Source organism: Sciurus vulgaris (genome assembly GCF_902686455.1).
Source record: "Sciurus vulgaris genome assembly, chromosome: 9".
In the NCBI taxonomy this organism is placed as follows: domain Eukaryota; kingdom Metazoa; phylum Chordata; class Mammalia; order Rodentia; family Sciuridae; genus Sciurus; species Sciurus vulgaris.
The window spans coordinates 52,472,843-52,617,021 of record NC_136469.1 but is presented as its reverse complement, the minus strand read 5'-3'; the positions used below and the strand labels follow the sequence as shown (position 1 = coordinate 52,617,021).

Below are 144,179 nucleotides of genomic sequence, written 5' to 3'. Positions count from 1 at the left end.
AAAATTTTTTAATATGTTATGTGACCCAGGAGCCTTTAAAATGAAGAAAACAAGAAAAAGGGAAAACCATATTTTTAAGACTGTGGTGCAGAAATATGATTGGAAGACAAAAGAATATGACCTAATGGTAACAAACTGAGGAAAACATAGCAAATTCAAAGTCTTTGCATGAACACCTCTTTCTTCCTGAGTATAGGAAGCACAACTCTGGAATAAAGATTTTATGACCTATGTTAGAGGAAAATCAAAGAATCATTGATGACCTCTTAGGTGAGAAAGGTGAGGGGAAGGTCAGAGTGACCTTCTTGCCTTGCTGTTCCCTCAAATACCAAGATGCCATGATTTGCAATCTTGTGCCCTAAATTCCATCACTAGTGAATATTTTGAAGCAATTGACCTTAAAATGAGAAATTATGATTACATTATTGGTGAAATATTATATATTTTATCCCTTATTTCCCTTCCCTACTATTTTGTTTGTTTCTCATTCAGAATTGAAGAATTGTGCACTTCCATTTAACTTTCTAATTGTGTTGCAGGTTAGAAGTAAGGATTTTACAAAGTATACATTTAGAGATCTATCTTGTGCAATCTTTATGTCAATGTTGTCAGTAAAAATATAATGTCATTTACATATGCAATTTAAAATATTCTAATAGCTGCAGTAATAAGTTTTAAAAGATGGAATTAGTTTTAATTAATTAAAACTAATTAACAATTATTATTTTAATCAATAATAAATTAATTTTACTCAATCTATCAAAAACATCATTTTAATGTATAATCAGTAAAACGGACTCCTAAGATATTTTGCGTTGTTTTTCACATTAGGTCTTCAAAATCTAGTCTGCCTTTTATAGTCACAAACCATTTCAATTTGGACTAGCCACATTTCAAGTGTTCAGTAGCTGGATGTGACTCATGGCTGCCATATTGGAAAGTACATGTCTAGATATTTTTAGCTAGAGTTCTAGCTTGCTATTTATATAACAGGCAAAATATGTGTTTAATGGCTTAGTTAAACAAGAGAAAATCCAAGGAACAAAGATGTAGAAAAAGGAACTTGATGACTTTCTGGATATTCATTAGCTTAATTCTCCACATTGCCCAATAACTCTCCTTTTAAGACTGATAGTATGGCCTCCAGCAGCTCTCAAGGTTCATATTCCAGAGAAGGCTGCTTCTAAGACTCACACATGCAGGAACGAAACTTCTTTCTCAGGTTTATGACAGTTGTCCCAAGTAAGAGCTCTGTGACTTATCTATTGTTTTACATACCCAGCAGATTCTGCGAATATGACACTACTGTTGTATTTGAATACTTCCCTTCCCAGCTGGGTGATTCTGGTGGAGATGGGGAATCTGTGGCAACACTTCCTTACCACAAAGATAGATGTGCAATCCAGTAGTGTACTCTATTCCTATAGGAACAGTGAGTAGTCCTAGTAAATGTAAAGCTCAATTGACATAAATAAGAACTATTGAGGAGAAGTGGGTAGGGATACTGGATAAGAGAATTTTATGCAATAGCCACCTAGAGTTTTGAGCTAAATTAATATTATAAATTTGGAGATGATAAGGGAGTCATCTTTGCTGTCATTAAGACAAAGGCTACCTGATCATAATATCAACATAGAAGAAAATGTGTAAAGGATATGAAAAGAAGTGCTGTCCTGATAATGTCATGGATAGCTCTGGGTTCAGACATGTCAGAGTCCTTTTACACGAGTTGACAGATGCTTTGGGCATCTAGGAAGGTGTTGGGGTATTGGCATGAGAATATAATTGGTTCAGCATGGATTCAAATTTCAGAGTGTGATGTGGTATGTGTAAATTAAAATTTTAGAAATCATTCAGACCAATTCTGGCCATAATGCAATGACTTGCACTATATTAAATTAAGTAAGCCTCCTGCAAAAAAAAAAAAAAAAAAAAAAAAAAAACAGAAAAACACTATAAACATTGGACAAGAAACATGAAGGCATTTGAGAGCAATCAACTTGGAAGAATTCGAGAGATGATATTATTTAGGAAAAGAGAAGTAAACAGGCAAGTTCCACATTAACCTTCCTTATTCTTTGAAGGCAATTTCCACATTGTGGGGTAGGGTATAGCACCTAAAAAGATAGAAACGATCTCAGTAGCTGTAGAGACAGAGGTTGAAGTTCAGTGTGACTGGTGTCACTGGGATTTGAGCAACAACATTCAGGAGAAGTGGAAACAGCAAAAAAAGAGATCTTCATTAAGGTTTTCTGAATCTTTGGCATTACTTATGCTTTACAAGTGCGGAGCAAAACTTTTTTAAAAAGACGAAAATAAAAATTGGGAGAATAAAGAACTAATAAGAGCATCTACCTGTGTAATGATAGCAGAAAGATTTTCGCTCAAGTTCTATCTTTGTTTATAAGTGTTATGAACCTTCATTCAAACTACCTGTATTTCAACTGAAACATTGTTAAGTGTTACAACTTAGAAGTAAAGGCTAAAGTCTAGCAGTTGGAATCATGCCCTGTAAATAAGGGCTATGTTTTAGGATTAGGGGCATAATTATTACAGGATAATAAAATCTGAGAAAAAGAGAACAGTCTAAATAGTCTCAAAAGAGAAAAAGCAGATTGTGCAAAGAAGATCAAAAGTTAAGTGACCTTGTCAAAAGTGACTTGGGATGTGATAAAACAAGAAATTCAGTAAAATGTTCAAAAGATTAAAGAAAAAGGATATCTCATCTAGAATTTTGTAATTAGGAATTATCCTTCACATATGAGATATATAGAAGAACAGTCTCAAGAATGTTGCATGAAGATCCACTTTGAAAACCTTTGTGGGAGTACTCTCCATTAAGAAGAGAAATAAACCCAGGAGATCACTATGATAAAAACGAGAATGAGCAGTATGCAATCACTACATACACATGCACTGAACAGAATCTATAAGTACAAGAAAGACAAACCATATAACACAGAAAAAAATATTTTAGAAAGATAATGTGTCCATGGCTGACACAAGGGAGAACTGGTAGAAGAAAACAGAAATGAAATTTTTGGATGAAAGATACATTTCATGAGAAGGTTCAACAATCGGTTAAAAAAGAATTGATCTTATCAAATTAGGAAAAACCAACAGAAAAATTAAACATGCATGACTTTCAAACCAATAAAAAAAGATACAATTTGTTCAATTGAACAGGAAACAAGAAACCAAAGAAAGCATGACACTAAAGACGATTTATAGTATAACAAATATCATAAGAAACTAAAATGCCCTCCAATCAAAATAAAATCCAGATATTCTCTAATATATGGAAAATGAGGTGATATATTTTCAACAGGACATCTTTAAATCAAAGAAAAATGTGAACTGAAGTAAAGAAAAATATATGTATTCATATATATGCTGAATACAAAGAAAATGTGGTGGCAGTCAGATTAGACAAATAGAATTTGAAAGGAAAACTATTAAAGCAGTTGTTCATAATGATAAAATGGTAATGCTAGAGATACTAATTACAAACACACAAAGCGATTATGATGCCAAGTGCTGCTCTAAGCATTTTGCATATTATGATACATTTAATCTTCATTACAAACCAAAGGCAGATGTACTCTTATCACTTATATTTAGTATATGAAAAAAGTGAATTACAGAGTAGTTCAGTAACTTTCCTACAGCTAGAAAGAGTTAAAGCCAATTCAAACTCTGGCACCGTGGCCCCAGGTTCCATATTGTTAGCTACTGACTATACTAATCATGAGGATGTATGCAAGCAGAGACTCTGAAGATTTATAAATAATAGAATATAAATGAATACATACACAGAAAAGCTTATTTTCAACACATAAACATTATACATTTTTAGCTTTTATCCAATATTACAAATATTTCTTACATTCATCTTCATACCCAGCTCATGCTTTTATCCTGACTTGTCTATCTAGTTTATCAGTTGACATCTCGACCTTTTTTTGTTGAAACATCATACTCCTCTATCCATAGTCCAGATGTGCCCTGAATCCCTTTCTTTTTTCACTCCCTGCATTGGATCTATCAGAAAATAGTTTGCCTCATCTTAAATACATATTCACAATCCAACCCTACTTCACCACCTCTACCACAGCAACCATGATATAATTCATCATCACTGATCATCTTCATCATTGCTATGGTCTCCTGACTCTTCTTGCTTCCATTCCTGATCTGAAAACTTTATCTTCACTCAATAACCAGTGTTTCAAATGGATGCAATGATCACATAAATCCTGTGTTCAAAAACTTCCAGTGACCCCTATCTCTGTCAAAGTAAAAGCCATTGTCCCTGCAAAGGTCTGGAAGGTGTTCCATAATGTGGCCTCCATAGTAGTATATTCCTTGAAAGTTTGAGCACTTTCCTACCAGAAGATACTGCATGGTTGGCCAACAAACTTTCATATGGAAATAATTTGTATGGAGAATAAAGTTCACAAAGAGCAAAGAGAATAGAATTAATAACAGATATCACAACATAGAAAACTACAATAATACTTCTGACTTCCATGCTGGATGTAGAAAAATAGGGAAAAAATCACTCCCATCCTGATAAAGAAATATTCAGAATATCTACAAAGTCATTTTTATTCTTCAACTTCTTAGTGAACTGAGGTTCCAGAGTGACCTATTCCATAATCTAAAGAAAGACAGGTGTTCCCATTTCATGTCTGGGCTCGAGAAAAAGACAGCATTGTTATACACCTGGGGAGAAGGTATTTAGCAAAAGTTGTTAACAAATTGCTAAAGCCTCAGTATGGGCAAATATGAAGGTATAAAATCCTCGAAGGTGAGTATGAAGCTTCAGATACAACAGAACTTTGAAAGAATTTGTAGGCTCTTATCCATAGATTTCAAATGGGCACTCAAAAAAAAAAAAATTGCAGGTAGAAAAACAAGAAACTTCCTTTCAACAGTGCAGGCTTGAAGAAGGGTCATAGCTGCTGCTTGTGGCACTAAGTCCATGTGCACCCTTCCCACCTACAGAGCAAAAGACAATATGCCCTAATTTGAACTATATATTTCTTATAAACCTATTTAAAAAGAGAGAAATTTTAGAAATCTAAAGGCTTTGTAATTATTTAAATATCTCCTTTAAAACTCTTTGAATTGCCATTGTAACTGTATGAGGAGGCAAGACCCTTTATAGGTGATGGGGTCAGGAAGGCTCTCCCCTAGTGAATGGGTGAATACTGCCATGACAGGAGTAAGTTACTTATTTTAGGAGTGGGTTCTCTGGCTCGCACACGCTTGCTTGTCCTCAGCCACTTTACCACGCAGTGTGAGACCACACCAGATGCCAGCACCATGTTCTTAGACTTCCCAGCCTCCAGAATCATGACCCAAATAAACTTCTATTTATAAATCCCCCAGTCTGTGGTATTCTGTTTATAGCAACAGAAAATAGGCTGAAACAGGCATATTCTGAAATACACATGGAAAGGAAAAGGAACTAAAATACCAGAAGACATTCTAAGAAAGAAAAACAAGGAGGAGACACAATTTCCAGGTTGAAGGCTTACTATAAAGCTACAATAATCAAGGTACTGGCAAAAGAAGAGTCGTACAGAACAACGGAACAGAATAGAGTGCAGAAATAGACCCTCATACCTGGTCATTTGTTTTCAATAAAATACAAAGGAAATTCAATGGTGCTAGCCTAGTCTTTTTAACAAATGACACTGGGACAAGTGGACAGCTGTATGCAAAAACTGAGCCTTGACCCCTAACTCAGAACATAGACAAACAATAAATCAAAATGGATTTTGGCCCCCATTGTAAAAACTAAACCTATAAAATGTTCAGAAGAAAACATGATAAAAATATTTGTGACTTTGAGTTAGGCAAATATTTCTAAGATAACTCTCCAAAAGCATGATCTTCAAAAAGCAAAATTAATATAATGAACATAATATTTTTAAAAATTTAAAAATTAAAAAAAAATTTAAATCTCTACTCTCCTAAAGAAAGTGTGAAGCCACAGAGTAAAAGAAAATATTTGCAAAATATATAACTGAATAAAGGGGCCTATATAAAGACTTTACAAAGAATTCTTAAAACTTGGTAGTAAGTAAACAAACAACCTAAGAAAAAATAGGTGCAAACAATTTTAAAAGACATTTTATAAAAAGAAGATAGAAGGATGTCAAGGAAACAGAAAAAGATGCTTCATATCATAAGTCAGTATGAAAAAAGCAAATTAAAATACAATTAGGTGCCAGTATACACTTATTGAAATGATTGGATAAAAAGAAAAGAAAGGTCACTATCTGTTGCTGAAGAGAGGGGAGAGCACTAGAAATCTCATATATTGCTGAGGGAAGGCACAACTGTATCATAGTTTTGGCAAACAGTTTGGCAGTTTCTTAAAAACCTAAAAATATAACTCAGCCTGTCTCAGTTCTTAGTATTTACACAGTTAAATAAAAATTTACAATCTTTGGAGCCTATATGTCAGTTTCTATAATAGTTTTATTCACAGACACTTAAAAAAACAAAAACAAAAGTTTTTAACTGACGAACACCCAAACACACTGGTATGTCCAAAGGTTGGCTTATTACTCAGCAATAAAAAAGAACACTATTCTGAATGAGGACTGTCTCAAATAAAGCATGATATGCAAAAGAAGCTGTTCCCCCAACTCTGCATGCTACATGACTCCACCCACAGGATGTCACAGAAAAGGTAAACTATAGGGACAAAAACAGTTCATTGAGTTCCAGAGTCTGGGTTAAAGCAATGTGGTCGATAGAAAGCAATATGAGGGAATTTGGGGTGAAGGGAATTTGATCTATATGTCCATAGGGTAGAAGGTACATTGACAGTATTTTTGTCAAAAATCATAGAACTCTGCCTTCAAGGGGTGAATTTCACTATAAATTTTACCCTACTACACCTGACAAAATATACAATGTACTAAAGATTTAATAATAACAATATTATGAAATCAGCATAAAATAGAACACTAGACCAAAGAACACCATTGAGAGTATAGAAAGAGAACTTGATTGATGAATTATCACTCTAAAAACAATTGGGCAAAGATGATGCTGAGAAAACTGTTCACCTGTCGGGGGGAAATACAGCTCAATCTCTACTTCACACCACATATACAAGGTGGGCCTCATACCTACAAGGTAAATGTGAAAACCATAGACTAATAGAAAATATAAAAACACTTTGTGATCCAAGGTTAAGAAATTCCTGAATAAGATCTCAAAAGAGAAGTCTTAAGGTGAAAACTTTATCACATCAAAGTCAATTATTTTGGCGGGGTGCAGTGGTACATATTTATAATTCCAGTGGCTTGGGAGGCTGAGTCAGGAGGATCGAGAGCTCAAAGCCAGCCTCAGCAAAAGCAAGGCACTAAGCAACTCAGTGAGACCCTGTCTCTAAATAAAATACAAATTAGGACTGGGATGCAAACAAGTTTATCTAAAGAAATGACACCACTTACTAGCAATGAGCAAATGCAAATCAATAAACACATTCGAATGGTACATATTAAAATAAGAATTTGTGAGAATGTGAGAAGCTGTGAGAAGCCAAGAATTCTTTCTGTCCCACACCTGTAATCTTAGTGACTCAGGGAGGAGGCCTGGAGAGGAGGATCACAAGTTCAAGTCCAGTCTCAACAATTTAGTGAGATGCTAAGCATCCCTGAAAAAAAAAAAAAAGAAAAAAGAAAAAAAGAACCAACGAAAAGGAAAAAAATAAAAAATAAAAAATAAAAAACCTCTGTAAAACTAGAGACACAAAAGCTACTTAATCTGGTTCCTTCACCTACAAAAGAGGAAATAAGAGTTATTGAGAAGACAAATAAGTTAATCAAGTATACATAAAGACTTTAGAATCTGACAAATTTTAAGTACTCTGGTAGTGACTACTATTTTTATTATTGCATAAATATTATAACACTATGATTTCTAATAGCGTTAAGTGGAAAAATCAGACTTAAAAGTTTAAAAAGAGAAAAATAAAAAGACATAATTCCTAATACTCCAAAGTCAGCTAATTTTGTAATTTGAAGCTAGAGTATTTCAGAAGTTTTCTTCCTTTATTACTCTTCTATCGACATCTCAATAAACCTTGAAGATTCGAAATGCTTTATCATCATTTAGTCACAAACCCTGTAGTTGTTTACAATAAATTCTGGCTCTATTGTGCTTTGCACGTTTCCCCACACTTGGTTTCCCACAGAATCTTCCACCCAGAATTGTGACCGCGTTCAGAGCCGAGTTGTAAGTGCGCACCATCGCCCTCTGCTGGATGAACGTTCAGTCTCCTACTAAGGGCGGGGTGTGTTTTTCCTGAGCTCTGAAGTTAAAAGATGTTATGATTAGTTCATCAAATAATATCGATAATATTTAATCTCACCCTCTAAATAGAACTTGGATTCTGGGTTACATAGTTCTTTTTTCTTCGTTTTAGAAAAGAAAATGCTAATGAATTTCAATGGAATATAGTCACGCAGTGAATTTGTCTACTTCAGATGCCCAAGCATTTATGTGGTGAATTTCACTTTGTTTCGAGACTGCTTGGGACTCTGACGTTTTTCCCTTTATACAGAAAGGTTTGAGAGGACCTTTTTAAAAAAATAACATCCACATTAATTACAACTTTGGAATCTGAATTTACTCTTTCCATCTCATATGCATTAATATGTTTAAAGATTATGTTCCTTATCTTTCTTCTTCTTAAAGAAGATTTTTCTGGCACCGAGATTTGTTCAAAGATGGCATTTGGTTTCCTGAGAAAAGCTTATTTTCAGGGAATGACAGTGTTCATCACTCTCCACAACTACTTCAATCAAAATTTTCTTCGGATTAGTGTCAGTTACTTAACTTAAGGTAGCCAAATGCTATTGTTCTGGCTATCAAATACTATTTAATAAGTGGTTTGAAACGTAAGGAACTATGACGCTTTTTTGTACTGAAAATTTAACCCAAGAGCACTTTCTTACTGGATTACATCCAGTAATCTTTTTTTTTTTTTTTTTTTTTTTTAATTTTGAGACAGTGTCTCACTAAGTTTCTTAGGTCCTCACTAAGTTGCTGAGACTGGCCTTGAACTTGCCTCAAGCCTCAACGTCCCAAACTGCTGGGATTACAAATGTGTGCCGCTGTATCCAGCAGGAATTATGACTCTTATTTATTTATTTAGGTCCTGGTATTGAACACATACTAGGCAGGTGCTCTACCACTGAGTTACATCTTCCACCCAAATTAAGACTTCTCAAAAGATAAAGTTATAAATGTCATGAAGTTTAAATGTCCTTGTTTTTGACATTGAATGTTCTATTGTTATTATTATTATTCAGTACTGAAGATTGAACCCAGAGGTGTTTTAGCACTGAGCTAAGTCCCAGCTCTTTTTATAGTTTATTTTGAGACAAGGTCTTGCTAAATTTTCAACGTTGGCCTAGAACTTTCAGTTCTTCTGCTTCAACCTCTTGAGTTGCTGGGATTACAGGTGTACACCTGGGAGGCTAGTTAGATTTTTGACAATGAATATCCTTAATTTTTTCCCTATTGACTTCAAGGAAATTGAAAGCCTGAAAATAACTGTTAGAATATGTCCCCCTAAAACTTGTTAACTTGAGATAAGTACATATTTTTTTTTTTTTTTTGCACAGGTTGCCCATTAGCTTGTTTCTGTTCCCCCCCCCCCCCCCACTTTTTTTGGTATATAAAAGACAAAATTTATTTATGAATTTATTTATTTTGGTATTTTTTTAGTTACGTATGACAATAGGATTCATTTTGACATAATTATAAAAGTATGGAATATAATTTGTTCTAATTCAGTCCCCAGTACTTCCCTTCGCCTCCCCTCCTTCCTTTCCCTGTTTCCTTCCCTCTACCCGACTGATCTTTCTGCTATTTATATATAGGTTTTGGTTTTTTCTTTACTTAGTGTCTTGTGGATGTACATGATGGTGAGATTCACTGTGGTATATTCATGTATACACACAAGAGATCCCGGTAAGATTCATTCCACTGCCTTTCCCTATCCCATCTCTCCTCTCTTCCCTTCATTCCCCTTTGTCCTTTAATCAGAGTTTTAAGAAAGGCATGTTTTGAGCTTCTGGAGAGTTTGCATTGTAGAAACGTTCTACTCCTCTCCCTTCCCACACTCAATCATTATGTCACTGTCAATGAGGGCTCTCAACACAGTTGCTTTAGTTCTATGAAGAATTAATTATAAAGAAATAGTTCCAAACCTTTTCCATCTGTCAGGAGAAGGTCAATGACCTGCAGTCAGAAAGATCCATCCTGGATAGATATATATTCCTAGTATCCAGAAGCAAATCTCCTTAACAAGAAAAAGGCAGAAAGGGCTGAAAGGGCTCTCATGGGGAGCAAACTGAGAGTGTCAGAGGCAGCTCATTTGAGAGGATGCAGTTTGAGCAAATAGGAAGCCTCTACCCCAGTGCGCTGCCAGGGGAACAGACAGTGGTGGGAATGGACAGTTATGAGATGAAACATTAAACTTCCCATAATTGTTGGGACAAAGTGACAGGTCAACTTTGAATCTACTTGATAGAGATCTTCTAGGGTAGTCCATATGAAATCCTATCTAGCAAAAGGACAATGGTTTTAGAAAATCCATATTTAACTTCATTATGAGAATAATACATTTTCGTATTCAGATCTCTGACTATACCTCAGCATAGTGGAAGCTTCATTGACTGACAGCCAGGACAAAATGACTATACTAAAATAGCCAGAGATTTATTTGCATAACTTTAAAGTCAGTGTTATGGTTTGGATATGAAGTATCCCCCAAAAGCTCACATGTGAGACAGTGCAAGAAGGTTCAGAGGAGAAATGATTGGGTTGTAAGGGTCTTAACCCAATCACTGATTTAATCCCCTGATAGGGATTAACTGAGTGGTAACTGAAGTGGTTGGATGTGGCGGGAGGAGGTGGGAATTAGAGCGTGGTTTGGGGTATATACTTGTATCTGGCGAGTGGAGACCTCTCTCTCTGCTTCCTGATCACCATGATGTGAACTGGTTCCCTCAGCTACACTCTCCTGCCATGATGTTCTGCCTCACCTGAGCCCCAAGGAATGGAGTTGGCCTTCTATGGACTAAGACCTCTAAAACCATGAGCCCTCAAATAAACTTTTCTCCTCCACAGTTTTTGTGGCCAGGTCCTTTAGTCACAGTAGTGAAAAAGCTAATTAAAACAGAGTGGTAGAAATCATATTTGACACAATATTTTTGCTGCTGTTTGGGTGAACCCCTTTGGTTATCTTGCTTGATATTGCTTATGTATTGAAAGAACTTTGGGGACAGCATCCATATGCAAATGCTTCAGGGTGGCATGTTAATTCAACTGTTTTATGATTTAAAAGACATTATTTTTGTAAAAGCCATCACGTTTACAGAAAGAGTCAAAGAGTTCTGATGTCGAAGATTTTTTTCTAGTATGCTCTAGCAATAAGCTTCCTAAAGCTAGAGGAGGGATCTTGAGGGAGAAGGAGCAGATTTCTTAGAAGTCAGGTGAAGGACTCAACTAAGAAGGAGAATTCAATGTTCCAGTTTTCTTGTCATTAGCAACAGAGATACCTGACGTTGAATTTACTGACTCTTTGGATACCTTTTAATTGATGGATAATTTGTATTCCCAAGTCCGTAAGAGAAATACAAAATCTCTAACTTACTGAGCATTTGTGTGTGTATTTATAAAACTATAATGGAAACACAAACTAAGCATTTTGTATTTTATTTCTTAGCAGCAGCTATTTCTAAAACATGATATGACTGGATCTTATATTTTTCTATATGTCATGAATTTATTTAATATTCCATTTACACTTAGGCCTCCTGGCACTTCTACCCACTTCTCTGCACTACAGTTGCTCAGGGTAAAGAGCTCTGAGTCAGGGTCACCCTTCTGTACAAGCACCTGAGTGTCAAACCTTTCTATTATTTTTCCAGATTCACGTTGATTGGAAAGTAAAGTCTCACAAGTCTCTATCATCAGTAGAAACCTCTAGAATCCAGTGCCTGATTGATACTGGTCAAACTTGTTGAACTGGGAAGTGTTTTTCCCAGAATCTCCTCCCTGTGTAGGTGCAGATTAGAACTGTCCAGAGGAGAAATGTCAGTAAGATCTAGAAAGCAGAAATTGAGCAGATCTCTTTGCAATCAGGTATAGATAAGGTCAGATTTAAAGATGTTTGGTGGGTCCAATTTCTCATCTCTGTCCTCCTCTCTCTGTTCAGATCTTCCCCACTCTGGGTCCTGTTGAGCAGCAGAGGGTTCTGCCCTTCAATAGATGATTGATTGTGAACCAGGAAAAGAAATGTGCAGAGATCTTGTGATAAGCTTGCACTGCATGGGCTCTCTTTAACAGCTAGCCTTTCACTCCACCTTACAGACCTCGTTTCCCAGTTCTTCTCACAACTGACTAAAACACAATCACTATTGTAAATGTTCTACTCATTTCATCTCCGCTGCCCCAGATGAACCTTAACCAATAAAATGGGAATTTGTCCATTTTGATATTTTGAAAAATTGACCCAACTATCTTTTCATGTATTTTTTTCCATTTCTTCAGTTTCAGATTAGTCTTTGTGATAACTTCTGCTCAATATCTCCCAATAGTTAATTAACTCCCTAAGACTAAAATAAACAAATGAAGCAAAACAAATACACTTTCTCTAAGTATATACCTATTCTGATGAAACATTTATTACACAAAGGTTAAAAGTCAGAGTTTTTAAAATCATGGATCCATGTGATGAGTTGACTGACTAGGATGAATCAATTTTCGATTGAGAAAATAGCAACCAATGAAAACACTGTCATCACTCTCATGGAGTTTAAGACCTGAGGATTGATTACTGATCAATATAGGAGCATGCACAGTGTGAGCACTGTTACGATAGGGGAGGTTCAGAGGAAGAATATCAACCCAGACTAGCAGAGAAGATGGTTCAAGGTATTTCCTAAAAGAAGTTGGACCTGCCCTGATATTTAAAAGATTAGCAGACATTAGCAAGATAAGGAAAAAAAAAATATATATATATATTTTCCATGGAAAAGAAACAAAATATGCAGTAGCCCACAATGAGACAGAAATGGTAAGTTCTTTGAGAAATTGAATATATTTAGTACTGAGAACATGATCTGAGGGGTGGCAAGTAACAAAACAGAGAGGTTAGCAGGGACTTTTCAAAATGCATAATTTTAAACATAAGAGAGAACATTAGTCAAAGAAATCATGCAATTTTCTTTTGTTGTAGAAATAGCACTGTGACAAGAAAACTGAATTAGAAGGATGGATAACTAGGGGTGAGAATAAGACAAAGCAATAAGTCAGGGGACTACAAAAATAATCCTATTGATAGTAGTCCAAACTAATAGGTATTCGAATCTACAGGACTTCATGACTCCTTCAACGTAGGGGATGGTAGAAATGAATGCCTTCCCAGTTGTTCTGCTTGAGAAAATATAGATTTGGTGATGCATTAAGAAGTAGAAGAGGATATCCAGCATTAGCCAGGAGGAAGAAGGGAGATGAGAACAGTTTATGTGCTAGACTGGCAGTGTCTATGGGATATCTAAGGGACATTATCTTCAAGACACATGATCTATGGAGATCTTCATAAGAGATAAAGACTGAACTTGTGGTGGATGCAACTTATTTTTGCTCACCTAACATCCATTCTTCCAGCTGCTGGTAACAGAATAGCTATTGGTCTCTGAGAAGCCACCAGTGCCCCACTTCCAAGTCATGTCACTCATATTGACTGGTTAGATTCACAGGCCTTGAATCTAACCAAGATTCAAGGGTGAACATGATCTACAACTGGCTAATCAGAATCAAAACAACTGGTTCTAGAATAGGCATAGAACTGAAGAGACCCAATGAAAGTAATCCTAGAACTTCTGATAAAATTAAGGGAAAAAATATTTTCATTTTCCATTTGTCTACTAATCTAGAAAGGTAAATGTTCCTGAAACTTCAGGTGACCATTTATTTGCCCCATATGCAGAAAGTCTATTCATAAGGACATCAGAACATGGAGATCAAATCCTGCTGTATGACAGAGAGGACAAGTTATTTCTCCTCCTGCTACCTTCTCTTTCTAGGATACTATTAACATCTTTCTGATGACTGGAAGCAGAAAGATTTGTATGAATTTCAATTCTTCTTTCCTTCATATTACCTTTCATACATCAGTAAATTCTCTTGGCTTAACTTTCAAAATATAGCAATTTATTTATTCAAAGAAAATATTATTGTTCATTGACTTCCCTGCATACTCTGCAATATGACTCTGCAGGTTTTCCTATAAATCGATAGAATTATTCCCTGCCCTTTGTTGAATTTTGGCTACCAGAATGTAGAAGTGGTGTCCCAGTTACATGACTGGATCACAAAGCCTTTGTGCACTCTTGCTCTGTCTCTTGAAACCCCATCACCACCATGTGAACAAGCTGGGGCTAACCTGATGGGGATAAGGAAACAGGGAGAGGAGATTCCAGTCATCCCAGCTGATGACCTTTCTAGTCAGGTTTACGGTCAGCCAATCTTCCAAAATGAGGGAGGGCTAAGATGAACAGAGTTACCTTGTAGCCAACCACAGTGCTACAATCCCCATAAAAGAATGGGCTCATCTGGGACCAGGAAAAGAAGACATCCAGATGACCTGAATATGCCTATAGTTCTTATGTCCCTGAGTTTTGAGATGATACATCTGTCAACTAGTCTTCCTGATTCCAACTTTTCCTCCCCTTATTCTAGCCACCGGAATAATCTCATCAAAATATGAGTTATATCATGATGCGCTTCTCAAAATACAGCAATGGTTTCAATTTCAATCAGATGGAGGACCAAGGTTCTCACAAAGATTCATAAAGTTTTCCTTTGACTGCACACTAGCTACCTGCACTATTTCCATTGAACACACCCACCCAGTCACTCCTGCAGTTACCCTACTCTAGGTATTTGCACTTACTGTTTCTTCTACCTAGAACACTCTTTCTACCATTGTCCACATGGCTCACTCCTTCAGCTCCTTATGATCTTGTTTCAAATGTTACCTTCTCAGTGATATATGTGCCTAACGATTCAAAATAGTAGCACCAGGCCTCCTTCCCTCCTTTCTATGCCTTATTGTTCTTCTTAGAACTTACCAGGATCTAACCTACAAAATACCTTATTTGTGTTCTCTTTAAAAATGTATTTATATGCTTATTTATTATAAACTACATGATGACAGAGATTATTAGTTCATTCTTCTATCCCCGGTCTTTAAGTTAATTCTTGGCTCATAGTAGGTCCTCAATTTAAAAAATGAAGTGAATGAATGCAGTGAGAACCTTTATATACTCATGCCTAGATTTTTCAGTTGTGTGAACCAGTGAGCACACATTTTAAAAAAATAATTCATTTGCTTTAATTTGGGCTTCTGCCACTAGTCTTTGGCAGATTCTTGATAAAGTGGAAAATTATCCTTGAGTGGATGGAATCAAAAGCCAAAGGAAGTGCCTGGGACAGTCCACTAATGGGAAGGAAAGAGGATCTAGGTCTTTGAAGCCCATCAGATTTTCCAGGTAGAGAAGTGTCAGTGTGAAAGCCTGGATAGGAGATTGTAGTAGGTAAAAAGTCAGGGGAAGAGAATATTCCAAGAAGAAGGTTGAAAAGCCATGTCGGATTTTACCAAAAGGTCAAATAAGACACGTTGGAGGAGAGGAGATGACTAAATTTCCATCTTGCACTTTCTTGCTCAGCATGTGATTTTTATTTTTTGTGAAAATTGTCCAGGGTCTCTTTCTTCTCTCTATTATAGAATTAATTTTGCGATTTGTTTTCTGATTACCTGTATTCATTTCACACTAGGATTGAACTACTTCAAGGAACTTTTGAGCTCTGCACAGTTTCATTTTAGGTCATCTATTTGGGTTGGAACACTAGTGGAATGGTACAATTATAGAGACCAGAATCACTTCACCATAACCTAGCCTTGCATTTTTTCCATATATTTTTTGGAGCTTGATTCATGAACAAGAATCATTCACCCTAGCTGCTTACAATGACTTCAGGGAAGAGTTTCTTCCTTTAGTAATTTTAGAAGCCATAGGGACCACATAAGGACTTTATAGATGAATACGATGAATTAAAAGAAAGAGGAAAGCCAATGGGGGTGCAGCATGGGGTGGGGACACTTTATAATGGAAAGTGTTAGCTTTTTAAAGATGAGCAGCTGGGATTTCCATATTGGGCAATCAGAATTAAACCCCTGTGTATTAATGCACTAATGCATTCTAAAGATTTTCTTAAAGTGTTTTAGATTCAGACTGTGCATGCTCTCTCACTCTGTCTGGGAGCCTTCAGGTGCATAATTTCTAATAAAGATGGCTGTGGCTCACTCTTCCCCATACTCAAGGGAATAGTTCTGCTGAATATAATTTCTCAGCTTATTCATCACTCTACTTTGTGGACTCTGATATGAAGGCTGCACATGAAGTCATTCTATCTTTCCAAGGGATAAATTTTATTTTTCTTTATGTTCCCCAAAGATAGCATTAGGCCTTGAGAAGGAATCCTTCAAAATCGAAGTCCTCTACAATCTAGGGTCAGAGTGAGAATGGAGTCTTGGCCACCACTTCTCCAGAGGTGACCACCAGAGTCCGTCCACTCATTCAGAGATGAAGCCTGTCAGTAGGAAGGAAAAAATGTGTCCCCATGGCCCATTTCCACTCTGAGTCTTTTTTGACAGAACAAAGACTGCCATTTGGACCAAAGTTGAAGTCCTTTAGTTGTGTGCTGGGAACTTGAGTTCTCTGGGAATAGTGCCAAGACCACCAGACATATTGAACTCACAACTTTTTACCATCACATCATCAGAATGAGTTCCAGTCCCTCTGGTCAGTATTGGATTCTGACCAATGTGAGTCAGGTGAAAGGTTACTAACTTAAAAATTACTTTGATTTTTTTCCCCCCTCTCCTCCCTCCAACCTTTCTCATTGTTCTGGTAATTAAATTGTGTTTATCACTCCTAATGCAAGTTTATATGTCACTGTACACTGGACTCCAGGCTACTGGTTGACAAATGTTTGCTTATCTCTAGATGACTATAATGGTTGACATGAACATTTTTTAACCTTATTTAAGAGGGTTTAGTTTGTAGGAAACTTTACAGATAAAAATAAAAAAGTAACTTTAAAGTCTGATACTCGTGAGTCTCATGTTGCATATATATATGGAAAATTTCTGACTCCTCTTTTTGGTCTTGCCTTCTTAAAAAATAAAAATGGACATGGCAGTTTCATTGCTTTGGTTAATTAATGTCATACCAACAGGGAATATTACATGGGACAGGAAAGTAGAATCAAATTCAATGACACATTAAATTCAATAGTGACACCCATATCTGCATGAGCAATGATATATTTCAAAATACTTTCTGCAGCAGATGTTATCGAATATTTCTTTAGCATTTCATGAACTACCACCCTCCCCAATATAGCACATTTTCCTCCATAAAATGAGCATGGGAAATGGTCATCCTTCATAGGCTTGGGTTTTGACAGAATTTGTTACTGTTATAGTCAACAAATATTTACTGAGGACCTATTGTGAGTTGAAAATACATATGGAGAACCAGTTGTTTTATCTCTTAATTGAATGTTTTTCCCTCAGCACTGCTTATCTCCACCCTGCTGGTGAAGGATTAATGGGCATAGCAGGGGTGTTAGTGAAGCTTTCAGATTCTGAGACTTGAATAAGTTTAAAATATTGAAGTTTAATAGTTTCAACCACAGTCATTGCCCAGACTTCCTAATGCAAAAAAAAACAAAAACAAAAACAAAAACAGAAACAAAAATCATATTAATTGCTCAAAGTAAAAGGTAAATGTATTTTCTCTTGATGTTCATAGAGGTACACATTTGGAGTTTTGTTGGTTTGTTTACTTGTTTTGATTTATTGTGTAGGTCAAAGGGTGTATTTGGTTTTTCCAGACAAAGCAGTGCTTCTCTTCCAGTCTTCCACACTCTATGAGTATCACCTCCGTATTATTGTTTTTATTGTTAATATTAGCCTTCTTCTTTAGCATTTGTAATATTTTTAATTTTTTTTTTTTTACTTTTTACAGACTGCATTTTGATTCATTGTACACAAATGGGGTACATCATTTTGTTTCTATGGTTTTACAGGATGTACATTCATACTATTCGTGTAATCATACATGTACATAGGGTAATGATGTCTGTCTCATTCCACCATTTTCCATACCCCCTCCCTCTCATTTCCCTCTACATAATCTAAAGTTCCTCCATTCTTCTCTCATCTCCCCCCCCCCCCCATTATATATCATCATCCACTAATTGGGGAAAACATTCGGCCTTTGGTTTTTGGAATTGTCTTTACACTGATAGAAATAGTTACTCAGCAAAGGTCACAGCTGCATAAGAACGAACACAAAGGTCTCTTAAAGGGTGTTCTCTTAGAACTGAGGAAGCTCTGACTTGTGCTCTCTTCAGTCAAGTCATTGGTCTTCAGAAAAGTGCTTTCTTCCCTAAAGAAAACAGGCCAAGCATTTTCTAGTTGGGACACGGTAAAGAGCAAGGGGTTTTGGTTTCTTATTCCCAGTTACACTGTCAGTCTGTAAAGTGACCTTCCCATAAGTCAGCTTCTCCATGGAGTTGAGGACCTGGTTAACCATATCCAGAGAAGAGATAGATGCATGTGCAATATTTGCTCCAAGCACCTTGCCTGAAAGGTGTTGCATGCACTGTGAGAGAGGAAGGTTAGTGCATGATGTCATTGCTTCCAACATATGTTCAAATGTCAAAGAAAACAGGGGGAGGGAGGATAACTAAAGCAATACTATTTTCTTTGAGGGTGTTGTCAGGGATTGAATAAAGGGAGCACAGATAAGTAGGTGGCAGGTTGTTTTCTTACCATAAAGCACAACTTTTGTGTCATGTCATTCTGACAAATGGAATTTAAAGACTATTTCCAGTAAGGTGTGATGTACACTAGAAATGTTTGATGAAAGAACCTGGGGAAGTGATTGGGAACCTGGAAATATGGACTTGATTTGAACCCTTGGATGAAAACCTCTTTTCTGGGTTGTTTCCACGACTTGTGATATTACAGTGATGACATTTGCATTCTCCAGTCCAGGATTAGCTGGAGGGGCAGGAAGGACTCAATCCAATTGTTTTAGTGAACACATAAACCATGACATGTCCCGAAAGATAATTCTAATTAAAGGCTAGCAAACCCTCGGTCCATTTGCCTCTCAACATGGGTAACAGAATTATACACAATTGTGACATTTGCCTGAATATGAAGAGGAAATTTTTCTTCATTGTCATCTGCATCCTGGTTTTGGGTTGAAAGGAGACATAATTTTCAGATGGTGATGTCAGATCCATTCCCACAACAGAGATTAGACAATACCACAAACACAGATTTATGGTTTCATGGGAGAAGTCTCCTGTTTTCAAATATTTATCTTTAACAATGGGCTACTGGCAGGGAGTGAAAGCTACCAATCACACATGAAGGTAGAGTATCTTGTTGTCAATGATGGACAAGACACAGACACAAATACTGGCTCCTTCCATTGCTCCCACTTTCATTCAAGACCTCCACTTCACTGACGTTGACGATCACTGCACCACACTCACATAAAATAAATGTTTCATTGTGTAGGAGATTATCAAAATGTTCGTCACAGCCAAGAAGAAAAAAAAAGCATGTTAAATTACTCTGTATTTCTACTGACATGATTTTTTCTTTCTTTTGTATTTTTATTTTTTGGTACTGGGGATTGAACCCAGGGGTGCTTAACTACTGAGCCAAATCCCCAGCCTGTTTTTTTTTTTAATATTTTATTTAGAAACAGGGTCTTGCTAAGTTACCCAGGGCCTTGCTAGGTTGCTGAAGCTGTCTTTGAACTTGTGATCCTACTGCCTCAGCCTCCAGAGCTGCTGGGATAACAGGAATGTGCCAGTGTACCTGGCTCTACCAAGGTAATTTCTATATCAAGTCCCAATAACCCCTTTATAAAATCCATATTTGATAGTTGAGGAAACTGAAGCAAAAGCATTGTAACTTTACCTTCCTTCTCTACAATGGCAGGATTTGAATAAAACACTAAAACTCCTGCTAGCTTTAGAATTACTGTCTTACATAAATTTTTAACTTACTATATTTTCCAATAGTATCATGACACCGCACTAAGTAATTTCACAATAAACTACTATAAGAAGCCATTGTCTTTATCCCAGCATTCTATAGTGGTCTAGTGCTTTTCTCTTTCTGTTGCTTTTTAAATACTAGATTCTATTTTACTCTCAAAAGGATTTAAAGGGGTCTGTAAATATGCACAAAAGAGAGTAAGATGAAATAAACATAGAATGAAACGAAAGGGGAAGGGATATAACAGATGGAATTAGAATGAAGGTAACGCGGCTGATTAAGACTCTCATAAAGTTGACTGTTTTCCAGAGACTAGTCTCATAATTGGATCTTATTTTTCCAAATGTTGGAAATTTTAAGAGCACTAATTATAAGATCCTCATTTCCCTAAAGCAGTAGTTCTCAAATGTGACCTGAGAATACATGAGGCACCCTTAGGTCCTTTGGGGATCTGCAAGGTGAAAATAATTTTTATAGTAATTCAAAGCCTTCACAACTTTTTCATTCTCATTCCCCCATAATGGTGCAGAACTTCCCAGAGGATGCATGACATGTAGTGGCATTGTCACTCTGAGGGTCAGTGGAATCTGTGCTGTTTATGCTTACTTGAAAAATTTTGTTTCAAAAAAAAAAAAATTCTGTTTACAATCCTAACACAAAGAGAAGCACTTTGGAGGTCCTCCATCATTTTTGAAGATTTAAGGGTACTGAGAACAGTTTTTCAAAAGTGTGAACAATTTCATTTTTGTTTCCACTTTGCTGAAACATTTCCTTCACATAGTTTGATATTAGTGATTATATCTGATTATGAGTAAAACAAACAACTTGAGTTACTTATGATGAATTATAATCATTGGGAAAGTAATAGATCCCACTGTTCTCTGGTTTTGAGGCTATTTGTCAAGTCCCTTTGAGGAAGTGATGAAAACTATGAACACTGTCACTTCAACATCACGGACGCCCAAAATCTTCATAATGGTTTTGAACACCATACAGTCTGTGGACACCAGAGAGTTCTAAGAACTCCGAGATAAGGACAAAGAAAGTAACAGACATCTTGTGACTGACTTGTTTGAGTTGTCATAAAACACAGTTTTAAAAGTGCAAAGCACCAGGAAAACTTAGGCAATATGATAGACTTAGTAAATGGCGGCTACTTTTCTCTGTTCTGGCATCCTTGCTTCTCTCCACAGCATCAGTTTAAGTGAAGAATATCTAGTTAAACTCTCACTCATTCTACAGCAGAAAGGAATGAGTAGTCTGGTCATGTTGGGGTAGGGAAGCTTTTGCAAGTTCAGCTTTGTTTTTTATTGGATTGTGAAAATAATTATTTTGCTTGGATAGCATAAATCTGTTTCCTTGGAAAACTCCAATGATCTCAAAATATTAATGCATAATTTTCACAGATTTAAAAAACTTGTCCCTATTCAGTGAGGTATGCTGGTGTAGGACTGTAAAGACTATTACCTGGACTGCCTAATTCTAATTACAGTTTATGAATTCACTAAGGTATGCTTACTGAGTGTCTATGAGAGTATAGACCTGGGCTTCATAACAACTGAGTATAGTTTGACATTTGGCTGAGACTCAACTGATTTATAAAATATAATTAATAAATGAAAATAAACATAAATACATAAGATGTTCCTTAATTATAATGGAGTTATATATTGGTAAACCCATCATAAGTTGGAAATATTATAAATTAAAAATGTATTTCATACTCCTAATCTACTGACCATCCTTGCTTCGCAACACAGTATACCACAGAGTGTTGGTTGTTTACCCTCATGATCATGTGACCCACCAGGAGCTACAGCTCACTGCCATTGCCCAGCATTGTAAGAGTGTCATACCAAATATCAGCAATGATCAAAATTCAAAACTCAAAGAATGATTTTTACTGAATGCATGTTATTTTTGCACCATGATAAAGTGGAAATATCTTATGTTAAACAATAGCAAGTCAAGAATCAACTGTGTATGGGAGATTGTGGAATGTGATCAAGCTCAAAGGCTAAAGAAGAGGTTTCCAAATTTAGAAACTTGGGTGGATTCTAGCATTTGCTGACAATAACTTGAGAATAATATTCAAATCTGGTGTATTGACCTGGCATAAAGACAGTATCTAATGCACAGTTATGGTGAGCATTAAGCTAAGTAATGTATATTAAATGCAGAGAAAAGCATGTGTCATATAACAAGTGCTCAATGTTATTACAGCAAAGGGCTGTGGAGTGTGGTGCAGTGAAAAATGCAATATGAATTTTGAAGGAGGGAAGGCTCACCAGGGGTCATAGGGTCTAGGGGAAAGTTTGAGGGGGAGGCGGTCTTCAGCTGTGGGGCTACTAAGTGGAGTGGGGAGTTATAAAGTTCTTGGTGTACCATAAATTTAAAATCTAATGGAGGAGAGGGGATCAGCCCCAATATGTATAAGCACAAGTGTCAGAAACATGGAAAGAATGCTCAGGCCTCTAGAGATATACATAGAAGTGCTAAAACACAGGCAAGTGAAAAGGATAAAGAGTGGGTGTGAGTTATTAAAATGATTGGAGTGGAGCTAAGTATATTGCACTACTTATGGGACCACATTGTTCCATTCATCCTTCCCAAATTAAATTTCACTTTTCTCGTAGGAATCTTTTGAGGATAATGGTTCCAAAGGGAGGATTTGTATTTTATTTTATTTATTTCTGAGGAAAACACACCTTGTGCACATAGAAAATACACGTGCACATGCACACATGCACACGTGCACGCACACACACACACACACACACACACACACATACACACACCAAAAATGAAGTATCAAACTCTATGTTTATGTGCGATTAAAGTCATTTATGGTTTTTGCTCTTTATTGAAAGAAATGGAAAAAAATAAAAATATTTTGGAAAGAATTTTGGAAAAGGCTGACAAGTACATGTTAATGGAAACATTCTACAGAAAAATTTCAATGATATTCTAAAGTAATGGCTTTACGATTCTTTGCTGATTTTTTTAATGGTCATGATGATGTATCCTGGCTTTGTTAGTGCACTTTCCCTGATTAAGAACCCCCATTACTCTAATTAAAATAACACCATCTGGTTTTCATACTGCGCAATAACTCTTATACCTCTTAATCCCAGGGCTGAAGCAGCATTCACAATCTGGACCATACTGAGGTCATACAGTGTTAGTTCACTAGCTGCTACAATTTATGGATTCACTGGTGGATGAGTCTGGGAAGTAGTGTTGCTGAAAATTTTTTTAAAATGGAGAGAGGCCAGAATCAAGAAAGACCAGGACAAGATACTGAGTCCTATACATAATACTTGATTCTTCTCTCAAAATGGAGACCTTCAGTCTTTAGACCCAGGATCTTTATACCGGGGATGGTCCTCAGGAAGCTGGTCATGACATTGGGTAGTGATGTGTTTGTGGAAACTATACCAGACTGGAAGACCAAAGAAGAGATGAGTTTGATGAAACAAGCCTGGTGAACTGAAGGAACAGAGAAAAGAAAATAAGCTTATCTGGAGTGGAGCAAGAGAAAGTGGGAGAGATAGGAAACAGGTAAAATGATGAACCATATCATGCTGGACTTCCAGGATATCCCAAGGGGAATGGGAGACCATGGAGTACTTGTAGGTGAGGAATGGTATGGCAATTTTTTCCCTTAATATTCAAAAAGAAAAAAGCCTACACTAAAAGAAAAACAGGTGGTGAGGAAGGAGAACGAATACATAAAATAACAGGGAGTGTTGGAAACTGAAAAAAAGTAAGAGAACTCTAGCTCTCTTAGCATCTGATAAGCAGAAATTCAAACCAGAATTTTCGTCTAATTTGGGATGTTTTGTTTTGTTTAGCTCTGCTTTGCTTCCCTGTTTAGGAGAATCCATATTTTATGAAATGAACTTTCAATTTTTAAAATGTTGGCAAATAACTAAAATTTTCCTGGAGTCAGTTTATAAGCCAGCACTCTGTCAACAAAACTAAAAATGTTTGGAAACCAGATGAAGCCCTGATTCTGATAATTTACCATTGTTATGATGTTCCATCCTGACCTTCATAGACTGCAAAGAACAGTGAGAAGGCAAAGCAGATTAACAGGTCAGGTATCAGTCCTGTCCTGGCAGGACACAGGTGATAGGCAGGCAGGGTGACTGAGGGGAGACTGATGAAGGGACTATTGGTGATGGTGTCAGCAGGATTAGGAAAAGGCAACAAGGAATGCTGAAGCCCTGGACTAGGATTTGTAGGAATTACCACCTGAAGGAAGCTTCTCCTGAAATCCAGAGAGGAGTCTGAACAGCTGCTCATCCCAATCCACAGCCTGGGCGGAGGAACACAGCCTCTGCCAAATACTCAGGGTCAGTGCAAGAGCCAAGAGGACGTATCCTGTGAGCCATGTGTCCTCATTGTCAGAGCTTCCTCAGGTGTCTCCCTTTGGACAAACCCAGTGAGGAGCTAGAGGTATAGGGAGCCAGACCACTGAAGCAGTGTGTAGTAGACAATCTCCAGGGACACCGGGGAAAGAGAGAAAACCAGGACAATCAGGTACCTTTTTAATCTTTCAAATATATTACAACATTTAATAATTATACAAATCTAATAATCAGAAAAATCTCTCCGTTATGGGCCATTTGTTTGGAAACCAATTACAAACTGGTTAAAAATCAGTAAAAAGTTACAATCTTTTTCTTTAAACTTGCTTATTGCTAGTAAATTATGGTCAGTATACAAAGTTTTTTTGTTTTTTTTTTTTTTTTTTCTTGCTTTTTCAAGTGGTTGCTTTTTAAAAAAATTCTCCAGTGAATGCTTCGTATTCTGGTGAAAATTACTCTTCACATGCAAGGTTTTTTAGAAAAAGACATTTGAACTGATAATCAGCAACACTTTTGTCTTTAAGGACATGAACATAATGAGTGGATGACATTAGTGAAGCATTTGTCCTTCAGAATCTGATAAACTTTACACCACACTACACAAAGAAACACAAAAAATAGTAATATTTTTTGAAAGTAATAAGAAAACTTGGCCAATGAATAAGCACAGGTGTGAAATGAAAGCTTACTAGTCATGGTTTGGGCAAATCTCCACCTCTACTTCCTCTGACCCCCAACCCAGTGACCTTAGCCAGTCATTTTTTTCAATCTATACTTATACTTCCATTCCAGGGTGATTGAACATTTAAAAATGTATGCAGAGATTGATGAACATTTTTCTCATGTTTAGTAATTCTGTGTATTATCTAAACAGAGATAGTGTTTTGGTAAGGGGCAAAGAATAAAGTACAAGGTCAGTAGAATCTTAAACTAACTTTTTAAAAAATTATATTTTCAAATAAATGGTGATTCACTTTGTCCTCCGACCTTTGGTCTCACAGCAGAATGTGAGTGGGTGGAATGGCAATTCAATTGCTCTCAGTGTGTTAATTATATTAAGCCTCATTTCAATCACATACTCCCCATGTCCTGTTTAAAAATTTCCATTTCTTTTCTCATTCACTTAGTAAAATTTTGAATCACTTTAACATTGCCCACATATCAAATAATTATAACCTGCAGAATGTCACATACCCATGAGCTATGCTTGTTACCATTATCGAAATACTAATGGCGGAATTTGTCCCTAAAAAGAAACTAACAGGGAAGACTATCGGCTGGGGGAGAAAGTGACATATTAGCCATGATTTCAGCACTAGCTACTGTGCTTTTGGAGAAAGTTAGGGAAGTGCTTTAGGAAGTAATCCAAAAAGATCGTAGTGAATAATTGATTACCAAAGATAACTGTTATTCTCAGGTCTAATTCTCATGAACTCCATGTCAGCAAAAAGCCCCCAGAACACCCCAAATTGTAAAGGAACAATTGCTTCTAATGAAAGCAGTACAGGCTAATATTTAAGAGTGCAAACAATGGCCCCAGATTGTCATGGCCTTCAATCCTGGCTACCACTCCTCTTAGCTATAGATTGGTTGCTGCAAAAAGTAACCCAAGATAATGTAGATGTACCAGCAAGTCAGCACCTGGTGCATAGTAAATTTCGAAAAGAGGTAAGAGTTACAAGCTTATTGTAAGAAATAAAGTGTGGAAACACATTTGGTGGTGCTCTGAGGCAAATCAAAAAATCCTCTATAAATAAGATTATTATCATTACTATTATGTCTGTATCCTATGGGGGAATTCTTAGGAACAATCTTTCTTGCCAAATAAGAAGATAAGAGCTAGATTCTCATTAAGATGATCTGCAGGATCTCAGAAGAACATTGGACTAGCACAATATTGTTTGGATAGTCCCTAAATCACTGGTTTTTCTGTGACACCCTCACCCTTTAAAGTCAGTTTTTTATGGAATTAATCCTAGGCACTTCCTTTGTTTGTTTTAATTCAAGGCTAATTAAACATGTTTTTCCAAGAGAAAAGTCCATGTCTCTTGCTCCATGAATTTTTTCCCATATTTTTATTGGTGCTTTGTGATTGTACGTAATGATGGGATTCATTGTATAATAATATAAATTGACTAATATCATTTCCATGAACATTTTCTTACCTTCACCTGCCCCTTTCTTCCAGTTAGTCAATCTTTTCAACCTGTTCTAAACCAAACACTGAGTAGTACTTACTTGGGATTTTTTTTTTCTTTTTTTTTTTCCCATGAAATAACAGATACCCATTTTCTTCTATAACCTTGAAATAGCATTTTGAACGTCATAAATTTTTAAAGAAATATAGATCCTAAGCACTATGTGTTGTCTTTACCTCTTTTACTTTTTTATTTGTTCTAATGAGTTATACATGACAGTAGAACACATTTTGACATATCATACCTAAATGGAGTATAACTTCTCATTGTTCTGGTTGTGCATAGTGTAGAGTTTCACTGATTGTGTAATCATATATGCACATAGGGTCATAATATCCAATTCATTCTACTATCTATCCTATCCCCATATCTGCTCCCCTTCCTTCACTCCCTTCTGTCTAATCCAAAGTACCTCTATTTTTCCCTAGCCTCCGCCATCCTTACTGTGAATTAACATCTGCATATCAGAGAAAACATTTGTCCTTTGGTTCTTTGGGATTGGCTTATTTCACTTAACCGGATATTCTCCAGCTCCATCCATTTACCAGAAAATGACATCATTTCATTCTTTTATATATATATATATATATATATATATATATATATATATATATTTTATTGTAAACAAATGGGATAATTCTTATTTCTTATTTAAAGCTGAGTAATACTCCAGTGTATATCTCACATTTTCTTGATCCATTCATCTGTTGAAGGGCACCAAGTTGGTTTCATAGCTTAGTTATTGTGAATTGACCTGCCATAAACATTGATGTGTCTGTGTCACTGTAATATGCTGATTTTAAGTCCCTTGGGTATTAACCAAGGAATTGGATAACTGGGTCAAATTGTGGTTCCATTCCAAGTTTTCTGAGGAATCTCCATTCTACTTTTCAGCGTGGTTGCACCAATTTACATTCCTACCAGCCATGTATGAGTGTACCTTTTCCCCCCAAATCTTCGTCAACATTTATCGTTGCTTGTATTCTTGATAATTGTCATTCCTACTGGAGTGAGATGGAATCTCAGAGTAGCTTTGATTTGCATTTCTCTAATTTGTTAGAAATGTTAAACATGCCCCTTTTATTTTAAGGAACATTTTGGACAGCATCTCCACATTTCTCCATAGTTAATATTGATTTTAACAGTTCCAAACTGAATCTTCTAGTGTACTTGGGAGTTTATTCCCCATAGAAAATTCAAGCTCTCTTGAAATATGTACAAGGTGTTTCTTTCTGTGTTCCTCTTAGGAATTATAAAAGGCAACATCACTTGGGATGTTAGAAGGCATGGACGTATGATTAACAGCTTGAACATTACCAGGAGAGCTCCATAGATGTTACTTGGTCTTAATGTTATCTAAAGCAGCTTGAAGAATGGCCTATAACTGGGCATAGAATCAGTAACTATTGGAACATATGAGAATACAGCTGGAAGGAATGATAGACAAGGTAGAAAAAGAAATGGAAGACAAAATGATCTCAATTTCAAGATCTGTCTGAAAAGCTTAAGTAGGACTTAGAATATCTTACATGTGCTAGCTGATCTGATGTTCTCCATCTGTTATGAGGCCCTGGAGACTGACTGGCCATTAAACACAGAATGATGACTGGTGTAGCAGGTGCAGTGAAGTGGGAAGGTGTGGAGCAAATAAAACAAGTCCATGGCACCTATAAGAAATGTTGACCCCAGGAAATTTTAAAAGGTTATGTGCTGTGGTATCCATGACGTATGTGTGAGAGGTATGATGGCAAGTGTATTTCTCATGAAAGTGCTTCAATTATGTGCATATTGTTATTCCTTTAGAATTCCCAGACCCTATACTATTCAATTACTTAATACTCAAAGAGAACCATGACCAGCTTTGACAAATAGGCCTTAATGCAACTCATTGGCCCAGTGTCAATGGGAGCATTGCCTGAGTTACACCCTTTGCTAAAGTAATTTTCTAAACCTACTGCTGTGAGTCAACTATTCTCTTCCCGTCAGTTTTCCTTGACACCCTTTGACATCTGTATCAAATTGAAGCTTCCTATTAGCACCTTTTATGACTTCCAACATTCCACTGATGCATCTCTTTCTTATACTCCCTCTTGAAACTTTGCTCAGTCTCTGTGCTCCTTTGGTTCTCTTCTGCACACCATCCAGCTGACCTCTCCTCCCTACACTTTGCAACAACTTTTCTTAGTGCAGCCAACAAACTCACTTTGCTGATGCAATCTCTTCTTCACAGAGTTCCTTCTTAAGATCTCAAGATGGCGGGTGATATATAGAGGCCAATCTTCTAAAAAAGTATTTGTGTTCTGCTGAGGGCAATGCATATTTATTAGCTAAATAAAATGATGCTGTGTAGAAGAGAGGAGTTTTTTAACTTTTCTTGTCAGAAATGTACCTCCCTGTACTCCTGCTGTCTTGCTATCCTTAGATTCCCTTCTTTATTTCACAATATTCACCCATTCCAACAGCAAATCAAGAAGGCTCTACCTCTAACATACCCCAAATTCAGTCACTTCTTGGGATTTCTACCATCCCTCCCTATTCCAAGCCACCAGAAGCTTCTGCCTAGAGGGCCAAATATCTATTCTTCACACAACAGCACGTGTAATTGTTAGAAAACATAAGTCAGCTTAAGTTACTCCCTGATCAAAAACCTCTGCCTACTCCATATGACTTTCAAAATAAAACAGATAAGTCAATAAGGCTCTACACAATCTGACCCAGTTCCTTCTCCAGGCTTTTTCTGTATCTCTCTCCTCATCCTTCCCATTCCATTCTGCCCCCATCAACTTACACCCATTGTTAAGTGTTTGCCTTTATCTTCTTCTGCCTGGGTTGCTGATACTCTAGACATTCTCATTGCCAGCACCCCAGGTTTCAGCTCAAATTTTGCCTTCTTTAGGAGAACTTCCCTGACTAGAGCATCTAAAATAACACTAAGCACTCCCTTATTCTCTTTTATCATGCTTCAATATTCTTCACAGTGCTCAACTGTCTCCTATAGTATTGATTTGTTTGCTATTTAGTTTTCTCTTTCCCATCCACTGTGCTAAAAACTAACTGAAATGTAAAAATGAGATCATGAATTTCATTGGTTTGATTCTCTGTCTTTAACCACTGTGTTTATGAAGTTTTTAGCATGTAATAGGTGCTTGGTGAGCATGCTAAGTGAAGAAATGTAAGCTGGGAACTGCATTAATCAGTTTTGCATTATTACAACAAAATGCTTGAGGTAATAACTTTATAAAGGGAAAAGCTTTATTTAGCCCACAGTTCGGGATATTGTGCTTGCATTAGTTCAGTTCTGTTAAGACTTAATGGCAAATGGGAGATAGGTGGGACCACCTGTCAGAGTGAACAGTCACATTTCAGGCCAGGAAGCTGAGAAGATGATAGATTTCCTACAGTCTTTTCTGAGGGTATGTCCCCAATGACCTGAGGACCTCCCACTAAACTCTACCTCTTACAGGTTCTTACCATCAGCTTGAGGACCAAGTTCCCAACACATGAACATTTGCAGGGGACATAAAGCTTATTTTAAACCATAGCATGAGTGTCTTTTAGACTCTTAGGAGTGTATCCTTAGCTGGAATAATTCTCAAAAGTATCAGTAGCAATTTTAGTTCAGGAATCTATTGATGTCCTTCTACAATTAGAACAAATGTAGGGAAGAGGCAGTACATAATTCCACACAGCATGAAGCATTGGAAGCCACACTGTGTCACAGACCTGCAAAAAGTCAGCTTCCAAGAGACTGTGGATGTGACACCACTGAACAGAGCCTAATCTCAATTAAGCATTAGTGGCATTTGCATATGCTGGGTATGTAAAAAAGAAAAATGAGGCTAACACACACCATGATGAATTTCTAAACTTGACCAGTTTTGCATAAAAGGAGCAAAACCTCAAATACCACTTGTCCTATAAAAAGAGACAGAATACACAGGTGGAGTATTTTCCCACACTACCATGTTGAAATATAGTACCATACTTAAATTCTTGAGGGGACACTTTTCCCAAGTATGCTCCAGTTCATAGGCCACAGATTACATGTATGTGGTTTAGATTGTTCTCCATCTGTCTTGCTTCACTTGGATTCTGTGCGTTTCTGCTGTGGTTTTTGGTACTACCAAGTCTTGCATATGTTAAAAGCAATTTGCTTTACATATCTGCTTTAAGAACAAAAGACAGACTTGTTTTGTAAATGTAGTACTACTTTTGCTTGATTTTTTGTGTTCTACACATCCACTATATCAGAAATTATTGTCAAACCAACAAATCTTCTGAGGTCTTATGTGATGTGTGCACTCAGCCCAGTAAGAGACTGTCCAGCCCGTTGCTGCTGAAGGAGGTCCAGCTCACCCAGATACCAGAGCCCCTCTTGCTGAGGCAGAGCAGGTTATGGAATAATGAAGGAATATAGTAGCCACTAATTTGAAATTTTGAATTTGATTTCTTTGGATTCATTTAAAAGAGAAAGAGAACAATTGCAGACTTTAATTCTTTTGGACCTTAACATTTTCAAGATTTCATTTTTGTAGTTCAGTTTCTCCCTAGGGAATTTTCAATAGAGGAGGAGTTATATTCAAATGAGGGACATTTCAGTATTATTGGGATTTTATTCTCTAAATGAATTTGTATATTATCAGATACTCAATGTGTCATTTATTTTCACTGCAAAATATTTAATAGACTACATTAGATAATATAACAGACATATTTGAGATGGTGAAAAGAATAAGGAATTATTTTCCAGACCTGGAAAAAAAAAGAGTCTTGGAGATAATTTCATCAATATGCTCTTTTTTAAACCCATTTTGCAATTTCTTGGGGATGAAAAGCTAAATTTTACCCCACTGGTCCTGAGAAGATACATAAGAAGGAGTAATTGGAAGTGGAAAGAAGGAGTAATTGGCAGTGGAAAGATGATCTTTTGAGAGACAGCCTGTGTTAGTCAGCTTGTCATTACTGTAATGAAATACTTGCCACAAGATACTAATGAAGAAAACAGATTTATTACACGCATGATTTTACAGGCTGGAAGTTCCAATTGTATAAGAAGTCTATATGGTGAGGGTATATAGCCTATATATTGGGTATATTACCTCATGATATGGATAGCAATTATGGGAGCAAGCAAGTGATTACATCTCCAACCAGCAGCAGTGAGACAGACTGGGGTCCCACATCCCTTCTGAGTCCACACCTCCAATGACTTAAGGACCTTTGTCTAAGTCCCATCTCTCAAAGATCTACACCATCTTCCAATACCACCATTAGAGGGACCAAATTCCCCACAATTAAACACTTCAGGGGCACAAATCTTTTATATATATATATATATATATATATATACACACACACACACACATATACATGTATGTGTGTGTGTGTGTGTATGTGTGTGTGTGTGTGTGTGTGTGTGTGTGTGTATTCTAATTAGTAAGGGACACAAATCTTGTTCAAACCATAGCACTGTCCCCAGTAGATAGTTGATTCAAACCCATATCTTCATAATAAAAATATGGTTATGTATTGATTTTAAAATTATCTGGGGAATGATGTATTTGTGTGTGGGAGGGGTCCTTCATTTCTAATCCTTAATATTAGTTAAATGTGGAGTGGAATAATAATCTTGGTTGAACTGCATCCCTTCCTTGTTTTTCTTATATAATACAAATTGTCCAGTTTGGGAGAAATTTGACCAAGATTCATGAATGAAGAATACACAGTTTAGCCTCTGCCCTATGACTTCTTTGATGCTAAGTACCAGAATGAAGTGTATCATTCTGTCCTGCCCAACCATATTGGAAATTTTACAAGGAAACTTCCATAGTGGAGAACTGAGGTTTTCAATTTGATAAAAAAATAACTTGGAAAACCCCAATTGTTTAAAATGATGTGGGACTTACCTCAGTAATGCCTGAGATATCTTCAGCTCTTTTTGGGACTACTCTAGCTCCATGGCTACACTTAATTCACTCAACTATGTCACAGAATGTTTTTTTTCTCTGCACTTCCACTCCATTGGCATTTCTAATAAATCATGGGCTTTTACGACTCATTGGTGAGTACTATTGGTCAAACACTCCTGATGTTTCTAGGTTCAGAAAGCAGAGGTGAGACGCATTTCCCAGGAAGTGGATTTGAGTTCATCAGGGTCCTTACTTAATCTATCACCATCTTCAGATAAAGACAACTTGTAGCTTTTTTGTGGCATATAAAAATTGAACCAATACCCTAAGCATGATGGCATCTCCACTTTGGAAAATTTTAGCCTAGAGAAAACTATGAGGAAGATGCCATCTGTCTTCAGGTATTTAGAAAACATTTGTAGATTCCTTGCTCAAAAAAGCTCCAAAAGAAGAATAAATGGGTGGAAAGCACAATCTAAAATACTTTTATTTAACTAAAAATTAACTTTCCAATAATTACCATTGTCCTACCATAAAATGAGCTCCATCAGTAATAGTAAATTGCCTTGGATCACCTGATGGTGATGTCATCCAAAGGATTCCCACTCAGGTGACAGAATCAGACCAAATACAGTTAAACCATGGAGATTATGAATCCATGAGAATTTTCCCCATAAGCAAAACACAAGGAAATTTGAATTCAATTTTTTTGGAGAGAAAATTTTAATATATTTTATCTTATTATACATTTCCCCTAAATTACAAAGTCAACAGCTGCAAATATATTCTGCTACAAAGCTTTCTGTAAGAAATATCTCTATATGAAAATACATCTCATTAACATTTCCTGTAAATAAATTACTTCAAATAATAATTTTTGAAAGGGTGAACATAAGGGAAATAATGCAGAAACCAGATTGTTAATGTAATTGCTATATAGGAAATGTTTGACTGAAATGTTCCATTTTCATGTCACCAAGCTTATATACCTTGTTTGGCACAAACTTTGGCTCTTGGATAAATTAGCTTATAATTTTAGTTTTTGCAGACATGTGCAGAAAACATACGTCTTCATAATCCTAGTAAACAGTGTGGGAAGATGAAATTTTAATAGACAGGCTCAGATTCAATTTCTGCTGAGAGGACTTGAATTGGAGACTGCAAATGGGGTTTAAGTAAAGGAAAATAAAGGAGGGACTTGCAGTCTACAATAGTTTAAAATAACAACAATAAGATAACTTTTTTCCTTTTATGCTGTAGACATAATATTTAGAACTGGTTAAAAATAAAAGTAGCAAAGTGGTTTCAAAGAATTTAGAACTGTGGTTTCTATAGGTTAGCAATATGTAGATTTTACAAGTTATTACATTTTTATAAACCTCACTGACTGCAAAAACAGAAACTATTTCTTTGGCAATAAAAGGCTGTTGCAGGGGAAGGTTGGTGCAGAAAAATCAGATAGAAAAATTAGATGGCTTATCAGTTGGTTAGAAGCTACAGTAGGACATAGAACCTCACTGCACTGCCTACCTCATGAGCCCATTTTGTGAGAACTCCTCATAATTAAGATTCCTTAAGTACTTCAAAAATATAAAATAAATATTTTGAGGCTAGGAAGGGCAAGTGAACTCACACTGAACTCATCTGCATAGCAAAGATTATAATTGCAAATCCCATGGAGAACTTCCATGTAGGTTGTACAGTCTCTGATTTCAAAGATGAAAAAAAGTCAACTTGTGCTTCAGGCATACGATCTATTTTATATAGATATATGTGTTTCCACAGCCTTGACAATTGACAAAGCTTTCCCCATTTCTTTGCTGTGCTTCAGCGCAATACAGATACCACTCCAGTCCCTATTATCAGCCTCACCCTACTCCACTGCAGAGCATGTGAAAAAGAAATGTATTTATTGATATAATACTATCAAAACTTAAGGTGTGTCAAATCTTTTCAAAATAATGATCACTCCATTAGCTTCATATCCCACGTACTTTGAATATCATTAAGCATTTTGCAATCTGTGAAAACTCTTCTCTGTGCATTTATTACACTAGTCACAATTAAAGAATGCAGTTAGGAAAACGAAATGTGCACAGGGTAGGAATCATACACAATCAAGAGATATGCAGTGTCATTCCTTCAGAATCAAGGAACTGTTTTTTATTGGTGCGTTATAATTATACATAAAAGCGGGATTCATTATGCCATGTTGCTGCAAGACAGATCATATCAAGGAACTGGTTTTTATTTTATATCAGTTCTTATTAGTTACAGGTGAAATTAAATTTTTGAAAAAAGTGTAAATAAGCAGTTTGAGGAAAAACAAGTTTGTTTTTTCCAAAGAACTTGAGGAAAGATCTGCCATTATTTTGAAAGTATTTGGAAAATATTGACTGCTTTTCCCCCTTGTCTACCCAAGTCCTTTAATTGAGCAGTCAAAGTAGAGTTCCAAATTAAAAGGTGTTTCTCTTGAAAATTAACTGTGCTTTACATTTTCATTTCCCATTTATCAACTCTTTTCATGTTTTAGAACTTTCACATCAATGTATAATGGGGGTATTTTGTTAAACTAGAACTTTGAAAAGAAATATGGATTTTAGATTATTTTTATAGGCAATCATCAATCTGAAGGAACTCTCTCCTCCAGCACAACCTAAACTCTTGGAAATTCACATGGAATTCAGTAATTTCCACTATGTGCTTTTTCTCCTTAATAATAGCATTTCACAACTGTGTACATTATTTACATAAACAAGTTGCATAATGGAAGCCTGCTGGTTGCGCTGAGTTTAACACCCCTTCTAACCATTCAATTCTCCTTTTCTTTCTTTCTCTCTGTGGTCTATATTCTTATCACCTTCCTCATCTATACCATTCTTATGCATTCCAAACTTTATTTTCCACCATGCCATAATGCGTTAAATACACAAATTCACAGTCTGCTAGTGGTGATTTTCCTCATTGGTGATTGTGATCAGATTTTCTGACACACATGGAGTCTGGCTTTGGAAGAGTAGGTGGCATCCTTCCACACTTTGCAAGACAGGCCCTTTGCACAGTCGCACCGCTGGAAAATTTCCAACCCGTGAGAGCCTTTCTTGCGCTGTTTGGTACAGACTTCGCCCTGATGGAGCACTGGTTTGCAGATTTTGGTCCAGAAGTGGCGAGCACAGCAGAACCCTTCAATGCAGTCTGATGATCGCAGGCAGGGGTCTCCTTCATGCCCTGCAGAGAACGTCACCAAAAGATACCACCATGAAAGGTTCTGCTTTGCAATCTGAAGCACATAAAACACTTTACTTATACTATCTTCCATGATGCTACAATTTACAGTAGAAAGTCTTGGATTCACACCAATTTGCTCTCCCTGTAGTCATGTAAATCCATTATTGCCTATTTCCATTATTTGCCACTTGAATATAAAACTTAATGAATAGCCGGGACTGTGCTTCATCTCCTTTGTCATGACCTACTTTTAGATAGTTCCCTGATCATTGACATTTTTTTTTTTTTTCTAGTAGGTGAGTGATAAAAATGTTAAAGGACTGATCTCAAACTAACTGATTTGATGCCTTCTTGGCTGATCAGAACAAATTTCTGATTCCTGAAAGTTAAAATGCTCAGGGACTTCTGAGACCACTTATCCATTACAGTCGGGAAAACAGAAACTTTGAGTGTTCAAAACAGAAGTTATTTTCTGCATTGGACTGGTCACACAGGTAGTGCTTGAGCTAAGAATCATCAGAAGATGGTGAGAAGCTACTCCTACCACATTTAGGCTTGTCGAGACAAAGGAGCAGGTGATGTCAGGATCCAGAGGCTGGATTCAGAGGAGAGTCAAAGCTGGTATTGTATCAGGCCTATCTATCAGGAGCTGAAGATATAAGCAGACACAGCCTTTCCAGAAAAACTATCTGAGGCAGTAAAAGTGGGAGAATGTGTTGGCTTAACCTGGCCAGATGGATCTGATAGGGAGCCCAGGCAATAAAGTCTATAAAGAGATGTGACACAGGGCTGGGGAGATAGCTCAGTTGGTAGAGTGCTTGCCTTGCAAGCATAAGGCCCTGGGTTCGATCCCCAGCACCGCAAAAAAAAAAAAAAAAAAAAAAAAAGAGAGAGATGTGACACAGCAAAACAGAGAAAAGGGCAGTTAATCCATCAGAGGGCAAACAGGTTCAGGGGCAACAAGAACTCCTTATAAGAATATGTAGAAATACAAATCCAGGTATTGTATCCAGGAAAAAAAATATGAAGTCAGAAAATAGCCCCCCAAACATCATGGTTGGATTGATCTGTAATCCATATAAAGTAGGGGTTGGCAAACTTTTCTGAAAAGTGCCATATTGTAAATATGTTAGGGTTTTGAGGTCATATGATCTCTACCATAGCTCAGTTCTGTTGTTGTTTTGCAAAAGCAGTCACAGATAAGAGCAATATGAACTGAACAATCTGTGTTCCAATAAATCAGGTAGCAGTACAGAAGGGGCTCATAGGACATAGGGAAGTCATCTCCACATCTGAAGGGTTATCTGTTATCCCAGATCTAGCTAATCCCACTGTGAGATTTGAGCACAGCTCAACGCCATTCCAATCTAAGATTTCTATTTGCCATCAAAAAAATTGCACATATAATTAAATTAAAATGATTAATAATTTTGAACTAAGGTACTGTGAAATATATATCTGTTGGCATAAAGAAAGACACTAATGTAATAGTAAACAGATTTGGTGGAACAGAAACAGGAAATGTGGGAAAGTGATATAGGATCTCAGGGAGTGTAGAAAAGGATAACTGAAGGGGGATTGTTTATCAATATGTATAGCACTATCCATGTGATTATTAACAGTCTAAGTCACACTAATGGATCAATGTTCTCTGAGATACCAGCTCTGCAGAACATGAAAATGCAGGAAAAAATTTTGTGGTCAAACTATGGAAATACTGTGTTTAAAAGTTAACCAGTATTTCTCATTACTGGATCTCTCCGAGCCTTCAATGTACCTATGTTTATTGTAAATGTGCAGGAAGTGGGAAGATGTAATATTACAAAACTCTAATATACCTAGGGCCCTTTAATTCACATAACATTTTGAAACGGGGTACCCCACAGAATACACTTTGGAAATGCCTCATTTTAAAATGATTTTTGAAAGCTTAGTGATTCATGTTTTCAAAATTTTACTATTAGTGATTAGATCTCAGGAATTTCATTCTTTCCAAGTATGCTACTAGTGATTAGGTTTCGAAAATATTTTGATGCAAGCAAGGGAATCATATGGCCATATGAAATCTCATAGTAAACCAACTATTTGAGATAAGTAGGTTTATGAATAGCATATCATCTGGTGAAATAATATTTTTGAATCTGCAAAGGTGAGAAAATGACTCATAAGCTTAGTGATTTAATCATGTGACATCAAAGGCTTTTTCATTTATTTTTAAGAATACTTCTTCCTTTGGTATGTTTGCATAGAAGATATCTAAGCTGGAAGTCCTGCTTAGAAATTTGCCTGAACCATCAGGGTGCTATGTTTCTCATAATATCTATTTTCTAACAATATAAGATTGCTAAAGAAAGTCTAGCATCCTCAAAAATAAGAACAAATTCATTTTAAATATTGGCATTAATTTTTTCTGAGATCAATGAAATTAATCACCTCTAGTTTTCTTTTACTTCTTTATTGAGACAAGAAAAAATAAGCACAGAGTTACAGATAGACCTACCTTTTATATGTGACATCTTGGTGTGTGGTCTTCCAAGATTCTGCCATCCCAAGTCATGGTTTGAATAATGACTTCGGTCTCTATGCCGAGTGCCATCCAGAGCTGGGATGTGAGGGGTTAAGATGCTCTCAGTGACTGGGATGCAGATGCCTAGATAAGTGACATAGACATTTAGAATAACTCAATTCTATAAATGGTGCCACTTATCCTGAGATGAGGTATTAAGTCATTTTTCTGTCTACTACCTATCTCTCTGAATATTCACCCATTCATTCATTCATTCATTAACTTATTTATTGAGGTTGAGTGTAGCATACTTTGACCCTGGAATCAGGCTTCCTTAAGTTTTTTTTACTTTTTTTTTTTTTTTTGTTCTAATTAGTTGTACATGATAGTAGATTGCACCTATACATTTTGATAGATCATATGAAAATAGAGTATAATCTCACATTCAAGACCCTTCGACAAAAATAAGAATAAAAACAGAGTTAACTTCACTCAGTTATGTAAATATATGTGAAATGATTAGGGTAGCAATCTGGTAAAGAATCAAATTAATGTTAGCTATTGTGTTTTTAAAAATCATCTAATCAGATGTCCATCTTCAGGATTCAGGGTTGTTTTTGTTGTTGCTGCTGTTGTTATGAACAATTCATTTGTCTAAACTGTAAACTTCTCTTATGGTGTAATATCTTTCTCCCTTTACCTTCTGTGCAAGGTACTCAGAGTAGGTCTATGCCCAGAAGTCAGAGCAAGCATGGTGCTATGAGCCTGATTGTGTTATTTTGTATGACTAATTATATGTTTCTAACTACATTCTGCTATTACTTAATATTTTTATCATGTGTTGTGATTCTTCATTTCATTATTAATGCTTAATTGTCTACTTCTAAATTCATTGAGATTGGGTGAATCCAGGCTAGGAGGTAGAATCTCAAGTCTGTTTTTGGAGGAACCAATCACCCCATCACCATGCCACATGACATCTTCAACCTAAGAACTAAAGCAGAAATGGATATGAAGCTGGAAGAAGGACTCACAACTGCATTACTAAATCACAACAGGTTCCCTTCTTTTCCTTTTTGCATGTATTCGCTTATGCATTTGGCAGAACAGAACATCTAGCTCTTACATGACAGTTCCATTCTTGCAATATCCTGGATCAGCAAAGAGCAGAAAATACAAAAGATGATTAGAGCTCAGGAAAACTACTATTTCAGAGGTAATCCAGGTATCTTATACTACCTAAAGCATAGGTACTCAGAAATCTGTGTAAGAAGTTAGACTAAGCTGAGCACAGTGGCACATGCCTGTAATTACAGCAACTTGGGAAACTGAGATAGGAGGATTGCAAGTTTAAAGTCAGCCTCAGCAACTTAGTAATTCTCTAGAAAGATACCCTATCTCAAAATAAAAAAATTAAAATAAAAGAAGGCGACTGGAGATGTAGCTCAGTTGTTAAATGCTCCCGGGTTCAATCCCTGGTACTAGGACTTAAAAAAAAAAAAAAAAAAAAAAAAAGACTAACTTTTAAGACAGCATCCTTACATGAAAAACATGGAGACCCTTGAACACACGGACACTCAGTGTGATCATTTACTCACTTACCATTATTGCAGCGGGTACCAGGGCAACACATGCCATCTCTATGGCAGCGCTTCTTTTTCCTCCGACATGCCATGCAGGCTGATGATCCTTGATGAGGACTGTGGCAGTATCTTCCAACTTCACATTCCTTATCACTGCTGCAAGGATAGGCCTGCAACACAGAAAATGGAACAACACAAACAGCAGAGGATGAGGTCCTGTTACACTTGTGATCTTAGAAGTGTACAAAATCATGATGGAAACTAAATCCCAGTATGTCCCTCCTGAAAGGAAATGTACCACAGTAAAAATGTTCTGAATTGGAGATCCTCCATAGTGACACTTAATTGAAAACTCTATAAATGTTGATTGTTGATAGTAACAAAGATTAAAGTGACACTATTTATGCATTCTCTTTGACCCAATTTTGGGAGTTAAGATGTACACTTTATGTCAATTGACGGAACCCTTAAGAGTGACTTTGAGTCTCAGAAACAGCCATGATTGTTGTATTATCACTAACAAGTACACATGAGACAGTCATCACAGTCTCTCCAAATTTTATCTCCTAATAGAAGATGGGTAAGGTAGTAAAACAACAAAGGGTTTTGCTAGAAGCTGACACTCATTTTCTGCCAGTTAAGAAAAAAATATTTTAAAAGTAACTCCTCACAGTTCCTGCCTGTGAAAAGCAAGAAGGAGAAGCACTTCCAGAATAGTCTGAAGCAATAAACCAAGGAGCAGCAATCCTCATTCCTCCTGCTTCCTATGACCAGCAGCAGTGTTCTGAGCAACCAGAGAGATGCTTGACTCCAGTGACACCAGCACATTCTCAGGAAACAAAAAGTACACTCTTGACCACAATAGTCTATGGCTACTACATCCTCGATTCATACAAAAAAGACTTTCTCTGCCACGTGGTATATTCTGAAAGCTACATAAGCCATGTCAGATATTAATTCAGAAAAATGTATATGTGTGTGTGTGTGTGTGTGTGTGTGTGTGTGTGTATACAATTTACATGATCCTTGCCAACTGCAAGTTTTGGAACATTTAAAATGACCCTGTTTTCAGAGACCTGGATGTCATACCACATCAAACTCACTCATATTTTAAGACAGAAAATTATTTGTAAGCCTTCATTTATATTAAGTGGAACTTTTTTCTGATTTTCAGTGTAATGCATTATTTTAATTGAAAAATACAAATACATGTTTTTAAAAAAGCTGTGTGCCTAATTTTAAGCAAATATATATGCTATGAATATGAAGGTATGGATAAAATTTCTGTGACTCTCAAATAATTAGTGTGACTGTGTGCCATAATATTAGGTTTGATTGCCTAACGCTGCAGCATGCATTGCTCATTCTGTTATCCCTTTTCTCTCCTGACTCTCTTTCACTCTCCATTCCTTCCAGCATATTTTCTTCCAGTGCCCATCTTGTGCATATGTGTAGACACATTCGGCCCCCACAAGTTTCCATTTAATTCTGATCTTCAGTTATAAAGAGCAACTAGAGATGAAGTTTATGTGTGAAACTGGGTGAAACAATATATTTGAGTATCATTACAATGTCTGGTTAACCCTTAAAACAATTACACAGAAAAACCACTAGCTTCAAATTAAAAGGAATTTTAAAGAATTGCACAGTGGCGATGTCAAACACATACATTATAATTGAAACCAGATAAAGCTATAAAAAGAATTTACATATTATTAGCCCACACTGCAATTCCATCATTAGACTTCACAGAATCTGAGTGAAGTCGAATTCATAGTACAAGGCCATTCTTCAAGAATCCAAGACTGATGAAAACAAAACAAATGTCCCCTCTCGCCCTACCACACTCTTTCCCTCAGGCACTTCACCCTTCCTATTTAAAACCAGTAATTCTAATTGAAATACAATTCACATGTTTCTGATTCATTTACATTATTTCATCAAATTGTTTTGCAAGAAACATTTGATGTCTTACAAGTTTCTTTCCCTCCTCAAAAATAGGACATGTTCTTTCAACAGAAATAAACATGTTCCCCCTAAAACATCACATGCTATTTACAACTTCAACAACAAATCATCAAATGATTCCGAATATAGAATCATACTTGGTTCCATCCCTCAACAATAATCTAAGTGGTAGAAAGTTGTTTTCACTAAAAGTAGCAGTTTGTTTATGCAGAAAATTGTAAAAGGGGCATTATCTTTTTCCCATTTTCAGTTGATGAGAAATGGAAAATACTGAAGTGACAAATAATTAATGCAGATGATATTGAAAAAGTGGTATACACAGTAGTCCTGTACGTGAATGGTATTACAGTCAAATTCTCAAAACTTAATTTTAGAGAGTCCTATTTTGTCTAAGAAAGTATATTACAGGATACGTAGTTTTATTATGCGTCAACATATTTTATTTAAGATTAAGTCAAAAAGACATAGGCAAAGACAGTATTTAGGAATTCTTTTTAAAAGTAAAATGTTAAGAATATTGTGAACTTGTACTTGGAATTGAATCCCAAGAACATAAATTCTAGGGGGAATTTTTTTTGGAAAATTTCAAAAGTAAATTTTAATAATTTAAATGCAAAGTTTTATTACACAGATTCGAGTATGCTTAGAACTCGAGTATGTTGCAATAAACAATTTTCATAGATGAATAAAATAAAAAATGAATAGAACAAACCGATAGAAGGAAGTTTTAGGGAAAACAAGTGATATTTGGAGGCATGTCTCACTTTCAGAAATCACTGTGCCCCAGCACAGATGTGCTCAACCACAAAGCTATTGTTTGTTTGTTTCTGCATAGCCATTAGCAAAAAGACATAGAATATGAGAATATGAGAAAGTGTGGCTCTAACCCATGAGTAAAAATTCTCATGTTGTCAGCATTAAGGCATTATTTTTCAATAAAGAGTTTTAAACAAGGCATTTTCAACTCAAAAAATATGAGGGCTCATTTTTTTCCCAAATGAATCCCCTTAAAGTGTCTGGGAATGGTATCACCCTAGGAGAATTAGAGAGACAGGGAGCCAGGAAGCCAGGAGTCAGGGAGCCAGGGAGCAGGCACACAGTTAACACTCATTATGAGACCCTGGAGAAGCCATGACAGTGGCAATAAAGGGACCACTTGCTGGGAACTATGTGGGTTATGAACTTGCCATCTAGAAAATTCCATACGGAAAATCCTTATTTTCTTTTATTTTGTCCTCCAAAGGCTGTTATGTGGTCCCATTTGATTATGATTTTGTGACAAAAGTGAGTTTGAGCCAGGCACTGTGGGACAAGCCTGGAATCTCAGAGATTTGGAAGGCTGAGGCAGGAGGATCAATCACAAGTTCCAGACCACACTCAGCAATTTAGCAAAACCCTGCCTCAAAATAAATTGGTTTGGGAATATCATTCAGGAGTAAAGTACTCCTGGGTTTTATCCCCAGCACAGAAAAAATAAAGTGAGTTTTAGAACTAAGTTTCCACGTAACAAAATCAATCATGTTTATCTGGTACTTGTTTTAGAGGTGAATGAAAAGGCTGATTTTTTTTTTTCACTCACTATGGGAATTAACTTGATGGCTCTTCATTTACTTGGACGATAGGTGAACAGACTAGATAATTTTTTCTCTTTTGTCTGAGGATCAGTGATTGTCTATGTGAAAGACTGAAAATCAAGTGAAAGAGTTAGGGAGAGACTTTAGTACATCTGTCCCTACTAAAAAGTCCCACAATTAAATCAGAAATATGCTTTGTGAATATCCAGAGAAATTCAGCTTCGTGCAAAATAACCCATTAACCAATCTTGGTCACAATGAGAAGAGAAATTAATTTGGGACATGTAATAATAGCAGATGATAGGCCATAAATTAAGAATGTATGAGAGCTGCCCGTGATCAGACCAAAAAACAAAGTTTGTCCAACCCCCCTTCTAGGCTAAAAATAAAGTGGTTTCCACAAATAGCAGTGCTAGTGATCATTACAGCCATGACATGAACTAAAAAAAGAGTGAACACATTGGACACAGCTTGAAAATAAAGTCTATCAGAAATTAGCATTTCTTTTTAGTAGAAAGTATTTCTTTTAAGTCCATTTCCTGTGTGCTAGTTTGGAGTCACTATTCAAAATTTTAGCAATGAAGCAAAGAGAGGTTCAGTAACTTCTGGAAACAAGTAGTGTATTCAGTGGCTGAGAACTGAGGGATTCTGAGCTGTGTCCTGGCTTTCAGGGTTCATTGTGAGATGTCATGAGAGAGCATTTCCTAGTGAGGGCCTAATGCTCATCGACACAAGGTGATTGAGAGGTGACCTATTTGCGGAATTTAGATATTAGAGAAATAAGCTTGGCCACATCTCTTTCTAATATCAACAGCATGTCCTGCTGCAGCTGTTGGGAAGACAGAATACTGGTGGGAAGCTCTGACAGCACTGTAAACAACATTTTCTCATTCCATTTATTGACAATAGTTTTATCTCCATTTAAACTCAGTGTAAGTCAAAGTTAGAAGCAGATGATGATCATGCAAACTGAGATAATTAAATGATATTCTAATAAGCAAGGTAAAATAAAATGTAGTTGCTCCATCTTATTTGATGTAGTTAGGTCTTTATTTCCTCAGTTATTCTCAAGACAGATGGATGAATCAGACATAACTTTCCCATGTTCACATATGAATACACAACCAATGAAACTCCGCATCATGTATAAACAGAAGAATGGGTTCCCAATTAGAGTAAGTTATACTCCATGTATGTATAATATGTCAAAATACACTCTACTGTCATGTATACCTAAAAACAATAACAACATCAACAACAGCAACGACAAAAAACTGCAGGCATCAAAAAGCAGTTAATTCGAGGCTTACTTTTAGGATTTACTTTATTGTTATTTTTCAGCAACTGCTCGTCCCTTAGAATATGCACATGCAACAATGAAGTAATTGGATCCCCAAGAATAATGAGATGAGGATAATTGTGTCAGGTATCTCCACAGCACTGAGCACTGAGTAGAACTTTGACTACAGTTGGAACCTGTGTAATTCCTAAGTTTTCAAAATAATGATATTGTTCTGTTTAATGATGAGGAGGGGAAAAAAGGAAGAAGAGAGAAACATCACACAGTGTTCATGTGGGATGGCCACCCATCCGGATTCTTACAAGAATGGCCTAGTTTTGTTGTTGTTGTTTTAATAGGGACAATCCTTTGTCCCCGCAAGCACTGTTTGTAACAATCTCTCGGAAGTTTGCTGGAGCCAGAAAAACGTCATCAGTTGGTCAGGCAGAAGAAGCCTGCAGGGGACAACCCAGCTGTGGGAATGAATAACATTTGAGTGGACAGAGAGAGGTAGCAGTAAAGGACTGAGGGTGGGAACATTTTGGGGGGTTCTGGAAACCCAACAATGGTTGGCAACTACATTTGGGAAACCAGATCAGATTGTCTTGCCCCAGATCCTCAGAGAAAACATTAATTTCCCTTGTTATGCTATTCCACATGATAGATGTGTATTTCCACAAACTCACAAGGTACAATACCCTTAAGGTGGTCATTTTCAAATCAAACAGTAAAATTGCAGCCTTGGAAGGTTCAGGGACCTAGAACTCAATCTGGCCATGTGCAGTTGTATACTGTCTGCCAAAGTTTGTGTAATCATATCTTTTCCTATATCTTCAATTACCTCTAGGGGTTAGAGGTGTATTAGATGCATCTTTGAGCACTCACGAACATCAGGCCAAAAGGCCTAAGTTACATTAAATTTGAGGGGAAAAGTTCAGTATTTCATGTGTTCATAAAGGTTCGTGAAGGCAGCTGCTTGGGTATTGGTTCAGCATCCAACACATATTGATTCAAATTTTAATTTCTGAACAACTATGATCCAGAGCCTGAACCAGATAGTTCAGTGATCTTCATGTTTTACCTATTAACCCTAAGACAAATTTGAAAAAACATAATCTCAGACATTTGATACCTAAAATTTTTCATCATGTGTTTAATTTTGTTTTATTTAAAAATCTGATACTTAATGTTAAGCATTTTATAAGATGAAGTTCGTAGTAATTTGATGTTTCAATAAAACATCTTTTAACTACTTTATTATCTACTGATCCTAAAATTAATCACAAGATATATACCCATACGCATTTTCCCTTAAAAAAAAAAAAAAAAGATAGAGTGGAAATCATTAAACTAAATTTTAAAATATACGAGTTGTCACCACTATTTTGGATGTTTGCATCCAGAATTTCCAAGTATCACTTAATAAGGATAAAATAAGGAAAGAGAGTTTAAGACAACTCATTAATAATATCTTTATTAAAATCAAAATTCCAGATTTTATTTTTGCTTGACATACAAAAATGTTCTTGTAGGCTAATGCAAAACTTTGAATGCATCAGGGTTTTTTTCTTTTATTGTAATTTTTACTGATGAAATAAAAAAAATAAAAAAAATAAAAAACGCCGATCACAAACTCAGGCATATTCCTGGACAATTTAAAGAACAAAGAACCATGGAAGTTGAGAATCTGGAAATTGAATCCATTGAAGTAGCTCAGACTGTGCACCCCATGGAAAATCTTTGAGTGAATGTTACACATATTCATTTTGAAGATAAGAAGTTGATTTTTGATGCACAAGTTCAAAGCCAAGAGAATATCTACTGATACTCCCTGGATTGCAAATGATTAGATATGATGGATTTCTTATAGTGGTCCATTATCTTCTCTAATATATTCATAAAGACTCACTCAAATGCTAAGAAACAATTATATGAAATAAAGGCATGTCCTCTCTAACTTTGATTACTCCACCCTGTTCTCTGTATGTCATTAAGCAGAAAGGATATTCTAAGGACTTCTCTACTTTGAATTCAGACCATGTTTTCAACTGTGACATGTATTGATCATGGGTAGTACCTAGAAAAAGTCAAAGGATGTAGTTCACCTGGCTCCTGGTTATTTTTGTTTATTTTTCAGTCATTCCCCAATTTGAAATATATAGAATGAAACACTTCCATGCCATGCTCACAAAGTAGCATCCCAGGACTTGCAGCAGTGGCTGGAGCCCTTTATCATCCATATGTACTTATGTCCTTCATAATTCTGTGACTAGTGAAGTACAATTGTCCTAGCCTAAACAGAGGAAGAAATTGCACGATTTTAATCTCTTCCAAATCTGAGATTGATTGTCTATATATAAAATTTTCTTTATAGTCTCATAAATTTGTCCAACCTCATGACCTTCAGAAATGTAACATTGTAGACAAATTTTGGAGTCATTCTATGTTTTAAATTATGCCCCCCAAATTAATTTGTTTTGTTACTCTTAGCTAAATTACTGAGTCTCAGTTTCTCCCTTGGTAAAATGAATATATCATTCCTAACTACAGCAATGTTTCCATGCTTTACCTGATCATAAAAATTCCATGGAGTCTCTTCACAGATTACTCTCCTAGAGAGTCTCTAAGACTGGATAGGGTCCAGGAATACATATTTTAATTCTTTCCTGTTGATTGTATGATAAAGTAAGATAGAAAAACACTGCTTTAAAGAATTATGATAAAATTCAAGATGTCCCTGGTGCACATATCATATAGATGCTGCTGGTCTATATAAGTTGTGGACTCAATATTATCTCCAGATAGACAAGGGTCTAATTGGAGGCTGTTGGGGGTTTGGTTCCCTGACAACACAAGTCTCAATAAGAGATTCCCTCACAACAACAACTATTTCCAGGCAAGTTCATCTTTGCTCCTAGAACTTAGCCACTGGGTTTAAGGGCAGGCTTGAGAATTTCTAAAGCTATATGAAAAAGTAAAATAACACATAACGAACACACCAGTGCACTTTGGGAAGAACGCAGTGTGGACTCAGAGCTGTCAACACACCCATTATGGCTGGATTGTTTCATATCCTCATGTGGTATACACCTGTATCTTATTGGCAACACATAACTTTGCGGTTTTTTTGTATCTTATATCCTGTGGGTCTTTACAAAACAAATACTTTTCCTCCCCATACCAAGTATGATAAATAGATGATGTGTGTTTTTATTATTTTCTATTCTTTGTACATAGAATCAACCTTCCCTTTTCTAGTGGATATTACATTTAAAATTCAAAAAGTGATATCCAAGTATATAGGAAAATTTATACTTTCAAACTGCTGCTCAGAAAAAAGTTTCTTTATGATTATAGAGTAGGTCAAGGTTGGCAAATATTTCTGTGCCCAAAATGCAAACATTGTGTTTTAAATATTATATTAGTTTGATTAATTTTTGCTTGTAATATCATGTATTTAAAAATGAGGATATGAGATTCCTGTGTGTATGTGGGGGGTGGAGGAGTAGATATATACACATATATATGTATGTATAAAATTTTCTTAAGTAATCTCAGGAAATATATCCAAGAAATATGTAACAGAGTTTACCTGTGGGAAGGTGGACAAGATTGAGAACAAAGGAAATAGGAAAATTTAGTTTACATGGAAGTCTTTAAAATATTTTATAATCTGCACCATATACATGCATTACTAAATAAAATTAGTACAATTTTTTAAAAGAACTAATATTTCAAGACTCAAAGTAAATTTCTTTTTTGTTGTTCACTTATGCTCTATTGTTTTATATTACAAAAGCTTGGATGAACTTGGGCTTCCTAGAACCAGAGCTTCATGAAAGAGATATCAAACACTGGAACTGTTTTTGGATTAAATTTTATGATTTGTTTTGTAAATGTCATACTACCAGCAGAATAAGGTTTTCAATGAAACTTACAAAAATATACAGCTCAGCACACGCATGCATACATGTACACACACATACGCATACACACACACAATGCATGTTTAACCGATTATTCAACTGAGCTAATGTTTATTGTCTTGGCTGATCTCACTTAATATAGACCATTCAAACTGTAACACTTCTTTAATCTTTAATTCTCTTTCATTTCCTCTAGGAATTGGGCCAGAGTAACAGTCAAGTGGCCATTGACCATGCTTGTATTTTGATTTTGAGAAAACAGTTTGTGGAAATGGATAAAACTTGAAAGATTGCTCTTTTAAGGTCAAGAAGATGGGAAAAGAGCACAAAGACAATCTGCAGTATTCATTCTGCTGTAAAAGGGCTTTTAATTTCTGTTTAAGAGATATGCTAAGCTCTACGTACATATTTCTCATATATTTATAAAACATTCCCATATGAGCTCAGAAGGTTTTGTAAACAAGAGGCCAGGCAGTGTTATATTCCCCCAGGTGTGCCAGTGTGGTGAGGCAATGGCTTGAGGAAAGGCTGACCCCAGTGATTGCCTAGAGGGTTGCAGCAAGTAATTAACTTGTAGCAATCAGCACACGGAATGAATTGACTAAGAAAACTTTTGATTAAAAAGTAGGACAAGGAGGTGGTTCAAAGCTCAAACACAGAACTCTGCCAAAGTAACCCCTGTATTTCTGCCTCTGCCATTTGGAAGAAAATAAATTATAAGTGTGAAAAGTATTGGATCGGAATTATTATGACATCTCTATATGAGATATGGAAGGACTTAGTTGAGAATTATATCTTCAACAGAATGAAGGACTTCAACTCCCAAACTTTGAACAAGTCACTTAATGGCTAGTAAGAGAAAGGAAGAGAGTTATCTCATATAACCTGTAATTTTACCATTCTTTTTCTTTGCCATTTTCCAGCCTGATTCCTTTGCTAGGTATCTCAATCCTGTACTTGTATAACCTTTAAAATAATTAGGGATCTGTGCTTCATGATCATATTTTATTCTCATTTGTTTGGAATGTTCAGTTGACAAGACAGACCTAAGATAAAAATTTATGCAAAGAGTACTCCAAGTATACTTATACTGTCAATCTAATCATCTCTGAATTCCAAAAGCCAAGATAAACTGTGAGAGAGACTGAAGAAATCTCACTGTCTCAACATCATTTAGGTGAAAGCATCCCAGTGGATGCTTGATGTCCTGACAGATGAAACTTTACCGTAGTTGAGGCTGCTCATTTATTTCAGACATTTTCAAAGTGATTGAATTGAAAAACTTTGGCTAGGAGAGTATTTTTAGTTTTAGTTTTTGATACTAATAGTAATATGGCCACATGTTGTTTATTAAAATAAAGTATTTTTCCAAAAAATAATCAATATCTCAATACACACATGGATTTACTTCTCAGCCTCCTACCCCTCCATGAACCAATTTAAATTCTTTCTGTGTGGAAAAAAGGAAAGAAAGGTCAGTACACAAGGACAGAGGAAATTTGTGTCTAGAAAACAACACGGTATAAAGACATCACTCATTGGTTTTTTCCTATCAAAATATTCTATTTAAATGCTTTTCTAGAGGATAAGAAAGAAGAGAATGATGAGCCAAAGAATGATGCTTTGTGTTTGTGTGATCCTCATGTTCAAATATCAGCCTCGGAAATGTGGTGCATCTTGTGATGACATACTCAATGTGTTAGTAATCCCAAAGAGAACATATTGAAGAATTTGTCCCCCTCACCACCCACATCCCAGTCCATCTGCTTTGGTGTGGTGACCAGTACATTCTGAATAGTGCAGGAGAGGTCAGAAGACTTGTTACCAGATGATAAAAAATGAAATCATGTCTCTGGGTTCCCATCACTTTCCCTCCACCCCATTGATTCTGCCTGCCTGTGCAGAGTAAGCTCCTTTGTGTTTCTCTGCTTCTCCTGTGGGTCCCTGTTCATTACTAAGAATCCCCAGATGCACTGGCATTGGACACTTTTAACACTTCTATGTGTGGCCTCAGATTTCAGCAGGCTTTGCAGCAAATAGTGGGTCTAAAATGTGAGATGAGGAAGAGTGGGAAAGAAGAGTGGAGTGCAGCTAAGAGAGAAAAGATCACGGCCAGGAACTGGAACAGACATGTCCTGCCTCAATACAACCTTAGTTTTATTTTGGTTAATAGAAGTCTATACAAACAAAGTGAACCAAATTCATTAGCCAAATGTCTCATGAAAATTTTAGACAATGTTGCTAGTGTCATTCTATAATCCTATACTTTTTCAAAATATTTTTCCCCTCTCAGCAAACATTAAAGTGTATCTGGAGCTGGAATTAGAATGCTATTCTCTCTTTTTATGTTTGTTTGTTTGTTTTAGTCAAAGAAAAAAGCTACATTACAAAAGAGATGACCCAAAGTGTCCTTGTTATTGGCATGGTATGTGATCCCTGTAATTTCTACCTTTCTCTCCTACTTTTGCATTATGTACTCCAGCTACACAGGGATATTTGCACATCCCTTGGTCGTCCATACTTCTTCATGACTCCATGCATTTTGCAACCTTTTTTTCCCTCTGCCAAGAACACCCTTCCTCCATGTACTTCATCATCAGAATATTTCCAACACATCATCCAGAGATTATATCAACTGACTTCACTTTTGGGAACTCCTCCAGGCTGTCTCTCTAACCCCAGCTGAGTTGGACATCCCATTCAACTTGTACCCTGATGATAGTCCATGCTTATCTGCACCCGAGTACCAGAGTATGGATCACTCTTTTTTGAATTCTTCTTCTGCCTTCTTCACACTCCTTGAGTAAGGAAATCGTTTTTTACCTATGTATCCCCAGTGGCTACATACTTTCTGGAATAATTCTGTATTCCACAATTTGTTCACTCACGAATCGAGGAATGAGATTTTGTTGCACATTGGTAGGACATTTATAGCACTGAACTGACAAAATATAAGCACCAACCAGGAAGTGATAAAAAACAAAAGCTTGAAAGTTAAGAGTGACTTTGTAGATATTTTGAAATTATTTTTAAAAATCAGCCAAGTCCTATATAAGCCATTTATAACCTGCAGCTATGTAGAAAAGAGCAGTATGTGTATTTAAGAAGAAAGGAAATTGGCTGTTGAGTAATTTTCTGGCCAGCAACTTGGCTGCAAATGTTTCATGTTAAACCATTAGATTTACATTTTTTAGTGCTATCATCAGTTCCTTACCTTACATTCCTCTGCTGAGCATATTTTTCATGTATAAATTATATAAAGTGAAAAGCAAGCTCTTTCATGTGTAAGTAATATAGATGACGTTTGCTGCAGCAATAATGATACTCTAATAGTCATCCAGAAAAGCAACTAACTGCATTTGATCTCTTTCCTAATTGTTTTCTGGAAATGGTTTAAGCCACTTAGCAGGTGGGAGCCATGACAAAGGGTACTTCCGAGGACACTGCCCTCTCAGCTGCTTCTTTATTTTCTGTACACTTGTCTATAAATACAGTTCTATTGGTGGATTATGTCTGATAGTTCTCTTTCTCCCAGTCGACCCCACCCATAGGAATAGCTATGGCAAAGAAGTAACTCCCAATGGCTTCCTTTAGACATTTTGGCGGTACATAGACTTAACATCTTGGTGGTATTAAAGGGATCCGATTTCTCAAGGCACCTTCGTTGCAGCAATCTAGTAACCAGCAAATAACTAAATGACATGTAATAAATTCTTGCTTCATGGAATGCCACCAACAAAATATTTATCTGATATCTGTTTATGATCCTAAACTAATTGAGTTAAAGAAGGTTTTCGCCAGCCACATTAATTTAGTTAAATCTCATTCACATGCCAATTTGCAACAAAAATGTAGATAGTGCTTCTAGGTTTTAAACAAAATTCATTTCAAATATTGCCTGCAATTCTTGTAGGCACCTATCTAACTCCCATAATTATGACCACATTTATTGAAATTTTAGAAACACCCATACATTCTTTAGGCCTAGTTTGTAGGTTTAAGAAAATATACAAATCTGCCAAAAGAATTTTTTCAGCCTATGTGGGTGCATATTTAGAATTTGTAGAAAGATGATATGAGCCTATTACCTGGGAAATGAGTAATAAAAAAGAACTCTACTTCCTAGGTTAAGTTCCCTAAGTTCCATGTTCGCTACATGTTTTGAGTTCAGGCAGCGATGTCACTGCGCATTTGAAAAGGTTAAGACCTTGTAAAACTCCTGTGCAGTCTGGCTGCACAGATATAGGCGAGGGTGATTGGATTCCCTTGTTGTGTAGGAAGAGGAAAGACACAGTCACACCTGGGCACAGCAGGTATCAGACAGGATGGATTACAGTCTGACTATAACATTTCCTGGGTTTAAATGAGATCACCAGAACTTTATTCACACAAACAATTCCAGTTGTTTCCACGTTAACATTAGATGAAGTGATTTTTATTACAAAACCCAGCACTAGCCAGACTCCTGTCTGAGGGCAGATCAAAAGCACAACAGTCTGCTCATGGACTGCTTTTCATCTGCCCTCCTGGAACACAGCACTGTCTAATACATGCTGATCAAATTCCCCCTGGGATTTTAAGTAGGATGGTTTGAAAAAGCCAAGAGTGGGCCCTTGAAATAAGACGGCTCATCCCATGGTAATAAGAAATAGAGCTGTACTTTTTATCAATGGCACATTGAAAACCATTTACAATGTGTAAATAATGCTTCCAAGAAACAACAGAATGCCTTTCTTACACAGAAATATTAATAAATATCAGAAAATTTGCTGAAAAGTCTATTTCTGCTGTCTGGGGAAACTTCCAATAAGAATTCAGAGATCTTCAAAATATAATTCCCCAGAACAAATCAGAATAGTAATCAGCCACTTACTGATTATATAATAATCATTAATATTAATTAATATTTAACAGAAACTGTGCATAGATCTTTGTGTCTTAAAAGCAGTGTACTTGTAAATATTAAAAACTGCCTCTTTCTGACACAAACTGCCAATACATGTTTGGAGAACTCTAAGGACTGTATTTAACACACGTGTCCTATCCTGATCATGTCTGTAGTGGCGTCCTTCCATGGTTAGATAAAAATGATTGGATGTACGGAACTGGTGTAAAAACACACACCCTGTCCCAAGGTCTGGGTGTATCATTGCTAAGTTCTCAACCAATACCCAATCAAAGGCAAAAATATGTTTTGAATGATAGAGTGGTATGGTTTTCATTGAGGACAAATTTAGCTGAAAATAATACAGAAATTGTCTGGGAATTTGGGTGCATAACCTGGGTGTGGTGAAGATGAGCTTTTCACATTTCTCACTAGAGTTCAGCAACTCTACACGTAACCTCAGCCCAGCCATGGATCCTTAAACTCACCATCCTGCCAGCCAAGAAACCTCCTCCTGCTAACAGATGCCACAGTTGCTGGAGCGCCTCTACAGCCTGCACATATTTCCATGAGACCCTGAAAATAACAGGCTCCTGGAAATTACAGATATTTTGCAGATGTGCCTTTTGCAAATGATTTCACAATTTGCCTAGGCATTTCTTGTGTCACTTTACAGATGAATGCAGACCAACCACTGATCTTTACTACAAAGTACACATCATTTTAATTGTATCACTTTTCCTTGGTGATTTCCAAACTTGTGAAAATTCAAGAATTCCCTGTACTGGATATCTAAAGCTATGAAGGAATTACTGTTAATTCTTAGTTTTGCTGGTAGTATTACATCTTTTTCATTCTTTCTTTTTTTAAAGAAATGACTGAAATATTTAAAAACAGAATAATATGTCTAGAATTTATTTTAAAATTGCTTCCTGGGAAGCAAGAATGAGTTGGAGTGTGGAGATGAAACAAGATTAGTCATGAGTTAAAAATTATTGAATCTGCAGGGTAAACATGTGGGGGTTCATATATACTATTCCTTCTCCCTATGTGTCTGTTGGAAATGTCCATTAAAAAAAAAAAAAAAAAAAAAAACTAAAAAGTCTGCAGTATAGATAGAACTACACAATTGATCTTCAAGAAGCAGCCAAGTCTAGTCATGATCTCAAATCACTTGGTTCTCCACAGAGCACGGGCAGCATCCTGAGAATATGAAATCAAAATTTTCTCCTGGCTCCGTCTTGTGCTTGGAAAGGTTAAAAAGTCAACCTCTGATAGCAGATATCAGTCTGAAAAGACTTCTGAGCTTCCACCAGATTGCTCATAATCCATTGTACAGAGATAGCCATGAGTTAACTGGACTGAGAAATTGTTGCTCTAGCCTGTGTTCCTCAAATTCCTAAAGACCATGTTATTCTAGGAGGAACCAAGAGGAAAACACCCACTTCCAGCCGTTGCCATTCATTGACTATGGACCAAAGGCCTAATGCAGGCATCTCAGTGCAGGTAAAGATGCTTAAGACAGTCCCTGCCCTGAAGAGATGATGTAGGGCAGAACCAAGGCATTGCTTTTGTGCGTAGTCACATCCCAGATGATGGTGAAGCTCTCAATCCATCTTTTCATAGAACACACAAAAACTCCATTCTCTTAGAGTGGGCAGACTAGGGGAGGAGAAGAATTGCTATAATTAGACTGAGTACAAATTTTTGAGGTACATGGAGTGTCTTCACTTTTTAAATTTATTTGTTGGTCTTGGAATATCTGGGATGTATATATAACCTGGAGGTACAAGATGGCTTTTTTCAACACTATTCACACTAACTACATCCTTGCCATCAGTGCCCCCTTCTGCCCACCCCAGCTTTACCCTGTGACAGAGGCCTGCAAGCGTTACAAAATGTTCTCTTTAAAATGCTGTATTGTTTGGCAACACTTGCTAAACCTCTGTCTAACTGAAATGACAGAGCTCTCTGTTTAAGAAAAATAAAAACATCTAATACAATTGCTTTCAGAGCATAGACACATCCTTATTGCACCTTCTGATTGGCAAATAGCCTTCATACCTATTCTCTCATCTGACTAGAAAAGTGAAATGAGTAGACTTATTTTTAAAATTTTATTGGTACAAAATGCACAATTAACCATGTTAAATTTTAAAGTGAACAGTGCATTTAATAGATTCACACATTCACAATTATGCAAACACTATCTCTATTCATTTTTAAAACGCTTTCATCACTCTAAAATAAAACCCCGTGTGCATTAAGCAGCTTGTTTTCTACGGGGGATGTGTCAAACAAGATTGCTGAGTTCCACCTTCAAAGTCTCAGATTCAGTGCATAATGAGGCCTGAGAATCTGCATTTGAACAAATTCCCAAGAAAAGCTGATGTTGCTGATCCTGACACCTTGATTTGAGAACTGCTATGCTATACTGAGTAACCTACTCCTTTCTTTCCTAATATTAGCTTTTGTTAAATGAGTCAGGGATGGTGATATACTCAAACAAATTAGGGTAATGGAAGGTGCTTACTTTCTCTACTAAATAGGGTTTTTGACTATATCAACATCAAATAAATAAAAAATATATGTGAAAGCACTTAAAAATGACCAGTAGATTAGAATCTTATTTCTTGTGGAGTATATCAATGTCCTTTTCCCTAACTAGCTGAGTTTGTTACCCCTTCCAGCATGTCTGAGGAACCTGTTAAACTCTGTCCGAGGTCAGGTCCTGCAACGGATGTGGGACCAGGGCCTGGCACACAGTAGTGTTAACTGTTTGTTGGGTGAATTAGTTTACGTAACAGTAAGAGAGCTTCTTTGGTATTACTTGAAGTGCTTCAAAATACACAGCTGCGAAGCAAGCTCTATGATTCATGCTGTGGATGGAGTTTTATGAATAGTTAATCCTCAGGCAAGTCTGGTTCAGGCCAGAGTCCTGGTCTCAGCACACTGAGAGGCCTTCCTCAGGGCCCTCGTGGTACTGCCTGGGGCATCCCCTCTGCTCTTGAATCCCTGTGTGAGTTGATGCCCATGTTTGAAGGTTCCCGGGTGTACATACATGTGATTAGATGAACCTATAAAATAGCCAACAGATATTCCAACATCTGCCCACCAGATCTGTGCATGCCCTCCTGGTCACTCAGCTTGAGATTGGGTAAGGTGGAGCAGGCAGGGAGGCAACAGAGGAGCTGACAATGTCCTGTTTCTAAAGTGCTGGGATCCTTTAATCTTCTCTCTTGCTTTGATGTCTGAGATTTCCTTCTTCAGGCAGTGACACTGGGACTAAATGCAACACCAGGAAACCATTTACCAGTAAAGGGTGTGTGTTACGAACACCTGCAGAGACTGTGGAACCAGGTGACCAGAATTACTCACACATTTCTAGATTTCTGCTCTCTGAGTGGGTGGCAATTTTGACTTTTTTTTTTTTCCCCCCTTGGGTAAAAAGATGATAGCTCTGGTCACACTGCTATGACTTCTATTTACTTTTTTTTGCCCACACATCCAATAGAGGCACAAACCAACAGGGGGAAAACAACCTCTGTAGCTCTTATGTGTATAAAAGAACAGTTTCTTGCAAACACATAGAATCTTTTTACAAATGGTTTGTGTATTCAAACAAGAGAGAGAACATTTTGTGGTCAAAGTCGCTGTACAGAGGGAGACAGAATTTGGGGTTCAGGTTCTGACCATCAACTAGCATGTAGGTTTTGCACATATCACTTAACATTTGTGATGAAACCTGGTTTCATCTATAGAATAAAGATAAGTTTTAAAAATGTTAGCTCTTTGTTTTTGTTTTAAGCAAGCTGTTTCTAAAATTGATTAAAAATTACCATATTCCCAGGGCCTAATTTTCATTATCTGTTTTTCTTTTACATTACAGAAATAATAGGACATGACATTTTGTGTTTGTTTCTATCTCGAACTGGACATCTAGATAAACAGAAATAACATCAACGCTGTCAACGTAGCTGGGCACTACAACAAATTCTAACAATTGCTCATTTTTATTGAGTGCTTCTTTTAAAAGGTCTGGCATGACACAACATTCAATATTCAAAGTCGCATTTTAATGTCAAAAAGCTACAGGAAGACACATATGATTTGTTAAAAAATATCCTTATATGTAGGGATGTTATTTTATTTTTTTGTAACTGCCTGCCTCATCTCAGCAAATGGGAAGTTTGTAATAGCATTTGCTCAAGCCAAAAACCTTGGAGCTATTGGAATTTCAATCACTCCTCATTTCAAATCCATCAGCAAATTCAGCGAGCTCGGTCTTCAAGGTGTTAACTAGAATCTAGCCCTTTCCTATCATCTGTACTGCTTCCACACCACTCCAAGACTCTTATCCTTACCCCTCCGAGCTTGCATTCTCCAATATCATCTTATTCTCCCCACAGTAACCCTGTTGAAATGGAAGTCCCACTGTGTCCATGTACTTTCTAAAAATCATCCATAGGCTTTGTGTTTCTCTCAACATGAACACCTACGCCTCTTCTGCTTGTTTTGAGCTGACCCTATGCTGAGTTCTCATTACTCACCCATTGGCTCATCCTCCTCCAGACACACCAGTCTCCTTGGTACACACCAGGCATCCTTGGACTGGGCTCTGAGTACTCTGGGCCTTCCTTGCCAGAAAGACTTTTCCCCAGAGAGCCCTCCTCTCCTTCATGGTTCCGTACCTGTTGCTCCTTAAATTATTTTTCCTTTCTCTTGTAAAGAATTTGCCACCTGAATTGTTTCCTTGAGTTTTAATGAGTTTAGTTAGAAAGAAGTAGTATATTTATTTCTATCTAATAGCAATTTTTCTTTTCCTTGCAAAAATCTCTTATTAAAAAAAAGTTCTTGGGACTGTAGTTGTAACTCAGTGGTCAAGCACTTGCCTGGCATGTACGAGGCCCTGGGTTCCATACTCCGCACCACATATAAATAAATAAAATAAAAGATCCATTGACAACTTAAAAAATATTTTTTTTTTAAAAAGTTCTAACTTGACTCATTCTTTCTGGAAAGAGGAGTTTACACAGGCAAGCTTCCTTTTTCTGCCCACTAATATATTACATCATTTACTATTTGAACCGAAATCTATTTCCACCAAGGTACAGAGGAAACTCACTACTCAGCCCTCATCATATTTAGCCACCTAATGGCTAAATTCAAAGGGTTATCCTCGACTGTATCATCTTTTCCTCTTTCCAGAGGAATTACCTTTGTGGACAACCATTTCCTCTCAGTGAGTGGGCTACATCATCTGGGCTCTCACCTGTCTGAAGTGAGTCCTCCTTGTTCTTTCCCCTTTCTAACAGGAATTCTCAATAGCTCTTGTCTTGGATTTCTTATTTCCTATTCACTCCAGAATACCATCCATGTGTATGGTCTCAAATGCCTTGTGCAGAAAGAATTCTAAACAATAATGACTAAAACTTGTCCCTTGAGACTCCAGACATCCCCCACTCATGGATTCAGCTCTTCTGGGTCTCTTCTGGTTTCCCAACTGCCACATGCTTGGGTCTACACTCATACCACCAGGTCAAAAACCACCTGTTCTTCATAATGCTCCGATTTTTCTCTTTAAAGAGAAAATCTGGGAGGGTATGAAAAAGTTTAAAAAGAGACCTACGAAACTCATAGCTACAGGGATGGGGACAGGATTGAGGTTGGGGAGGTAAGCAGTTCTCAGAGTATTCTTAATAATAAACATATTAAACCCTAACACTTTAATTTTTTTAAGCAAAAGGGAAAAACATTAGAAGTTCTTACTTCTAGTTGGTGGGAATCATGGACTTAATTATTCTTTTATATTTTTAGTGTTTTAAAACTTCATCAACCAAAGGGCTTTTAAGGAAAATTTAATTGCTATGTCTACCATTTAGAAAAACACTCCTCTTACATAGAAAATAATGCAGCCAATTGCCTTATTTGTTAAACACCATTAAATGCAAACAAATATTTAGTTACCACCGCGTGTTTGGTGTGGTGTGGATGAAACCACGGAGCTTAGGAATCATAGCTTCAGATGTGAACTCTACAGTTTTTTGACTCAACATGAATCTTTTACACAATGTCTGACGTGTGGCTTTTCTAGCCTGGGCTCCAGGGAGGAAGTCACGACCTCAAGGGGCTTTCATTCCATTTAGAAAATAAATTTCTGAACTATCTTCTCTTTGTAAAGTCAAGTCTAATTCCCTTTTAAGTTCTATTCAGTTTTCCTGGTTCTTCCTAGTAGGTCAAGAAGAATAAGTTGCATTCCTATCCGTTCGGAGATTTCATTCAACTCTCTGTGGGTGAAATCTTCAGGGGAAATCTTAAAGTATAAGAAAGTCTCCTCTTGGTTCACGTCAATTTGCTTATAGGAAAAGAATTCTATTTCAGCCATTCTTACATGAACTTCTCTGAAGGAGATTTACGAAGACTTTTTTAACATTAAAAATTAATAATTTAGTAAGCTTCCCAAGTTAAAAGAGAGGAAGGTTAAGAACCATGCTTCACCATGCCTAACTTTTGTAAATAAACTGACCCTACTCTTTTTAAAATGATGAGTAATATTAGAGCCAATATTCTTTATTTGTATTAGAGTTATGATTTGCAACGAGTGCTGCTTCAACATCAATATGTATTCAGTGATTCCACAGAGTAAAAACAACTTCCTCAAAGATAAAAAAATCATAAAATCCTTAAAATAAAATGATAGTGTGCTTAATTTTAGAAATAGAAATACAAAATTAAAAGTTATGGTTAATCACTTCTAGGAAAAAATCTGAATATTTTCTAATCATCAAACACCTTATCATAAATGATCAAGACATATAACTAAACTGGTAAACACAATTGCCACTTCTGTTAGGGTCTGAAAAGACTTCAAAGGACAGTCTTTTTTTTATTAATCTAAATTCTACAAATATTCTCCACATATTCTTTCTTAACATGTGGTAGTCAATTTTCTTGTAAAAATAATGCAAAACTTTTAAGCATAGAGTCTTCCCTTTACATTTTAGGGACAACCTTCTCTTTTAACCATTTTTTAATCGCTGATATATTTCTGTCTTTTGCAAGTTGCATCTAATTTCCTGCCTTAGCTTAGCTATTTCTTGGTATTCCTCCTAGGTAACCACTTTTATTTTGTGGTATTCCCATTTGTGTTTCAACTCCTTGTTCAAATTTTTCTGTAGACAGCCAGCTGTTACAGTTAAGAACACCAGATGTTAGTGTACGATTCGAGATGCTGTTACCAAGGCAACCAGCACAGAGTGCTGGCCCGCCCCATCACTGTGTTCAGTACTCCAAAGAGGGGATTGGACTTCACCTTTCTCTATGGAAATAAAACAGACAAAAACACATGTATGAAAGGGAGAACAGTGAGCAGGAGCTGAGGAACAGGGAAAGGAGGAGGACAGGCAAGGGGGAAGAACTGGGAAATCAAGTCGACCAAATGATGCTGTGTGCATGCATGAACACACCACATTGCACTCCAATTTCATATACAACTATGATGTATCAATTAAAAATAAACAGACAAATAAGTAGAAGGAAGACCAATAGATAGAGGAAACAGGGGAACCAGAGCAGAGGAAGGGAAGAGGGAAGGGAAAGGAATAGTACTAGGGAATGAAATGGAGAAATTTATGTTATATGCATTTATGAATATGTCAAAATGAACCCCACTATTACATATAAGTATAATACACTAAAACTGGAAATAATTTTAAAATTACACTTACACCACAAACTTAGGCTAAACTGGATCTTAGTGAAAACTCTGCTTTTACTCTCTTATGTGTTCTACTTTACATAGAAAGAACAAAATAAGTGTTCAATAAAAAGAAAGGGCAGAGAGATTTTTAACCATTATCTTTTGGCAGATCAAGTACATTTTGATTATTTTCAAGGTTATAGATGAGTTGTGTTACTCCATAGATGACAAGGGAAAGCTTTGGGGCTGGAGTGGTGGCCCAGTGGTAGAGTGCTTGCCTAGCATGTGTGAGGCACTGGGTTTGATTCTCAGTACTACATAAAAAAACAAGAAAATAAATTGTTTTAAAAAGACAGAAAAGGGAAATATTTAAGACTCCCTATTTTTCCTAACCTTCCCTCAGAAACTCAGAGGACACTAAGAATTTCTTTTTCTGTGTCCTTGGGGGGCAGTCTGTGAGATTCAGAATGTCCCCCCCACACACACAGAAAGAGTAATATTTCAGTCTCTTCTGACATTCCAGAATCACACAATCCTAGGACATAGAGCTTATGGTAATGTAGCATGTTTTAAGCAACAAAATTCACTTTCTGGTGACAAATATTTCAGCCTTCAAATTTCTACTCATTGACTTTGTGATTCTAGTTAATGTTAAGCTAGTTTTCTTAAGGCTTGAAATTCCTGCTAGGCAAAGCAGTGAGGAAAACCCAGGTCTTGGATAAATTCTCCTGCAAATTACCAGGCAAGCCTCAGTTTTCCACAAATATACAATAAATATAATAATATCTACTATTTACTACACCACTGAGTAACCAAACGCTTAACGTGCATTGTAAAACGTTATAAAAATGTTCTTATTCTCACTGGAATAGAAAATAATCTGCATGAGACAAAGTTGTTTCTTTACCCAGATGGGGCCATTGTCACAGCTGTGCCAGCTAAAAGTTTACAGACCAAAGATTTAGAAAGCACACTATTATCAAAGGCTGCTAAGATTGTACGTATGAATTTCCAAATTTTGAACTACTGTTTTGTTTATTAATTCATTTTTCCTGACCTAACACTGTCATCACTTGCTTATATTTTCTTTTAAACTACCTGTTTATTTTATCATAGGAAAATGAGAGAGGAAAAAGAAATGACTGTTATAATTGCATTTTAATCAAGAGCCAAAGCATTCTTTAATATACCACTTATTATTTCCAATAACAGCCTAAATCAGGTTTCAAAAGTGTCCATTATCATGTGACAGAGAAAAGTAGGTTATTAGCAGTTCATGGTATACAGAAACCACCATCAATATTAAATAGAAGGCCACATCTTCAGGGACAGGAAGGGAAACATTTCTGGACAATGAGGAGGGGTTTCCCCATTGTGGACTATGACTTCACAAGTCTGTAATTAATAACACTGCTTTCCTCCATTGGAGAGCCTTGGGAAATTTTCAGTGAAGCAACTTCACATGTCTTCTCAATGGAAATTTGTTTTATTCATAAATCAAGTAACAAGAACAAGACACTGTGTGCTAGATTTTCATGTTAATTATCTTAAAAATAACAACTTACTGGAAATGTAATGGGGTATTTTTTTTCTTTCTCTTAGTGTTATACTGATGCTTTCCCAAAAGCTGAAGGGTAAGTAGCTATTTTATCCTATTTCCTTCCCTGCCTCTTCTTGATCCCTGCTTTCCCTCTGATGTTAGAAAGGTAAAGCATCTTATAGTAAAAACTTTCTGGAAGTAATATAAAATAAACACAATTTTTAAACATGCTCTCTGCTGGTTCTATTAACTAACCTAAAGCATGACCTGGAGGTGAGGAGTCATAGGCAGTGTGTTTGTGAGTCCCTGCCATGAACTCACACCTAACACACATCAACACATCACCTGTGAACACAACTGGTCTTCTCACACAGTACAAAGAATCAAATTACTACTGTTTTCCAATGAGGAGGGCAAACAAATACGTGATATGCCATGGAAACCCTTGGCAAAATTGCAGCCAAATTGAGATATATAAAATGGGTTTACTCACCATAAACATAAACATAAAGAAAGCAAATGAAAAACATTTCCCAGCAGTAAGCTGTTTTATAAGAATTCTGATAAAAATAGAAATCTTATATTTAAGTTGCAACATAACCCACTGAAGATTTAAGTGACCATTACCCTTCTGTGCGGTCTGCTCTTCCATGCCCTCTTTCTGCAACCCAACCCCAGAAATAGAACCTGGTCCCATTGAATTGCTTCATGCTGATTACAACATTGTATTTTTATTTTATTATTTTTAGTTGTAGACGGACACAGTAACTCTATTTTTATTACGGGGTGCTAAAGATCGAACCCAGTGCCTCACGCATGCTAGGCAAGTGCTCTACCACTGAGCCACAACCCCAGCCGATTACAACATTTAATCACATTTTACTGTAGCAGTTCATCATTTCCCTAAGGACAGCTCATCTCAATATAAGTGCACATATTGTTTCTAGTGCATGTAAGATGATCCAAGAGTAATTATTGAGTGCATACAGGAATCTGAACTCTAAAGATAATTTAACCCAAGGATTAAGTAGAGTTCATATTCATTAAGATGATGCTCTATTTTAAAAGAGATCAGAATTTTTTTCTTTAGAAAATTTGGTTAACCACATCTATTGAAATAAAAGAATTGAGAACTCATTAAGAATTGTCTGCATGCAAAATTACTTGTTTTATAATTCCTATGATCCATAATAGAAACGATTAATGGTAAAATAATATATTAAAAGATATATTAGGATACAAATCATATATATACACTACATTAAAGAATCTAGGAATGAACTGTTTTACTATCACCTCTGAGAGCTTCATTAACAAAATTCTTAGAATCCCAAGCTCAGGTATAAATACTAGTCATAATCTCTTCTAAAGAGATCAAAAATAGGTGCAAACCTGAGAAATGAGTGATAAAGTCATGATTAGTCACCATTTCATAGAAATTTAAGAGTAGCAATAATCCTACTGTACTGAATATAGTAAGTACTGTGAAGTCAATCCAAATTCATGGATGCATGCCTAGCAACAATTTCAAAGGATAGTTGATAAAATCTTAATTAACCAAGAAGGACAAAATTCATGCACCTGAGTACAATTGCTCCTAATTTTTGGTATTCATTTCACTAACTGCCCTCATTCCTAACATTGTTTTCCTTGTGTTCTTTCTATTCTTTAAATAAAACAAAATGATAAGAAAGGTCATTATTAAGAATTTAAGAGATGAAAAAGACATTGAATACAGATATGTTTAAATTTCTTTTCTTAATAGTTGATCATATCAAGCAGACAATATTTTGGAAAACAAAAATACATGTTCAATTAGTGTATTTGACTTTTTGAAATCACATGATTTCTTTAAAAATATTTTTTATTGTCTGTATGGAAAAATGTTCCCAACATATAAAAGTGTTTTTTCCTGGTGGATTAGGAATGAAATATCTCAAGTCTTCACATCACAAAAACTCATTTTATCAAGCTGTTTTTATGAGTGCCTGTTTGCCTCACCTAAGTTTATGTTTTTGACTGATCTCATTCTTCCTTTTCAGGGACTCTAAAAATTGGTCCTCCATGCCATTAAGAAATAGTTGACTTCCTGTATACAATGCAAGGAAATTGCCCCTTTCCCTTTCATGTAAATTTTTCCATTTATCTGAGAAGTCTACTTGATTCTTTATGCCTATTTTTTCCAAATGTTCCCTAAGAGGATATAGAAAGTAAGGTGGGACCGAGACTCTCAATTAGTAAATTTTCCATAAGTAACTCCATATCAAAAGGAAAATGAAAGACTTAAATGGGAATTTCAAGGGTTTAAAAAAAATGTAATATGAAATAATCTTGATAAAGCATACAGTAAAAATCCAAAATATGAATAAATCCATAACAGAATTCTGCAAAAGTGAGGGTTATTGAAAAAGTTATGGAAAACAAAGGTCCACATCTCTTTCACTTGCTCATTTATGCATTCATTCACCAGATACTTTTTGTACCTTGTGAAACTTACGAAATGTTTTGCCCTTCCTTCCACAAGATATGGATACTCAATCAAGTTTTTACACAATGAAACTTAGGTAATATTTGAAATATGATTTCTGAATTCTTTTCAACATGTCAATTTATGAAATAATTTACTCACTGATATGGAAACTCAACAGAAAGTTACCAACTTTAAAAAAGGATAAAACAAGTTAGGCAAAGAAAGGAAAACTTGGATGACTACACATCCATTACAAATTTATTTTATAAATAATGACTTATGTTTTACTAAATCAATGTTTGACTAGTTCTAAGACACACTGCCTGAAATTCAGGATGTTTCATATTACATTACTACTGTTACAAAATGTGTTGACTTTCCCTTGTAACAGTTTTAATTTATAGTTAAAAGAAATGATTATAATTAACAAAATTCTCTTTTTCTAAGTTGGTCTTCAATAAAAGTGAGTGATTAAACTTTAAAAGAACAAAGAAGTGGACCAATTTATAGTTTTACTACTTTCTTCTTTCCTAATTATTTGTTCATTCTATTATGAAAGGCTTGCTCTGGTTGAAGAAAAAATAGTTTAATAATAAGGTCGCTGTATATTTATTATTTATTATAATTGTGTATATTTAGGGAGAACCAAATATTTGAATTTTTCTTGCCTTACAAGTTAATACATAAAGATAGTAATTTCTTTTAAATAATTTGTCTATTTCTTTGAAGCTTAGCAAGCATTTTGATAGAGAATATTAAAAGTAATATTAATAACTAATTTTGACTGAACACTATATATGAATGCTTTTGCCATCTCCCCTCCCCTTTCTCCAAATAATCAAGACTTGGCTAAATTTCCATGTATTCTAAAATAGTATCCTAAACTTACAAAATCTTTCAGAAAAAAAAATGTATTTTAATGATATTCTAAAACTGGTACAAGTTGTGGGTTGTCCATTTTGAAAAATTTTCAGAGCTGAAAAATATTTAATATTTAATTATAGTAGCCATGACTTAAAATTTCACTAAATTTTAAATCTTATTAAAACTTCTAAAACTTTGACATTTTCATGACAAAGAGGTTCTAGAATCCCGACATAGTAAAACAACCATAGAACAATATATTTTAAAATGTTCTAAACCTTATAAAGAATTTCAAACTCTTAAGTTTGCAGCTACTAACCGCCTGTAACAACAACAACAAAAAAGATCTGGTAATAGTTGAGAATCATAGCCTTTGTTTGCAAGGATAGGTTTATGGGTGTCTCTTACGCATGTGACAGTAACAATTTAGTTAACAATCGTTTGGAAGTTAGGTAGAAAATAATAACCATGTTATGCAAATTTGGAGATATTCAAAATAAGCTTCATAACTTTTCCCATTAACAAAATAATCTCCCATAATCCCGTTCTTCCATCATCTCCTTTACAGTTCTGGCCAATACAAAGAAGCCAGCTGCTAATTACGCAGTTAAAAGATCAGATTGGGTACTACTGGATTCCTGGCTCCACCACCTCCAAAACTCTGTGCCTTTAGGCTAGTTTCTTGGTTGCTCTGTTTATCTGTAGAATCTCAACCCCATGGAGATTTTCCAAGAGTGATGAGATGTAACATATGTAAAGCACTTAGAAAGATGTCTGGCACTTAATAAGTGCTGTAAGTGTTAGCTACTGCTATTATTATGCTTGTCATCAGGGCAAAGCTTGAGAAAATAAATCCGCAGATAATTCTCAAGTCTCAGTTGGTCAAACCATCATTTTTTTAAATCAAACATTGGTCTGATTTTTAACCAAAAAGTCTCTGAGCTCAACTGGGAAAATGTGACAACTTTATTTTCACTAACCTCTAACTACATGTCCTTTAACCGGGAATGTGCACAATGGATCACTGTGGTATTAGCAGTGTCTCTGACACTGTCAGCAGTAGACATCACAGATAATGTCCGTATCCCATTACGGCTATTTCTGAATCTCAAAATATTGTTTTCACTCATCACCATTTTAAAATTGTGGTTGTTATTAAACCTATGACCAGATTTTATTTATTTAGCATGTAAATAAATACATATCTTGCTGTGTCATAAACTCGGTTAATCATAACTCAATATAGATGATGCTCCTTTTTCCATTTTTATGAGAAATTGTCATTAAAGGTCCTTAAGCCTCATAAAATTGGCAAAAGGGGGTCTTGTGTACTCCACCTACTGATCTTTATCTACTCTCTTCCTTCTGACTTTCAGGTGAAGATACAAGTTACAACAAAATGACTAGAGGGTGAGAAAGTAAAGGAAGGAACGGTAGTTATTTATAGTTATATTCAGAGTTTTATGAACAGCTATATTTTGAAGTTTGAATTGAGAATATGAATTGAATGACCCAAGAGGGATAGATAAGAAAGTTGGAGACTAGTGAGCAACTTGGTGGTTGGTTTTTTGCCTCACCTTTGGTAGACTCTAGTTCAGGTGTTGCTATAAAGGGATTTTTTACATAGGGATAACATCGCCAGTTGGTTGAATTTAAGGGTAGGAGCTGCCCTTGATAATGGACATGGGCTCCTCCAATCAGCTGAAAGCCCTTAAAGGCAAGAAAATAAGATTTTCCAAAGAAGAAGCAATTCTTCCTTAGGAGTAGTACATTATATATTTCTAGCCTATGGAGTTCAGGCTTGCCAACCCCAAAATCATGTCAATCTGCTACTGATTCTCTTTCTCTGGAATCCCTGACTGATAAAGTATTCATTTCCACTCCACTTACTGAATTTCAAATAGAATAAAGGGAAAGGAAGAAATGTATTTTTATCTTCCCATATTTTTTTGTACCTTTACATTCTTCTTCCTTTATATGTTATATTTGTTGCTTCTTGATACTTAGATATTATCTATTGGAACAGTTTTGAAGACACAAAAATGTTCTTTTGCCTTGTGAAATATTTAGATAATTCATATATCACATTTTTTGAAATAGCTAATATCAGTCATCATGTTAATACTATGGCAACATACCCTTTTGTGAACCTAATGTGTTGTATCTTAAAGTTTGTCAGGAATAGGGTTCCCAAGAATGTCAAAGCCAAGAGCCATGCAAGTCTTCCCAGCTAAAAAGCAATAAAAACTGGAGCATCCCATCCATGTCACCTGCCTTGTTTGTTTTTAATCTGTTCTATAATTCTTCCAGTTTTCTTCCCAAGAATATAAATTCCTGGAGAAGAGGTTCTTGGTTGTATGTAAAGTCTAGTCAACAGCCAGTGGTACATACAGTAACTTGAGATTTAAAAATAATTGGGGGACTGTGACTGTAGCTCAGTGGTAGAGCACTTGTCTAGCATGTGTGAGGCACAAGGTTTGATCCTCAGCATCATATGAAAATAAATAAATATATAAAGTAAAATGGTTTGTGTCCATCTATAACTAACATATAAATATGTGTATATACATGTATGAATATACACACACACACGCAAATGGGGAGAATGTAAAAGATTTTAAATGCATGGTTTCAAATGAACATAGGTTTAGATGTTTGTCATAAGTCATAGGCAATTAATCATAAGGTGGTTGAAATTATGAGACAAAGACAAACAAGTAATCTAACACAGTTAATTTGCCTAACAGTAGCCAATACACTGATTCTATTTAAAAACCTAGCCCTCTTGATGTAATATGCCATCACCAAAAAGTTATAACAGAAGTTTCAAGACTCTGCACTTAGAGGAAAGCACGTAATTCATTGATCCTTTCACACAGTGGAGTTTTGTCAGACTCTGGCTTAAAGGCCAGCATTTAATGTAGCATTTAGTCTAAACGTCAGTCACAGAAAGTGCAACTGAATACCAACAAAATCAATTCCTGAGGGTTTTCTCATTAGAACTCGGCATCCTTGCTAAAATTTTAACCATTCTACTTTTCCAAAGAATGTACTTGTGTTTTTTATTTAAATCTCATCTGTTAGGAAGTAAACGAAATGTCTTAACCATTGTTCACAAATAGTCATGTTTGAAAGAGCATTTATAAGCCTCTGCGTTCCTTCTTTCTTTAAACAATATTCATTCAAACGAAGAACCTGTAAGTCATAATTTTCTGGAGACTGCTTCACAACTACCAGGCTTTGCAGCCATAGGTTTTTGGTTTAGAGTAGAGTACAAAACGAAGAAAGGTCACAATGAGGAATTGTTTTCAAAGAATTACATTCATTATTATAGTCTGGTTATTACAGGAACAACATTTTTTTTTATTTTTAAGTTTTTAATTTGAAGGGAAGAACTACTTCATTGAAAACTTTATAATTACTAACAGGAAAAATGATGGCAATGATGTTCCTTGATAGCACTACCCATCCATTCATTAAATTATGCCATCAGTCAACTAACAAATACTGAGCATTTATCATAGGTCAGGCATTGTGTCAGGCACTGGGAGAAGACAAGCATAACATTTGGTTTTATGGAGCTTGTCATTTTGTGGAATAGACAGCAACTAATAGAATAAATATGATAAACTTAGAAAAGTACTCTGAATAAATGTGGCACAGTGCACTGGAAATGCAGAGCAAAACAATCCAATCTAGATTAAAGGTCAGAGAAAAAATTTCTAAGGAAGTGATATTTGAGCTGAGATCTAAAGTTAACCAGTTGAGAGAACCAAACTAAGGAAAAGTTTCAGAAAGTGAAAATGGCTATGGAAAGTCCCTGTGACTGGAGATGGCCTGGTGAAAAGGAAAGCAAAGTGACCCTAAGAAAACAGAAAGGTGGGGGCAGTGTGAGATGAGGCCTGCTCAGTCATATTCAGAGAGAGTCTTTATTCTGCAGGCAATGGAAAGTTGCAGAAATGTAAGGAGGGATATGACATGATCCCAAGTCACTGATCTGTCTTTTCCAGTTAAATCTGGTGACTAGCGCCCAATGCCCAATAGAATTGACATTTGTGGAAGGAAGGAAGAAAAGTAGGAAGAAGGAAGGGAGAGGAGACTGAGGGAAATCTCAGAATGTAAAACATAGTGTGTGTGTACGTGTTTGTGTATGTATGTGTGTGTGTGTGTGTGTGTGTGTGTGTGTGTGTGTGTGTGTGTGTATATAGCTTGGCTCCTTTAACTTTTTCCAGAGCTTTCCAGGTAATTCTATTTTGGTTGTTATCATTATTTTTATAAACAGGGATAATGAATCCAGGACAATTAAAGGATAATTAAGCAATTTGCTTAAGTGCAACCGTTTCTCACCCCCACCCTCTTTCTGGGGTAGCACCATATCTATGTGTATGTATACATGTGTATATAATAGAGTATATATACATATATATGTCTCCCCACTGGGGAGGTCTTGTGGTTAAGATTTAAAATGAGAATCAAAATGATGAGACCATGATCTATTTTTAAAATTACTGCAACTATTACATTTACTTTTTAAAAAAGTTGCTGTGAAAAAGTGTGCCCAATAGATAATAGAAAAAATTTTTAAGGATAAAATGATTTGATTCTTTATCTTCCATTTGGCTTTCTGGGTAAGTTGGGCTTTGAATGTTTGGGCAAAATTTCTGAGCTGTTGTCACATATAGGACTTACAGAAAATTGAAGAACTCCCTCTGCTTGTAGATCCTCCAGGTTAGGAGGTAAGGGATTAATATCATTTACTCCCCTACCAAGAAACAATAAAGAGACAGTCCCTTTAACTGCATGCTTATCTTCTTTCTCCCTTTTCCATGTTTCCCATTTGGATTTACAGAAGCATAAATGGTCAACTGAGAAACACTCCCAAGAGTCAAACAAAAGTACTTAAGAAGAAATATTAGCATTTGACCTAAAATAAATTCCAATTCTTTTCCGAAATTAAGTTAAGTGCTAGGTTTCTGGAGGATAAGGCTTATTTGTGCTTCTTATTTTGTTTTTTATTTAGCAGTCACTTGCTTCAAAGAAGCACTTTTATTATCTTTGCTCAGAATTGAAGCTAGGCTTCCCTTACTTTGTGTGGCTGAAAATGTTAGACTTCAATTTGGGACCCTCTTGCCTGTCCCAGCTCACATATCTTGGGGTTCTTCCCAGGTTCTCCCCACTTCACCTGATTCATAATAATTTTCTTGGGCCCCTCCACTCTCAAGATGAGCTCTCTCTTTTCTCAGTCTACCACTTCCCATCCTTTCCAGCCCTCCTGTTATGGTTTAGTTATGAGGTGCCCCCAAAAGCTCATGTGTGAGACAGTGCAAGAAGGTTCAGAGGAGAAACGATTGGGTTGTAAGAGTCTTAACCCAATCAATGATTTAATCCCCTGCTAGGGATTAACTGAGTGGTAACTGTAGTGGTAGGGTGTGGCTGGAAGAGGTGGGAAGTGGGGCGTGGCTTTTGGGTATATATTTTGTATGCGGAGAATGGAGACTGTCTCTCTGCTTCCTGATGAGGCAAGCTGCTTCCCTCTGCCACACTCTTCCACCATGATGTTCTGCCTCACCTGGAGCCCTGAGGAATGGAGCCAGCCTTCTATGGACTAAGACATCTGAAACTGTGAGCCCTCAAATAAACTTTTCCTTCTCCATAATTGTGCTGGTCAGATCCTTTTAGTCACAGTAGTGAAAAAGCTGACTAAAACACCTCCAGAAAGAAATTCTGTCCCATTTCCACTCCAGTACTACACAAAATGTTTACTTTGAAAATCAATTAAAAAAAAAAAAAAAAAAAACTTTCACCCAGTGTAGTATTTAAATAAGGGATATGTTTTCAACTTTGATATCTTTTACCCCCCTCTTGTTCTTCTTGGTCTCTGACAATGCAACCTTTAAAAGTTTTTCACATTTACTTTGAGTGATTGCTTCAGATAGGAGAAAGATTCTACTGCTAAAGATTCTTGAAATTTCTAAATAAAGAGACCTAGGGAAAAACAATTTGGAATCAATTGGAAAGGAAAGGGGCTGAAAAAAAGAAGAGGCAGAGCCCTCAAGAACACAGAAATATCAGAGATTCCCCTCACTCTCATGATTCCAACCTCCAAGTTCAAATCTATGGCCTTTAGCTTAAGAGCACAAGACAGAGAACTACAGAGCAGATGAGAAGTAAAGCAGAGAGATTCTGAACATAGTCTCAGTGATACTGAGTTGATTGACACTTTATGAAACTCCAACAATTATCATTTTCATCAAAGCAAATACTCTGAGCTTATGTCAAACTTCAATACACTCAAGTCAAGTAGCCTGGATTCCAACCCCAGCTCTACCATTTGTGAGATGCTTGATAATCTGACAATTTATTAAAGCTCAGTTTTCTATTTATAGAATAACATAGCTACCTACTTCACAAGGCTATTGTGAAGACTGAATGAATTAATTAATGTAATGAACTGAGAAGATTTTCTGAAACTAAATAGTATTGTTTAATTTAAAAGATAAATGCCTATTTGTAGAACTTTCTGAATATGTGTATAACTGTAAGGATGCAAGTTTAATCCATCTAAAGGAGATTAATGGTCATCTGTTTTTGCCATTATCACCAGAAAGGTTCAGTAGGATGATACATGTGAAATTCTCAGAAAAATGCTTGGCATAGAACAGGCATTGAACAATAGTATCTCCATGGACATTCCCTGTTGCTATTATAGAAACTCTCAAATGATGGATCCAAAAGGCATTCACAACTTTTGGTTTAAAATTCAATCTTAGTGATACTGCTGTGGTCCAGTTTGCGAGCTCACCCCACCCTGTGTAGAGGGTGTATTGAATCTAGACAATGCTGGAACTTTGGCAGCATTTGGCATTGCTGATCACTAGAAGAATCTTTAATCCAGAGAGTGTAATTCCAAAATTGTAGGTCAGTACCTAAAATTCATATGGTTATCTTGTCCCAAAAGAAAAGGGAACTGGTGTTCACAATTAACATTTGACAGTACTCCTTAAGGAATCGTCCTATTAAATGCAATCAACCATGTCTTTGAGAAGGACCAGAGAGGTGAAGTTTCCAAAATGTCAAGACGACTATTTGGAAACAGAAAAAAGGAATCAAATAACTGCTGTTGTTATGTTTTAAACTTTTCAAATATACTAAATTAGATTTTTGTTTTGTTTTGCTTTACTTTGCTTTACTGAAGTAAACATTTATTTGGGTGGCCATCTTAGAATCCATCTTAGCACTGACTTTTGTCACAGTGTACAAATATTTTCTTGCTTTGTGTTCTCTCAGGGTAAACATATAGAGACTGTGATTTTCCTTACGTACCCTGTCATTTGCATTGCTTTGGGAATCTGATTAGTGTGAGATATACATGATCCATGAGTCAGGATAACCTCAGACACTAACTTTCTAAATGATATTGAGCTATTACCTCTAGAAACATAAATTCTTTGTATTATGAATTTATCACTCCTAAAAGAAAACTTACACTTTCTGTACTATTAAAGCAGCAGTACCCACATAATTCCACTCAGTATACCTCAAAACTAATTATTAAGCAGCTTGTTTCTATACTCACTTAGTGCTGAAAGAGGAAAGAACAATGAGCTTAATGGCACAGTGATGGGAAAGAGCAGAGAAAATCCTACCCCCAAGACCAACAAACCAAAGACATGCACACAACTACCTATAATGTAGAGCAGACCACATAAATGCTAAGTGATGCTTTAAAGACTTCTAAAAGAATGATGCTTTAACTAAACAAAATCAACCTACATCCAGAGTATGAATGATGCTGTTATTACTTATGTCTACTGTCTTCTATTTTACAGTGCTCTTTGATCCATTCCTTACATTCTTCTTGTCTGAAAGTAATATTCTTGATACGTTTAATAAGGAGACCCCCTCCTTTGTTCCTAGATGCCTTGGCTGGTGATCAACAAAAGCCCTCAACAGACTTAATCCCCTGTGTTTGGCACCACATCAGTCTGGAAGTAGTTTACATGCAGAGTCCTTTGGAGTAAATACTCATTAGAGGTTCCGTTGGCTCATTTGGTCACCCACATTTTGCAGTGGGTGGCCCAGTTGGCATACTCATTATTTTATTTTCCACCACTGAAAATAATCCAGATGTAGTAACCTGACACTGCTTTCTTTGCTACTCTTAGTCTATTGTAATGGAGCATCCATTTATTTGTGATACTAGCTAATAAGTCTTGATAAATAAAAGCCTCAGGCTGGTAATGTTATAACAAAATTTTTGATATACCTTTTACAGTGCAACTTATTGAATGCAATTTGATCATTCCAAGTATAATTTACTAGTAATAGCTCATGTCTGAAACAGACTTGTTCTCCTCCCACCTTTTCCCTCCCTCCTCCCCCATCCTCCCACCCATAACTTTATACAAATGATAAAAACAATTCACAGATGTAAATTATCAAAGTTGTGGACAAATTACACAGCAAAACTCTTGCTACATTATTTATTACTGAGATAAATCTTTACTGCCAAGCTTCTTGATTAGTTCTTACATCAAAGAAGCAAAAAGTTTCTATAATGTCATTGTCTTTCTAGGTTTAGCAATGAAAGTCTCAAGATTTAAAAAAAAAAAAAACTTTACTGAGTACATATTAAGTGAAAAGTAAAGTACTATTAAAATTCAAGGAGGTTAAAACATGTCTTATTCTTACAGGGCTTGTATTCTTGCAACAAAGCTAGTATGAGTAAGTTAATACTTTTTCTTTATGATTATTACAATATCTATCAGCAAAATGCTTGTAATAATATCTATTAAATAAGATACTTATTAATACAAGGATTAAAACCATAACATATGCCAAGTTCTTAAAACTGGGCTGGATTTTTCCTATAGTTAGAGACATTCTTATTATATTCTTATTATGTGAATTATCATCAGACTTCCTTAAGAAAACATCTAAAGTTCTTTTTTTACTTTAGTAGCCTAAAACTCTGAAATGTTTTGCTGGTTTCTGTATGAATGACAGGGAATTGACAGGAGATGTGTATTAGAGGGTGAGGGAATGTGACCATCTAATAGATGTTGAGCATGATATTAGTATATTTGTGTCAATTAATACTCAAAGCAATCACCCAAGGTACATATTGCTTTGCCTGTTGCATAAAAATAACTGAAGTGTGCACTAGCAAAGGTTAAATAAGGAACCAGGATTTGAAAGCAAACTCATCTGAAGCATTCACATTCTTTCCATTCATTCCCTGAATTCTAACCAGACTACTTAATATCATTTTTTTTTCAGACAGGAAGAGTGTAGGAAGCACCCTGTCATCTTGTGCAAAGTCATACTGCATCTTGGATTTTAACTGCTGCAAAGATTTAATAACTGTGGGAGAAAACCAGCAAGGTATCCTCCTGTGTACTATAAATAGGCCACTTGGTGGTAAATTACATACTCCCCGTTTATCCTAGAAGGAGCCCCACATCACCATTGGACAGTATTGCTGACCATGGCCAAAACCACGAGGGCTTGCACGTGTTCAGGATCGCTCTGCTAAGTGTGCAACACACATGCAGAGGCCGTGCTATTCCCAGCCTTACTACTGACTTACTCAAACCCTCTGCACTCATGCACAGATGCAGTTTCTGTCTTTTCTCACACATCACAGTATCCAGGTGTTTGTTTGTTTGTTCAACCTTAACATTTAGCCACAAGACTTTTTATAAACAGTCAAATGGATCCACAAGGGAACAATTCAAAGTAGTAGTCACTTTAAATAGTTTACTCCCATCAGTCTTAAGTTACTCATTCATAACCTACACATAAATCTTCATTTTGGTGCATGCATTATGGTTAGTGCTACAGCCATCTACACAGATGCTACACAGAGAGCGTCTCCCCTACAGAATGCCATGAAAGCTTGGAAAGAAAGTTTTCATTTTAACAGGACAATTACTGTATAGACATATTTATCTTATTCCACTGTGGTTTGTTTTGTTACCAATGTTATTTGAAACAGCATATTCTGAAGCACTAATATTAATTTTGACTTAGGATATGTAGTTTTATATTGATACTATATCTATACACTAACTTATATTTATATATACCTATAGATATATGTATGTGTACATAATACATAAGTATATGTATTTCTATTCATATGTCATCAAAAATTAAGCACTAAGCTCATCTTTTAAGTGTAAACTTAACATTTAAAATACTATATATAAATTAGATCATATATACTGTTTGCTTAAATACAAAGGAAAGCCAGTGGAAGACATGTAAGTCTGATCTTTATTCAGCATTATATTAAATGCTTCATACCAGAAATATGACAAGCAAGGATTCTATGAAGATTGTTTTGGATACAAGTAATATAACTTTTTTTTTTATTGGACTAGGAATTAAACCTGGGGATATTTTGCCACTGAGCTACATCCCTAGTCCTTTTTATTTTTTTATTTTGAGACAGGGTATCACTAAGTTGTGTAGGCCCTTGCTAAGTTGCTGAGGCCAACTTCAAACATATGATCCTCTTGCCTCAGCCTCCCAGCCACTGGGATTACAGGTGTGTACCACTGCACCTGACACAAGCAATATAACTTCTTAACTCTGGGTTAACTGTGTCTTTATAACACTAAGTAACACATGATGGATTGCTTTTGAAGTAGGGTTCACAGAAGCTCATCCATTTATTAACTAACAAACTTATTTAACAGATTCTATGTATAAAGGAAAATAAACATACTCTGGTATTGTTACTATTTTCAGGAATGCTCCCAGTAATAACTTAGGTGCTATGTGACAGATACAGACATGCTTGCAGAATGAAAAGATTTATAAATAAGGGGTAGTTCAAACCATCCAATGTTTACTATCTAAAAATGTTAGAGTTCTACCAGTTTTTTTTTTAAAAACTCACAGTCATATTTTTTCCTTACAACAATACAAGCAAGCATTACTATTACCTAACATTCAAAGAGGGAACATGACAATCAATAACTTAATATAGATAAGGACTCATTTAAAAAAGTCCACTGGGTAAAAATAATTTACTCATGATTTTATCCATGCAGAACTTATACAAGGTTCCTGATTTATGAGGTTTGACTTACTATTTTTGGTACAAAGTACATTTAGTATAAAGATACATTCAGAAGAAAGAATACTTTGAATTTTAATCTTTTCTTGGGTTAGCAATATTTGATAAGGTATTTTCTCCCAAAGTTGGGCAGCAAGAGCAAAGTGCAACTCTCCACCAGGAAGCAACTGATACAGTGTAACGCAGCTAAGTTGTGATGCCCTTGGCAAGTCAGGTGAATTTTCAGCTTCAATATTTTCGGTTTGCAATGCATTTGTCAGATCTGTAACCCCATCATAATACAGGAGCATCTGTAATACAGCCCTTTAAAAATAATTTAAAGTGCTGGGCATGATGGCTTACACTTGTAATCCCAGCAGCTTGGGAAGCTGAGGTAGGAAGACTGCAAATTCAGAACCAGCCTCTGCAACTGAGCAAGGCCCTGAGCAACTTGGTGAGACCCTGTCTCAAATGAAAAATAAAAAGGGCTGGGGATGTGGCTCAGTGCTTAAGCACCCCTGGGTTCAATTTCTAGTATAAAAAGAAGAAAAAGGAGGACGAGGAGGATGAGGAGGAAAAGGAGAAGGGGAAGAGGCAGGGGAGGTGTAAAAGGAGAAGAAAGTAAAAAAAATGTAAACTCCTGATTCCTCTGGTATTTCATTATCCGTCTACTTGAGGAAAGGGAACAGAATGAGAGTAAAGCAAAATATTGCCCTATGGATATTTGAAAGGGTGGTCTAAATTAAAGAGAAAAAGGAATTAAAAACAAAATTATTCTGATTTGCGCTGACATATTAGGCAAATAATCATTTCTAGTCTATAATTGAGAAGAATATTTTTCTCATAAAAATATCACAATTTCAGTCCAAGGTGTTAAAAAACAATGATACAAATGAAACATTCCCTCAATCTATGTAAAATCTGTCCCCTTGTTTGAATTGCTTTGGAAGCTGTTGAGAGTGTGTGGTCAAAGGACAAACAGGCATCTCTCCCCCAGCATCCAAAACACCTCCCTCTGTACTTGTTCCCTATGTACTTTAATCTCTCCCTTTTTAACCATCGTGCTCTGCTTTCTCCCATTCCCTGAGACAGGGCAGCCTCCTTTGAGAGGAGTCATTTTATCTATTGTGTCCTTTGCCTTCTGCCTGGTCATTGACTATGTCAAATCCTAAAGATCCTGTTACTTCAAGGATGCGTTCCACCATCTTTGCAGAGAAGAGGAATTTTTCTCATCACTGAACTAGTTTTGTTTTACCTTTTTATTTCTCTTACTAATATGATGCTGATTTAATATATTTATTTATAATTGCATCTCTTGGAGAAAAAAAATTATAAATTCTTGAAGATCAGAAATTATGACATTTGGCCATGGGGGAGTTATAGGAGTACATAGAATGATGCCTTAAATGTTGGCGTACTAAGTACATATAGAGTGAATTAATAAAATGTTCTCAGTGAATTCATATTGGGTAATTCTAAATAGGAAAGGAATAACTAAGATCTCAAGATTTGATTATTCTAATATATAATACTGATAAATCTTATGAATAGCATTTATTCCAATTTGTGATCATTTTATTTATATATTTCTCTTTAATTTAGACCACCCTTTCAAATATCCATAGGGCAATATTTTGCTTTACTCTCATTCTGTTCACTTTCCTCAAGTAGACTGTGCTTTCTTTTTCTTTCATTAGGCTAGACTCACTCCAAAAGCAAAGACATCACTATGCTTAACACTTTACTCTCAGGTGTTTATTAAATATTTGTAGAAGGAAGGAGGGAAAAAGGGAAGGAAAGAGAAAGGAGATGGAAAGGGGAAGAAAGAAGGAATGAAGAGAATCTGCTTGCATAAGATACTGCTCTCATCACCAATTTTATTAACTGGGAAGTCACTTGTGCCTCATTCTCTAGTTTCTGGTACTACTAAAAAACCAAAGCAGAAATTGGGCTGACAATACAGGGTACACTATACAACAAAGAGAAAAGTGAAAATATTTGCCATTTCAAATTCTCTTTTTAATTAACTAAGGTGCCAATTATGAAAATACATAATTTGACTAGGGAAAAGCTAATTTAGGTATTTTGTAAATATATACGATAATATAAATCCATACCTTTCATATTAAGCATCAAGCCTCATAGTACAAAGGTACCGAAACCTAACTTCATAGAAAGAAAAAGGCACACAGTTAAGGTATTGTAAGTTATGTAAAGCAGTGACCAAAAATAAAGAGAGAGAGAGAGGGAGTGTGCCTTCAAGGGAGGGAGGAAAGAAGGAAAGGGCATCATTATAGAGTAATTTTAAGAAAAGGTTCAATGGAGGAAGCACAATCTTCAACCAATTGTGCAAAAGCAATTGGATGCACATGGGTGAAATAGAAAACAACTGACTTGCTCTAAGTCTTATACCTTATGCAAAATGTTATACCAAAACTAATAAAGGAATCACAGACTGAAATGTAAATATAAAACCTTTAGAAAAGCAGGTAAAAGATTGAGATCTAAGGCTAGGCAAAGAGCTTTTAGATTTGACACCAAAAGTATATTACCAAAACAAATAAATGCAAATTAGACTTTATCAAAAGTAAGCCTTTGGCTCTGTGAAAGACCCTATTCAAAAGATTAAAAGACAGGTGACAGAAGGAGAAAATGTTTGCAAATCTACCTCTCTGACAAAGGTCTAGTATCCAGACGATGTAAAGAACTCTTAAAGATAACAATAAAGAGGCATCCAACCCAGTTGGAAATGGGGAAAGGATGTGAAGAAGCATTTTACCAAAGACTGTACAGATGGCAAAATGCACCTGAAGGATGTCAACTTCATCAGTTATTAAGGAAATGCAAGTTGAAACCACAATGAGGGGTCAGTACACACCCATCATAAGGGCTAAAATTTAAAAACAAATAAGAGGCAACACCAAATGCTGGTGAGGTTAGAAACAGAATCACTCACACATTGCTGGTGGAAATGTAAAATGGCATCACCACTCTGGCAGAGTTTGGCGGTTTCTTTCAAAACTAAAACTGCAACTGTATTATACATTTACATTCCTGGGCTTTTATCCCAGATAAATGAAACCTTTATATTAACACAAAAACCTAAGCCCAAATGTTTGAAGCAACTTCATTCTCTTTTATTATTACTGAAGTGAAATGTGTATAACATATGTTTTGCCAGTTTAACCACCTTTAAGTGCATAGTTCAGTAGCACTGAGCACATTCGCAATGCTCTGCAGTCATCACTATTCTCCATTCCTAACACGAAATCATCATCCCAAACAGAAACTCTGTACTGAGATAACAACTCCCATTTCCCTCTCCACCCAGCTCCTGGTAACTTCTGTTCCTTCTGTCTCTATGAATTTGCCAATTCTAGGTCCATCATATGAGTGCAATAATACAATATGTGTCCTTATATGTCTGGTTTATTTCACTTACCTTTTTATGTGCTTCAATCATGCTGTAACATATTGAAATTTCATTCCTCTTTAAGGCTGATAATGTCTGATACACACACACACACACACACACACACACACACACATATCCATATATATATTCTATACACACATGCGTGTGTGCATCCATCTTTTGGATAATGCAAACAATGTTACTATGAATACTAATGTCAAGATATATGGAGTTGCTTTATTCTTAATAGCCAAAAACTAAAAACAAATCTAGATGTCTTTTAAAAGGTGAATGGTACATACATACACAGAATATTATACTATTTTGAAATAAAAGGGAATAAATCATCAATATACACCAGCACAGCCTATAATCTCCAGAAAAATTGTTGAATGACAGAAGTCAATCCAAAAAGACTACATACTGTATGATTCCATTCAGGTAACATTCCTGAAGTGACAGAATTAAGACAGGAGAGAACTGAGTATTAACTGTAAAGGTAACTCAAACAATCCTACTGGTGATGGAAATATTCTGTCTCTTGACTATCCATGTTGGTATCCTTGTTGGGATGTTGTTCTATAGTTTTACAAGATGTGTTCACTAAGGGAAACTGGGTAAAGGGTCTATCATATCTCTCCCTATTATTATTTATCACAACTTCATGTGAACTTACAATTATGTCAAAATAAAACATTTAGCAGGAAAGAAAGGAGGGAAAAAAGAAAGGAGGAATGAATCTCACCAGGAAACTAGATCCAAGTCAGGCAAGTCTCCTTCACATCACCTCCCAATCGTGGCCCAGACACAGTTTGAATACTAAATTATCTCTAGAATGGAAAGGGTGGTAACTCAGAGGGATTTGAATACACAGTGTATTGTGAAGAGACACAATTTTCAATTTCCTTCGACTCATATTTATTTACAGAATTCCCTGAGAAGTTTGCCAGTCACTATATTTCCATGCCAAATGGCCATCATCAATGCACTAGGAGCTTCCCTGAGTTGAGACATGACGTGAAAGCAGAGGGTATTGATTCTTCTTCATAGTGTATAAATATTTTTCCTTTTACTAAAGATTTCCAAAGAGGGAAATAACTTTCAGTCTTACTCTAATTGTTTGAAGCCTTGCTTTGACAGGGCTAATTATTTAGTTTTAATGAAAGACATTGTTGTGAAGTGAAAGCAGAAGTTTAAAAAAAAGAGAGAGTTGGTTCCTTTTAAGTTCCTGGTGTTGTCATGCAACTCTCTCTTAATGTTTTTTTAAAAAGTCACAAATTTCAAAGCAGATAGGAAATCTTGGGGTCGAACAGCAATTCACCACAGAAAATATTTTCTCTGTAAAGTAATAGTTCAGGGAATTGTTCTAGATTTTCTGATTACACACAACTGGAGTGACATTCACACACATCATCATCCTCATCAGTGAACTCGTGTCAGAAGAGTCTATAGTCTCCCTAATTTGAAGCAGCTGTTACATTCTAAATATGGATAGCCCAGTCTTCTGAAACCATCATTAAGAATCAGAATCCTCAATTTAAAGGTTCTTTATTATTCTCTCTGTAGGGGAATTTATATCACATAGCTGTTGGCTCTCCCCCTATTGTTCCCAGACTGTCATATATAAAATGTCAACAAGGGTATATTTCATTCATACTCTAAAATTAAATTCTTTGTCCCACAATTAAACATAATCATGACCACATACGACTATGATTTACCATAACTAAAATAGATGGTGTGAGATTTATTGTTGGCTTGTGTTTGAAATAGCAAAGGCAGATTTTTGAATTTAATAATTGCATGCTAACTATTTGGGACATAATTCATACTCAGTTTGTTTCCATATATCTCTACCTAGTTTGATAGCACATTGCTAAAATGCCCTTGTAGTAAACTTTTAAGTGAAATCCAAGAAAGTGCTTATAAAAATAAATACTTTTCATATATATTCACATGTATGTCTATGTAAAATAAATTCTTTGAGAATGTGATCACTCTTAGTAGGAAAAAACTAGCTGGATTCTGAGTTCTTTCTAATGATAACTTTAAAAATTATATTAATTGTGCCCATGTCAAGTATCTCATTTGAACATCATAATGACTCTGTAAGCCCGAAGTCTGTAAAACTTCTATTTCTTTTGCTTGTCCCGAATCTATGTCCCAATCTTACATTACACTACCCAATGTTTATTTAAATAACGGGCCTCCAGACTTGACCGCAGTTTGATGGGACTGTTCATTGGAGTAGCCTGACTTCTCAAACCCTCCATTGACCAAGGAGAAGAGACAGGCAGGACCTCAACTAGCCACCCAAATGATTTCTTGGGAATCTGCATCTTGAATAGAGAGATGTAATGCCATCTGAAGAGCTCTTTAATTCTATTTGTGGTGCCCTAATAAAGCCAATGTGTTCTTGTTCTATGAAACCCCCAGAGCCCTTTGGACTCATATCCTTCCATGACCCAGTTCAGTTCTTTATTTGGTTCCATTAGCTAACACATATCCTTACACTCAGTTCCTTCTTTAAAAATAGTTTTGCTTAAGAGTGGATTTCTGTTGCTGATACCTGAAAAAACCTAAGGACTACGATGTTTCCCACTTCTTGAAGATGAGGAAACTGAGGTGTAGAGAGGTAAAGAAACTAGTCCACAATCACATAACACTTAGTTAACACAACTGAAAATAGCCCTGATCCCAAGCTTTGCTTTTAAACTCCACTTTGCCTGTTTTCGGGCAAGAGTTCCAGTGAGAGCAGGTCTAGGTCATTGCACAGTGATACTAAGTTAGATGGAAAATATAAAATGGATATGGCAGGAAGCATCCCTTCCTTTGTTACACTGAATTGGTCAGTATTTATTATGCACCCAAAGGGTTCCTTGCATTACATAAGGAATACAAAACCATGACCAACTTTGCAGTGATCCTGAAGGTTCCTGTAACTCTCCTTTTTGTGGTTAATGTCACACAGCTGTGCAACATTCCAGAATTAGCATGGGTTCAAGTACAGGACCTACCTGCATCTAAAACAATAGTTTCATTTCACACCCATTGAGCAAAGGAGGGTACATAAAGTCTAGTGCAAAGAGTGCTAACATGTGTGTAAATATCATTCTAAACCTCCCATGAAGAATTACACCAGTCAGTAGAGTCAAGTGCAGGAGGATCAAATCATGACTAGATTGAAATCAAAAATGGGGGGTATGTAAAGTCTTCAGCCCCAACATCAAGGTCTTCATCCCATTTGTGACCTGGGTAAAATTTATATCTTTGAGCCTCTGTTTTTGTATTCTTTTACAGGTTTCTATGAAGGAAGCCAGACAGTCTCGTAGTCCACATAGCACTGGTATTAAGGATCAAGTTGAAGGTGAAACAAAATCACAACTGGGGTTGGGGTGAGCTCAGCTGAATGCAAGAGGCCCAGACTGGCTGGACTGATTCAACCAACCCCTTGGCTCTCCCTCTTTGTGATCTGAAAAGCCACCCACAGGAATCACATGTCATGGAAGTGTTGAGCCATGGTCTTTCTGGGACTATTTCAAAGTGATCGCCCCTGCAGCTAAGAAAGAAGTAGATTTTGGTCTGAGGCATTGGTGTGGGAGCCAGAAGTTTCACTGAAGACCCACTTATATTTTGAGAAGAGTTTTGAAATCAGTATCTAGTAAAATCAACAAATTTCCCCCATAACTTTTATATGGTGTGCTGGGAGGATCCTGGACAATAAAGTCAAGCAAACTTGATCTTGATTCCAGTCTCTGTGTTTACCAGGTTTTATGTGAGCAAGTGATTTCTCTGTGCCTTGGTTTCCCAGTGAGGAATCTCAAAACACTCCTCTCTCTCAGGATTATTGATATTGGATATTGAAAAATTATCTGGCATATGAGAGTTACTTAACAATAGGACCATTCAGGAAATGGTTTGGAGGATATTTCATTCTCGTGCACTATAAAAATCCTATTAATTGTTAGGAAACATAATTAAAAGTTAGTGTGCAAACCAGGTGCCTTGGTACACACTTGTAATCCCAACAGCTTGGGAGCCCGAGGCAGGAGGGTTGCAAGTTCAAAGCCAGCCTCAGCAAAATCAAGGCCCTAAGCAACTCAGTGAGACCCTCTCAGTAAATAAAATACAGGCCCCAAAGTAGGGCTTGGGATGTGGCTCAGTGACCGAGTGCTCCTGAGTTCAATCCCAGATACCAAAAAAAAGCTAGTGTCCACTGCATCTATCTCACAAAATAAGCCTGTTTCTCTTGTCATTAAAAATAGAGTGCTATTTTGACTGATGAGGAATAAAATGGATTAGTCACAGTAGATTGTTTGGTTTTGTGTTTGATTGTATCACGTAGGGTCGCAGAAGGAAACTAATAGCCTATTTCTCTTATGCATTTGAGAACAATGTAAGAGAGGGCTACTTACAGAAGTTTGTGCAAAGCTTACAGTGGGACTATCCAACAATGGGAGCCATATAGTAGTTTTTTAAATTGTCTTGTTTAAAGAAATGAGTTCAAATGATATTAATAATTAATTTAATTCAATCCAGCATATCTACAATATTATTTTAACAGGAAATGACTATTAAAAAGATTTTAGTAAGTTTTTTTCATTGTTTTCATAGTAAGTCTTTAAAATAAGGTATATATCTTACATTTACAGCCCATCTGTTCAAATAATAAATTTTGAAGTAAAATATAGTCCTATAAATACAAAAAAGTTGTGCTTAATGAAAAATATTTAAGCTATTTTTACTTTTAAATTTTTTCAGTTTAAATTTTAATTAACTAATCTTAACTAAATAAGTATTCTATTCCTCAATCACACCATTATGATAGTCACAACATTAAATGGTCACAGATAACTAGTGACCACCATATAGGATGGTGCAGGTTTAGAGAAGATGGTGCAGTAGTCTGAGAATTTAAGGGCAGGGAACTGTATCTCCTTAAAGCTGGGAGAAGGAAGGAGGAAAAATGGAGAAACCTGAATAGAATTACTTGTATGGAGAGAGCCCCATCCATTCACCTTCATTGAGATACTTAGCCAACCTAGCTGGCCAAGTTCAGATGGAACCAAAGAAAGAAGTTCCTAGAATCACAGCCCCCACACTGTTATGCTGGTAATGTGACTTTCCAAAAATGAAAACCCCAATTTGTAGCACTTGCTCAATTTCACAGTATAAATTCTCTCAATATGACTGATTATAAGCTAAACACCTATCACTGAAAGCAGAGTTGGAGGAAGATATCAGAATTGACCATCTTCAAGAAATTTCTACGTTGCCTCCGGCCATTCAATCTCCTGTTAGAATCTCCTGTTGGCCAAGGCCAACTGGTAACCAGATTCTAGGGAGCCTTGATGTACTTCCAACAGGTGAGCCTCCTAGGACACTGAACAAGATGGAGGAGGATCAGAAAGGGCAAATGGAAAACAGACTCAGTGTTCAGAATAAGGAAGAGGAGTCAGCTTTCTCTCTCTCTCTCTCTCTCTCTTTTTTTTTTTTTTTCTGGACACAAAACAGAAAATAGCCATAAGGAAGCTAAAAGTGATAGCGTAGACTTTGAAAGCAGGATGCTAAATAGAGCATGAATCAGATTGCTTGTTTCTCAGATGATTTTTTTTTTCTCTGAGTATAGAATTTGTGCCAAGGAATATGTCCCTTCCAGTACAGATTTTTTTTAAAAAAGAATTTTAGCAATTATTGAAACATGACATTTTAATATAATCAATGAGTTTATATCAATAGTGTAACTATTCAATATATTGACAAAAGTGATGATGAAATTTGTTTCAGTTAATTATTTTAGCCTCTGGCTTCAGGAATATGCCTTCTTCAACAGCCTTGTGCCTTATGCCCAGCAACCCCTCAAACACTTCCCTGCAGTTCCATTCCACTACAGTATGCATGTGGGGCTTCCCAATATGGCACACTCCATAACACCTGCTCTGTGTCCTGCCTTTTCTCTTTCCAGGTCATCCCACATGGAACTATTAAGCAATTCATACTAAAACACCACTTTTTATGTGATCCTACGTCCCAAGAACCTTTGAGGATTCCCTATTGATTATCAAAACTGGTTGGCATTTTTGATCCAGCCCTCAAAGAACTCCATAACTTGAATTTAACTTATATGTCTGAATGTTCATATGAGCACTGCCATGAAGTGGGATCAAAATATGACTGTCTACAGAACTCAGGCCAAATGTGCCACAAGGTTTTGTTGAATGCCAAGTCCCTTTTGCCCAATCTCCAATATACACGTACCAGAATACCACTTTTGTGTATCTATATTTTCCCAAATCCCACCCATCACTGAGGCTGAAGCCCAAAAGTTGAAGCTTTTCTAAGCATTTGGGCTACAGCATCTGCTCCATACTCTGAACTCCAGTGGCATCTGGTCCCTTGACATGTTTTGCCACTGGGACCCTCACTTCATTTGTTTCCATGGCCTTCTGCACACCATTCTTTTTTGTTTCCATCCCAACATAAAGCTTTCAAAGTGATCCTGTGCATCTAGAAGGTGGTAAGATTTTTTAATGAAGGCACTTCCAGAACCTTTCCTTGATGACCTAAGAGAAGCAGCAGGCTAAGAAAGACCAACAATTTTTATAAGTACATGTATCAATATTATCTCTGTTTGAATAGATTTATCCTGTCATTAGCAGTTGCTACCCTGCCCCAAGTTCTGGAATCACCATATTATAAGATGAAAGACTTGCATTAGGATATGGCAGAAATGTTAAAGGTTTGATTTAAGTATAGCCTGAAATTAAGTGACAAATTTCTCCTATATTTGTTTCTGCATTGGCCAACAACTTTCTGATTGACACATGGAATGCAGCCTCCCTCACCTGAGCCCAATGTTTCCAGTGTTGTCCCTGGAATTTTTGGAGTAATTCTCCTCCATGCTTCCTGCCCTCCTCCCTACCTACTAGCCATTGGAAGTTTTCTTCTGAATTTAGAATATTTACTGAAAATCCAGAGAAGCAACTTTCAATTTTTGCTCTGTGAGATATCAACAGGTCCTAGTGAAGACAGGACATATTTATTAACTTGGAAGATGCAGGCCAGAACAAAGACAAGTTTATTTACTGCAGAAATTGTCAGTCTTTACTAAGCTAAGGAGATATGTGAATCATTAAAATAATAACATGGTAGGCAGGATTATACACATATATCTGAAGAGAGAAATTTCTCTTCATAATATCCTGGCCCTAGCACATTGCCTGATCCCACAGGTTACTTGAGGATTGAGTTATTATGTGGAAAGCACCTACAACAGTGCTTGCAAGAAGAAAAAAGCTCTTTGGGCTTTGTTGGTGGTGATATTGTCACTTAGATGTCTAAGTGCTACCTACCGTTGTATTCCTATGCCCTCTGGGCAAGAAGAAGAGTTGTACTTGGATTGAATGGGAATCCTTCCTAGCAGATTTAAGGATGCCATGTGGATACTTAACAACATCAGAAGTTGGGTTCGTTTGAGTCAGAAACTAGTTCAAGTGCTGAGAAGTTTATTCACTTCCATTCTTCCCAGGCTTTAGCAAGGGTTCAGTTAAGTATTGCACAGTAATGGTTCAGAGCACAACCTGAGTCTTTCTTAAATCCTGGTTTTTCCATTAGTGACCATATATACTAGGGCAGATTAAGGATCTAAGTCTGTAAATCTATAAAATTTGAATAATTTTATTTACCTCTCTGGATTGTTATGAGGAAATCAAGAGATAGTGTATATAAAGTATATGCTAAAATGTTCAAAAAAGTAGAGGCTCCTAACTATCACAGTGATAAATTTATTTTTCTGGCTTATTTGTGAAATACCTACAGGTTCATGAAGCCATTGCTATAGTATCCATGAAGACTTCATACCCAATAGACACCTAGTGAATATGTTGGCTGCTTGGATTATTGAACTAGGTTGAATGGGGAAATGCGCACCATTAGGAACTGAAGGAGGAAGCCATACAAGCTCTCAGTGGCCACCACTCTGAGCAGCCAAAACACGAACTAAACTTTCCAAGATCCCAAAGTAATTTCTGAAGTAACTCTGGGACTCCTTTGTTGTTTAAAACCTTTAAATAGTCTCTAAATATTATGCATAAAGATTTGGTTCCTATTTAAAATGTCTTCCCAAGTTCATTGCTTTGATTGTAATACTAAAGTTATTCACAATCCAGTGGTCGGAAGCTATGGGAAGAGTAATTTTAATTTTAGATGGTTCATGCAACACTGCTAATGTTATCTATCCTGTTTGGGCAGGGAGAAAACTGGCAGGAGCCGTGAGATGGAGAATTTATGTGAGTTAATGGAAATGCTGTGGCTGACCAACAAAGGAACTTCCCCAGCCAAAATCAAAACAAAGATATTAACTTGGAGGGAGGAGAAAGCCTGTGGCATAATAATATCATGCATTGTAACCTTATCTAGTGGTTGAAGTAATTGGGTTTGAAGAACTTAAAGAGCGTTTTGTGGTTTATGTCAACTGCCAGCAGACACTGTATTTAGCAGCCTCTCCACTATTAAATTCACATACCATCCTCTCCTATCACCAAGTAGGGCCATTTAGCTCTATCTCTGGCTTGTTACCAACCTGCCTGAGACCTTCTGAAGACAAAACCTAAACTTTCAGAGCCTGCACTAATGCCCACGCATTGCTGGCTACTTGTAAGAAACAAAGAGATCACAATACAACTAAAGATTTGCTTATATTCATTTGAGATAATTTTTCAGAATATGTAACATCTATGATTAAGACATAATCATCCCTTTTTTTTTTTTTTTTTTCCTTTTTGGCGGTGCTAGGGATTGAACCCAGGGCCTTGTGCTTACAAGGCAAGCACTCTACAGACTGAGCTATCTCCCCAGCCCCATCCCTTTTTCCATTAGAAAGAAACCTTTCAAAACAACCCCTCTGTCTCTCTCTCTCTCTCTCTCTCTCTCTCTCTCTCTCTCTCTCACACACACACACACACACACACACAAATGATCCTCAGAATAAGTTCATAATTTAAGTTTATAATAATTTCAAGTTAAAGAAGTCAAAGAATGAGTTTTACTGAGTGAATTTCCTACTGAAGAAAAAAATAATTTGGAGACCAGAGACAAATTTTTTGTTGTTTTGTAATCCAATATCATAACTTTCTTTGTGTAAATAATACACAGTAACAAGAGGACCTTGCTAAGAGACTGACCGGTTAAACTTTTCATGCTAGTTCTGATCCACCAGTGGCTCTTCTGTAGTCCAGGTGCTCCTGTGCGGAATGTTCCAGGCACTCGACACTAGAGAAGCACTGGTGGGGTTCCTGTTAGACCAGAGTCTGGGCATAAGCAGTAAACTCTACTCCAACAGTTTTAGGAAGATGACAAATCTCATTTCCTCAGTTTTTTTTTTTTGTTGTTGTTGTTTTTGTTTTTGTTTTCTGGTAAAATAAACTCATATTCTACCACAGAAAATTTCTTAAGACTGGCATATTATTTCATAAAAATATGATTTCACAGGTTACAGATAATACTTTCAACACTACTAATTACATATAATACTGGAACTACTACCTAAAATATTAATATGCTATGACCCAATTTGTTTCCTTTCTAATAATTACTAGATTAAGATTAATAATAGTCCTTATGTCATTTCCTAGGGCAGCTCCTTGGAGCGCTGAGGCAGGAATCAATATGAACAGTACATTGGTTACTCCTCCTGTATTAGTTCTCTTCAGCTATGAACATTATTGGAAATGTGTTGATTAAAGCTATAGAGTTTTTTTTTTTTTTTTCCTATATGAGGTATATTTTATGAGTTTATAACTTAAAATTAAAGCCTTATCTCAGAAGTTTCAACATGCCCTCTTTGTTGTCTTGGTGGTGGGTTTTTGGTTTTGGTTTTGTTTTTAGATTATATTTTCAATGGCTATTCTGTGACTTGTCAGGAAATAAGAATTGAAAGACTAAATTTGCCAATAATAATTTACATAATCTTTCATTACGGTAAGCAGGAAAGTTAATCATTCTCATGTCCAGAAAGAGTTACTGAGGGACAGGATCATTTATATTTTTCTCAATGAGGAATCTAAGAGAAACTTTGCTTCCATATTTTTACATTATCAACCATGTAAATATCTGTCTCAAACTCTTAATTTTGTAATATTGAGAGATTTCAAAGGGCAAAAACTTCCCTGAAAACAATTTTTAAGACTTTTTTTTGTAATGAAAATCAGAGTGCATATTGACAATATCTATTTGTTATTTGAATTATCAGAGTCACAGAAACTCTTAAATGAGAACAGTGCCCAGATATAAACCTTTCCACACCTATAGTATTTTTAGATCAGATTTTAAAAATAATATGCAGCTCAGTTTATGGAAGACATAGAATATGCAACTCAAAAGGGAAAAAGTACAAACTTGGAGATTTCTTATTTCAAATTTTCTCATCAGGAATCCATCTTATTTTCAGGAAAATCATCAAATACCCCTGTGGACAGCAGATTGTGAGGTTAGTATGCTACCAAGAGAGATTTTCAAATGGAATTCCTTTGAGCTAAGGTAACCTCTACGAAATCATATAGATTTTGAAGTTGAGAGGGCACAGCTACTCTCGTGCCTCATGACATCAAAGAAAGAGCAGTAACGTCAGGTGATTAACCTCACGCACAAAATTACAGGGTCATGGGGTAAAGACAGGTTTTCACAGTTCCCTTGGTGACCTGTTCTGCTAGTCCAAAATCTAACAGGACAAGAAAAACAGCTGCATAAAATTGACTCTCTCCTTTCTAAGACAGTTGTGACAGAAATACAGCCAGTGGGTCTATTTCCTGCTTCTCTGAAAAATGTCTGTCTGACACCTAGTTTAGCCTTGCTCTGTAAGCCAAGGTGAACTCTGAAAATATAATCTTAATCATAATACAAATAAATTGCATTCTATATTAAAAATAAATCATTGAGATGAGAAGCGATTTAGGAACATTTACCAACTAGCGGAGACTAAGGATTCTCTACAAATTAACACTCCCCTAGAAATTTCTATAACTCAAAATGGCCCATTTATTTTTATAAAGTCTGTGATGTTTACAAATTTTTCACCTCATGCAAAATTTAGGTTTGAGTTTCTATAATGTTCACTAATTAATCACAGTTCTTCCAATTACAAAGAATAACTAATCCTGTCATACTAAGAAGCAGTGTAGGAGCAAAAGACCCTTAATAAATATTATGCAATGAATAAGTGAATGAATGAATAAATGATTAATCTCTTCATATCAACATTTAAAATGTTGCTAGACATTCTTTTCTGATTAAACACTTTTGATTAATTTGTTCTTCATGTTTGAAATGTCTTTCAAGCATTTATCAACCAAGTGTTCTGTGTGTTTGTAGCATACACAGATCAGACTTATGCCCATTATGTCAATATGTAAATTGATTAATTTCTTCCCAAAATACAGGACAGCACTAAGAATATCAGCAAAATAATCTGGAGACAATCAGTTAGGCAAGCACCTAAGAGAGAGATTTTCAAATTTCTTAACATGCAAGTCTTTCCATGCCAATTAAAAAACTTTCTTGCACATTCATCCAAAAAATGTTAATTGGAGACAGGTACATGGTCCACAAACCAAAATATTCATGATATTCTGGTAATTTATATAATGAATTTTCTTCTGAAGAATATCCAAGACTTCAGGTATATTGAAAACAAATTCAGGTTTACAATTATGTATGTATGTGTAATCAGTGACTCAGAAACTTTAATAGGTTTACACTGGCCTTTCTCATTTTAAATAGCTGCTTCTTTTTCTCTTTTATGATCAACCAAATTACAACTGACTAAATGTACCTATTTAGTGAAAATGGATTCCATTAGAGTGTAATCTTACCCAACTATTGTTTTCTGCTGGAGGAAATAATGGAGAACATGTGTAGATGCTTAACATCAGGCTCCTGTTTCTAGAATTACAGTCTTAAAGCTGTCAGAACTGTTCAAGAATAAAGATGATCCGGACCTCATTGGGCATATGAAACACCCTTTTTGTGAACATTTAAATAGGTGAGGCAAGAGAATGCTAAATAACCGGTGCAGAGAACTTCAAATATCCAAGTGAAGGGATTTTTTTCTTTTCTTCTCTTTTGCCAAGGCATCCTGTTTTTCCACAAAATAAATGAATCATACTTTTCTAATCTACTTTGAATGCGTGGGGTTTTTTCCTAGTCCATGCTGTTTCAGTTTCAAAATATGGTAGCCCTCAATTTGGCCCCCAAAATGAGATTTCTGCTCAAATTTCTTTTGGAAGAAGAGTACATAAGTGTATCCACATTTCACTATCAAATTGATATAATCACTTTGGTTAATCAAGGCCATAAGGATTTATTTGTGCATCTTTCTTTACTAAAATAAAGACACCAATGTTCCTTCCAAAACAATCAGTGATAAAGACACCAAAAAGCAGTTAATTTAGCACTTAATTCAGTAGCTCTAGTCAAAAAAGAATAGTGGTTTTAAAATGATAATAACTTCAAATGAAAATCTACAGTGGATTCTCAAGAGAAAAACTCTGTAAAGTACCAATAATTCTTGTTAAAAGTATTTGTTTAAAAATGTCATTGTCAGATTTTCTTAAGATGAGTCATATCAAAATAGCTAGAGCTATTCAGAAAAAAAGATGCTCTATGTTCTGTTTAGAAAATCTGTTTGTGCTAATTCTAGAAAACACAAACTACTATTTCTTATTGAAGATCATACTAAAAAGCTTACATTTGAGGCAATAAATTCCCAAGTAATTTTTTATTATCTCATAAATCAATCATATTGTAGGTATATGAATTTTACAACTGATAAAAATAAGTTTCTGAATACCATGTGGAAATTTTTAGACAACTAAGACATTAAAAATGGGCAGTTACCAACTTAACCAATAAGTTTATAAAGTAACTTCTTAGAGTCATCTGCTTAATGTCCTTTAGGAAAAAAGAAGAATTGGGTTCAAGAAAAGCATACAATCCCGGTATCAAAAAAAACCTGGGTTAATATCCTGCCTCTGCCCATTAGTCTTTCTGTACCTAGAAAAGGGTCCCTACTATCCTGATGATAATTCTATGCCTACCTTCTAGGGTTGCTGTATGTCCACTGAAATATGTAAATCACCCTGCAGGAGGTCTAGGTCATTATGGGTTGCAGAGTTCTAGAATATATTAGTAGTAACCCTATTTTATAAAGAAAAGTTTATCAAAAATATATATGAATGTGTGTGTATACATGTACATGTATGTATGCAGTTTTAAGGAAACATTTTTTTTTTCTAACTCAAGTTGTATTTCCTTACAGAAAGTGTAAGGTTACATAACAAGAAAACAATTTAAAAAATCTAAGTCAAGTTTTTATATATTTTAGTTTTTTTAAATTTTGGTATTCTACAGTCATACATATTAGTAACACAAATACATTTTAAGTACAAACTAGAGTAAAGTTTCTTGAGGCTTAAGCTCTTCAAATAATTAAGGCAGAAAGAACTGTGCCTGTGAAAGGAAGGAGACTGTTTTGAAATCTTATCACTATGAAAGTGAATAAATGTGATAATGAATTATGTACTGTGAAAAGAAATACAAAAAGATGTGATAAGAGCATATGTAATTGAAGGAAAGTGTGTAAATGGGTGATAAAATAGAAGTATAAACACCCACAGGCCAAAATATTTAAAACAATGCATAGTTTTATGAATAATCCAAGATAAAAATCCACTAAAAGCATTTGCTGGACCTAAGATTGATTATAATGCTAATACATTTTTAGTTTTCATAAGCTTCATCTTTGATTAATAGCAGTTTTTGCTTTTAGCATGGATTCTTCCTTGCTGCTATTGCTGACTGAAAAACACAGTAGCTTTGAAATGAAGTTAATAATAAGAGATTAAATTAGTGTTTCTATTTAATTCATCAACAGCATAGCACTTATTTCAATTAGGATAAAGAATGTTGTTTACAATATTTGTACAAAATGATTATGGGTTTTCAAGCTAAGCAAAATTTATACCATTCATTTTGCAACACTAGATGCTGAACTGCTTCTTAGCACCTGAGGACTCCTAGTGGGGTCTGACTGGGGAGCAAAGGGGCCACCATGCCTCAGTTTGTTATAAGCACTCGATCAAGATTCAGTATCTTTCTGGTCTGTGTAACAGCAAACTTTTTCCATTTTACTGTTTCTCTCATTCTAGATGTGAATCAATGGGTTTCTACTCTAGATTCTTAATTATGACCCCACTGAAGCCTTGTAAACCAGAGGACAAAGAAAGGGAACAAACTGCTATCGTCCATTATGTGTCAGACTGCATACCTCATCTCATAAAATTATCCTGCAAGGTTTCTTAGCACCCTTCCACAGATGAAGAAACTGGACTGTGAATTCTCCTTTTGTGCATGGCCATACAGCTAGAGAGTTCAGATTTAAGTATCTTCAAATATTCTGTTCTAAATATAACTTGATCTAAGTCATAGTCTTGAGGCTTTCTGGGAGGAATGACAGGTCTAGGTATTGACCTATTTTCACCTATCACCACTTCATAAAGATAGAATTCTTCTCTCTGCTGAATTAAAACTCACACACTCATACTCTTATCCTGGCTGAGAAACATCAAGCCCAAGAAAACCAGGCCTTAAAACTTTCCAGCATTACACATCTGTGCTACATACAAAGGAACACCCAAAGCCAAGAATTTCGGACAACCATAAGTAGCTAGGAATAGGCAAGTGAGGATTCTTCCCCACAGTCTTCAGAAAGAACATGGTTTCACTGACTCCTAGATTTCAACATTCTTCCCTCCAGCCCTGTTGTTTCAAGTCACCTAATTTATGGCCTTTGTTATAGCAATCCCGAAAAATTGATAGGAAATCTAGTACTTCTAAAGCCTTCTTTTCTTCTAAGAATTTTCTAAGCAAACTCTCAGATGATAATATTGCTACTTTTTGATTAAAATAAGGAGATGAGTTTTTGAGGCAGCTGACTTGGAGTTTAAATCAAATACGTATTATTGTTGCATTAAATAATATGCTTGAGGCTCTTACTCCAAAACATGGGAAAGGTCTGGAGCTCAGTAAAGTACACTGTCTTTCAATTTTATCAAAGATTATTTGCAGGGTTTGTTATTGATTTATATATTGCGGCACTGGGGATTGAACCCAGTGTGCTCTACCACTGAGGTACATCCCCAGCCCTTCTTTTTACTTTTTTTTTTTTTTTTTTTTTTAAGGTAAGATCTCCCTAAGTTTCTCAGGCTGTCCTTGAATTTGCAATCTTCTTGCCTCAGCCTCCTGAGTTGCTGGGATTACGGTCATACACCACCACTTCTGGCTCCATTTGCAGACTTTAAAGTCCCAGAGTACAAACAGCACGGCTTACCATCTCTCACTCCATTCAGTACATTATCTTGTTCATGTGTTGTATATACAAAAGGACGAAGAATTATATTTCAACCTAAAAGAACAAACGACCAATTGTTTTCCATAAGAAACAGCATGTAACGATGCATTTAAGATTATTACTGGAATAATTAGGAAAAAAACAATATTTAAAATTCACAATAGAAATAAGTCATTGTCCTTTGGAATATGAAAGTCTTACATTACATCACCTCATTGACTACTATATACCTCAGCTTGGAAAACTCACTTGTCTTTCCTGACAAGAAATACACTCCCCCAATCAAAGTTAAGCAGGAAGTGAAATGTTACATTCCATGAAAATCTTACTCCAAACTTAATTTTTTGCACTTGGTACATAATGGCTTTTCCATCTTTCTTCAAAGAAAAGAAATCTTTGATTTCAAAACCATGTGTTAGAGAAATTAAAAAAAAAATCTGTCCTGAATTATCTCATTCTGAACTAGCCGCAAGACTCTTCCTTCACAATGCCTGATTTCCCAGAGCACAGATATGCAAACAAATTGTTCAAATCTTTTAAGTGTACATTTTAGTATTGCTGAACACTTAAGTATCATCCTGTGGCTCAAGAGTTAGCAGACCTACTGGTTGTCCCTGCCTTTTTACTTGCTTTTTCCATAAGCAGAAGCTGGATCTAATTTCCAAATAAAAGACCTCTTCACCGAAAATTTATTTTTATGAAGGAATGGCTTTACAGTGTTTGCCATTTGGGTTCTTTTATTTGGCTTTTTTATTCTCTTCAAAATGTGAATGGAAAATGTTTATCTGCTGGAGGGCTTCACAAGCTTCTGCTTTGCTGGCTCCATGAATTCTACTTCCAAAAAGGAAAAAGAAAAAACTACTAGTCACAGAACAAATATTGAGTCAAAAGCAAATTCCGTATAGCCTAAGAATTTTATAAAAAAAATCTCAATTCTAACAATCTGTCAATCTCATTCTAACATTCTGTCTCATAGGCCTAGAGCTCTAGATCTTCTTCCCATCAAAAGAATTGACACAACACAGTGATTAGCATTGCAGGGCCTCGAATACTGTAGATGAATTTGAATTCAGCTGTGCCACTTCAGAATCATGTAAATCAAGCTTGGTGCAACAACTGATATCTGCAATCCCAGCGACTTGGGAGGCTAAGTCAGGAGAATCACAATTTCCAAGTCAGCCTGGGCAACTTAAGACCATCTCAAATTAAAAATAAAATGGGCTGGGAATGCAGCTCAGTGGTAAAGTACTCTTGGGTTCCATCCCTAATACAAAGCAAGGGTAGGGGATATCATGTGACTCTGGATCACTTACTTGACTTCTCTTACCCTTACTTCCTTTTCTGTAAAATGGGGATAATGCTCACCTTTAGCGTTATTATGAGGATTACGTAGGATAACATATACAATGTGTTTAGTATAGCATTCAATAAGTAATCACATTCCATCGATGGTTAATGGTACCTAGCTCATGGTACCTACTACAGGATTATGGATAGTAGAGACTCTTCTTAGCTCAAGTGCACTAGAATCTTGTTAATAAAAAGTGTCGGGGCCAGTTCTTTTTGAGGAAATGGGGGTGTGGGGAGAATCTGTCCTATGCCTCTTCTTTAATTGCCTAGTAAGCAATCTTTAGTGATCTTTGGCTTGCAGATCTCTGTCTTCGTTATCACAGCATTCTCCCTATGTATGCCAGCTATCTTGAGGGACACTTATAGGGAACCAGCTACTAGAAGGTTCAGTTTTCCTTTGCACACCCAGGTCAAACTTCTGATCTGCACACCAGGACCAAAAAGCCCTCCATCAGAGTTTACTCTGGTTTCACCCTGCCCAGGCATGGTTCACCATCTTATGGGCCCTAATATTGTGCCCATTCTTTTGTCCTTAGCACTATGGAAAAGATTTTTCTTCCAAGGGCACCCCTAGCCAACCAAATAGACCTCAGGATCTCAGCAGGTGGTCCCACCAGCTTACACATTCACTGCATCATGAGCCAAGACACAGAGCCACTGCCCTAAAGTTCTACTTTGGAGGGATTCTGACTTAGAGATGTTCATTTTCCAGCTTTGGCCCACTGGTTCCTCAGCCAAGTACATATACCAAACGCCTGTACCTACAGGTTCCCTTCCTACTGAACAGAATTACCATGGCAACCACATATCATTTGTAGGATAAACTTTCTCATGACTGGGTCTGGCATCATCATATCACCTGGAAACATTAAATCATAAAATATTAGACTCTACCCAAACATGCAAAATTAGGATTTGCATTGTAATAATATGCCCAGGTAATTTATAGACACATTAAAATTTGAGAAGCACTGCTCTAGAGTTATATAAGTCCTGAATCCCAAGCTGAACTATGAGATGGGCAAACAGTCATCAATATGGAATTCATATTCCTTATTTGTTTACTTACTGTTGTCACAAGGGATAGTAAAAAAAAATAGAATTAAGTTATAATATGTTTCAATATGACTTCTATTCATAATTCTATGTGGAAAGGATTGAGGGAAAGATAAAGATAGGAAGGGAGGAAGGCAGAGACAAAGACAGAGAATACAGTAGAATGCAAGAGAAAGAATAATTTAAATTAAGCTCACCATTCCTGATCATCTAGTCTGTCAGTTCTGGAGTTCTTCTCAAATGGCAGGTATCTTACTTCACTGTAATTCAAGTGTTTACAGACAGGTATTTTTCATCTACTAACAACCATAGCACCTGGTGTTTAAACAGATCACAATTCTAGTGATCTATTCCAATACCAAAGGGAGAAAATAATCATTGTTGTGATTATTACTGATAAGCATATGCTGGAATTTTCAAGTGTGTCTTTCTAAGAAATGTTCAAGAGTGATTTAGAATTCCAATTAAGAATCTATAACATCTGTTCTACTACAAGTCATCCTGACCCTTAACTTATTGCTCACTATTCATGCTGTTGCCAAAAATTATGAATAATAAAATTTACCTCATTAAATATTTGATAATTCTATAAAAGTATACAAAAGGTGGGAAAACAAAATAACTGATTAAAGGTCACATATATTATAGAAGGCAGAATAAAGGTCCATAAAGATGTTCATATCCTAATATCTCAATCCTGCGAATGTGTTACTTTATGTGGCAAAAGGAATTTTGCAGATGTGATTAAGTTAAAGACTTTAGAATGTGTTAATTGTTCTGGAATATCTGAGTGGGCCCAATCAATCATGTGAGACTTTAAAACTGAAGAAATTTTCCAGGCTATAGTGAAAAGGAGATCTACTAAGGAAAGAAGGAAGAAGGGTTGGAGAGATGACATTTGAAGAAGAGTCAACCTGTTGTTGCTGACATGGAAGAAGGAGGAAAGAGGCTTTGGAGTCCAGGACTGTGACACTCTCTAGAAATGGGAAAAGGCAAGGAGATAGAGTCTTAGTGAGCACCTCCAGCAAGGAGCTCAACTCTGCGACACCTCCGTGTTAGCCCAGTAAGACAAGTTCAAAATTCTGACCTCTAGAACTGTGAGATAATTTGTTTGACTTAAGCCACTGAGATGATGATTCAATACAGTATCAATAGAAAAAAAATATCAAATGAAAAAATGTGAGAAAGCAAAAAGGCTAGAGTTGCTTCTACCTTACTGATGCCTTTTAGACACAGTTCTTCCCAAACAGCTCGAGATATTCTGAAGGCACTCCAACATTCTTCTATATTCTTTATTCCCTGGTGATATTTGGTGTAGACCACTTTCTTAATTCACTTATGCACCTCCTGTGTCCCATCTGCACTATTGGTCTGAACTTGCAATTAAAGAGATAGATAATATTTTTAAAGATTTAAGCGAGGAGATAAAATGAGATTTCTATCTTGTTTTTTAGTTTCTACTGGACTCATGTTATTAAACTATATTATGATCATTCAATTATCAGAAAAACTCCATGAAGCATTTTCTTTCCCTGATTAAGCTGTCCTTGTTAGAATAAGTTATTCAAACTCATTGAATAAACGTTTTGCCTATAGAGCAGCAAGTTCCCAAATCTAGCAGGAGCATATCAGAAACACTGGAGAAAATTCTCAGAGAAGACTGTTGTCCCTGTTTCAAAACAGCTTAATTAAAAAAAAACCAGAATTGTTATGTCATTGGAAATACATAGCACTGTTCTGGGTGTAAACAGGTCATGACCTCAGATACCAGTCCCAATATTTAAGAAACTGTTGAAAATAAAAACTACAGTGCTAGCAGGTAATCAAGGAGTCAGAATGTAGTTATGGAGCTAGATGGTAAATGTTAGGAATCAAACCTAAAGTGCTAGAAAATTATGGTATGGGGTTCACATTAAAATGACTTTCAAAAGATAAGTGTTTTTCCTGTGTTGTGAATGACAATCATGACTTAATATATTATTTAGGAAATGGGAGTAGATTATTTCAGCATGATTCAGAAGGAATTATTTCAACACCTCAAGAACAAGTTCAAAGCAGTTAGTCTTTCTGTGTGCCCCACTCAACCCTAGGCAGGAAGTCCTCCCTGGTCTCAGATCCTCTTTCCATGCTTAGCAACACCTGGCTGTGGGGAAAAGGAATACCTTTAGCAAACAATCTTTTGGTAATGAAGAAAGTTTGTTTGTCAGGGTTGAATTTCTAGGATCTGGTTGAAATCTTTAGTGACTCCAAGATCATGTTAACTACATATATTTGTCAAGTGTTAAATTCTATATGATTCATTTGATGGTTGAATTGAGTGCAGATGGTTTTCTTTTTACTTTCTGTTCCCCCTTCCCCACATCCACACTGCATACCTCTTAGTCAGACTCAATTGAAGACAAGTGAAAGGACAGCTGAAAATCTCTGGCTTGTGTCCTGAAATTTTGCAAAACAAATCAAATGAAAGTTAAAGAAACGTGTAACTGTTAAGTAAGAACTGAAATGTTGTTCTCCAATTTTGGTTGGGAGATGCATCATTATGAGAGCTAACTGAAATAAATGTTAACCTACCTTTAAAATAAACTGCATCTATTTTGGAGCAGATAGTGCAGGAAAAAAGGCAGTGTTAATATGACATGTCAAACATTGATAGGCTGAGCAAACGTTTCAAAGGACAAATGTTTTAGATATTGTAAAGAGAAGACATTCTTTAAAATAAGTTTTTGAATGTTCAGAGCTAAGAGATAAAATAAATGGACACATATACCTATAAAAGGGACTATTAGAACAACTTTGCTTTTCTTAGGTTCATATGTTTTTTTCTTCATTAAGATGATTCTGGATTTATAAAACATAGGTGATTTGTTTGAGTCGGCTTTTAAATTGGTGCATAAATTGATGCTTCTGATTGGAATTTTTACACCCTCTGAGTCAACAGACTCAGGTTGACTTCTTTACATACTCATGAAAATTTTAAGCTCTTTGTTATCATGGTTTAACAAAGGTAACAGCAAGGAAGCAGGTTATTTAAACATAAATATATTTTCAAGTTATCACACTAGAAAATAAGAAATGGTTTAAGAATGAAGCAAATATCTTAGGAGTGCTGGTGCCTTGGCTCACAACTAGAGGAGATTTTCAAACCCAAAGACTCCTGTCCTCAGACACATTCATGGATTTGAATATGATTCCAAATCAACAGTTCTGTTGTCATTTTCAAACACATTGGATCTCAATGTGGCTGGACATTGAAAGCAAAGAACTGGAAAAACCAATGATGCCTGGATTTTACACCAAAAGATTTGATTTGATTGGTATGAGGTATGGCTTGGGCACCAGGTAATGCTTAGCTCTAGTTCAATTTTGAGCTGATGTGCTAAGATATGAAGTCATGCTACATGATACAACTATACCTACAATGACATACTTGATACTGCTAGGGCTTGAGGCAAATGGCTGGTGATTCCAATGGCACATGATTTGTGCTGGTTACCGATTCTCTAGGCAACATCAGTAGTCAGGATGAGAAAGCTTACCAAACTTGACCCCCATATCATCTCCTGTGTTTAACTTCCTTCTTGGAAGAACTGTGACTCAACTCCAGCTCTCTCTACTAGTGATGCCTCTAAGTTTCAGCTTCTGATAAAACAGGGTCAAAAGAAAATAGATAATCTCCAATCACCACCATTAAAACCTAAGTGGGTCACATAGGTTTTAAAAAGAAAGAAAAAAGAAGAGGAGAGGAGAAAAAAAGAAAACAGAATCTTGTTTCTGGATTAAGAAAAAAAGATTTGTAACTCAATATTCATTCACTTATTTATTCAAGTATTATTTTCTACACATCTGCTCTGGTCTGTTACTGTGCTCGACATTGGGTATGAAATAGTGGAAAGGATATGATCTTTCAATTTGAGTAGGACTGTAGAGTAACCCTGATCATAAATATTCAGAATAGCAGGAGTTATAATGAAAGTAAATGCAAGGTGCTATTAGAACACCTAGAAGGGAATCTTGTTTTGAGAAATTTAAGAAAGGATTTTGGAAAAAGTGATGTAGGATCCTAGACTGTACAATGGAAAGAGTTATCCAAGTAAAATCTGTAAAGGGAAAATTAAAAACACCATGGTGCTAGGCAAAGATCAGTGGTCTCACAAGTCATGAGTTTGTAACTTATATTAGGCAGTTAAACGTTATCTTAAAGCAGTGAGACACAATCAAATTTGCAATTTTGAAAGCAAAATACCAAAGATCAAAGGGAGGGGATAAAGGTTCCTTCAGCATCTGTCTTGCAGGATGGTGCCAATACACACACACACACACACACACACACACATATACACACACTTTCAAATAAAAATTTCTCTAGACTTCAAGTGATTTATTCAGTGTCTAATTAGGCTTACACTTGTTTATAAGTTTTTTATGTTTAATGTATAAAATTGTTTAACTCAAACGTACTTCAGTATTAGTAATAACATAGAAGAGTGTTCTAAGTTTGCTATTTTATGAAGCAGAAATCTTCAAGAATAGGTAGAAATATAATAAATATAATGAAAACTGAATTATCTGTCAGAAATATCAATTCTTTGCAATTAGGAATATATGATTGTCTAAAATTCCTTCTCTAAACTGCCAAAAAACAAGGCCTCTTCTGTTTGCAAACTTGATAAATGGAAACAAGCATGAACATTAAGGGTTAACCATAATAGAATAAGTATATGTTCTCAGCACCTGAAATGCTTTCATACTAACATTTTTTAAATGAACGGATTACCACAGGATCAATTTGAAAGGAAATAGTCCTACCATCCTCAAGAACAGGAACAAAAGATCACTTTTATTTCAACATTACAAAATTGTAACATACCCTTCTGTGGCTAATGCTCATTTTGCAATATTTTGAGGTTCAAATAATTAAAAACTAAAATAAATATGGTGGAATTCAAAAGTAGCGTTGCAGCTGAGGAGGGACCTGGGTTCATCGCCACTGGCCGCTATCAGAACCACTGCGCACTGGCGCATCTGTGCAGGCTTGGAAAGAAGCATCAGAGAATCTTTTTGGTGTGTTTTTAAAAATATTATTACATACAAAAATCTTAAAAAAAAAAAAAAAAGATAAACACGAAAGGTCTAGACCTCTGCACCTGGGAGGGGAGCGGGGAGAAGATGAATTCTCATTTTATACATATTTATTAATTATTGCACAAAGCTGGGTAGGAGTTTGCAGCTGGAAGAGGTAGAGCAGAGGAAAAATGAAATTTTGTTTCGGAATAAATTTATGAAATCATACTTCAACAGAGGAACTTGCAGCTGGGGGAGGGCAAAGGAACAGCAATATTTTTCAAGTCACTCTAATAAAATACACAAGCCCTCACTTTGACACAGCATTGGAAGGGACATTCTTGAATCAGTATCAAAGTGGAATCAGGCATTTTGTTAGGCAAGAAAAGCACTTTTAGGCTTCTTGGCTAGTGGAGATTTTTCTTTAAATGAGTATTTGCTAACCAGTTTCTAAATCTCTGTAATTCTGTGGGAATTCTCCTCGAATTACAGGGAATAGGAACTTGGCCCCAGGTGACTGGTCCTCAATTCCTCAAATTTGTACTTCAAAAGAATTTATTTTCCTCTAGGGATCCTAAAGCATTTTGCCATCTGTGAAGTTTGCCATCCTTTTTTGTCCTTAAATTAGCTGCTGTTTACAATTAAAAAAATAAGAAAACAAAAAACTGTGAAACTTTTCCTTTCATGTCAACAATTTGATTTCTCTACGTGTAGACTGATTTTCTGAAAGGTAGAAAATAAGTAATGACATAATGTCCACACTCAAGGAGTGCGATTTTAGTTAGATTATAGCCATGGTTCTTCTGTCAACTTAGAACTGTAAAAATCCAATGATTCCCTTTTAAAGTCTAGGTTAACACTTTATTAAAACAGCAAACTATGAAATTCATTAGACTTAGGAAGAGATAATACTTTTATTCCTATTTTCTAAATTGAAACAATCTACTAAGCAGACATCAGTGTTTTCACATAATCTTTTACTGTTATAAACATAGGTTAGATATTTAACTATATCCTCTAAGAGAAGATAGAAATATTTGTCCACTTTCTATATTCCCAGTTCTAGGGCAATACTTGTTACACAAGAGGTTCTCATTAAATATTGATTACAGTAATGTCGAATCCAACTTTAGTGTGAGGTGTTAAATCTCAGAAACTGGAACATCCAATTAAAAAGAATAGATCAAGTTGCTTTCCTTATACTTAGGTTAAATTCTAAAATTCCTAAAAGTTTCTATTTGCTTGGATTCTAGCCACTGAAAAAAGAAGAACAAGAATTTGTCTAAGGAAATCGTTCCCAAACTATTGAGTCGCAGGAGCCTGGTAGAATCTTAAAGTATTGAAGACCTCAAATAATTTTTTGTTTAGTTTCTTCAATCCATAATTACTATATTAGAAGTAAAATCTGAAAAAAATATAATTATGCACTAAGGCACTTAAAACAATAACATAATTTTTAATGAAAATGAATATTTTTGATTAAGAAAATAGTTTTGAGAAGCATGGCATTGTTTTAGAATTTAAAAAATCTCTTTAATGTCTCAGTTAATAAAAGGCAGCTGTGTACTGTTACCTGCTTCTGCATTCAATCTCTCGTGATATGTTATTTTGTTTGAAGTAGATAAAGATATCTGACCTTACACATATACAAAGTTTGAAAGGAGAATAACATTTTAATTGCTCTTTTACATAATTGTGAATATTCTTTAATAACGACACCAAAACTCTACTGAAGATAGTTCCTTAAAGGTTTGTGGCTATGTCGAATCTGAAACTTTTAACAGTGAACATTTCGTACTCTGTGACAATAAAATCCTTTGGTCTACTTTGCACTATTTTGCAACATTACCCATTAATTATTAGAAGATGTTGGTTCACATTTTTATGTAGACCTTGAAAGCTCAGATCTTACCATGGCAAAAAATATTCTGAATATTGTGGATTGTTCTCCTTGAAGCAATAGATTCACTTTGTTCATTTCTGAGAAAAAAACTTGCTAAATATTCAAATCTGGATAACTATAACTTATTTGTCAGTCATTCAAGTAAAAAGAATTGTATTACTGAAAAAAGCAACTACGTACCACCACATTTTGGTATGTAGCAAAAACAAAAGTGCTTTATACGCATTTCCCACCCATGACACAGAATATTTAAAAGATGTACATTCAAGGGTTAAGATGTCATAAAATTGTTGTTTTTTTTTAAAATCTGGGCGCAGTAGCACTCCCCTGTAATCCCAGCAACTCAGAAGACTGAGGCAGGAGGATCAAAAGTTGTAGGCCAGCCTCAGCAATTTAGCAAGGTCCTAAACTACTAAGCAAGACCTTATCTCAAAATAAAAAGTAAAAAAGACTGGGGGTGTAGCTCAGTAGTAAAAGCACCTCTGAGTGCAATCCCAGTGCAAAAAAAAAAAAAAGAACTTAATTTTTTCTGCTTCTTTAAGGATGAAGGGCAGCTGGTTTTGTGTGTGTGTGTGTGTGTGTGTGTGTGTGTGTGTATGTATAAAATTTTATTATGAGTGTGTTGGTGAAGAATACAACGTACAGAAAGTACACTTGAGTGCCACTGACATGACATCAGCAATTTTGCACACCATTGTTTTGTACCATCAACATACATGTCAACACAATGAGAAAAAATACATGACATCTGAGTTTTATTAATGGAAGGGTTTTGACCTTCTAGACCCCTTGGAAGGATCCTAGATCCACCCAAGAGCCTGAGAAATAACTTTGAGAACCACTGTCACAGGCAACTTTTAACAAAAAATGTAATTTTTTATCTTGCTCTTAAAGAGTAATAGTATTTCTCCCTTCATCTTTACAACGGGAAGTTTTTAGCTAGATATAATTTATTGTTTAAGCGACACAAATCATTTTAACCACACGCTTCAGGTACAGCAAGAAAAATGCATCCAAAGCTAAACCGCTGAAATATTTCATATGCTGTGTGAATAATATTACTAAAGGTCAAGTGTAAGAACAGATTTTAAAGAGCTCTCAGCCTGTTTTACTACGATTTAAGAATTATAACCCACTTTATAAATAAAGAACCCAGGGAGCTAATAGATTTAATAATATTTGCAATAGAACAATTCAGCAACAATTTTGTAAATAGGATGAAAATGAATTTCACCAGCATGTGTGTCAGTTTCAGTGTTGAGAACGTAGGATTCTTTGTTCCCCTCACTCATCAAAAGGGATTTCATGTTTATATAGTTTCCCAGGAAGTTGTGGCAACAGGGCAGAGACATGCTTTTGCAGAAGGAGTTGTTTCCAGGAGCCATGAATGCTTTTCTAAAAGAAAACTGTTTCCAGGATAAGGTATAAAATATTCAGAACATGATGTTTTCGGAGATGGTGATGAAGCTGAGGGATGGAAGGTTCATCTGTCAGGGGAATATTGCTGCGGGTGGGGATGTGTGAGTGGGAAAGGACTCCTCACTGCTCAGGGAGGAAACTCATAAAAGCTTTAACTGCCTTCTCTGAGGTCCAAGTTCTTTTACACAGCCTTCTATAATATGTTAATCATGCTATTGTCAACAAATGGCCTCTAAAAATTACTTGTAAAATGATGACACTTTTTAAAGGATGTGCCTTCCAGCTCTCATCTGCAGTTATACTGCCAGAATGGAAGATCCCCAGGCTATCCAGAGGTTCTCAAGCCCTCCATTGTATTACCTTTTAAGTTTGTATTTTTTAAATGTATTAAAATATATTTGACATGTGTAAAATATATTTAAATACATTTAGGTCATCAAATAAAACCTGAACATACCTTCAACCCAAGAACTAGAAGAGTACTAGTAACTTGCCTGTATTTCATATGTCTCCCTTATCCTAACTCGTTTGCCTCCCTCAAAAATTAACACTATCCTCAATATTATTTATCTTTCCCTTGCTTACTTTTTTAAAAAAATTATGATACACACACACACACACACACACACACACACACACACACACACAGACTCCTATCACTAACCGTTATATTTCAAATCTTCATTACTTCTAGCTGTAGTTCATTTATTTATCTTGATTTCTCCATAATACTCCATGGAGTTAATCTACCATAATACATACAGACATTCTCTTTTCATTGACTATTTGGGATGTCTTCTGTCTTAATATTATAAGTAATGCTGCTTGGATCCTTCTGGTAAATATTCTGGTGCACATGCTCAAATATTTCTCTGGGTTATATTCTTGGAAGAACTGCTAGGTCATAGTGTGTATGAATGTTCAGAGACACAAGATATTGCCAAGTGTTTTAGTGACTTTACTCCCATGTACAATAAGCTAAAGTCATACACATCCACCTGCAAACTTAATATTGGCAATGTCTTTAATTTTTGATAATCTAATGTTATGAAATAGAAGATCAACATCTTAACTTGTATTCTCTACTACAAGTAAGATTGAGACTCTACTCAAATATTTATTGACTATTAATTTACTCTTCTCTCAAATGCTTATTAATATGTCTTACTCATTTTTACTGGATTATTTATCTCACTGATAAATCCTGATTGCTTTACGGATGTATGTTATGTATTCTGGACACTAACTAATCCTGAGTCATACAAGATTTGGGTTTGTGCACATACTGCATGCACCTCCCAGTTAGTAGCCTGTTTTCTACTTCCTTTCTGGTGTACTGAATAAATCAGTACTCTGACTTTTGAAATACTGACATGTGTGGAATTGATTTTGTATGTAGTAATGTACTGTTTCAACATAATTTTTTCCACAGAGATAAAAACATTTCCATCATACCAATACCAGATAATGACACACCAAGGAAAGAAAACTACAGACTAGTACCTGGATGAAATTATATACAAAAATACTATTATCAAATTGTGTTCAACAATATATTAAGAAGATTGTACAACATGACCAAGTTGGTTTTATTCCAGAGACACAAGGATGGTTTAGTATATGCAAATCAACAAATGTAATTCATCACATTAGCAGAATTAAGAACAAAAATTACTTAGTAATCTCAATATATGTAGAGAAGGCCTTTGACAAAATTCAGCACTCATTCATGATAAGAACACTGACTAGGGATAGAAGGAGCTAACCTCAACATCATAAAGGCTGTTGAAAAGCCCAAAGTCAACCTCACAGTAAAAGAGGAAAAATTGATAGCATTTCCTTTAAAATCTGGGACAAGACAAGGATGTCCACTCTCACCACTCCTATTTAGTATTGTGCTAGAAATTCTGGTCAGAGCAATCAGGCAAGAGAAGGAAATAAAAGGGTTTAAAAATTAGAAAGGAAGAAATCAAATTATCACCATTTTTGAATGATATGATCCTCTAATTAGAAGATCCAAAAAACTCCACCAAAAGATTGCTAGAGCTAATAAACAAATTTGGCAAAGCAGCAGGTTACAAAATCAAGGTACTAAAATCAATAGCTTCCCTATATAACAACAACCACAGATCTACTGAGAAAGTAATCAGGAAAGTAATTCCATTCATAATAGCCTCAAAAGCAAAACAACAACAACAACAACAACAACAAAAACCTTGGAATAAATCTAACCAAGGAGGTGAAAGACCTTTACAAGAAAAACTATAGAGCATTGAAGAAAGAAATTGAAGAAAACCTCACAAGATGGAAAGACCTCCAATGTTTATTGGAAAGTATCAAGAAAATGACTAATATATGTGTTTTGAGACTGCCTTGTCGCTAAAAAATGTGTTTTCAGAATCCCATTATTCCTGAGAAAGGACAGGATTCACAGCTTTTTATTTTTTCTTTTGTAGGTATGGTGTAAAAGATGCTATTTAATAAATACTTCTTTATCCATCCTTGGCCGTGACACACTTGATGATTTAATTGATTTCTAGAATACCATTTCTGAATGTTCTAAATGTATGCAGATACAACAGATACTAGACTATAAATTAAAGATATTTCTCATATTTGTATGAAGTTATTTTCTTAGGAAGGTCTGCTTTGCCTTATGTGTATCCTTTTCAAGTCAATTTAAGCTCCTATTATTTTCTTTAATCTATTATGAAGTCACATCTTATAGGGATGACCTTTTGGATCTAAGGTTTTACTATGAAGATAGAGCTAAAGGACTTAGCTAGACCTCTCCCAGGAGCTTTCCTGATGGACTGAATGTGGGCATGAAGGCCCAAGAAAAACTACAGATGAATCCAAGGATTTTGGTAGAACAATTTTAAAATCAGACTTACTATCAATTGAGACAGAGAAAACCATGGATAAGAAGGTTTAGAAAAAGGAAAAGAGCGGTTTGGATAAGAAAACGCTAAATAGGCACTTGAATTTATTGTTAAGTAGGCACTGAAGCACAAGAGAGAGGTTTTGCCTAGAGATACAGACATGGTAGCCGTGGGCAAACAGTGATATTTAAAGCCGTGAGAGCATTAACTCATGGACAGAGAACCCACAGGTATCCAGGATTAAGCATTGCACTGTTACCAGTCCCCTGTTTGAGAAATAATACAATTAGTTAGTCACTTTTTTTGTGAGTAAACACAGATTATTTCTTAGGCATCTCCATTTCTTTAGTAGTTAATTTTATAATGAGCTCTGTAATGTGGTCTCCAAGCAGTATTGAGTTCATCATTCTATAAAAATAAACTTCATTCTTTGGAAATCAGCATCTCTCTTCAACATTATATGATTCCTTTAGAGTAATGGGAAAGGGAATAAAATCATTTCAAAGTAGTAAACTTTCAGTTTCCTGCTGAGCTGAATAATTGCTTCTGTTTCAAAGGGCAGGGCCAATTGATTTGGTAGGGTATCCTTGAGTGGAGATGAGTAGGTTTGAACAAATGAGGCATGATTTTCAAAATTGTGTTCTTGTAAAGGAGAGAATAAGAGACAGGGAAAGAACACCAGCTAAAGCTCCCCAGTGTAGCTGGATCTACTTCTCTCTTCCATTTCCACTTGGGTTTTTCCTACTTGGCCATACTCATCCGAAGCAGTTGTTAGCAGCAGCTGTTACTAAGATGGAAAGGAATGGGAAAGTTCTTAAATATTGCTTTTTAAAAAAAAAAAAAAAAAGAAAAGAAAAGAAAAAGACAAAACCAAACTTCAAAACATCTGGGCTCTGCGCTGGGAAATATTTTTGGTGAGACTGAAATGATTATGTAAAAGATTATGCAGAAGAAATGGCAACTAAATCTTTTCTTTGTTGCCTGCATTTTTGAAATCTTTTAGTTCCACAGTATTTTTGTCTAATGCTATGAAAGTTTTAATGAATTTATCTCCTTTTCCTCATTTAAAAATAAATCTCATTTTAAACCCTTGAATACTCCTAGACTTTGGCATGTGGTTGCTCAATAGTTACCAATGGTTAGAAAAGCCACCCATTCCAGGACCATTCTTAGCTTTGTCTGTCTGTTTGATAGCTGCAACTTTTCTTTCCTCCTCAACCAGACATTCCCACCATTCTGAGAAGTACCCCAAATTCTGAGAGGTGAAGGGAGGACTCATGAATGACAATACATTATATGGAAGAGGAAATCAAAACCAAAATGTTGGCCCAGACTCTCAGAACAAACCATCCAGCCACAGTCCCAGCTCAATCTGAGTCAGAGGGTTATGTTATCACCTTACCCAGAGCTGTTATTGTTAGGGAGGTATATCTGTTGTCACTGGGAAAATAGCAAAGCCAAATTGTGCTTCCCAATGGAGGAGAGCGTGGTGTCAGAATTTCAAGAAGGTCCAAATCAGGACACCTGTGTGCCAGATCGGCCCAGCTGCACAGGAGGGCTGGCCAGTGCTGCCAAGTCCCATCTGCTCAGCACATGAAATGCCAGTTTCTTTACTGAAGATGGGTTTGAAGGATGGGATTCTTTAAAGAGAAAGCTCACAGCTCGGCTGTGACATCCTTAAACTTTCTCACATTTTAAAATAAACAATTTTAGGAAGAGGGGATTAAAGGCTTATTTCTGAGAGATGACAAGTAGGGTATATTGCAAGCTCCAGAAGAATTGCCTCAGAAGTCCTCCTTCAGATCGGCATTTGGCTTTTCACTCTGGTGACTGATGAAGTATGACTATAACTCTCAGAAAATTCCAGGTGTTAAGCATGTGCACATTCCAAAAATGCTCTATGTCCCTGTGGCTGGGTTTGCAACAATTGGACCAGGAAGGGAATCTCTCTTTTCCCTAGCTCTTATAAAACAATGAGTAATTTGGCCCACACCTTCACTTCCTGATCAATGAAAGTCCTTTTAGAGAAAATATGGCAGGCAATCCAGACACTATTGAACTATTAGTATTTATCTGCCTATTTCCCCTTCACAAAAACTGAAAGTGTAGGAAAAGTATAAACTAACACTCCTTTAAACTTTAAAGGGGCTATATTTCCCACAAACTACCTTTAAATTCTTGTTTAGCAAACTATAACTTTCATTGACTATCAGTGTATTTAACATTTTGGTTTTAGTTGAGACCAAACTCAACTAAAGAGTTGAGAGTACTTTGCTTTGTTGTTTTTAAAGGAGATTTACAATCTGCACCCTTTAGATTCCTCTACAGAAATGAGAACTTCAACAATGTTTCCCAAGTTTATAGCTGTAAACTTACAGCTATATAAAGTTATTAATCTTCAAAAACAAATCAAAATAAAAGTCCAGTATGGCAGAAACAATCTCATTCACTTTCACAAAAAAGAGAAAACAAAATTTAAGTAGTCTTCTTACTGACCTCAGCAAGGCAAAACATTAAACTGAAAACAAATAACTCTGAGTGTGAGGCTCAGTCACCATGGGACCACAGATCCCAAACACTGAGCTTATTCATAACCCTATGGTCATGCTTTTAGCATCTTCCTGCCTGCCTGAATGCCTCCCTCAAATTTGACAGAATATTCTGCACATAACAGAAGCTCATAGAACATTGAATGATTGAGATTAAAAAAAAAAAACTCCTAATAAAAAGTAGGTGTTCAACAAATGTTACCTGTCCCCATCTTCTGGAATCATGAATTGCTTAGATATCCAACTCACTAATGCTAAATGTAGGGTATTGCTAAGAATATACAGGACAGGCATAGTGAGGCCATGCTGAATATCAGACTGCACTGTCTACAGATAAACAATGACTAAGATATGTAATTATTCTATTTTATTTTGTGTATGATTCAGTCATAATTACCTATCAGTTATACTCTTCCTTCCCTCTCCATGCATCTTAACTGCAGAATATCACAACTTCATGTCCTTGCATTAAATCTCACAGTGATGATTACTATTAAGCTAATTGTGTAATTCTTAAATCTGACAGTACATATTTGAAATCAATCATTTGCTTATTGCTTTGGCCATTTTCCCTCTGTTTTAAAATAATTTTTGAAAGTTCAGAACACCTTGGTCATACCATCAGGGCATCCTGTCTATGTAAGCCTCTGACTCTCCCAGAATTGGACTCAAAATAAAATTTAATGGTGTGGTTGGATTGCACTATTCTTTATTAATGTTTACTAGGAACCAGTGTTTTTAGGTCTTCATTTTGTAAGCACTGGACCATTAAATATAGTTGCTCTTTTGTGTTGAAAGCTTGTATTTTCTAACAAGAAAATTCACAGTACACACTCCAATCCAATTTGTAATCAATCTCTGGGATGGCTGTGGCATAAGACCTGAGCATTGGTCACTTTTAACAGTAACCAAGAGAGATTAAAATTCAGTTACAATGCCTTGCAGCTGCTGTGGCTAGGACCCCCTTGGAAATGTAATTTCAAGGGGATTTTTCTTGTTAAAAAGTCATTTCCTTTTGAAGAGTATTGGGAAGATAGCAGCAGGACAAATAGGCAAGCGAGAGAATTTATAAGGATTTCCAAAGAACATTTTGGAAGCATTGTATTAATCTGAACAATTACAAAAGTGTTTTTACGGAGTTAAGAAGTTAAACTCTGAAAATTTTAATAGGATATATTTGCATTTTTAAAAGTAACTTTTGGCAAGACTCATTTTTTTGTCTCAGTGTATACATTTAACAAACAAGTCACACATGAAGTAATGTGTGTCACCAGATTGGACTCCAGGGAATTGCTGGGCATGATTTGTTCCTGCCTCTTCTTTCAGGAAAAGAGTGGGTTTGGGGTAGGGAATGTACTGCTGGCCTACACTCATCAACTACTTCCCGAACAGTGTGATTCTCTCAGAATAGGAACCATCTTACATAAATTCTGACCAGGTTCTTCCAATGGGGAAGACCAGATTGCAAGATACTATTAGAAGTTTTCTTTTTCAACGTTAAGACTTTATACAACCTACTGAGGATTTCTACCTTAAAGTCAATGAGATTGAAAGACTTGCAATTATAATCATATCACTGTGTTAGCTTAGAACATTTTTTGGATATTTTTGGAATTGTTTTGAAAAATTACATCACATTTCTTTGATCTTCACTTTCTGTAAAGTAGTGGGTGTATGAAAAATCAAAAAGTCACTCAACAAGAATTTTGGATGCTACATGTTAATCAATATGCACAACATTGTTTATGGTCATAAATTATGACCTCAAAGAAATAAACATATAAATCACTTTTGAAGGTAGTTTCCAAAAATAGTCTACATTACAATAACAAGGAATGAGTTTTTTGCAGTGACTAATTTGGAAAAATAATATTGTCATGTGACTATCTTAAAACTCTATGATAATGTTTTGAATGTGTATCTTTAAAAAGTTTCTTTTCTCAATATATTTCAGCATGCATTTTGTTTCTGTGCCCTCCCTGTAGGAAAAGCTCATCCCTTTGACTTGATATTCGCCCCACCAAGCCATGGTGAGGTCACTGCTGACTTTAACACTCCATCTTTGTTATTTCTTCCCATACTTCTAATTCTTTGTAAGTCTGCCTTTTCCCACTAATGTTTCTTTAGTCCTTTCTAAATTATAAAATTAGAATCATACTTCCTCAGGGAGTTGTGAGGTATTTACAAAGGAAAAAATATTCAAACTTCAATTCCTTTTAAAATACTTGGAAAATAAAAATTCAATCTCACTTCCTTACATTATTGCCATAATGTCCAACACCATCAGCCCTCTGCATGACTTTTTACTGATATAATCACTCCTACAAGTCATCCTGATTTCCTGTCAATGCATGCAGAGTATAATTGGTGAAGAATAGCTTCATTACATTTTCCGTTAATGAGGAAGTGATTTTGTGTGGAGATTGATATTTAGCTTTGTGTCATTCATGGGTTATTAATCTACAATAGAAAGCAGAATGCTCTCAATTTTAACATAAGAAATTAGATAACTGAGAAGCAATATAAGTATTCATCCTTAGAAATCTTTGTAAAAAAGGAAATTTCATTAAGTTGTTCAGTTATAACACTGTATGAGAAATAAAAAGTATGAATGATTTTTTGAAGGCTCTTTTTTTTTGACCATCTACTCTTTATTAAATAAGTAAAATAGATGAAAAAAGAATATTTTCTCTTTTCATTTGAAAAAAACATGACTCAATCATACAGTACTTATAACTATATCTAGAGAGTTGCTATAATGGATTAGATTGAGTGCAGGATCTAGGTTTATGACAACCTCATTTAAATCCTCACACTCCCCTGCTAGCTGTGTGGACCTTGGGCAAGTAACTTAATTTCTTGGGTTTATATTCTAAAATAAGAATAATATCTATTTAAGTTTTAATTTAAAACAGACCATTAAGTGGGCAAATTACCCAGCTCACTGCACAATTTGTAGTAGGTGCTCAGTAAAGTTACAACATTATCATGGCAATTAGTCTGCCATTCTTTGTGTGATAAATTTGGCCTTTGAATAAATGATTAAAAGACAAATTGAGATTATTGTTGTTATCTAGTACTAGCCAAATGAAGATTTGGAAATAAAAGTAAGGTTACTACTGTTGGAGAAAACAGCTCGTCTCTCACATTAAAAGTAACCATGGGATGAAGGCAGCCATCCCAGAGTGGATGAGCTGTGAAGCCTGTTAGAACATCCCACGTTTCCGGGAACAAATAGACTTTGCAAACGTGAATCAACTGGCTAGGGCTGGTGAGGGCTTAGCAAGATTACATAGGGTTAGCCTCTTTTAGCCTTAAAATTTCAACTGAATTTCTCAAGTACATAGTGTCATTACTATATAGGCCCAGGACCCAATATAGCATATGTACCTTGTAAATATTTGCTGACCATGATTACAGTGTCTAATACATCTAAGGAGTAAGTAATTAGCCAGCTGATTCAGGTAAGTTGACTGAAAAAGTTCATTCACACCTAAGTTCTGAAAGGTACCAATAAAAGATCTCTGGTTTGTTTCTCTGGCCTCTGACTTATGTGAGCAGCATGGCAGGGTGACTGACTATACAGAATCAAGTAAGATACTTGGCTTTCAGCTGTACTACACACAAACTGTGTAGCTCAAGGGACAAAGTCAAGAAAGAAACACAATGATGATGTTGAGGGGCATGTTGAAAAGTTTAACCTTCATGCTCTAGAACTGGGCATAGATGCAAAATCATCTGATCAGATTTTTACCTTAGGAAGTTCACATCAGAAGTAATGTGGAGGACACTTTGCAGAAGTGCAAACCTTTTATAATATTGTATTGATCTATTGTGAAATAATAATGCTACTGTATGAATCAAGGTGACAATAAAGCAGCAAGAGAGATCCATATTAAGGAAGTATAATCTTATAAGTTAGGGAATAATTGCTTTAATGTAAGACAGAAAGTGGGGAATTTAAACTTTTGAAATTGGACAAATAGTTGGGTGGTGATGCTAATGACATGTAAGGAATACATACAAGAAGCAAGTTTAAGAAAAATAAACAAAGGTGTTTAGTTTTGAGTATGTTTAGTCTGAATTGTCTATCAGGTGTCCAAGTGAATTTAACCCATGGGAAGATATACATATGGATCTTTTCCTGAGAATCCAATCATATTATTAATTGTTTCTGAACTTTTGCTTCACTTTTGCCATTGCAGTCTCCCATTTTGCAGTTTTTCTGGAAATTATAATCAAGTTTTCTTCCTTTTATTAAAGGATAATAATCATGTTTACAAAATTCATTACTTTTGCTCATTTACCAAGGACACTAGATGTTAATCATATTCAGAGCTGGCTAAATTAGGACTAATCATTTATTTTGGAAAATAATTTAGAGTTAAAAGAAAAGAATCACCACAAAAAGATATGGAAAAACCTTAGTTGCCTATTGTGAAATTATTTTTTAAAACTCAGAAAAAGTAACCTATTATATAATTCCAACTATGTGATATCCTGGAAAAGACAAAGATAGTAAAAAGTTAAGTGGTTACCAGGGATTAAGAAAGAGGAAAAGAAGAATAGAAGAAGAATGTAGGGTAATATAATGGTGGATACCTGTCCTCACACGTTTGTCAAAACTCATAAAATGTCCAACACAGAGATTGAAACCTACGGTAAATTATACAGTAGTTAATAATAATGTATCAATATTGGCTTATCGATTGTAACAAATATACTGCCCTAATGCAACTTGTAAATAATAGGGGAAATGGGAAAAGGGGAGGAAAAGAAGCCTCTCTGGAACTCTCAGTTCAATTTTTTCTCTAAACCTAAAACTGTTCTAAACATAAAGTTGATTAATATAATTTAAAGAGAATCACACTGGTTCCAACTGAACACGAATTTTGCCCTGATATTCTAACATGTATTTCTATTGTATTTACTGCACTGAGATTCCTAGACAGGTAACATGAACCATCAGTTATTGCATTGCTTGGTAGGAAATGCTGCTAAGCGATACAGTAATGTGTTTTCAACAGCTTTGAAAGATATCTGCTTTCCTGTTTGATAAGTTCTTGACAAAGCATATTTCCTCTGTCCCAGTCTATGTGGTTCCACAGCAATATGACTTTGTTTTACAATTGGCCATTTCTCTATACTTTATCTGTTATGAACCCTGTAAACTATACATCCCAAGTATGGTTCTTAATTAGTTTCAGACCCTTACCAATACATCAATTTCTATTGCTGAGTCCCTTACCATACCTTTCCAAGGGGATTAATATATATATGTATAAACACACAGATAGATAGACACACACACACACACACACACACACACACACACACACACACACCCTGCACATCCTGGTGATGATAGGAAAAAGAGGCCTGGGGCTCTTCTTGAATGTCATGGGCAAGATATTCTAATAGCAGGAAAGAGAGCTGATTGTAGCCTACAAAAAAATGAAAAATAACTCTTCCCTTAGAAACATGAAAGCATTGCAATACTGAAATTTTTGAAGAAATCTAAGAAAATCAAAGCAAATAGGCCAAAAAAGTGGAAAACAAACCAATAAAAAAAGAAGAAGGAGAATCACTTTCCACTTTCAATCTCTGTCTTTATTTTTTTACAAAGGTAAATTGATCAAAATGGAAATTATTTATGACTTTAGAATCACAAATTATTCCTGAGTTGATGTGATTGAATTCATAGTTTTCTCTCATAAATTCAGGGTGAAAAGGTCTTAAATTTGCTTTTGGTAAATAAGATGTCATGATGCTGGTACAAAGAAGCAATGTGTTATGGTCTCCAAAGTGACAGGGAAAGATACTACTATTACAACAACCATTATACGGATGAGAAAATCACAGCTTGAAGGTGTGAAGAGATTTCGTCAATGTCCAGCACATTAAAAGGTAGACCGATCAGGTCTGCTGAGTCTACAACCAGTGCTCTCTCAGGCTCACTGCTATCCTATGCAGAAATTATAACCATCTTCAACAACAAATTCTTAGAAACAAAGTTATGTGGTATATGTGGCATTTACCCAGAGGGAACAATACTCATGTGCAGTAACAGATGCGGATTAAATATGCCACAAATATCAAAACATTAAATGCCATGTATTAATTGCTCACATACTGCTGAAAGTGGAGAAAGAGAAGAGGTTAAGCACATGCCCAGGTGAAGAGATCCACCACATCCCCACCAGAGCTGACCTGAAGTTAAAGAAGGTTAAGTGGAAGACGCCTGAAAAGATGGACGATTCTCTCCACGAAGTCCGGCTTGCCTCTAACTTGCCTGCCAGACTGAGCATTTCCTAAAATAATGCTGATCTCCAAGCACAGTATCCCAAGATCCCTGCCTGGGAAGGGTTGTAGTTTAATGGGCCAGTGGTATTTAAACTGCAGATCTTTATCAATCAATTCAATAAGTCATGACTGGCATTAAGAAGTCAAAAAAATAAAACCCCAAAAGAATAGAAAACAAAATAAATAAAACCCCAAAACAATAGAAAATCACAGAGCAGAAGGGAATAAAAGAACTAAAATGTAAAAATGTCAAATTGCATTACCTATCATAAGAGCATTTGTGTTTGAAAATGTTTTCAGGGGTGTGGAGGTGGAGGTAATACTGATCACTGTCTAAAATATATTTATTTCTCTGGCAGAAAGTTTTAAAGCCTTGGCCCCCAGCTCATGATGCTTGGACCAATGCCAAGCAATCTGCATTTGCAGCAGCCTGCTATGGCTTGCCTTCCTTTGTGCCTCCTGCCATTCCAGTGCAGCCCCACAGCCAGGATTCTTGCTAATCACATCATTAAAGTATCAGAACTGAAAAATTGAGCAAGGACAGCACCGTCAGAGCCCCTTTCCATCATTAATTTTGTTTAAAATCTACTGACATAGATGTCAATATGGCATTGCAATCTTTGATAGTATATTTGAACATGCACAAATTTGCAGCTGAAAGAGTTCTACAAACAATTTATCTCCCATCAATCTTTCAATCAACTCAAGATAACTGAATTTAATTCATGCACTGAGCTAGTGTAGATTTCACAGAAAGCATTGCTTTTGGATATTTGAAAGACTTGTTTTAGGAGTCAGAGGATTCAAGTTCCAACAAGAATTCCTTTGTCATGGTGTACTACTATCTTAGTACCCTGGGCAGATCATGAACATCTCCAGGCCTCATTCCCTCAAGTATAAAATGAATGTGTTAAACTAGAGGACTTCTCTTGTCCTTGCAGGTCTAACCATATCCTATTTTAGTCTGTCATACAAGTTCTTGAAATATTTAAGTGATAAAAGATTCCCTTGGTTCCTTCTACAAACCTCTCCATCTTGAACAACAATGATTAAAAACATTTGAAGAATTTTCTTACTTGGTGAATAAATATTCAAGAATTGTTTAAAAGTCTATCAGTTTGAAAGTAAATAGTAAGGGGATTTTTTACACTGAAGGCAAGTCATCATTTTTATAGAGCAAATAGTACATAGCAAAAAAAAAAAAAATACTCTTTAGTGCATAGTCCAAGCAATAGAAATAAATATTGCATAGTGTTTGAAATATGTATGCATATTTTATACTATGAGCATAAAGGATAAGTACTTGCACAGTCCAATCAGACCCAAGTCTTTTAACCACAGATCTTACAGAGAAAAAAAACGACAGCCATTTAAACTCCAAGCATTCAAATAAGTAGGGTTAATAAAACAAAAGGCACCTCTCTTGATGGAGACACAAATAGTATTCTTTCATCACCAGCAAGTGCTGAACCAGAACAGAGCATGGGAAGAACTGTGGGCAATCAGACTTGATTCTTATAGTCTATACTGATCTGCAGGTTTTTAAAATAGTTATGAAACATTATAAAACTCAATCACCTGATTTCTGACAATTTGAATTTAGACAGAAAAGATTTACCTTTTGTTTTGCAGGGTTTTTGTTGTTGTTGCTGTTGCTGTAGCTATTATTTTTTGCATGATTTCTAAAACTTTTGAGCAAGAAATGGGACTCAGGAGTTTGTTAGATTAAAGCAGGTATCTATGTATGTGACCAATGATTCTAAAAAAGGAGAAAAATATCAGAAAAGGGAAAAAAAAATGTGTAACCAAAAGAAAAGGGGCTATGAGGAAATGTTCATGTTTTTGAGTAGATGTTGCAGAGGAATTAGTGAATGGAATAAAGAGAAATGAGTCAGAGAAGAAAACAAAATAGCATAATAGTGTGAAGCAAATGAATCAGTGAGGTATAAAGAATAGATGATAGGCTGCAGAGTACAGAGGATGATTATTGGGAAAAAAGTTTGTGGATTTCAAGAGGTTAACACAAACCCTGTGGAGCCAAATGCCCATAAATTCCTTAGGTTAGGATGAACAGGTGAAAACCACTATTTGAATATGATTATAATTTCAGATGATTTTAAGTGATAATCTTCCCCTCTGCCTTCCCATTCAGATGTTGTTTTCTTGTCCAGATAGAAGCATTTACTGGCAGTCTGTATCTAATGTTAAAGAAACTTACCCCCCACTTTCATGAGATGAATTTCACTCTCAATTAAACATTCTTAAAATATTTCAACTTACCTGTACCTTGAAAAACATAACTCAAAATGAAGAAAAAGTAAAGGGGATCAGGGGACAGGATGGAAATGAGTCCCCAGCTTTTGAGTCCTTCTAGTAGAGATGGTTGACCCTCAACAAAGATTGGCAACCTTCTAATTCCCTGCCAACTATGTGGGCCCAGACACTGCAGGAAGTTGAGAGTCTTATCTTTGCAGGGACTACTTACCGGGGACAGTATCGAATTCATGCTAATGAGAGCAGACACGCCCATGTCATTTAATGACTGGTTCCTGTGGTTAGACAACTAATATAGCCTTGATTCGTAGGACCTCCACTTACTGTGATTTTATTTTTATTTTCAATGTCTGGGGTACCCTTGCCTCTATGTTCCTTCCACAGTTTCACCAATTACTTAATTATGTGCTTGTTTGCTTATTTTCTATAAGACAACACTGATTTAGCATCCCTACATTCAAAATGAGGAATGTGACAGCAAGGGTGTGGTTGTGTGGTTATTTTGTCTTGTTTTGTTTTACAGTTCTTAGTCTTGGTGTAATTGAGTTCATTTGTTTCCTTCATGTACATCATGTGCACTAGTTTAGTCAACCCCACGTTATTCTCTAGGGAGATTAAGCAGTCACGTTTTATTTTGTGCATGAGTACTTAACTTTCTTCTGTAATGGTAGTAGTAATAAATGACATCAGTACATTAACTATATGTGCTTTCCTCTTGAATATTTTTATATGTTATCTCATGTGCCCAGTAAGTTAAATATTATTAAGATTATAGTTGCTGTTATTATTGTTATCATTGTGATCCCTATATTGTAGATTAGGAGGAAAAAAATCACTAGGGACATTAAGTGACTCTTCCAACACTATTAAGCTAGTCAGTGGTGAGCTGGAATTTGGAACCTGTTAGAAAACTGTAGTGCTATAAAGCCTCTACAGACCATCTGATTCTCTGAAAGCAGTTTAGGAGGGGACAAAGCCAAGGAAAAAGCAAAAGCAATAGCAAGTTCTAAAACATGACAATCTCCCCCATATCTGATGAGGGTGAAAGGGATGCCAGTCAGACCCTGGTAAAGAAGTCATCAGGAAGGCCAGTGTGCATGGCGGTGCTCAGGTTCAGGGAGATGGGCATAGGGAAGTGTGCTGTTGGCATGAGCATAGAAGAGTTCATCCAAGAGCACCCTCTTCTTCTAAGGGAGACACCATTCTTGAATTGGAAAGAGATTTGGAGGGGTTTTGGGGGGAGTATGTTTTCCTTGCCAAGAGTGAAGTTCCCTGGCAGGGAGAAACGTGGAGGCAGAGATGAAAACCATGTACTGCTATGCTGCCTGTTTTTGTATCCATGGAATTCTAACATGCTTTAGGCTACCCAGAGTAGCAGTTGGCAGAAATAGTGGGTTTGGATTTCATTGTGGCTTTTAATAAAATAAGGGTTATACCCATGTCATTAAGAAGTAAAAGAAAAGTCCATGTTCTCTCTTACACCAAGAATAAGTTTACTATGTTGCAGCAACATAGCCAGGTAGTTGAGTAAACAGGTTAAAACACTGAATTGCTTAGGTTTAGACTTTAGCTTTCTTACCTTACTGCTGTGTGAACTGTATGAATGGCATAATCTTTCTCTGTCTCTGGAAAATTAATGTTTCCATCATTTATCAAATAATTCATTTATAAAAAGAAGGCTGAGATTAGGATTAGACTCAAAAGGCTGTCTCCAGAATCAAAAGAGTTAATGCAAACCAAGCATTTGGAGTTGTGCCTGGCACAGAGTGAATGATTAATCCTTGGTACCTTTTACTGTAATTTAAAATGTGCCATAACCGCTTGCAAGCCAGTTTAAGAAAATAAAACATCTGAAGATCACTCAATTCATCCAGTCTCCAGATGCTTTATCTTATTCCACAAGATAAAGTAAAATATGGAAAGCAAGCCTCTCTTAGGATAGGTTTGGGTGGGTCGACCATGTTCAGAAGTCACTTCCCCTGATTGTAATGCTTTGTTTTGCCATTTTAAAGTGCTTATTTATTCATTGATTTTTAAGTTCATTTTAGACAGGATAAGGGCAGTTAAAGGTATCATTATGACATATTTAATCTATTCTGTGTACCAAATTATAAATACTTCAATGATTCAACCAATAAAATTAGATACTGCAAAGTATTTTTAAATGTATCTGATGTACATTGTTCCCTTTGAGTATGTAAGGCAGATAATATTATTTTTAAACTTTGCTACTTTTGTGTTCTTGCTGATTCCATTTCTGCATTTGGAGTATGCAGATAAATCTAAATTAGTATTAAGAACCCACAAAAGTAACCTGTTGCACAGGCTCAGTCATCGTGGATCATGTTAGAACTGCAATTCTGTTTTTAGTGCTACACAAATTAATTACTTGAGTTAAAATATAACAATTTAGATACAATGTTGAAATACCTAGTCTTAAAAAGTTTATCTGATTTGATTTACCATCTCTCAGAAAAGAATTTATGAGATAAACTCTCCAAAGGACATTCTATTAGATATTGGTGTTATTTCATGACCTTCCCACCTTTGGTCTGAACCCAAAGTGGGCAGTGATCCAAGTCAGCATGAGACACTTATTAGGAAGCCACTCTTTAAATATTTTGATGGTGACATTTCTTCCTGTGGACAGATGTTCCTATTAAAAAAAAAAAAAAACTCCCAAGTTTTTTATTAATTGACCTCTTTGTTTGAATGGTTTATATTCATCCTAACAAAAAAATTTAAGAAAAATATGATGTTTTGCTCTAATTCCTGGCAAAGTAATAAAAAGAGAAGAGAAAAATTGACTTCCACTCACCTTATATGGTAACTTAAAATTTTTGTTATGCATCCCATATTTAATCTTTCTATATAATTTTAAAACAATGTCACAAAATGCAAGTATCTATCCACTAATTATTATCAATCTTATTTTCTTTTGGCTTTTGCTTCAGATTTAAAAAATGACTCAGTACAAGGCTCATGCAGACACAAGTATCACAGAAATCTTTACAATGATTAGATAAATAGCTACAAGCCACTTTATCTTCTTTTTATAGATGAACAACTAGAGGTATAATGAACTAAAACAACTTTAACAGATTGTCAGCAAGTGACAGGTAGAGATAAGATGCTAATTCATTGTGATATTTCCTCAATATCAAAAAATGTGTAGCCGTGACTAAAAATAGTAAATATATTAAGTGTATTTCCTCTACAACTTCACAGATGACTTTATTCTACATTTAAAATGATTACGAAGAAAAAAGAAAAGTGCCACTATTCTCCTAAAATCGAATGGACCAGTTACCTTTCTATGACATTGCCTTATCTTTAAAAACTATAGATTCGAAACATTCTGGGAAGGAGGCAGGGGGCAGAAGTTTGTCAGAGTGAAAACTAAAGACGAATACAGCAGGGTCAGTGTCACAGCTGGAGCAAGTTAAGGTACCTTGTCCTCTTGCTCTCTCGAGTCTAGCACAAAAATAAATTAATGGATACTTAGATTATAATTAAAATTCTTTTCTTGCTATTTGTGAGATAAACTTCAACTTGTATCAACTATCAATTCTCCATGATTTACAATGAAAGAAAGGAATCTTAATGTAGGGTTACAAAATCTGTCAAGTTCCTCTGAAAAATTTAACTTTAAAAATATTTGTTTTTAATGTCATCGGATGTCTAAAATGGATTAGCAGATTATGTACTCTTCAGCGGGTGAAAGTTAGGCTGGGGTTAAAAGAAAAAGTAACCAATAATTTCAGAAAGTAAACAGATCACCTACACACAGTAGAATACTTAGGGTTATTTCAGTGAGCACTTCATGAATATTCGTGAGTACACATAAATATAGCATTTTATTTTAAAGATGCAATCTACAAATGATAATTTTCTCTAATTGCTCCTCAAATTGTTTCAATATATTTTAAGATTTCTTTTCTAACACATAACTGCTTCTATTCCACTGTCCTTCAAATGTCCAAGTTATATTAGAAAATCATGGAATCTGAATTTACATTAAACATTTGCAGATTCTCTTTAAAGATACATGCCAAGAAGTTTATCTACATTTAAAATAAAATTGTTTTGTCACTGTTCTACTCATCACTTTTAAAATAATTTCAAAATACTACATTGTATTCAAATTAAATTCATCTGTTAGTCTCAATAAGAAAAAGCAATGAGTAAAGAATGAGAAGTTATTACAAAATAACTGCAGAAGGTTTTACAATCACACAAAAAAGTGTGAATTATAAAGGTAAAATGATTATTTTAATTGCTTGGGCATTTTAAAAATTAGTTTCAAAGGTGGACTATAAATTCAACACCACAAACACCAGAGGTGATGTCAAACAACGGCACACTTAACTATATTTATCTGCATGATATTGAAGGTCTTGTTCAAAACTAGTTTTGATTTTGAACATTTGAAATACTCTCCTAAGGAATTTAAATACATATATATATATATATGCAATAGTCCTGCAATTTTATTTATCCCAAGATGTACACATACATGCACTACCTTTTAAAATCCATTAGCAGTAACTGCAAATGGAATGTAAAATTAAAAATTAACATAACTTATCCAATAAAATAATGTTTGCTAATTCTTTATCAACCATTTGAATGCTACTACTCTCAATTCTCTATGTCGGTTTCTGTCAACTCAAAACGGTGTCTTTGGAAGAAAACCTAAGAATGAGAACTTTAATGCTTTGGAGAACAATATGTCTTATCTCTGGGCCTTCTAAATCTTTCTTAAAATTTAAGGACACATTTTCTAGGAGTAATTTACAAATAATCCACCATGACCATAGAACAAATAGAACTCCTATAAATAAGAATGTTTCTCTTCCTACGAAATCAGTCTACAGCGAATCAAGCAAACTATGGAGACCAGTTAGTCCCATTTTCACTTTGTAGCTTAGGGAATTTTTTAATTTCTTCAAAAATTTCTTCAACAATGGCAGCAAAATTTTTATTTTAGTTTTCTATCCTGAAAAATTAAATTAGATAATTGTTAAATTTCCATTTATGCAAAAATGATGAAAGGGTAAGTTTTTAATCTGCCAACTTGATGTTGCATCCTAAAGATTCTTATCCCTGTATTTCTGAATGGCATATATTTCAACACCATCAATCATGGACACAGGAGTTGGGGAAATCAAACTCATTAGGCCTCAGGATGACAACATATAACTAGATACTTTGATTATTTTGACACTTGGCTTTCAATCTTCTCTACCATATTTTGTTATTATGAAAGATAAAAATTCAGAGTGGTTTAATTTCAAGTCTAAAGATTTCCCTATAAATGGAAGAGCCTTCTTCCCCCTTTAGGTGTCTTTATCATTTACATCCTGTTTTTGAAAATAAGAATACTAAGAATTTTGGTAACTATATACTAGAGGAACACAGAAGATAGAAAGACTAACCAATATTCAAATAATTCCTCTTTCTGCTTCAAAGAGAAAATCTATTTGGTTCTTCACAACAGTACATTTTAGGTCATCAGCTAGAGAAGGTGGGGAGGTGGAATATATGGAATGTAGTCCTCCCCTTTATTATCTATCCTGCTATTCAACCCAAGATTTTGTTTTGCTTTATTGTTAACTGCAAAATACTACAATTTTCTCAAAAACTTAATGTCAAATTTTGAGGATCTGTTATTACACTTAGGTATGCATAATGAAACACATTTCATAGAACTACTGACTTATGGAGGACATATCAGAAATTCAATTCATTTGTAAAGTAAATAAAACTTCAATTTGACGAGATGCAAATAGAATTGCAAACCCTAAGCAACAAAATTAAGTAAATACTTGGAGAAATAGCAAAATAACCATTATACATAATGTATAACTATTTACAAACAGGTACACTACAAAATATAAAGGAGAAACTAGGTTCGGAGATCAGTACATCAGTCGACTCTGTAAGGCCACAACTAGTGACAGTGTTTACATAAGTCATCATTTGACAGAGGAACATCGGGTATTGGGGTCCAACTGTATGACAGAAACAAAATAAGCTTTATAGGAACTCCCAGAATTTACATGGATTAGAATTGAAAGCAACCTCTCTCCTTGTAGAAACTATACATTATGCTCACTTAAACTGATAATGTGGAGTTAGAAGTCAGTAGCGTTAAAGAAGTCTTCTGATGTAGATTAAGGGTATACATTCTTTCTAACCCTTATCCCATCTCATAATGAACTTCCAAGAAACCATTATTATTCATTGCTGTTTAAAATGTCAGGGTTTTTCCCAGGAAGAGGAAAAGGGTATGAACGTGGTAACGTAAGAGCTGAGGCATATGAATGTTTGCTAGGATGCACAAAGGTTTCATAAGTATATGCCAAGTGTTCCTATGTAAGTGCTAGGTACTAGGGTGTATAGCTTATTTCCTTGAGTCCCTAAATGAATAAAGAATGAGAAAGAGAAATAGTAGAGAAAGAAAGAAATAGAAGAGTGGAGCGTAGAGAGAGAGAGAGAGGGTGAGAAGAGAGAAAGAGAGAAAGAATAAGAAAAGAAAGAAAGAAAGAAAGAAAGAAAGAAATAGAGAAAAAGAAAGAAAGAAAAGAAAAGATAAGAAGAAAGAAAAGAAAGAAAGAAAGGCAGGCTGTGATTACAGATCTTGCAATCCTTTGAGAAAATAAGCCGAAATATTTGACATTTTCAAAGTCCGTGGGAAAGACATTCTCAAACTGGCGAAACTAGCAAAATTGTCCCCGTGAAGGGCGAGTAGGGGGCCAAGCTGCGGGCCTGAGTTTCCCTAGCGGACCAACCAGAACCCGCCTGGCTGGTCATCCCTCACCCTGCAGCCCTGTGGTTGTGGGCAGAGGCGGCAGAGGACACTCAGAGTTACACAGAACGCAGCAGCAGACGCTTCTGAGGAAGAAAGAAAACACGGATCTAGGGGCATGGATCACAGCCGCCTGGGGCTGACACGTGCTGTGCAAGGTGCGTGTGCTGGCTTTTGGTTTTGGCCTCCCACAAAAGGAGCAGAAGGTGGAGCTGTTGTGGTTCTCAGTACCCACAAAGCCCCCTCTCCTGGCCGCTGTAAGTCGGCCACAGTTGGTGCCCACTGTGCGCTTGGACTCTGTAAGTATCTATTTGTGCAACTGTTTGCCAGTGACTGTTAATCTGTCTGTGTCACACAGAGTCAGAGTCGCCCACAGGAACTTCCCTCTCGCAAAAACATCTCTGGCGTCCTTGCTATATCTCCGGCGCTTAGGACGCTGTCATGGGCACCTCATCATTCTGCTACCTCCTGGATGACTTATTTACAATTCTACATGAGTGAGAAAAGTGCATCTATGGAGTTGTTTTCTACCTGTGACCTTACTTCTTTGAAGGAGGAAAGTGCTTGGGAGAGGAGAACCTGAAAAGAGGCAAACCTCTTACAAATTGTAAAACATAATGGGCGCCCAGGACCTGGACTCTGCCCAGTCTGCAATCCCGCTCTGCCACTTACACCAGCTGTGCGCCTGGGGCAAATCACTTATCTCTCAGTGACTCAATTACTCCATTATGGAATAGAAAAAGCAACATCGCCTGCAGTATAATAGAATTGTGAAGACTAAACTAGTGAACATGTAAAGAGCCCAGAAGAGTGCCTAGCACGTAATAGTTGCGATGGGTTAGATATTAGCATCTTTATCAGCTGCATCCCCTTGGAACGCACTAGATCTTAATAAGTGCCCAAATCCCAAAACAAATGTGAGGCAGAACCCTAACCCGCCCATTCCATGCAAGCAGCAACCAACCACCCAGACACCCGAGCCAGTGCAAACTCAGCTTTAGGGACACCCTCCCCAGCTGTTGGCGCGCCACACCTGAAGTCGCGCTCCGACTCTTACCAGGCTCAAAGCCCAAGGGCACGCGCAAAACCTCTGCTCCCTATCTCTCCTGGCTGAACAGCGTGTTTGGGGATTTTCCTACCTGCCCCAGGTTTTTGCCCTTCTTACTGCCGCCGAAAGCCAGTCCTTGGTATATGCCCGCAGATCGATTGGCGGCCTGGGCAGGCGTCTCCCCGCCCAGAGAGGACTTGATAGAGTTGAGTTTGGTCCGCGAGCTGCCGAGCTGTGAGCTCTCCACCATCAGCACCGCGGCCAGTAGGAGTAGGCAGCGGGACGAATCCTTGCCCCGCATCAACGCGGCCATCTCCCGGCGAGGTGTTCCGGGGAGGCGCAAAGCCCCGAGGGATGCGAATGTAAGAGTAAAGAAGGACCCCAACACGGGACCCGTCACGTGGGGCGCAGAGGGCTCGCAGACACTGTTCCCCCAACCCTTCCTGGCTCGGGGACCAAAGACCGTGTGAACTCAGTCTCACGCCTTAAGCCAGGAGCCCAGGAGCGAGCACGACACAAGCGAGACCCGCTTCTCCACCAGGGCAGGAAGTTTCTGCAGTAACTGCAAGCAATCAAAGGCGAGGCGCCTTCTCGCCAAGGAGGCGTGACCCAAGGTGCAAGAAGACCCAGCCCGGCGGATCGCAACGATTGTGTTGGTCCTTCCTTTGCACCTCAGAGTTCACTCCGGAATCTCCGCGTTTCAATCCTTCTCTTAAGTGATCAGTTACTTCGCCTTTCGTCTTGGTTGGTTTTCTCTCCTCTTTTTTCCAGACTCTTAAAGTCTCAAACTTTTTTGAGACCTTAATGTCTCAAACTTTGCAGGTTATCAGGCTCTATAAAGGGGGATTAGGAGTCGCCTCCGGACCCGACCCTGGAGATCCTAGGGGAGCTGAGGTCCCCCCGTGCGCGTTCTTACAGTCACTCCGAAGCGCGCTTGCTTCTGTTTCTCACAGGGCAGTCACCCTTGCCAGCAGCGACACAGCGATGCCCTGCCCTGGGTGCAGACTTGCGCTCCGCGCAGACTAGTGCTCACTCACTGTAGCGCTCTCTCTCTCTCTCTCTCTCTCTCTCTCTCTCTCTCTCTCTCTCTCTCCTCTCCCTCTCTCTCTCCTCACTCTCTCTCCTCACTCTCACTCTCCTCTCTCTCTCTCTCTCTCTCTCCTCTCTCGCTCTCTCATCCCCCTCTGTTCTCTCTCCCGCCCTCGCTTTTATAGCTTCCACAGGTGGGTTTTTCCTCCGCCCCCAATTCAAGAGTGACAAAGTGTGCAAACGTTTCTCTCACCCCCCTCCCTCCCCGCCCCCCTTTCCACCCTGCTGCTGCAGCTCATTCTGCGGCTTCCCCTACTGTTTCTTCTTCTCCTCAACTGCCCATTCCTCGTCCACAACTGGAAAAATGGGATTCACCCCCAGAAGAATATGGGACTCCTAATTCCTGGTCACAGCTCCAGGGTTTAGATGGACTTTGGAAACAGGCCGAGAACAAATGTAGAAAATGGAGAAAGGGCAAACCCTCCCCACGTGTCCAGAACCGCCACCTTCCCTCGTTAATTCTCCCACCCATCCTCACTCTTGAACTCTGCGAGGAGCGCTGGAAAAACCCTACAGAAGCTTTAAAGAAGCAAACATCTGCGCGTTAATATTGTGTTCTGTGTTCGCCCAAATTTGATTTTAACCAGTCCTGCCCAGTGAGCGTGTTGGGCTGGCGCCATATAGGTGCGCCTGCAGGTGCCCAAGGAATCCAGAGGGAGATTTTGGGATGGGGAAGAAGAGAACTAAAGGGGAAAGAAGAGACAATTTTCCTGCTCCAAAGGGTTTGGTCTTTTCCGTTTCATCCTCCTCCAATTCCAATCCCACCACATATAGTGTACTTCTGTGCATCTGAGGGACTCTGAAGAAGGGGTGCCCCTGGATATGCTCCAAGAGTTTGGACCTCATAGCTCGAATGCGCTTACTGTGTCTGGCAACTGCCCTCTTTGCAAAGAGGAAATCCCAGGCAGGAATGCACGCTGTGGGAAGGTGGTGGGAGCTCTGAGGTTCTGACATCCTCTGCTTCCTGTCTCCTACCCCCTAGGAAATTGTGAGGGAAGTCTTTCCTGTCTGTCCTTTAGGCTCCCCAGGTCCAGTTAACTTCTTCCAAGGTGGAAGGTAGTAGCTCCGAGACGAACTGGTAAGTACTGGCGCCAGGCGCTTGGGGGCGCCAGTGGCAGCCGCGAGACCAGGCGCAGAAACACTATGAGACTAGCTGTCCTGGCAACTGCTTGGTAAGGTCTGGCTAGCAACTGTCAAGGCTTCCAAAGCAATGCAGGGGGTTGTTCAAAAGTTATTGCATTTCTCCTTCCCAGAATGTCCTGGAGCAGAAAAATCGAGGCATTCAGCCACCACTTGGAGTTAGTGATGGCTAGCAAAGAGGAGAGGATTCTAGCAACTTTCCCTTTAGAATTTTGGGACTTAACCTTGACACCAGATCCTGCCAAACAGCAGCATGTTCAGGAGCACGAATTTAACAAGTCACTAAGTAAGAAGGTTAGTGACCCCTTTATTTTTCACCAAACAATGCTAAAATCTAAAGTGCGGATTTTTAGTGATCTGACCCAGATCAACATAACAGCTCTGGTTATGCATCTTTCTCTGTCCTGACCTGCCACCAAACTGTGGAATTGTTCATTTAGAGAAAGATGTGAGGATTTTTGGTTTTGCTTTGTTTTGTTTTAAGTACACTACCAAACAGGGATTAAAACTTGCTGCAGAAAAATTCAAATGAACACAGAGAACATTTGAAAATGCATTGCCTATTTCTGTCACTTCGCTCTTTCTTTACTTCCAACCAAATTAATATTCCACATACACACAGGGTTAACTTCTTGTAAGTACTGCTAAACAGAAAGTAATGTCAAGCACAGCACATTTACTTAAGAACCTCTTAGCACCATGATAAAAAGATTATCTCAGATACCTACACAACACCCTACAAACTTCTAAAGCAAACTTTTACAAATACAGTTAAAATAAAAGTTCACATGAAATTTAGTTGCACAAATGTTCTCCCACGTGAAACAAAACTATACATGTGGAGTCAATTGTTAAAACATATACACCTTAGACTAAAAAGGAGATAATGACTAATTTTGTTCATGATCCAAATGCTCTCTGTAAATTATTTGACAGACAGACACAAACACTCATAACCCATGTAGACAAGTAGATACACATACACAAAATCAACTAACTGCAAATAAAACTAATCCTTTGAGTTACTGTCATATTCCCACACTTTTTCCCCCTTGTATGTTTCCCTGAGAGGGAAGACACAAGTTTATATTTTATTTGAATAAAAAATAGATTTTATGTCATTGGTAATAACATAGAGGATAAATATATAAGAACAGGACTGTACACAAGGAAGGATAGGGCCCCCCTGTGCGGAAGAAAACTGCTGCATGGATATTTTGTCTTCAACTGAACATTCCCTCTTCTCTTTGTTTCTCTGTGGGGTCATTCAGGTTACAAAGAAAAGTCACAACTTTCTCAGTAGGTGTTTCAAAGCCTGGTTTCCTTCTGAATAACTAACCCCAAAGGTAAGTTAAATATACATTTTGTCATTTTATTTCTTGTTGAGCTACCCCTTACTGTTTTCTTCCTACCCACCTCTCTCCCTGAATCTGTACTTCCTACAGTGGTCTATTTAGCAGTTGTTCATACATTCACTTCACATTTATTAAGTGTGGAGCCCTGGGATGCAGATGTGTGGGTGGAGGCCTTGGTCCTGGCCAGGCTGACAGCCCTAGGTTATGACCTTAACTCACTGAGATCTGCCTCTAGGACCTCTCAGAACTTGTTCAGATCCTTCCGCTATCCTCACTCCATACTGAATTTTAACACTCTCAGAGTTCACAGCCTCTTTGATATTACGACTCTCCAGGTAGCTTGAATTCATGTGATTATGGAAATAAAAAGATTAAAGATATACCCAAAGACCTTGTTTTCCTCAGAATTTGTATGTACATTTTAATAGAATACATAGAGAAAATGCATCTACATTGGAGATTGAGATTGAACCCAAAGAAATGACCCAAGAAATAGTCATTTTAGGTCAGTAAGAATAGAAATATGGCAAATTAGGAAGAGAAACTACTATTTGGTAAGTTCTATAGGACCTCCAAATCAATTTTCACACACAGAATCCTCCATGATGTGGATGGATCTATGGATGGATCTTGATGGTTAAGGATCTGGAAAATAAGGTTATGTGAGTTCCCCCTTTCTATAGTAAACCAAACTACTTAGTCCTATAATCTAGCAGCATTCTCACTCTGAATCTTATCTCACAGGAGTTTTGTGCTTCTCATCCTACCTAAAGAGAACCAGTAGCATGTGTTGCTGTCAATTACATTTTTAATTTTAATAGATGCAAACTAGTACTGTTATCTTAAAAGTATTTTGTGTTTCTTGATAGGAATAATTTCCATACCAGATGTGAAAACTTACATGTTGAGGCTGGGATTGTGGCTCGGTAGTAGAGCACTTGCCTAGTATGTGTGAGGCACTGAGTTCAATCCTCAGCACCACATACATACAAATAAATAAATACAGGTTCATCAACAACCAATAGAACAAAATTACATCTCATATTTAATTCCTGCCATAGTTCCCATTGTTAACTGTATCCTACCTATCTCATGGACAACAGTGACCAGTTAAAGAGAAAAGATCTCATTACTTACATTTGTATCACCGCTGTGCTTGACACAAATATGAAAAAGTGAAAAGGTTCATGGGATTTCATAGTAAATCAATTAAAAACATAACTGGCCATTCAGTGATCTGTTTTTGAACCTTGACAAATCATTTTCTCATTAATTTACCCGACACCCAAATGAAAGGAAATTATTGAACAAGATCTTTCATCTACGACCTGAACACAATGAATAAAAGTGCAAAATATATAAATTGAAACTGAGGTTGATGAGCTTTTCATGATTCTTGTGCATGTAAGTGATCATATTCAACACCAAAACCTTCCCTTAATGAGACACAATTTCTATTGTTCTATGTATTGTATCTCTTTTTCTGTGATCCATTTATTTTTCTTCTTGAGTTCTGGCATTTTAACTTAATTACCTCTTAAAGACAGTATGTCCAAATATGGTTAAATTCTGAAGTATTGGGAGTTAGTGCATCAACATACAAGTTTGGGAAGTGGGAGATGCAATTTAACCCATAGCAGATGGATTTATGTATATAGTACATATTAAAATATTTGGGTGGGGAGTAACATTTCCATACAAAAGGCGTACAGTGGTTTGCTTGAGTTCCTAGACTTAACAAGGGAACTGTGTTATATATGTACCTAAATTTATTATTTAAATTTTTCCTGTTACCATTTAACCACTGTGTTTTTGTCAGTGATATTAACTTTCTCACCTTCCCTCTGTATGTGATTTGTGGGTTAAATTTGAACTCGACCAACAGAGTCTGAATGTGGCTGTCAAAATCCCACTGGGGCCCTGAGAAAGAAAACAAATAATGTATGTTGTTTGCCAAAAAGATAAGGTCATTTCTACATTTTTAAAAAAGTACCTAGTTAATGAAAGATGGAAACAATAAACTACAAGAGTACATGATACAAAAATGAAATTATTGTAGATCAAAGGAAAAAGAAGCAGCAACCAAAAACGGAGTGATCTAGCAATCAGCAAGTTGTTCTGTTACTAACTTAATTTGTCCATTTATTTAATTTGATTTGTTCAATTTACTCAGTAAATTAATAGTCACTTGGAATCACAGTACCTTTAATTAATTCAAGACAGTGCTAAACATATGAAAGCAGTGGGAATATCTAATTTCACTGAAACTGCTCATGAAATCATTTTTTAATATATGTGCTCTTGACCACTTAATCTTTAAATTATCAAGAAATCTGTGTTGGAATAAGCACAAATTTCATTTTTTTATTGTTCTTTATGAAATCCATAAAGCACGTTTTGGTTATTAGTGTTAAGAATATATGCACAGGTTTGTTTATGCCATAGATCAATTAATATCTTTTAAAAAATTACAACTGTTTACACATTACACCTAAAATTGCATTAGCCTTATTCTCCAATACAAATGTTGTATTTTTTCATCAACAAGAAAATGATATCCTTAAATCTTTGGTCAATTTGCATTTCACATTTCAAAATATATAATAATGATCTTAGCATATAATAAAATCACTCAGTTTGAAAACTACATTTTGTTTCATAATTTTGAATATATTTTTTCACTCCATTAGTGCTAGCTAGCATTGAATCAGGGATGTATAAAGTGGGACCCTCTCTAGAAACAAAGGGTGAAATGTAGTTAGGACCTTCTAAGTACTAGTCTGAAATTCACTGAATTACCTAATTTTCCTCTTATATGTTAGCGTTATTTAGGAGGTCATCCATTTAAGAAGGCCACAGAAGCAAGATCCAAACAAAAGTTGTATTTGTTACACTCCTACACTCTTCATTCTCTTAAGCCAAATATAAACACAGCTTAAGACCACTAATTTTAATTTATATAATAACTGTCACTTACTTATAAAGCAGTTCCTAAATCAGCATGGTCATCTGATTTTCTGCTTCAGTGGCCATTTAAAATGCCTCTAAGGAACCCATTCTAAGTAATGTCCTTAAGTAAATCCATACATGTGGGAAATGGTAATTGCAACCCATCATGATATTATTCTTTGACAAGAGTTCCTGTTAACTATTAGTAATGGGTTTAAAAATCAATCAGTGATCTTATATAGTTATTATTACTCTGCAACACTAGGAAAGGTCCAATTTCATGTATCATAGAAAAGTAATGTATACTGCCTTTGGTAAGAAGGATGAAGAATCAGGAGCTGAAGATGATTACAAAGTAATTTTTCTGAGGCACAATGTTAAAAGGTCATTCCTGTACCAGAGTTATCAGAGAACCAATGAATAAATTCACCTATTCCTCCCATGAAAAAGTTGCAATAATCCTCAAATAATAGATTCCATATTTTTTTCTTTCTTTAGTTTATTTTAGAATGTTTTCCTCTATCCAAGTATAGATAAAGAGTTAACTTCTGCTGTCAGACCTATGCAGACATTGCTCATCTGGCATTGTAAACACTCTTCCAAACTATCCCAAAACTAAGGCAGGTATATGATATTGTAAATAGTTCAATTAATGGGTAGAATGCCCTGGAATTTAATACCTACTTAGTTTCAACTTACTACTGCCTTATTATTTGACTTCATCTAACTACCTGGAAATAATGTGGACAAAATCCAAGGAAACTCAGCTCTCATACCCATTGGTTCCTGCAGGGGTGGCAGGAGAAGCTGTTGGTTTTTAAAATATTGTCTGTATAAAAATCTGAAGGTAGAATCTGGGAACTCATGATGGCAGAGTTTTTTCTAATTCTTATAGTGCCACATAAGTCCAGAAAAAAAGATCTGACAAAACCAAACCAACAGCAACACACAGAGACATTAGGACTAGGTAAGAAGGTGGGGGGGAATCACCCATCTTAAAGACCTACTTAATATCCATTCCTGTGCAAGAGGTGGTTTGAAGGAAAGCCATGGGGCTCTAAGAAGAAAATCCTCAGATTTTTAACAGGTCCACAGTGGAAATCACACTACTAAGATGAGAATAGCAGAATGAGGAGGAAATGGCTGCATTGGGCCCTACATCAAGGAATGAAGCCCCTCAGTGCCAAGAGTGCCAAGAGATTGTTAGGAATAGAATCCAAATGAGCAAACCAGGGACAACAGGGGAAAAGGGAAAGAAACTCTACAAAAAATTGAGCAAGGGGAGGAAGCAGAGCTCAAAAATAAGAGACCGTTTTTAAAATCAATTCATAAAAACAATAGAAGAGGAAATGCCAAGAAAGATCAAGGTAGAAAAGTTCTGTCTCAACCCCTTCTCAAAGAGCAAATAAAAATTTATTTGATTTGAAAGTGGGCAATCAGAAAAAGCCTTGACCCAATCCTGTATAGATTTAATATGATCAAAATTAGAATAAGGACTAGAACAGCACTACTAGAGGCAAGCAAAAGAAATGCCCAGAAAACACCCCAAACCAACAACTTAATGTTTCAGAATACTCTAAAAGAAATTAAGAGAAATATTAAAGCTATAAACAAGAATTGGTAATCAGAATTAGAAAAGTTCTAATGGTATCTTTCTAAAAAGGAAAGATTCGAAAGGGGATGTCACACAAAAAGTTATTTAAAATTGAAGATTGAATCATAAAGAACAAAAAAGCCATATATATTTCTTTAAGACAAATGTAAGATGCAAAGGACAAAAATTAGAAAAATCAGAAATAATTAAGGAAAAATATTTTTTTTAATTTTAAGAAAAATAATAAATATCAAATAAAAAGATGATTCAAAACATTTATAACATTTTAGCCCAAATAAGATACTCAAGCAATGGAACAAAGCAAACTAAAAACAACAATTTAAATTTTTTTCTATAAAAACAAAAACAAAAAGAGTTGAAATTACATATCATAAACTTTCACAGGTTAAAATAAATCCAGGATGGACAATGTTATAATATATTCTAGTTAAAATATTGAATTTAATAAAGAAAATCCTCTGAGTAATTGGGAGAAAGGTTCAGTCACCTACAAGTGACATTTCAACATCTATTTTTTTATCAGAAGTCAATTAAGAGGTTTTCAAGATGGCGGCCTAGAGGGTGGCTGCATTTCATGTTGCTCCAGGACTCAGGGTTCAAAAGAGGAGATATTGAGAGACTTGGGACCAACTCAAAGCAGCCGGGTGGGTCTCTCCCATTGGGGAGGCGTCCCGGATGGGACGGTGGTCCTGGAACACAGGGAACTTTGTGAAGTAGAGCTGCCGGCGAGACACCCCTCCCCCCGCTGGAGCAGTGAACTCGGACAGCTGGGAGCGTCGAAAAGGAGGTTGCTCAGCACAGCGCTGGGACCCGGAGCAACCACTGGGCCTCCGGTGGCTGCCCGGGGGAGGGGCGGCGGGGAGAGCTCTGTGGACTCAGAGCACGAGGGCCTTCCCTGAGGAGGAGGAGAAGAAGGAGGAGCATGGCCGCTTGGATTCGGAGTGACTGCACCAGAGCTGCAGGCGGTTGCCGGAGGGGGACCTGCACGGCGAGCTGTTTGGACTTAGAGCGACGGCTTCTGAACCCCAGGGCCTGCCCTGAGGAGGAGGAGGAGGAGCGCAGCCGCTTGGATTCAGAGTGACTATACCAGAGCTACAGGCGGTTGCCAGAGGAGAAGCAGCGCTGCGAGCTGTTTGAACTCAGACCACTTCTGAACACCGGGACCTGCCCGGAGGAGTAAGAGGAGGGGGAGGAGGAGCATGGCGGGTCGTTTGGACTCACAGTGACTGCATTAGAGCTCCAGGCGGCTGTTCAGAGGAGGAGGCGACTGGTGAGTTGTTTGGACTTAAAGCGACCGCTCCTGAACACAGGGGGGCTGCCTGGAGGAGGAGCACGGTGGGACGCTTGGTCTCCAGTGGCCACACCAGAGCTCCGGGCGGCTGCCCAGAGGAGGTGTGCAGCGGGTCACAAGGATTCAGAGACACTCAGAGCGACCGCTCCTGAACACCCAGGGGGTTACCTGGAGGAGGAGGAGGAACAGGGAGGGTCACTTCAACTCGGAGTGATTGATTGCCCAGGGCTACGGGTGGTTGGTAGGAGGAGGCACACAGTGAGTTGCTTGGACTCCTAGTGACTGCACCGGAATACTGGGCGGCTGTCTGGAGGTAAAGGCGTGTGGCGAGTCTCTGGGACTCAGAGAAATTGTACGGGGCCCCAGGTGGCTGCTCAGAGGAGGGGCCACATAGCCAGGCGATTAGGTGCAGAGCAGGGTCCCAGGATTTAGGAGGTTTCTGGGTGGAAGAGCCGCACAGAGAAATGCTTAGGGGCGGAGCGAAGGTTCCAGGACTGTGGGCAGATTCTCTGAGGAGGGGTAGCCTAAGGAGATTCATCTGCGAAGGGTGAGGCTCCCAGGCCCAGGAGGTGGGGCCGGGCCCCTGGGAACTTTGAAGAGGAAGGCAGCCCAGCCCAGGCGGTAGCTGTAAATTGAGGGGAACCTCTAGGAGGGAACTGACCAGCGAGACCTCCCCACTGGGTGAGTCTTCCCTGCCGGGTGAGGTTTCCCCACAAGGACAGTAAAACCAGAGACTCAGGCCCAAACAGGCCTTGCCTCAGCCCACAGCCTAGGTCCCCTTTGGATGACCATTGGTCAACAAGTGGAGGCACCTCTGCCCACTAGCAGGGAATATACCTCACCTGAAGGCCACCACTACTAGAGAGGCAGCTTCCTTGTGGAGCACCGCATTATCAACTTCCTCCAAGACTTCAGCCTACTGAAGGATAAGAGGGGATATATATAGAAATCTTCAGGGACATTGTAAGTTAATACAGGAAATCTGCAATATCTCAGCGGTCCACTGATACCTGAACAATATGAGAAAACAAGGAAAGAAAATGCTGCAAACAAATCTAAATGTTACATAAATAAAACCCAATGACAGCATGGCAGAAGAAATGACAGAAAAGGAGTTCAGAATGTACATAATTAAAATGATCAGAGAAGCAAATGATGAAATGAAAGAGCAAATGCACACACTGAATGATGAGATGAAAGAGCAAATGCAGGCCTTGAATGATCGCACCAATCGACAATTAAAAGAGCAAATACAGGAAGCAAAAGATCATTTCAATAAAGAGTTAGAGATATTGAAAAAAAACCAAACAGAAATCCTTGACATGAAGGAAACAATAAACCAAATTAAGAACTCCATAGAAAGCATATCCAATAGGATAGAACACCTGGAAGACAGAACCTCAGACATTGAAGACAAAATATTTAACCTTGAAAACAAAGTTGAACAAACAGAGAAGATGGTAAGAAATCATGAAGAGAATCTACAAGAACTATGGGATATCATGAAAAGGCCAAATTTAAGAATTATTGGGATTGAGGAAGGCCTAGAGAAACAAACCAAAGGAATGAACAATCTATTCAATGAAATAATATCAGAAAATTTCCCAAATCTGAAGAATGAAATGGAAAATCAAGTTCAAGAGGCTTATAGGACTCCAAATACACAAAATTACAACAGACCCACACCAAGGCACATTATAATGAAAACACCTAACATACAAAATAAAGACAGAATTTTAAAGGCTGTGAGAGAAAAGAACCAAATTACATTCAGGGGGAAACCAATACGCATATCAGCGGACTTTTCAATCCAGACCCTAAAAGCTACAAGGGCCTGGAACAACATTTTTCAAGCCCTGAAAGAAAATGGATGCCAACCAAGAATCTTATACCCAGCAAAACTTACCTTCAAATTTGACGATGAAATAAAATCCTTCCATGATAAACAAAAGCTAAAAGAATTTACAAAAAGAAAGCCAGCATTACAGAACATTCTCAGCCAAATATTCCACGAGGAAGAGAGGAAAAACAAAGAAGTAAATCAGCAAATGGAGGAATTATCCTAAAGGAATTGTCAAATAAAGGAGGAACGAAGTTGTGTCAAAAAAATAAATAAATAAAATTTTAAAAATGAACCAAATGACCGGGAAACCAAATCATATCTCAATAATAACCCTGAATGTTAATGGCCTGAATTCATCAATCAAAAGACATAGACTGGCAGATTGAATTAAAAAGAAAGATCCAACAATATGTTGCCTACAAGAGACTCACCTCATAGAAAAAGATACCCATAGACTAAAGATGAAAGGATGGGGAAAAACATACCATGCACATGGACTCAGCAAAAAAGCTGGAGTATCCATCCTCATTTCAGATAATGTGGACTTCAAGCCAAAGTTAGTCAGAAGGGATAAAGAAGGTCATTTCATACTGCTTAAGGGAAGCATAAATCAGCAAGATATAACAATCATAAACATCTATGCCCCAAACAGTGGCTCATCCATGTATGTCAAACAAATCCTTCTCAATTTCAGAAATCAAATAGACCATAACACAATAATACTAGGTGATTTTAACACGCCTCTCTCACCACTAGACAGATCTTCCAGACAAAAATTGAACAAAGAAACCATAGATCTCAATAACACAATCAATAATTTAAACTTAACGGACATTTATAGAATATACCATCCAACCAAGAGTGAATACACTTTCTTCTCAGCAGCACATGGATCCTTCTCTAAAATAGACCATATATTATGCCACAAAGCTAATATTAGCAAATACAAGAAGATAGAGACACAACCATGTATTCTATCAGATCATAATGGATTGAAGTTAGAAATAAATGAAAGAGTAAAACACAGAAACTATCCCAACATCTGGAGATTGAACAATATGCTATTATATGATGAATGGATAACAGAAGATATTAGGAAGGAAATTAAAAAATTCTTAGAGGTAAATGAGAACAAAGAAACATCATATCAATATCTCTGGGACACTATGAAAGGAGTACTTAGAGGGAAATTTATTTCATGGAGCGCATTTAATAAAAGAAGTAAAACTCAACAAATAAATGACCTAACACTACAGCTCAAAGCCCTAGAAAAAGAAGAGCAGACCAGCATCAAAAGTAGTAGAAGACAGGAAATAGTTAAACTCAGAGCTGAAATCAATGAATTTGAAACAAAAGAAACAATACAAAAAATTGACAAAATAAATAGTTGGTTCTTCGAAAAAATAAACAAAATTGATATACCTTTAGCCACACTAACAAAGAGAAGACGAGAGAAAACCCAAATCACTAAAATTTGGAATGAAAAAGGAAATATCACAACAGACAGGATTGAAATACAAAACATAATTAGGAGCTATTTTGAAAATCTATACTCCCACAAAATAGAAAATTTCGAAGACATCAACAGGTTTCTAGAGACATATGAATTGCCTAAATTGAACGAGGAGGACATACACAATTTAAATAGACCAATTTCAAGTACTGAAATAGAAGAAGTCATCAAATTCTACCAACAAAGAAAAGTCCGGGACCAGATGGGTTCTCAGCCGAGTTCTACAAAACCTTTAAAGAAGAGCTCATTCCAATACTTCTCAAAGTATTCCATAAAATAGAAGAGGAGGGAACCCTCCCAAACTCATTCTATGAAGCCAATATCACACTGATACTTAAACCAGACAGAGACTCATCAAGGAAAGAAAATTTCAGACCAATATCCTTAATGAACATGGACGCAAAAATTCTCAACAAAATTTTAGCAAATGCATGCAAAAACATATTAAAAAGATAGTGCACCATGATCAAGTGGGTTTCATCCCAGGGATGCAAGGTTGGCTCAACATCAGGAAATCAATAAATGTAATTCACCATATCAATAGACTTAAAGTCAAGAATCACATGATTATTTCAATAGATGCAGAAAAAGCATTTGATAAAATACAGCACCCCTTCATGCTCAAAACACTAGAAAAAATAGGGATAGTGGGAACATTGTTAACATTGTAAAGGCCATTTATGCTAAGCCCATGGCTAATATCATTCTAAATGGTGAAAAACTGAAAGCATTCCCCCTAACAACTGGAACAAGGCAGGAATGCCCTCTTTCACCACGTCTATTCAATATCGTTCTTGAGACTCTAGCCAGAGCAATTAGACAAACCAAAGAAATTAAAGGGATACAAATTGGAAAAGAGGAACTCAAACTATCCCTGTTCACTGATGACATGATTATATATTTATAGGAACCTGGAAATTCCACCAGAAAACTCTTAGAACTCATAAGTGAATTCAGTAAAGTAGCAGGTTACAAGATCAATGCTCATAAATCCAATGCATTTTTATACATAAGTGATGAATCTTCAGAAAGAGAAGTTAGGAAAATTACCCCATTCACAATAGCCTCGAAAAAAATAAAATACTTGGGAATCAATCTCACAAAAGAGGTGAAAGACCTCTACAATGAGAACTATAGAACACTAAAGAAAGAAATTAAAGAACACCTTAGAAGATGGAAAGATCTTCCATGTTCTTGGATAGGAAGAATTAATATTGTCAAAATGGCCATACTACCTAAAGTGCTCTACAAATTCAATGCAATTCCAATTAAAATCCCAATGACGTACCTTACAGAAATAGAGCAAGCAATTATGAAATTCATCTGGAAGAATAAGAAACCCAGAATAGCTAAAGTAATCCTTAGCAGGAAGAGTGAAACAGGGGGTATTGAAATACCAGATCTTCAACTCTACTACAAAGCAATAGTAACCAAAACAGCATGGTATTGGTACCAAAATAGAAAGGTAGATCAATGGTACAGAATAGAGGACACGGACACAAACCCAAATAAATACAATTTTCTTATACTAGACAAAGGGGCCTAAAATATGCAATAGAGAAAGATAGCCTCTTCACAAATGGTGCTGGGAGAATTGGAAATCCATATGGAACAGAATGAAACTAAACCCATATCTCTCACCTTGCGCGAAACTAAACTCAAAATGGATTAAGGACCTCGGAATCAGACCAGAGACCCTGCAGATTATAGAAGAAAAAGTAGGTCCAGATCTTCAACATGTCGGCTTAGGACCAGACTTCCTTAACAGGACTCCCATAACACAAGAAATAAAAGCAAGAATCAATAACTGGGATAGATTCAAACTAAAAATCTATCTCAGCAAAGGAAACTATCAGCAATGCGAAGAAAGAGCCTACAGAGTGGGAGAATATCTTTGCCACTCATACTTCAGATAGAGCACTAATCTCCAGAATCTATAAAGAACTCAAAAAACTCTACTCCAAGAATTCAAATAATCCAGTCGACAAATGGGCTAAGGAAATGAATAGACACTTTACAGAAGAAGATCTACAAGCAATCAACAAACAGATGGAAAAATGTTCAACATCTCTAGTAATAAGAGAAATGCAAATCAAAACCACCCTAAGATTCCATCTCACCCGAATTAGAATGGCGATTATCAAGAATACAAGCAACAACAGGTGTTGGCGAGGATGTGGGGAGAAAGGTACACTCATACATTGCTGGTGGGGCTGCAAATTAGTGCAGCCACTCTGGAAAGCAGTGTGGAGATTCCTTAGAAAACTTGGAATGTACCCACCATTTGACCCAGCTATCCCACTCCTTGGCCTATACCCAAAGGACTTAAAATCAGCATACTACAGAGATACAGCCACATCAATGTTCATAGCTGCTCAATTCACAATAGCCAGACTGTGGAACCAACCTAGATGCCCTTCAATTGATGAGTGGATAAAGAAACTGTGGTATATATATACAATGGAATATTACTCAGCCATAAAGAATGATAAAATTATGGCATTTGCAGGCAAATGGATGAAATTGGAGAATATCATGCTAAGTGAGATAAGCCAATCTCAAAAAGTCAAAGGAGAAATGATATCGCTAATAAGTGGGTCATGACACATAATGGGTGGGAGGGAAGGGTTAGTGTTAGAGTTAGAG

At 36.4% G+C, this 144,179-nt stretch overlaps 1 protein-coding gene across 1 annotated transcript; it reads right to left on the bottom strand.

The window, feature by feature from the left end:
- Positions 1 to 35,077: 35,077 nt before the first annotated feature.
- On the bottom strand, positions 35,078 to 129,825 carry DKK2 (dickkopf WNT signaling pathway inhibitor 2). Its single transcript, XM_079154714.1, has 4 exons — positions 128,830 to 129,825; positions 40,014 to 40,164; positions 38,406 to 38,555; positions 35,078 to 35,905 (listed from the first exon to the last, which is right to left on the bottom strand). The coding sequence occupies exons 1-4, from the start codon at positions 129,049 to 129,051 to the stop codon at positions 35,655 to 35,657; spliced, it is 774 nt and encodes a 257-aa protein (XP_079010840.1). The 5' UTR covers positions 129,052 to 129,825; the 3' UTR covers positions 35,078 to 35,654.
- Between the last annotated feature and the right edge of the window lie 14,354 nt (positions 129,826 to 144,179).

Excerpts from the sequence above, each read along its gene's own strand:
- DKK2 (XM_079154714.1), bottom strand. The coding sequence starts at position 129,051 with ATGGCCGCGTTGATGCGGGGCAAGGATTCGTCCCGCTGCCTACTCCTA. Across the intron at positions 40,165-128,829 it reads AGGGCAAAAACCTGGGGCAG|GCCTATCCTTGCAGCAGTGA; the intron begins GTAGGAAAATCC and ends TCTGTGTTGCAG. Across the intron at positions 35,906-38,405 it reads CAAGATGTCACATATAAAAG|GGCATGAAGGAGACCCCTGC; the intron begins GTAGGTCTATCT and ends CGTTCTCTGCAG.